The sequence below is a fragment of the Pipistrellus kuhlii genome, unplaced genomic scaffold (genome assembly GCF_014108245.1).
Source record: "Pipistrellus kuhlii isolate mPipKuh1 unplaced genomic scaffold, mPipKuh1.p scaffold_m20_p_39, whole genome shotgun sequence".
NCBI lineage: Eukaryota > Metazoa > Chordata > Mammalia > Chiroptera > Vespertilionidae > Pipistrellus > Pipistrellus kuhlii.
Window position 1 is genome coordinate 1,332,988 of NW_023425539.1, and position 117,566 is coordinate 1,450,553.

A 117,566-nucleotide genomic window follows, 5' to 3' on the forward strand; every position below is an offset into this window, starting at 1 on the left:
CCGTTTTCTCTGTGATTCTGCCCACCTTGAGGTAACTGACCTCTCCGGCCTCCTCGGATGGGGAGACGCACCCACCAGGCACCGCCTCGGGGGAGGGGTGCTTTTCAGGACTGTAGTGCCGAGCGGCCCCCTTTGCCTCCTCTTCCCCGTAGTGAGACTCCTCTGACTATGGGGCACCCAGAAAAGGTCGAGGGCGGAGTTCCCAGCGGGCCCCTCCCTCCCGAATGGAAGCTGCAGGCGTTCCAGCGGAGAGGTGCTCTGGAAGGGGCAGGGCTCCTGGAATGTGGGGTTGCCGGGCTGCGCCGTGGGCCGGGAAACCTCCGGAGGCAGAAGGGGTACCTGGCTCCCGGGAAGTGCGGCGCCCTCTCCCCCACAGTGGAGGCGGGGAGGGGGTGGGAGCCGAGGTCTAAGCAAGTGGCGGCGGGCCTGCCCGGCCTCTCCCCCCCGGGGCCGCGGGGGTGGGTGGGAGGGGTGGCCCGATGGTGAGACTTTAGGGGAAAGGTAGTGGGGCGGGGCCCCCCGGAGTGTCAGGTGAGGTTAGTGACCTACTTCTGGAGCTCTAAAAAGTTCCGGACGCGGGCGGTCGGGGAAGACCTCTGTCCACTCCCCAGAAGGCCCCCGAGTCCCGCTGCCCGGCCCAGCCCGGCAGCCCCCCCGCCCGCAGCCCGTCGCGGGGCCGGGACGCGGCCGGTTGCCTTGGCTCCGGGGGCGGGGGCGCGCGGCTGCTCCAATCACGGTGCGGCCGGGAGGTCGCGGACCAGCCCTGGAAAAGTCACCGCAGGCAGACCCCTGAGGCCGGCGGGCCGGGGAGCCCAGGAGCCCAGCCCTGCCCGCCGCGGGCCGCCGCCTCCGGAGCGGGCGTCGGATGCGTCGGGGGCGAGCGCGCGGGGCCCCGGGAACCGGTCCGGCCCTAGCCCGCCCGCCAGGCCATGGGGGCTTCGGGGCTCCTCGTGACCGGCGCCTCCTTCGCCGCCTTCCGGGGCATGCACTGGGGGCTGCGGCGGCTGCCCGTGCCGGGGGCCACGGCTCAGGACCGCTGGAAGTGGCGGAACATCGCTGTCTCCCTGGTGCACAGCCTGATCACCGGGTTCGGGGCGCTGCTCGGGTGCGGGGCTCAGAGGTTCGGGAGGGGGGTGCCTGGGTGAGGGCGCGGGACGGGGAGCTAACGGGAGAAGACCTGGCCGCACCTTCCAAAGGGATGCTGCACCTTGAGAGTCTGAGGCTGGGGTGGGTGGACGGGCGGGCGTGCCCCACAGGAGGATCGGGGCTGCACGGAGCTCACGGCGGCTCCCCACCCCCACCCCCTATCTCCTCTAGGCTGGTGCTATACCCTCAGTTGGCCACCGACCCCATTCACACCCACCCGCCCTGGACCTTGCTGCTGGTGGCTGTCTCTGTGGGTGAGTCTGCAGGGAAGCCTGGGCCAGCTTGGGGGGTGCTCTCCTGTCAGTGTTCCTGAGGGGAACGAAAGGACTGGCCGCCGACGCAGGGGCTGGAGAGTCCTCTCCGGACTGTACCCCAGCTGCCACCCTTCCCCGTAGGTTATTTCCTGGCCGATGGACTTGACATGCTGAAGAACCAGACCTGGGGCCAGGCCTGGGAGCTTCTCTGTCACCATTTGGCGGTGAGACTCAGGGAAAGGGGAGGCAGGAAGGGAGGTGTACCAACTGCAGACCCCAATCTCTCATCCGCGTTCTGTCCCTCTCGACTCCCCACCAGAGAGTCCGACACTCCTCTCTCCCTGGGCTGGATCCTGAATTGAGGGGCGGGGATTGACTGCTGGCACAGCTGGGGGTCTGCGCTCTGCCTCAGGGGGTTGCATTCCCACAGGTGTCCTGTCCATGGCAGAAACGTTAAACACGGAGCTTTCCTGAGAAGGAGGGAGCCCCGGTATTGGGAGTGGGGATAGGGCGTGAAAGACCAGGATGGGAGATTTGGGGGGAGGGGTTACTGTGCAGATGCTGCAGCCCCAGAGAAGACTGGAAAGATGGTTTCGAAGCCATTGGGCTCCTGGCATAGGGCCAGCATAAAGTGGGGTGTTTTCGGGGAAAGAATGCCAGAAAATGCCTGGGCGGGCCGGGATATTAGGACATGATGGGCGGTAGGTCCTGGGGGGTCTTCTAACCTCTGGCCCTTTGCTCCCCAGGTAGTGAGCTGCCTCGGCACTGCCGTCCTGTTCGACCACTACGTGGGCTTCTCTCTGGTGTCTCTGCTCCTAGAGCTGAACTCCGCCTGCCTGCACCTGAGAAAGCTGCTGCTGCTTTCTCACCAGGCCCCCTCCGTGGCCTTCAGTCTGGCCAGCTGGGCCACGCTGGCCACCCTGGTCCTCTTCCGCCTGGCGCCGCTGGTGTGGATGAGTCTGTGGCTGATCTGGCACTACCGCCTGGTGCCTCCTGCTCTGCTTGTCCTCGGTGGCACCGGGCTGGCCACCGTGGGAGCCTTGAGCATCAAACAGGGTGTCCTAATCTTCATCAGTGACGTCCTGCGGTCTCAGTCTCATTCATCCAGCCGTGGGCACAGGGAAGCGAGGGTCGCCAGGACATATGATGGTGAGCCTGCCCCCAAGGAGGATTCCCCTCTCGGCCTGAAAGACTAGGGTGAAGCCTCGGGTTCTCCTTCTGCCAGTCTTGGGGGACAAGGAGATGATGGTCTACAATGCACAGACACCCCTATTGGGGTAAAGACTGGACTGGATTTTCAGCATCTCAGCTCCTCTTCCTGCAAATTCATACCCCTCCCCCACTCCTAGGCCCCGAAAAGAAATGGTTGGGAATCTGAGCTATTGTGCATTGCATTTCCTCATCGGATAACCGTCCTCTCCAGAAAACTAATTCAAGAGGTACAGCCAGTGCTACCAATACAGGGTGGCAGGACCCATGCAACTGCACGTTAACTGCCAAAGGAAACAGAATCCCTTTGCTCTAGCACAGGGACAGGTGAGGGAAGGTGAAGTCTCATGGGGAGTAGAGGTGTGGTAGGGTGGGGGTAAGGCCAGAGGGAAGGGATCTCACCTATGACCAAACTCTGGCAGTGGGAGGAGAACGCAACAGGTGCCCTCTGTAGCCAGGAGTTACATAGACATACCAGCTGCTCAGAGACCAAAGACCCGGGGCATAGAGATTGCCGCTGAGATTTCTGGTTCTCAAAACCCCACTGTTGTGTTTGTACTTCACCTGAGTCCTACTGTGTCCAGCATCTGCCTTTTTGAAATTTATCTTTAGAATATCTTGACTTTCTCAAAGAAAAGACCCATTTTTAGAGGGATGAACATGGGGCTAGGTCTCCCTTCTTTTTATTTTATTTATTTTATTTTATTAATTTGGTTTTGAACCTTTAATGAGAAAAACATACATATCAAGCTCAAGAACACTGGGTGGCGTGTCACTGGGTCAGGAGTGACAATAGGTCTCTCTTTTAGGACAGAGCTCTCGTAGGGACTCAGACACCCGTGCTGGGCGCACAGTGTAGGGTCTTCCTAGGCCCAGGGCTTCCTGGAAGAATGAGGCACAGGCAGAAGCCTAGGAGAGGCTTCCTTTTGGCTACAGAGCGATGAAGTCATTTGCAATCTCTCCTTTCTCCCCTGCCACTTCAGCTGCATTTTTTCTTTTGTCTTGATTTATTGATTTTTTTTTTTTTTGGATGGAGAGAGAGACATATCAATTTGTTGTTCCACTTATCTATGCATTCAGTGGTTGCTTCTTTTTTTAATATATATTTTTATTGATTTTTTACAGAGAAAAGGGGTGATAGTTAGAAACATCGATGAAAGAGAATCATCGATCAGCTGCCTCCTGCACACCCCCTACTGGGGATGTGCCCACAACAAAGGTGCATGCCCTTGACGGGAATTGAACCTGGGACCTTCCAGTCCGCAGGCCGATGCTCTATCCACTGAGCCAAACCGGTTTTGGCCAGTGGTTGCTTCTTGTATGTACCCTGACCAGGGATCGAACCTAAAACCTTGGCATATCAGGGCAACACTCTAACCAACTGGCCAGGGTTCCAAGGCTGCATTTATTTATTTATTTTTCTATTGCATAAGACCCCTCCCTTCTTCATGCAGAATATCCAGGTGCTGGGGAGTGTTGAGCAGATTAAGGTTGCTAGTCTACTAAACAATGGACCAGAGGTAATCTGTAATCACCCACAGAAAAGACACATGAGCAAAAGCAAGAGACAGGAGATTTTTAAAAATTCCTGCCAAAACGCGGAGCTAAAGAAAGACGAAGCGGATGCAGAGAAAGACATATATAGATTGAGGGAAAGACAGCAAGAAAGAGGACTCGCTGCACAGAAGACACAGAGGCAAAGGGAAATGGAGTGCAGGACAGAGGATCCTTGGCAGAAATATCGAGAAAGACTGTTACAGAAGCTTGAGATAAACCCAGTTCGCAGACTTGGTAAAATGCTCCTAAACAAAGAGAAAAATAAAAATAAAGAAAGGCTGACAGGAAGGGACCCCCAGGGTGGAAGGCACAGAGAGTCTAGGCAGTGATTGAGTGAGAGTGAGTGACAAGGAGGAACAACCAGGCTCAGGAGAGACGGGGGTAATCGTGGCAGGCTGAGGGATGAACAGAGTGAGAGCAGAGAGAGGGGGAAAGAGATGGGGGGGATTTGTCAGGGGAGCTGAGACGCAGAAGAGTGGGAGGTGGAGGAGCCAGTCAGTGGAAAGATTTATTGACAGAAAAAGAGAGCAGGAGATATGTGGTGTGGAGACAGGCAGAAAGACAAAGGACAAGCAGCTTCAGTGCAGAACAAAGACAGACTGACAGGGACTGATAGGCAGAGGCTGGGGGGGGAAGATGGGAAAAGTCAGAATCGGAGATGTACACGGAGATAGAAGAATAGGGGAAGAGACAGAGGGGAATCACAGAGACAACATCGGGTGGGGGGCAGGATTAAATCAATATCCACGGGAAGGAGGAGACGCACATGGAGACAGAAAAATACATAATAGATATTGAGGGGGGAATGCAAGAGAGGGGTTTATGAGAGATCCCTATCAGAGAATCCTTAACACTGAGGCTCAAAGAAGAAGAAAAAAAAAAATAACAGGCTGAGAAGCAACTGTAACAGTCGGAAGCAAACACAGGCAGAAAAGGAGAGCAGAGGGTTCCCATGTAATCAGATTAAAACTGGAGAGGCACTGGTATGGAAGCCGAGGTAGAAAAACAAATTAAAATTCTGTAGTAGTGTCTTCAAAACTCCAAACGGAGCGCCTTGATTAACAAAAAAACAAACATTGCCCTTCAGTTTAAACACAGAAAACCACGAACTATGACCTACCTCAGGAGCATGTCATAAATCCATGCTCCAAGAGAGCACCCTCTTTGGTAAGCCTGATAGTATCTTTAGAGGGTAACCAAGAACCAGACTGTCAGGGAAATCCAGCTGTTTCTGTGGTTAACTAGTGAAACCCATACAGGAAGGGTGAGATTAGCTACTGATGGGGCTAGGCGTATGTGGATACCTGAACAATTTGGGATCACACACACATTTCCCTCATGGCAACCCAGTGAAACTTTAGACAGACTGGATTGTGATGATAATTGACAAAGTGACATCTCATCAACTAGAGCAGTTATAGGTCGTGTGGACCAGATACAGATGATGGGAATCAGAGCAACCTGGCCAATTAGGACCCTGGAGAAGAGAAGCTAGAAAATGCAGCGGTTGATAGATGCTGCATTGGGTGCAATGAGTTGGGTCACCACGGCAGTGCTCTGTCAGACCTCACGATGGCTCAGTCAGGTGGTCCTCAAGACGGACTCCATGCCTACCAAGCTACTTGCTGATGAATTATTTATTTTCTAGCAAAGGGGAGGGGGCTTTCCTGGATGGGGGAACATTGATATTTTATGGGACATTATCCTGATCATAAATAAATAAGTTGTTAGGCAAATAATTGCATCAGTCTTCTGTGAGGATGGTTACATTGAGTCACTTTTTTTTTTTTTTTTTTTTTGGCTCCATTGATATCCTGATATATAATGCAATGCTGGGTTGTTGAAACTTTGCTGTGGGATGATTTCTTGGCACTCACTTTATGACCTACAAAGCTCTAAAGTGTTCTAAGATCCTCTACTATCAAAAAGCAAACCTGCCTGCCCTAGCTGGTTTGGTTCAGTGGATAGAACGTTGGCCTGTGGACTGAAGGGTCCCAGGTTCCATTCTGGTCAAGGGCACATGCCCAGGTTTCAGGCTTGATCCCCGGTAGGGGGCGTGCAGGAGGCTGCCGATCAATGATTCTCATCATTGATGTTTCTATCTCCTCTCCTTTTCTTTCTGAAATATATATATATTGTATATATATATGAAACCCTAAATCCTAAGGGGGGGAGGGGAGTAAACCTGCTCGATCAACTGAGCTACACTGGCCAGGGCTCATCCCAGTTTTTAAATGAGTAAACTAAGGTAACTTATTCAGGGTTACCTAGCCAGTTAGTGACACGGCCTGAATCCAAAACACACACACACAGTGTCATATACATTTATTTATTTATTTATTTATTTATTTATTTATTTTTTAAATCAATCTTTATTGTTCATATTATTACAAAGGTTCCTCATTTCTTCCCCCCTCCACCAGGTTCCCACCCCACCTTCTGCCCCCTCCCCATCCCCCATTGTCCTCATCCATAGGTGCACAGTTTATGTTCAATCTCTTCCTCCCTCCCTTTCCCCGATAGTAAATCCCTTTTCAGATAGTAAATCAGTTACTTAGCATTTTCTCATATCAACAATACCACCACATGCCCAATGATACATTTCACACAAAAGACATTTCCAAATAGGTCAACAAGCCTCATCCAGGCCCCACACAAGGCACTCACAGATCAACACCACAGCCCTATACTAACTCAACACATCCAGAGCTAAGCCTTCATCACTTGATTCAGCAGACCCTCAAGTTCCCGCAAAAGTTTCCAGCCATGTCTGAGAGGCAGCCGTGGGGCAGGGGCAGGCGAGGAGCGAGCTGTTCCGGGCCTGGCTGCTCTGGGCCTGGCCTCTGTTGCTCTGGTTCGTTCCACAACCAGCTGCTCTGGGTCTGGTCACTGCCGCTCCCGACCTAGTTGCTCTGGACTTGCTGCTGCTGCTCCGAGTCTGGCCGCACCCAACCCGGCTGCTCTGGGCCCGGCTGCTCCGGGCCCTGCCGCTCCAGGCCTGGTAGCTCCCAGCCTGGCAGCTGCTTCTCCGGGCCTGGCTGCTCCCAGCCTGGCAACCGCTGCTTCAGGCCTGGCCACACCAGACCCGGCTGCTCCGGGCCTGGCCGCTCCCAGCCTGACAGCCGCTGCTCCGGGCCTGGCAGAACACGACCCGGCTGCTCTGGGCCCGGCTGCCCCGGGCCCGGCCACTCCGAGTCTGGCCGCTCTCAGCCTGGATGCTCCGGGCTTGGCTACTGCTGTTCTGGGCCTGGCTGCTCCCAACCCGGCTGCTCTGGGCCCGGCTGCCCCGGGCCCGGCCACTCCGAGTCTGGCCGCTCTCAGCCTGGATGCTCCGGGCTTGGCTACTGCTGTTCTGGGCCTGGCTGCTCCCAACCCGGCTGCTCTGGGCCCGGTTTCTCCGGGCCCGGCCACTCCGGGTCTGGGTGTTCCTGGACTGGCCACCCTGGGCTTGGCTGCCTCCGCCTCAGGCCTGGCTGCCACTGCCCCAGGTCTGGCTGCTCCAGTGCTGGCTGTTGTTGCTCTGGTTCTGGCTGCTGCTGCTCTGGGGCCTGGCCGTTGCTGCTCCGGGCCCGGTTGCCACTGCCTTGTGCCTAGGTACTCTAGGCCTGGCCGCCGCTGTTCCAACATTCTGTCCTTTTTTTTTTTTTTTTTTAATGCATATATGTTGCAATGTTGGCTGGTGAGTTGAGTTCTGACTTAGTCTTTGATTTTTCAAGATCTTCTTTGTATTCTTTCTTAAGTAATTTTACTATCTTTTGCTCTCACTTGATTTCTTCACATTGAGAACTTCTTTGGTTTCTTCCTCCTTGTCCTGGGAGCTCAGCAGGTTGGCCTGTGGCACCCCTTTGTTCTCCGCGGGCTCCCGCGCTGCTCCAGCCTGTTGCCGGGGTTGGCGCCGCCCAGGAAGCAGCCCCCGGCCTTGGCTCCATTGCCCGTGCTCAGCGGTCGAAGGCTCAGGGGCACCCCCCCTGGGGGCCCCGTCGCCCGGCTCCCTGCCGGCGCCCGGCTGCCTGGTGTCCGGCAGGGGCTCCTGCTCCCTGTCGCATTCCTCCAGTCTGGAGCTTTTTTTTTCTCTTCCCGCTAGGGGAGTCTAGGATCAGAGTCAACAGACTGTCCTCTGCGCACAGTGCGCGCGACTCTGGGGGCTCTGCTTTTCGCCACTCCCCTGGGATTCCGCCTCACAGCCCCGTCTCCCCCTGCTCGAGCCTGGGTCCCCAGGGTCTGGTCCAGGACTGGGGTTCAGAGCAGTCGAAACTGGGGCCCAACACAGCGGGGCTCCCGTTTCCTTCCCTCCAGGGCAATCCCACATCAGAGTCAAAATTCCTTCCCTTGCAAGCAATGTGCGCAACTCCAGGGGCTCGGCCTTTCGCCGCTCTCCCAGGACTCCACCTCACAGCCCCGTCTCCCTCTACTTGAGCCTGGGTCCCCAGGGATTGGCCCAGAACTGGGGTTCAGAGCAGTCCGGACTGAGGCTCAGCGCCGCCGGAGGCCCTGTTCCTTCCGGCTAGGGTAATCCAGCATCAGAGTCAACATTCAGTCCTCTGTGCACAATGTGCGCGCAACTCCGGGGGCCCTGCTTTTCGCTGCTTGCCTGGGATTCCGCCTCACAGCCTCGTCTCCCCCTGCCGGAGCCTGGGTCCCCAGGGTCTGGCCCATAACTGGAGCTCAGCGCTGCCGGTTCGGGGGTTCAGCCCAGGCTGGGGGTTTTATTTCCTTTCTGCTAGGGAACGCCAGGCAGCACCCAGCCCTCTTCTCCTCTCCGGCTGTGACCTCTCCGCGAGCTGCGTGCGAGCGCGCAGCGTGTCTCCGTACCTTAGGCTTTTTTTCAGCTCCTCTGATTTTCCTTCTGGTTTTCTCTTTTCTTCTTGTTGTAGAATTTTCAGTCAGTCGACTACCTGTAGCTCTGGGCGATGTCCACTCTACATTTTAGTTGTATTCCATTGAAATTGTTGTGTGCTGCTGCGGTTAGGTGTCTACCCGAGCAGCCATCTTGGATTCTCTCCCTCATATACATTTTTGATAGCTCAATTGATGCTTCTTTTCAGATTTAACCCATTGGAATGACTAATTATTCAAAGTGTGTATTCATGTTTTTATATTTTTATTGATTTCAGAGATGAAGGGAGAGGGAGAGAGAGAGAGATAAAAACATCAATGATGAGAGAGAATCATTGATCAGCTGCTTCCTGCACTCTCTCTCCTGGGGATCGAGCCCAAAACCCAGGCATGTACCCTAACTGAGAATCGAACCAAGATCTCCTGGTTCATGGGTCAACACTCAATCATTGAGCAATGCTGGCCGGGCATGTATACATTTTTTTGGGACACCAGTATATTTTTCTGTTATACCATCTGCGAGAACTTGCCCTGGACCATTCAATTACAAAAACCAAAAAACTCCTGGATTTGCTCAAGTGAATATGGGTTGAGGTTTTTTTCACCTTTTTTTTTAAACACACACACACACACACACACACACACACACACACACACATATATATATATATATATATATATATATATATATATATATATATAAGTTTTTATTGATTTCAAAGAGGAAGGGAGAGAGAGATAGAAACATGAATGATGAGAATCTTTGATTGGATGCCTCCTGCACACCCCCTACCGGGGATCAAGCCTGAAACCCAGGCATGTGCTCTTGACCAGAATCGAACCTGGAACCCTTGAGTCCACAGACCAATGCTCTATCCACTGAGCCAAACTGGCTAGGGCAGTTTTTTTCACTTTTAACAATGAGTCTTTATTAATATGCCCCTCCAAGATTATCCAGTCTTACTGTTCAATTTGCAGAAAACTGAAGCCTATAACAGTTGTGGTTTGCCCAAGCACACCCAGGGAGTTTATAGCACGGCCAGAATTCGAATCTCAGTCTTTGATTTAGTACAGACTCCTTTTTTTTTTTTTTTTTAAACAGTTTTTAAAAATATATATTTTATTGATTTTGTACAGAGAGGGAGGGAGAGAGATAGAGAGTTAGAAACCTCCATGAGAGAGAAACATCGATCAGCTGCCTCTTGCACATCCACCACTGGGGATGTGCCCGCAACCAAGGTACATGCCCTTGACCAGAATCGAACCCGGGACCATTCAGTCCGCAGGCTGACGCTCTATCCACTGAGCCAAACCGGTTTCGGCAGTTCAGGCTCCTTCTTATACACGATTTTACCTCTTTCTTTATAGAAAGGTTGAGGAGTGGAGAAACCTTAAGGTAGGAAGATAGGAGCTAGCTGACAACTGAAGATCAATCAAGTCAGACAGATTGTCTCTGAAGTGGTATTTATATGTCAGAATGCTTCAGGTTGAAAGCCAGACTTCCATTCACCGCGTATTGATTCCAGCACTTTCAGGAATGCAGCCACTGTTTAGGTCAGAGGTCCATTTCAGCTTTCCCCACAATCATGCGCGCCACTTAACTCAGCGTGTGAGTACATTCTTCCCCTGCCTTTAGCCTGGTGGGAGGCAGCCTCGCTTGCCACATCTTCTGTAGGAACGGAACACAGAAGTGACTCAGACAGAGCTAAGGACGCCAGCCGTGCGGGCTTTAGGAATAGAAGAATGGGAGTTTGATCGATACCTCCACCCAACCCTCCCCAATAACAGACTTGGGTAATAGCTGACATTCCAGGGACAGTAAATGACTTCTTTGGGTTACCCATTGCCCCTGTTAGAGAGTGGGGATTTTTGAGCATGCTTATGCCTCAGATAGAGCTGACACCAGGCCAGGCCTTGAGATACGGTATCATGGCCCCTTCCCAGCACATGTGCGTTCTTTCATAGGTCACTGTCAGCTTTCTGAAGAACAGGATGACCCTGTGAATAACATGGTCATCATGGCATGACTCTGACGTTGCTTGGGGAAAAACTGTTTTGTTTTGTTTTTTAAAATATATATTATTGATTTTTTACAGAGAGGAAGAGAGAGGGATACAGAGTTAGAAACATCGAGGAGAGAGAATCATCGACCAGCTGCCTCTTGCACAACCCCTACTGGGGATGTGCCCGCAACCAAGGTACATGCCCTTGATGGGAATCGAACCTGGAACCTTTCAGTCCGCAGGCCGACGCTCTATCCACTGAGCCAAACCGGTTTTGATGGGAAAAACTGTTTTGTCTTGCGTTGCTTGCTCTGCAAAAACAGTATGTGGTTAATGTGCTTAAAAGTGGTCCTGCACAAAGGGTGGCTGCTGCTCTCTGGAGTCCTGTGCGGAGAAAGGCAGAGTAGTTGTTGGTTGGCCGGCCAGCCAGCTGGCCAGCCAGTCGGCTAATAAAGGCTTCCTAGTTTTTAATTTTGTCTGGACTCCAGTTCACTCGCCTTCTCTCCACAACAGCGCACCCCCCCCTCCCAAATCTGGCCTGCCTGTCATGCCCCTGAGAGGACTCCACCCCCTTTAAACTGCTCTGGTTGGCATTGTTAAACCCGGGGGCTAAGAGACTGGCACAGTGGCTCTCTCTGCTCCAGATCCCAGGTCAAGGCACCAATAAGAAGGACAGTGGATGCCAAAACTGGTTGGCTCAGTGGTAGAGCATTGGTCTGCAGACTGAAAGGTCCCAGGTTCGATTCGTCAAGGTTATGTACATTGGTTGCTGGCACATCTCCGGTAGGGGGTGTGCAGGAGGTGGCTGGTCGATGTTTCTCTCTCATCGACATTTATGGCTCTCTATCTCTCTCCCTTCCTCTCTGTAAAAAATCAATAAAATATATTTAAATAAATAAATAAATAAAAAAAGACAGTGGAACCTGAAGAACTGGGTTGCCACAAATTCCTGAGGCTTCTCTGGTTTAGAAGACACTGCTGCTTGCTCCCCTCAGCAGCTCATGCAAACATTATTTCCCCAAGCTCCTGCTCTTCCTTCCCTAACCCCAGCTCTTCATGGAATCCATATATTCCCACCCTGTGGGATCTGGGGAGATGGAGATGACGGGGGTGGGGGAAAGAGGAAGAGGGGGCACATCCTAGGGCAGCTGCAGTAGCATTTCCTTGATATATGCCGAAACTGGTTTGGCTCAGTGGATAGAGCATCAGTCTGCGGACTGAAAGATCTCAGGTTGGATTCTGGTCAAGGGCATGTACCTTGGTTGCGGGCACATCCTCAGTAGGGGGTGTGCAGGAGGCAGCTGATAAATGTTTCTCTCTCATCAGTGTTTCTAACTTTCTATCCCTCTCCTTCCTCTCTGTAAAAAAATCAATAAAAATATTTTAAAAATATAATGAATTTTAAAAATTCATGTTCATATATGTACAGGAAGGCTGAAGGGAAAATTGGATTTCCATTCTCTATTGTGGGAGTGAGTAAATAATGCCTAAAAGTAAAAAGTCAAGAAATACTAATTTAAGCCGAAACCGGTTTGGCTCAGTGGATAGAGTGTCGGCCTGTGGACTGAAGGGTCCCGGGTTCGATTCCGGTCAAGGGCATGTACCTTGGTTGCGGGCATATCCCCAGTGGGGGTGTGTGCAAGAGGCAGCTGATCGGTGATTCTCTCTCATCGATGTTTCTAGCTCTCTATCTCTCTCCCTCCCTCTCTGTACAAAATCAATAAAAATATTTTTTTTAAAAAAAGAAATACTAATTTAAGCTTATTACTTGAAGATATGGCAATAAATGCCAAAATAATCAGTTAAAATTGGTAAAAGTGTGTGTGTTTTTTGGTTGGGGGGTTAAGAGATAAATGGTCAGAGGGAGCACAGGCAGCTGTTCTTTGTTTTTTGTTGTTTTTAAAATATATTTTTATTGATTTCAGAGAAGGGAGAAATGAGATAGAAACATAAAAAATGAGAAAGAATTACTGATCGTCTGCCTCCTGCACATCCCATACTAGGGATCGAGCCCACAACCCAGGCAGGTTCCCTGACTTCCTACTCCTGGTTCATAGGTCGACAATCAACCACTGAACCACACTGGGCAAAGGCCTTTGTTTTTTTTTTGTTGTTTGTTTGTTTTGTTTTGTTTTGTTTTTTGGGGGGCAGGCCTTTGTAACAAATCTGTGTGTGTGTGAATGTGTATATCTTCACCCAAGGATATTTTTTCCATTGTGGAAAAAGGGAGTGGGGGGAGAGAGAGAGAGAAAGAGAGAGAGAGAGAGGGAGAGAGAGAGAGAGAGAGAGAGAAACATTGATATGAGAGAGACATCAATTGGTTGCTTCCTGCATGCCCTTGACCAGGAATTGAACCTGAGACCTGTGTGTGGGCCAACGCTCTAACCGCTGAGCAACACCTGCCAGGACTGTAACAAATCTTTGTAGCAAATTCTGCAAGACTGTATAACTTTGTAAAAAACAAAACTAAGAATGTTACAGTTGTAGCTGATTCAATCAACCTCAGATTAAAAAAAATATTAGGGAAAAAAAGTGTGATGTTATAACTGACATATACTATGAAGCTAGGCCTATGATGGTTGTGTCTCTACTAATATGTACATATTTTTTATTATCATTATTCCCTGAACAATACAGAATAGCAACTATTTACAAAGCATTTACATTGTATTAGGTATTATAAGTAATCTAGAGATGATTTTAAATAAATGGAGGGATATGCATATGTTATATGCAAATACTACATCATTTTATATAAGAGGCCTGAGCCCTGGCTGGGTAGCTCAGTTGGTTAGAGCATCTTGTCCCAGTATACCAAACTTGTGGGTTCGATCCCCAGTCAGTGCACATAAAACAATCAACCAATGAATGCACAAATAAATGGGACAACAAATCAATGTTTCTCTCTCTCTCTAAAATAAATAACTTTTTAAAGAGTAAATGATTAAAAACAAAACAAAACAATGAGCAGACTGGTTTGACTGCAATGAACGGTCCATAATAAAGGCAGCTAATTTCCTGTTCAGAACTGTTCTTGGTTTGGTCACTTCTCTGCTCAATTGAGCTTCATCAGATTAATTTAGACTATTTGTGATTAGTAAAAAAATCTTAAGAAGTTTTTGCACAGCGGATATGGCTCAGTGGTTGAGCATTGACCTATGAACCAGGAGGTGACAGTTTGATTCAAGAGAGGAAGGGAGAGGGAAAGAGAGATAGAATCATTGATTGGCTGCCTCCTGCACTCCCCTATTGGGGATGGAGCTCACAACCCAGGCATGTGCCCTTGACTAAAATCAAACCCAGGACCCTTCAGACTGCAGGCCGACGCTGAGCCAAACCTCAAGGGCTCCCTCCTCTTTCTTTTTTTTTTTTTTTTTTTTTTTTTTTTTTTTTTAATATATTTTATTGATTTTTAACAGAGAGAAAGAGAGAGAGATAGAGAGCTAGAAACGTCGATTAGAGAGAAACATCGACCAGCTGCCTCCTGCACATCCCCCACCGGGGATGTGCCCGCAACCAACGTACATGCCCTTGACCGGAATCGAACCCGGGACCTTTCAGTCCGCAGACCGACGCTCTACCACTGAGCCAAACCGGCTTCGGCCCTCCTCTTTCTTTACCCCATCAAACCTTTCACATCTACCCATCTCTATCAAATCTTCGATATTGTTCTTCTCCCTTATTTGAACTATATGAACGTCCAGCATACCAGCCAGCACTTGCCTGGACCCTCTTTTGCATTTTCCTCTGATTATTTCACTTTTGAGTTCTAAATTCTCAACTAGATTGACAGGCTGTAGTGGTTACAATTCCTTTGCATCCTCCACAGTAAACTTGGTGTGAGTTCAAACAAATATATCTGTTAGGTCAGATGGAAAGTTGTTACCAAAGAATGTAGCAAGAATGAAAAGTGAAACAAGGATTGCAGCAGGTGGAGAGCAATTCAGGCAGAAAGGGATCCAAGAAGCATTTATAGGGGTCCACTATACACTCCATAGTGTAGTCATTGTAGAGAGAAAAGAGGAATGGAGAGTGCGTGGGGGGGGGGGGGGAGACACTCAGCAATGTTGCTCCCCATGTCCAATTATTTTTCTAGGTTTATTGACGAAACTCCTCCTTGACTTCGCAAGGGGGGATAAATGCCCTGCTCCAAAACTCTCATCACACCGCGTGTAAGAATCTGGTCTGCCTCCCCGCTACCCTGTGAGTGCAGTGAGGTTATTTTCCGCCCCCCACTCCCCTGCTATATTCCCAATAACAAATAGTGGGTACTCAATAAATGGTGGTTAAATGAATGAAAGCATACATGAACAAAGGGCTGGCTGACTGGAAGCTAGTACTGCATCTCAAGTCTACATTATGAGACTAGACACAGAATAATGTGCAGATTTTGACAAATTTATTAAAATTCTGTAAGCCTGGGGCTTTCGCTGTCCCACGCCCGACTGCTAGAGGTCCCAAAAAGCTGTCCTAGAGAAGCGAGAGGCGGGACTTGGGCTGCTCCGACCACACCCCCTTGCGTTCCAATAACCCCGCCCATAGACCCGCCCCCACCAGCCAGACATGCAGCTCTAATTGGTGCGCTCTCCAATCTGTCTGAGCTCGTCGGCGCCCATTGGGTCAATTGCCGAAGCTGCGTTGCGTACTTCCGGGCTCTGGGAGCGCGGCGCGGACGTAGGCTGGCGGCCATTGCGTTTCCCCCCAGCGGAGGTCTGTGTGGGGGCTGCGGTGGGGGCTGTCTGGCGGGCTGGAAGGGGCCGCGGAAGGCGTGGTGGGGTCGGCGGAGCGGCCGGAGGGGTTGGGCTGGGCTGCGGAGCGAGGAGGGACTGCAGGCGGGGTCCTCGACGCGTTCCTGCTGCGCCTCTGTGGGCCCGGGCCCTGCTGCTCGTTCATTTTAATTTTTTTTTCTGCGCCCTCCAGATTCTCCGGGGATGGCCGGGGTGTTTCCTTACCGAGGGCCGGGTAACCCGGTGCCCGGCCCTCTGGCCCCGCTGCCGGACTACATGTCGGAGGAGAAGCTGCAGGAGAAAGGTGAATGCGTGCGGGAGGAGCGGTGTCTGGGCCCCGGGGCCCGGGGGACGTGGGGGTGGGTGTGCGCGTGCGCGGCCGCAGCATCGTTGAGCCCTTTTTCTGTTGCTGCAATTGTCAAAACGTTAGGTGTTGGCGCCCTTACTGCCCCCTCTCTCCCGATTTTTCCACCTGATCAGGGTCTTTAAAAGCATCTTTTTATTTTTAGACACTGATCATTAACAATAGGGATACAATAGCGATGCAGACAGGACTCCCGTCCTTAGAAGGGTTTAAATTGCAATGGAGGAGATAGACAACAAAGCACTTTAAAAAAAAATCTGTAACATAAATGTCAGGCGGTGGTAAACGTGAGGAAGGACAAAATAAAGAAGAGCAGGATGACAAGAGAATTAGCAGGGTGTGCACCTGCTGGATGCTGGTCCCTTTTTTATACGTCCTGACCCGTCCTCACCCTAGGGCAGGAGATGGGGATGATTAGACTAAGAGTGTCCAGTCCTTTAAACCGAGGTGTCTTTGTAGCCCGAAAATGGCAGCAATTACAGGCCAAGCGCTATGCCGAAAAGCGGAAGTTTGGATTTGTGGATGCTCAGAAGGATGACATGCCCCCAGAGCATGTCAGGAAGATCATTCGGGATCATGGAGACATGACCAACAGGAAGTTTCGCCATGACAAGAGGGTCTACTTGGGGTAAAGAACATCTTGGAATTACTGCGTTTGGAGTTTGGCCCTTTCCTATGTCCCTCCCATAGGAGTAGTCCTGGAAAGCTGCTCTGACATTTGGGACCTTAGTCTTCTAGGACAGCCCACCTTGGTGGTTAGGAGAGAAAGGAGAAAACCATTAGGGTCCTGTGATGATTCAGGATCTTCCAGTATGCTCCCTTTATTTTTTTTTTCTTTGAAGGATTTTACAATTTATTTATTAACTTTAGAGAAAGAGAAAGGCCAATTTGTTGCTCCACTTATTTATGCAGTCATTGGTTGCTTCTTATAAGTGCCGTGAGCGGGGATTGAACCCGCAATCTTGGCTTGTCAGGATGACTCCAATCAACCGAACTACTCGGTTAGGGCCCAGTTTGTACTTTATTGCCTTGATTTTACTTCTGATCTGGAACTAGAGCTTTTTTAAAAAAAGTGTTTATTGATTGATTTGAGGGAGACACACACACACACACACACACACACACACAGAAACATCGATTTGTTGTTGCACTTACTTAAGTAGTCTTTGTTGATTCTTGTATGTGCCCTGACCCAGGATTGAACCCATAACCTTGGCTGGCATATGGGGACCATCCTCTAAACATCTGACTACCTGGCCAGGGCTGGGACTGGAGCTTTAATTTGCCCTGTTGGTGCTATGACAATATGTGCCTATCGTTGAAAGGGTTGAAGCCCAGAGCAGGACACTTTGTGCATTCTTCTGTGCTTGTAACTCTTCAGTGAACAGAATTCTCAGGTTCAGGAGTAGTTAACTCCTGAGGTATTTACACTTGTTTTTCCAAGGCCCCAAGCTGGGAGAATACAGGTACAAATACCTTGGCAAATCCCTTTCCCAGTTGGACACAAAAGTGTTAAGCAGTTCATTTTGAATACCAATTCATTAACCGCTAATACAAGATTTGTTTGTTTCAAAACTTTTTTTTTTTTAATATATTTTATTGATTTTTGTACAGAGAGGAAGGGAGAGAGATAGAGAGAAACATCGATGAGAGAGAGTCATCAATCAGCTGCCTCTTGCACACCCCCTACTGGGGATATGCCCGCAACCAAGGTACATGCCTTTGACCCGAATCGAACCCGGGGCCCTTCAGTCCCCAAGCCGACGCTCTCTCCATTGAGCCAAACCGGTCCCGGCTGTTTCAAAACTTTTTTTAAAAATATAGATTTATTTACAGAGAGGAAAGGAGAGGAATAGAGCATTAGAAACATCAATGAGAGAGAAACATTGATCAGCTGCCTCCTGCACAACCCCTGGAATATGCCTGCAACTAAGATACATGCCCTTGACCGGTATCGAACCTGGGACCACTCAGTCTGCAGGCTGATGCTCTATCCACTGAGCCAAACCGGTCACGGCTGTTTCAAAACTTTTTGTTGTTTTTTCCCCCTCCAAAATGGTTTCTTGAGAACTGTCCTAGGTGCTAGGGATAAGAGTAGGGAACAGGAAATAATGGCCTTTCTGGATCTTATAGTCTAATGGTGTGACAGATATGAGACAAATGGTTACGGTAAAGTATGGTGATTATTTTAATATTATTTATGAGTAAGTTCAGAGAGAATAGAATGTGAGATAGTCTAAGGCTGTCGTTAGAGGGACAACTGTTGATTTAGAGGGACTGAAGGCCAGTGTTGTGGGACTGAAGTTTAGGAGGAGCACAGTTGGAGAGGAGAAAGCAGAGTTCCTGGTCATGGAGGGCTGTGTGCAATAGGAAGTTTGTGGATTTTCTGTGGAATACGATACGTTCTGACTTCTAATCATCATCTTTCTTCCTAATGTTGCAGTGCCCTGAAGTACATGCCTCATGCAGTCCTCAAACTCCTGGAGAACATGCCTATGCCTTGGGAGCAGATCCGGGATGTGCCTGTGCTGTACCACATCACTGGAGCCATTTCCTTTGTCAATGAGATTCCCTGGGTCATTGAGCCCGTCTACATCTCCCAGTGGGGGTGAGAAGGGTTGGAATATGTTTGATGGTGGTGGTGGTTGGGAGGCAGTGGGTGGAAACTGTTGTGTGACATTGTTGGCTTTCAGGTCAATGTGGATTATGATGCGGCGAGAAAAAAGAGACAGGAGGCATTTCAAGAGGATGCGTTTCCCCCCTTTTGATGATGAGGAGCCGCCTTTGGACTATGCTGACAACATTCTAGATGTTGAGCCACTGGAGGCCATTCAGCTAGAACTGGACCCTGAGGAGGATGCCCCTGTATTGGACTGGTTCTATGACCACCAGCCCTTGAGGGACAGCAGGAAGTAAGTATGGTTGGAGTTTCCACTCCTGTTAGAATTTTGGAAATCCAAGAGTCCTGGGAGAGCGGTTGGTAACCAGTGGCGTGGCCAGCTGGTTTACCCACCGGACATGAGTTTCTTTCTTTTTCCCTAGGTATGTGAATGGCTCCACTTACCAGCGCTGGCAGTTCACACTGCCCATGATGTCCACTCTCTATCGCCTGGCCAATCAGCTCCTGACAGACTTGGTAGATGACAACTACTTCTATCTGTTTGATCTGAAGGCCTTCTTTACCTCCAAGGCACTCAATATGGCCATTCCTGGAGGCCCCAAGTTTGAACCTCTCGTTCGAGATATCAACCTGCAGTAAGTTGGAGCGGGAATTTTAGGCATGTTGGGTTGAATAAACTCTAACCCCGATCCTTAGGACTCCGTTATAGCTTCCAAACTGCCCAACTAGTTTGGTCATCTTTGATTTTGTATCCTAGGGATGAAGACTGGAATGAATTCAATGATATTAATAAGATCATCATCCGGCAGCCTATCCGCACGGAATACAAGATTGCTTTCCCTTACTTGTACAACAACCTCCCACACCATGTCCACCTCACCTGGTGAGAGTTGGAACACAGGTGGAGGAAAGGGGTAGGCTGGCATTTAGGTTGGGCCAGGCCAGGGCAGGGAAACCTTGGCTCACTCTTCTTTCATTTTAGGTACCACACTCCTAATGTTGTGTTCATCAAAACCGAGGATCCTGATTTGCCAGCTTTCTACTTTGATCCTCTGATCAACCCAATTTCCCATAGGCACTCAGTCAAGGTGAGAGGAGGGGACATTTGACTTCAGCTCTTCCAAGTGAAATTTTCTGACTTTGGCTGAGGTATTATTAGATAAAAATTCATCAGAGGGAGATGTGTTTTCCATCCTGTTAAGTGGTTTGTCTTGAGCTATAAACTAATTTGAGAGTTTGGCATTTGGCTCTAAGTTATTGGTATAATTTTGGTTTCTGTGATTATCCATCTGGGCTTTATCATCCTCTGGGACTCTGTAGTTCATTCTGGTCTGTTTCCACTCCCCTCTCCTCCCACCCCCCTTACGTCCTTTTATTGAGGTTTAATTCATGTACAATGCAATTCACCCATTTAAAGTCTACAGTTCACCTATTTAAGGTGTACAATATTCACCCATTTAAGTGTACAATTAAGTGGTTTTTAGTTTATTCACAGTTGTACCACTATTGACTCAGGCAATTTTCATTACCCTCAAAAGAAACCTTGTACCCATCCATCAGCAGTCACTCTTCATTCCGGTGAAATTTTCCATGCCTAGACTATTATTAATCTACTTGATGTCTCTGCTAGAGGCCTGATGCATGACATTCGTGCAGGAGTAGGCCTGCCTTCCCCTAGCTGCCAGCATTGGCTTCCCTTCAGCACCTGGGACCGGACTTCCCTCGCAGCCCTGGCTCCATCTGGAAGGATGTCCTGGTTTAATTAGCATATTATACTTTCATTTTTATAGATTTGTCTACTCTGGATATTTCATATAAATAGAATTATACAATAAGTTTAAATTTTTTTTTAAACAATATGTAGTTTTCTGTGACTAGCTCTTACGTATACAATGTTTTTTATGTTTATCTATGTTCCATCATGTTCTTGACATGAACAGACCCGCTTCGTCAAGCCCAGTTTTTGGAGCTTGAGCAGGAGTTGATAGCAGTGTTTACTTCTTCGGTATCAGGCCCTTTGAGAGGCCTTTGTTGGTGAGACAGTTGGGTTGTGACTAATGATGGTTGTTTTCCTGGTTGGCCCTGGCTTGTTCTCTGCTCTCTCGGCTTCCTTTGCCCCGGCCCTTTAAGGTTCTTTTGTCAGGTAGCCAAGTTTCCATGGCAGAGAGTTTCCCTTCCATCCCAGGTCTCCGCTCAGTTCAGCAAGAACTAAACCCTGGGGGTTATTCTTTCAGAGCCAGGAACCATTACCAGACGATGATGAGGAGTTTGAGCTCCCAGACTTTGTGGAGCCCTTCCTGAAGGACACCCCTCTCTACACGGATAACACAGCCAATGGCATCGCCCTGCTCTGGGCCCCCCGGCCCTTCAACCTACGCTCTGGCCGCACCCGCCGGGCCCTGGACATCCCCCTTGTCAAGAACTGGTAAGGCTTCTCCTGCGAGGATGATGGTCGATGGATAGGAGGAAAACTCCCAACTGGGTGGGCGTGCATCCTGTATCAGAGTGGCTGGAAAGAGAGTTGGGCCAGTCTTATGTGATGGGTGTTATCCTAGGTATCGGGAGCATTGTCCTGCTGGGCAGCCCGTGAAAGTGAGGGTCTCCTATCAGAAGCTGCTCAAGTACTATGTGCTGAATGCCCTGAAGCACCGGCCCCCAAAAGCCCAGAAGAAGAGGTAAGGTGCCTGAGGGCCCTGCTCAGACTTCTTTTGCTCCAAAGATAATCAGCCAGCTCACACTCTTCGTTATTCCCATTCCAGGTACCTGTTCCGCTCCTTCAAAGCCACCAAATTCTTCCAGTCCACGAAGCTGGACTGGGTGGAGGTGGGGCTGCAGGTGTGCCGCCAGGGCTACAACATGCTCAACCTTCTCATTCACCGGAAAAACCTCAACTACCTGCACCTGGATTACAACTTCAACCTCAAGCCCGTCAAGACGCTCACCACCAAGGTGTCTGCATTGGGCCTTCAGGGTCTCCTGAGCTTGAGGGAGGGACTGGTTTGCTCTGGCCCCCAGAGGAGGCATGCATCCCGTCGAGACCATTGCTGAGTAATGTTTTTTCTGTTCTTGGCATCTTCTCCAGGAAAGAAAGAAATCTCGTTTTGGGAATGCTTTCCATCTGTGTCGAGAAGTTCTGCGATTAACTAAGTTGGTGGTGGACAGTCATGTGCAGTATCGATTGGGCAACGTGGATGCCTTCCAGGTAAGGCTAAGTACCTCCAGCCCCTCGCCCGGGTGAGAAGCTGGGTGAAGCCTGGGCTGACTGTGGAGCTGGCTATAGCTTGAAGCCTGATGGGGCATTTGTGTTGCAGCTGGCAGATGGTTTGCAGTATATCTTTGCCCACGTGGGGCAGCTGACGGGCATGTACCGGTACAAATACAAGCTGATGCGGCAGATTCGCATGTGCAAGGACCTGAAGCATCTCATCTATTACCGCTTCAACACGGTGGGACCCTGCCCATACACCCCTCTCAGATCCATTTAAATTTTTTTATCTAGTCAGGGTGTTTTCCAGGGACCTATTGGAGAAAAGCTCTGTGTCATTACTGCCCTCACCTTGTGAATGTCAACAGTCTCCCGCCCCTTACCATACCCTCCTCAGGTCCATCTTTAGGTCTAAGTAGGAAACTTCAGTTACTGGTTTCTGCTTTAAGTTTTCTCATTTACCTTATTTTAGCTGTTGAGGACCCAGAGTTTTCTCTTTTCTTTTTCCCCCTTCACTGTCATGCATGTGTTCCTCCTGCCCTATCTCTGCCCAGTTTTCTATTGTCATTAAGTTAATTGCTAACTTCTATTCTTCTGCCTGGGATCATAGGGTCCTGTCGGGAAGGGTCCTGGCTGCGGCTTCTGGGCTGCTGGCTGGCGGGTCTGGCTGTTCTTCATGCGTGGCATCACCCCTCTGCTGGAGCGGTGGCTGGGCAACCTCCTGGCCCGGCAGTTTGAAGGTGAGTGGTTTTCTCGCCAACTTCTCCCATGATCTCTTCAGGGTAGGTCCTATGTGTTCCTGTTCTGTCACTGCCCTTGTTTGAGACAGAGACTCCCTCCTGGATTGCCTCTTAAGTCCATTCTCTAACGTAGGGGTGTCGAACTCAATCAGAGAAGGGGCCAAAATCTAAAATCCAGCCTAAATCGCGGGCCGAATGGTTTACTGAACAGTCATAAACTGTCATTGTGATGGAAACGCAGCGGAGTGCAGTGATGACAGCGCGGTGCGGGCCACATTGCAAGGCCTGGCGGGACGGATTTGGCCCGCGGGCCTTGTGTTTGACACATGTGCTCTAACGAGTCTGACCTAGTATTCTGTGTGGGGGTTTTTTTTGTTTTTTTTTGTAACCGTGGTTAGTGAGGGGGGCATGAAGATAGAGACTCTTATTAAAAACAATGACTCTTAATCACTTCACTTCTAGGCCGACACTCAAAGGGAGTGGCGAAGACTGTAACAAAGCAGCGAGTGGAGTCACATTTTGACCTTGAGCTTCGGGCAGCTGTGATGCATGACATTCTAGACATGATGCCCGAGGGGATTAAACAGAACAAGGCCCGGACAATCCTGCAGCACCTCAGTGAGGCCTGGCGCTGCTGGAAGGCTAACATTCCCTGGAAGGTGGGTATCTCTACGACTCTGAGCAGACATGAACATCTTTCCTGGGCTTGGGAGTACCGCTCCTGGACTATCTCGGGCTGTGTGGCTCCCATCACTCTCTCACTGTGCCTTTTGCACTTTCAGGTCCCTGGACTGCCAACACCCATAGAGAACATGATCCTTCGATACGTGAAGGCCAAGGCTGACTGGTGGACCAACACCGCCCACTATAACCGAGAACGGATTCGTCGTGGGGCCACCGTGGACAAGACTGTTTGCAAAAAGAACCTGGGCCGTCTCACCCGGCTCTACCTGAAGGCAGAACAGGAGCGGCAGCACAACTACCTGAAGGTTGGGCAGAGGAGGCTGGGCCGGGGGTGGGGGGTGGGCAGGGAGTGGATGGCAGAGTTGGGCCCAGGCCTTGTGCTGGAGGGATTGGCCACAATGGGAGGCTAACCATTATGTGTACCTTGCAGGATGGGCCTTACATCACCGCAGAGGAGGCGGTGGCCGTGTATACCACCACTGTGCATTGGCTGGAAAGCCGTAGGTTCTCACCCATCCCATTCCCTCCGCTCTCCTACAAACATGACACCAAGTTGCTCATCTTGGCCTTAGAACGGCTCAAGGAAGCGTACAGGTGAGGAATGGGGTAGACAGGTTCCTGTGGGAAGGTGACAGGGAGACTGGCATTGTCATAGTCCAAAGAGAAGTTTAGCCTCATCTTCTCTGGGTTTGGTTTCTTCTTAGTTTTCTCATTCATTTTCCTGTTGCTTTGCCTTGTCAGTGTGAAGTCTCGGTTAAACCAGTCTCAGAGGGAGGAGCTAGGGCTGATCGAGCAAGCCTACGACAACCCCCATGAGGCGTTGTCCCGCATCAAGCGTCACCTCCTCACACAGAGAGCCTTTAAAGAAGTGAGTGAGATTCCTCCCTCCCCAATTTTATTTTGGCTCTGCTATTCATTCACGTCACTCATGGTGGCAGAATGCCTCAGGTGATCGGTGGATTGGTGTGAGCCAGCTTTCTTGTCCCACAGGTGGGCATTGAGTTCATGGATCTCTATAGCCACCTGGTGCCAGTGTACGATGTGGAACCACTGGAGAAGATAACTGATGCTTACCTGGACCAGTACCTGTGGTATGAAGCTGACAAGCGCCGCCTCTTCCCGCCCTGGATCAAGCCTGCTGACACAGAACCGCCTCCTCTGCTTGTTTATAAGTGGTGCCAAGGTAACCTTTTCTGGGATCACCCCTGAGGAAGGGAGGCGAATTGAGTTTTACATCAAAATTCTTATTCAGGCTCTGGCCAGTGTGGCTCAGTTGGTTGAGTGTAGTCCCGTGCACTGAAAGGTCACCTGTTTGACTCCTGGTCCGGGTACATTACCCAGGTTGCGGGTTCAGTCCCTGGTACGGAGGCAGCTGATTAATGTTTCTCTCCCTCTGCCTAAAATCAATAAAAACATTAAAAAAAAAAAAAAGAGAGAAGAAAAAAGTTCTCATTCGGGCAGCATAATTCATCTACTCTCTTGCGGCATGGAACCAAGGAAATAAGTGCTGATGTTAAACTGAACAAAGGAGTCCTAGCAATCCGGATGAATGAGCAGTGTTAGTGAGAGTATGGTAGCTACTGGAGGCACTAGTCCTGAAAGGGAATTTCTAACCTGCAGACCTGTCTTGTTTCCTCCTCAGGCATCAATAACCTGCAGGATGTGTGGGAGACCAGTGAGGGTGAGTGCAATGTCATGCTGGAGTCACGCTTTGAGAAGATGTATGAGAAGATCGACTTGACCCTGCTGAATAGGCTGCTGCGGCTCATTGTGGACCACAATATAGCTGACTACATGACAGCCAAGAACAACGTCGTCATCAACTACAAGGTGTGTCTTAGTGGCAGGGTAACGATCAGTTTTGTTGTGGGGTGAGGGTCTGGCCCACTGAGTTAGGTTCTCTTAAGGGGAGGGCAGAAATGGGTGGGTTGAGAGTTGTTAAAGAGTTGTCTTTCTTTCTAGGACATGAACCACACGAATTCATATGGGATCATCCGAGGCCTGCAGTTCGCCTCATTCATTGTGCAGTACTATGGCCTGGTGATGGACTTGCTTGTGTTGGGATTACACCGGGCCAGTGAGATGGCTGGGCCCCCTCAGATGCCAAATGACTTTCTCAGTTTCCAGGACATAGCCACAGAGGCTGCCCACCCAATTCGTCTCTTCTGCAGATACATTGACCGCATCCATATTTTCTTCAGGTGAGCGCTTGCCTGGATTCTTATCCTTGTAGGGCACTGAGGCAAATGCCTAGCCTCTGGAAGTGGCTCTTGAACCTTAGTTGACTTTCTGCTGAGTTGGGGCTTCAAAATGGAGTGAAGTCCTGTGGGTAGGGGAGGGGCTTGGGGCGGGCTCCGTTTGTCCAGGTGTAGGTCTCCTGTGGTCCTACTGTATTGGGGCCTTAGCAATGCACTCTGCCTGGTATAGGTTTACAGCAGACGAGGCTCGAGACCTGATCCAGCGTTACCTGACGGAGCACCCTGACCCCAACAATGAAAATATCGTTGGCTATAATAACAAGAAGTGCTGGCCCCGCGATGCCCGCATGCGCCTCATGAAGCATGATGTCAACTTGTGAGTCTAGTGGGGCTGCGGGAGCTGAAAAAACATCAGCCTGAGGGGATCAGAGACAAATATACGGGATGCATGAGGTTGTGTCCTGGGTGGGAGGAGTGTATTCTGTTGGGATATCGTCAGTCTGGCCTTTGAAGGGCAGTTTCTTCCCAGGAGACTGATGTGACCATGTTTTCTGTGGACAGGGGTCGGGCAGTGTTCTGGGACATCAAGAACCGTCTGCCTCGGTCAGTGACTACAGTTCAGTGGGAGAACAGCTTCGTGTCCGTGTACAGTAAGGACAACCCCAACCTGCTGTTCAACATGTGTGGCTTTGAGTGCCGCATTCTGCCGAAGTGCCGCACCAGCTATGAGGAGTTCACCCACAAGGATGGGGTCTGGAACCTGCAGAATGAGGTACAGCCTGGGAAGGGGGCTAGACAGAGCATTGCCACCCCTGTACCTCTGGGGGAAATGGGGTGAAGAATACTGACACAACTTCATTATCCGTCAGCTGAGCCTCGTTGGGTGGCAGGGCATAGTGATTGGTGGTCAAAGTTGTTCCTTGCTCCTATGGCAGTACCAGAGACAACTAACCTTGACCTTGTGGTTTAGGTTACTAAGGAGAGGACAGCCCAGTGTTTCCTGCGTGTGGATGATGAGTCAATGCAGCGCTTCCACAATCGTGTGCGTCAAATTCTGATGGCCTCTGGCTCCACCACTTTCACCAAGGTATCAGACAGCCCACTTCCGTGTCTCCTCTGTCCATCTCACTCCCTTTCATCTCTTCCCACAGTATTGCCCACTGTGCTGTCTTCGTGCTTTATGGCATAGGTAGCAGATTAGAGTGTCAAATCAAGTTAGTTATTTTCTGAGAATTCCCTGCAGGAATTCTGCAGTCTCCTTCTCTGTAGTTGTGATGGCTCTAAATTAAGGCAAGAGTTGAAGTTGGATTTTTAAATCGGAACAAAAATCACTTTTTTTCATTTTTCCAAGGGCTGGTGATCCAACTCATAGAATTCATCTTTTAAACAGTAACATAGTGTGCATATTGAAAAGCAAGCATAATTAGCTACCTTAGTGTCTATTTTCCCCTTCAGTTCCTTCTCAAGGCAGGTGGACTTGTAGACTGTATACAAGTTTTTGCATGGTTTAACAAGTCACCTTGCCCTTTCCACGGTCTTTCCTCGCCATTGTAATGGTGTGCATGAATGTTCTGGCTGATGCTCTCAGGAGCATCAATAATGCCAAAGAGAGGAGGAAAACACCAGGTTCTTCTTTTTTTTTTTTTTTTTTTTTAATATATTTTATTGATTTTGTACAGAGAGGAAGGGAGAGAGATAGACAGAAATATCGATGAGAGAGAGTCATCGATCAGCTGCTTCTTGCACACCCCCTACTGGGGATATGCCCGCAACCAAGGTACATGCCCTTGACCGGAATCGAACCCGGGTCCCTTCAGTCCCCAAATCGATGCTCTATCCATTGAGCCAAACCGGTTTCGGCAACACCAGGTTCTTAGTTAAGTTGTGCTCCAAAGTCATTGTCCAATTTCTTTTTTCTTTTTTTTTTTTAATTTATTAATTTTTCATAGAGAGGGACATTTGATCAGCTGCCTCCTGCACACCCACTACTGGGGATGTGCCCACAACCAAGGTACATGCCCTTGACCGGAATCAAACCTGGGACCCTTCAGTCCATAGAACGACGCTCTATCCGTTGAGCCAAATTGGTTTCAGCCATTGTCCAGTTTCTAACTGTGTTGATGAAGCAAGGTTACACTGGTGAATTTGAGAGCCCTGATGGTCACAGTTGGGAAAATTAGGAACTTCACAGGCAGATGAAACAGGTGTGGTATGGTCAGCTGCAGATTTGATGTGCAACTCAGCGACCTAAAAATGCCAAAGTAGCCGAAACCAGTTTGGCTTGGGGACTGAAGGGTCCCGGGTTCGATTCTGGTCAAGGGCATGTACCTTGGCTGCGGGCATATCCCCAGTCGGGGTGTGCAAGAGGCAGCTGGTCGATGACTCTCTCTCATCGATATTTCTAACTCTCTCTCTCCCTTCCTCTCTGTACAAAATCAATAAAATATATTAAAAAATAAATAAATAAATAAATAAATAAATAAAATTAAAATGCCAAAGTAATCTGCATTCACCCTGTCAGTTTGGTTTTATTGTACTGACAACTTCAGCTTGGCATCATGAGCCACAAAGAAGCAACACAAAAAAATACAAAGGATGCCCTGGCTGGTGTGGCTCAGTTGTTTGGGCATTGTCCCATGCACTGAAAAGTTGCTGGTTCCGACTCCCGGTCAGGGCATATGTCTGGATTTTAGGCTTGGTCCATCAGGAGGGGGTTGGAGGAGTCAGCCAGTCTTATGTTTCGCTCTCACAATGATGTTTCTTTTTTCTTTTCTTTTTTCTCTCCCTCTCAAAATCAGAAATCTTAAAAAAAAAAAAAACCAAAAAAAAACAACCACCACCACCACCAAAAGATAGAAAATCCTGGGATTCTTTTACAGGAATATAATACCTACATAGAAATAAAGTATCTCAATGGATTTTTAAAAAAGGCTCTTCATCCTGATTTCTGTAGCAATTTTCTTTTATTCTGACCTTCATGTCCCTTTAAATATGCAGTACACATAAAGAATGCTTTACATTTTTTTAGTGATGCTTCTTTTGAGGATACATTTTATCTTAATATTCCTTAACTAAAATTTCTCATGCTATATTTTTTTGGAGAATAGTGCTAGGAAAAAGTTAATCCTTTAGGTTGGTTATTCCCACCAAGGGTCAGATAACTGGAATTATGTAGCTCACTCATTCCATTGGTGCTTGTTGATAACTACTGCATTCAAGGTATTATGGGCGTACTATATGTAAGATAGAGTCTGTGCCTTCATTGAGCTCACTAACACAGATGCATAGTCAGGAAAAAGAGCTACTGTTTTATTTGGGAATCTGTGAGAACACTCAAGTTAAGGACTCGCCTATTCTGGGAGGAGAGGAAAGGCTTCCTGGGGGGAAAAAAAAAATAACATGATGAGGTAGTGAGAGAGGGCATTCCTTCAGCCAGAAGTATGGAGAGGTAACCAGCAGGTATATATGTGGGACTAAGAAGTTGAGAATTTACTGGAGTAAAATGGAGTTGGGACTGTTCGCAGATGAAGGCTGGGTAGATAAGCACGAGCCAGATCATGGAGGGGATTCCATGACTCATTAAGAGTTCTGTAAGGGTCTTATGCTTGGGCATGACTGTCTCAGATTTCTATGTTAGGTGGTTCACTCTTGCAGCTGTGGGAAAATGGGTTGTAGGGGTGTCGAACTCAATCAGAGAAGGGGCCAAAATCTAAAATCCAGCCTAAATCGCGGGCCGAATGGTTTACTGAACAGTCATAAACTGTCATTGTGATGGAAACGCAGCAGAGTGCAGTGATGACAGCGCGGTGCGGGCCACATTGCAAGGCCTGGTGGGACGGATTTGGCCCGCGGGCCTTGTGTTTGACACATGTGGTTTAGAGGAATAGGATGCGAGATGAGTTTGGGGACGACTGCCAGAGTCCAGATAAAAACGGTGAAAGTAGAAGTGAGGATAGGGGAGCAGATTTGATAAGTAGTTAGCAGGTACCATCAGGTGAGCTTCATTTTGATGGGATGCCCAGAGGGAAAGGAAGAAGTCAAAATAACAGTGTTTGGCATGAGTGACTAGGTGGATGTTGATGTCACTAATTGGAAGACTACAGGAAGAACAGGTTTAGGGAGGAAATAATATAGTTTAGGATGTAAAAAGTTTGAGGTTCTTGAGAACATCTAGGTGGATGTATCCAGTAGATATTTATATATTTCTTTAATTACATGATAAATATATACATGTGTGTATCCGCCCCCCCTGCCCCCCGCACTGGTGCCTCTTAAATTGATGGTCTCTTAGATTTGATGAAAAATACTGTGAGTTTGAAGCTCCAGGGAGAGAAATGAGGTGAGAAAGTAAGAGCAGTCAGGGGTAACTTACAAGTTTCTAGAGGATGTCCAAGTGGAGGTATTTTACAATCTGAAGCCTGGAGAAGATGTCTGGGTTGAAGATGTAGATTTAGGAATCTGTCAGCATAAAAAAGGTGGTTTAAAGCTCAAGAGTGAGCAGGTTTATCCAGAGAAAATACAAGACGTGAGGAGAGCAGAGGGACGAGTTGGGAAGTCTTGGGAACACTGAGCAGCAGTATGGTCAGGCGGAGAGAGTGCTGGGTCATGGGAGCCAAGGCTGTCAGGAGTGATTGGCTTCTTAACACTTGCAGTTGCTTAAGAGTCTCTCACTTAGATAAGGTCTGAGAAGTATCCATTGGATTCGACGGTCTGGACGTCATTGGTGACCTTAGCAAGAGCTGTTTCAGAAATAGTAGGGATAGAAGCCAGATTGCAGTGGGTGAGGCTTTATGGGAAGTGAGGGGGTGGAGACAGCAAGGACTGTTGATTTGCCAGAGCTGGAGGGAGGAAGAAAGACATTAGATGCCACCTAGAGGGAGAAATAAGTCAAGGCAGGTATTTTTAAATGCCAGTGACTTGGGTATGTTTTCATTGAGAAGGAGCCAATGGCGGTTCAGAGTGCAATAGGAGTGTGATAAGTGATGGAGCAATGTTCTAGAGAAATTGCATAGGGATGGTGGAATAGGCAAGGGGAGGGAGAACATCCTCTGAACCTAATAGGAAAGAGGTCTGGATAGATGTGAATGTAGTAAGTGAAGTGAGAAGTTATTACAGTCTTGAATTTTTCAGCTGTGCCTGGGCTGGAGTAAAGGACACAGGGTTTCAGACTTCAAAGCACAGTGTTGGGGGTATGATGAGATGGCTGAAGAAACTACACTCACTGTATGTGGGTTTCAAGAAAATGAAGGAAACTGAGTTATTCCCAGAAGCATTCAGCTACTCAGTGATGGGATGGAGAATGTGAATAGATTTTGGTGATTTAGGGTTGGGGTTTTGCTGGAGGACTGTGGTGGAGTGGTAAGTGATTGGGGGATACAAGGGGATTAAGGGTGCTGGCCCCTTTTGGACTCCTGGATTATGGAATGGATGAAGAGACCAGAAGAGGCCAGAGGCCTTAGGAAAAAAAATATAGGGATCAAGGGAATAGATGTGTGAGAGGTAAGAGCTGAGTAATGGAGGGAGTCAGCGGTTAGAGAGGAATGTACTATAGTGGTTAGAAGTGGAGCAATTTGTTGTTATACTTATTTATGATTCTTGGAAGTATGTGCCTTGACGAGGGAAGGAACCCACAATCTTGGCATGTTGGGACAATGCTTTAATCAACTGAGCTACCCAGCCAGGGCTCTGATTTGTTAAAGTAAAATATTAGATGATCAAGTTTGCCCCTTTTTTTAAAAGAAATATTTTTACTGATTACAGAGAGGAAGGGAGAGTAAGAAAGAGATAGAAACATCAATGATGAGAAAGAATCATTGATCGGCTGCCTCCTGTACTCGCCCTATTTGGGGATCGAGCCCATAACCCAGGTATGTGCCTTTGATTGGAATTGAATCTAGGACCATTCAAGTTCATGTTTTTCTTAATATACTCAAGCATAAGTACAAGATTTTTGTTTCATTTTGTTAATCCTCATCCAAGGATATTTTTCCACTGATTTTTAGAGAGAGATGAAGAGAGGGAGGGAGAGAGAAGCAAACATTGATCTGAGAGAGATACACGTCTGTTGGTTGCCTCCCTAACACTCCCCGACTGGGGCTGGGGATTGAGCCTGCAACCAAGGTACATACCCTTGACCTGGAATTGAACCTTCAATCCTTTAGTCCAGCGTTTTTCAACCGCTGTTCCGCGGGAGATGTTGCCTGGTGTGCCGTAGGTGCAGACAAGACAAGAATTTTATAATTTTTCACTATTTTGTTTACTTAATATTTCATAATAAAGTAATTATAAAATACTTTCTTTGTGTTTATTTGATTCCTATTCAAGAGAATTACTTTATATATAGTCAATATAGGCACAGAGTTAAATTTTTTAACATTTTCTAATGGTGGTGTGCCTCGTGATTTTTTTCATGAAACAAGTGTGCCTTTGCCCAAAAAAGGTTGAAAAACACTGCTTTAGTCCATGGGTCGATGCTCTATCCACTGAGCAAAACCAGCTAGGGCACAAGTGTTTTTGATAGCTGTTTTAAAGGTCCTTGTCTGTTAATTCCATCATTTGTTGTTTCTAAGTCTGTTTCTGTTGATTGATTTTTCTTCTGGCTATGGGTAATTTATTTCTACTTTGCATGCTTAGTAAATTTTTATTTTTTTATTTTTATTTTTTTTAAATATATTTTATTGATTTTTTATTGATTTTTTACAGAGAGGAAGGGAGAGGGGGAGAGAGTTAGAAACGTCGATGAGAGAGAAACATCGGCCAGCTGCCTCCTGCACACCCCCCACCGGGGATGTGCCCGCAACCAATGTACATGCCCTTGACTGGAATTGAACCCCGGACCCTTCAGTCCGCAGACCGACGCTCTACCACTGAGCCAAACCGGTTTCGGCAGTATGCTTAGTAAATTTTTAAAAAATTATTTTTTTATTGATTTCTGAGAGGAAGGGAGAGAGAGAAGTAGAAACATGAAGATGAGAGAGAATCATTGATTGGCTGCCTCCTGCGTGCTCCCTATTGGGGATCAAGCCCACAACCTAAGCATGTAGGCTGATCAAAATTGAACCGGAATGTCCTGGTTCATAGTTCGATGCTCAACCACAGAGCCATGAAATTCACACTTTTTAAAACAATTTATTGATTTTTTTACAGAGAGGAAAGGAGAGGGATAGAGAGTTAGGAACGTCGATGAGAGAGAAACATCGTTTAGCTGCCTCCTGCACACCCACTGGGGATATGCCCGCAACCAAGGTACATGCTCTTGACTGGAATCGAACCTGGACCCTTCTGTCCTCAGGCCAACCCTCTATCCACTGACCCCAACTGGTTAGGTCAGTGGTCGGCAAACTCATTAGTCAACAGAGCCAAATATCAACAGTACAACAATTGAAATTTCTTTTGAGAGCCAAATTTTTAAACTTCTAATGCCACTTCAAAATAGACTCGCCCAGGCTGTGATATTTTGTGGAAGAGCCACACCCAAGGGGCCAAAGAGCTGCATGTGACTTGAGAGCCGCAATTTGCTGACCACAGGGTTAGGGCATGAAATTCACATTTCATTGTAGATTTTTAAAGTCTACAATTGAGTGCTTTTTCAGTATATTCATAATATCGTGTCGGTAGTATCACTGTAATTCCATAATATTTTCATCACTTCCAAAAGAAATTTTCACTGACTTCTAATGTTTCTACTCCCAGTCCCTGGCAACCACTAATCTACTTTCTGTCTATATGGATTTGTCTATTTTGGATTTTCATATAAATGGGATCATACAGTCTATGTGACCTTTTTTGTCTGGCCTCTTTCATATTTTAGCATGTATTAATACTTCAGTTCTTTTCATAGCTGAATAGTCTGTCATATGGATATATTATATTTTGTATATCCATTTGTCAAATGATGGGCATTTGGGTTTCCCCCCCCACTTTTGAGTATTAGGAATAATGCTACTATGAAATTTGTGTATACATTTGTTGTCATTTCTTTTGAGCATATACCTATGAGTAGAATTGCTGGGTTATAAGGTAACTCTGTTTTAACCTTTTGAGGAAAGGCCAGGCTGTTTTTCAAAGTAACTATATAATTTCACCTTCCCACGTTCTGTTTTTCCCACATTCTACTAACACGTGTCACGGTCTTTGTAGCTACTCTGATGGGTGTTAAGTTGTATCTTCCAGTGATTTTGATTTATATATACTTCCCTGATGACCTTAAGTTGAAATCTTTCTTGAGAACTAGGGACAATATAACTAACTGAATTAGTCTGTCATGTCTTCCCCTAAACCAATGGCTCATCTGTAATTTCTTTCCCACCATCTTCAGATTGTGAACAAGTGGAACACAGCTCTTATTGGCCTTATGACCTACTTCCGGGAGGCTGTGGTGAACACACAGGAACTCCTGGACTTGCTGGTGAAGTGTGAGAACAAGATCCAGACACGTATCAAGATTGGCCTCAACTCCAAGATGCCAAGTCGGTTCCCCCCTGTTGTGTTCTACACCCCTAAGGAGTTGGGTGGACTCGGCATGCTCTCCATGGGCCACGTGCTGATCCCCCAGTCTGACCTCAGGTAGGACTGGGCTGAAAATTTGCTAGACCTTAAGGGAAGGAGATGTTTCTTTATCTTTTAGGCTTCATTTTTTCCCCTCTAATCTTGGTTGTCCCTCAAAACAGGTGGTCCAAGCAGACAGATGTAGGTATCACACACTTTCGTTCAGGAATGAGCCATGAAGAAGACCAGCTGATTCCCAACTTGTACCGCTATATACAGCCATGGGAGAGTGAGTTTATTGATTCTCAGCGGGTCTGGGCTGAATATGCACTCAAGAGACAAGAGGCCATTGCTCAGAACAGGTGAGTATTTTGGAGGACATAGCAGTCCTGTGGGGTGTGGAGGCATGACCTTTGAACTCTGCATGACATTTTTATGGAGACAAGGAAGTAGGTTCTAAATCTGCCCCTGTTTATCCTTGGTCAGTAGGTATGCTTCACTCTTCATATGAGCATGCTTCACTTTGATCTTTTTCCTTTGGCAGACGACTGACCTTAGAAGATCTAGAAGATTCATGGGATCGTGGCATTCCTCGAATCAACACCCTCTTCCAGAAGGACCGGCACACATTGGCTTATGATAAGGGCTGGCGTGTTCGAACTGACTTTAAGCAGTACCAGGTACCTGGAGGGGATAATGGAACAATTTCCCTGAATTAGGAAACTCCGTGGCCATCCTGGGACGTAGGCACTTAGAATTGTGACCATACTTTTCTTGCCTTCTAGGTTTTGAAGCAGAACCCTTTCTGGTGGACACACCAGCGGCATGATGGGAAGCTCTGGAACCTGAACAACTACCGTACAGACATGATCCAGGCCCTGGGTGGTGTGGAAGGCATTCTGGAACACACACTCTTCAAGGGCACTTACTTTCCTACCTGGGAGGGGCTTTTCTGGTGAGCATTCTCTTCTCCCCGACACTGATTTATTACAACTCTTTGAGCTCATCTCTTGTGTGCCTGGGATCTGCTATGATGTGTTCCAGCAGCCATCCCCAGGAGGTCAGCAGCACTCTGGAAGATGGCATGACATCACTTTGCCTGGTCTCTTCTGTTTCCCAGGGAGAAGGCCAGTGGTTTTGAGGAGTCTATGAAGTGGAAGAAGCTAACTAATGCTCAGCGATCAGGGTTGAACCAGATTCCCAACCGTAGATTCACCCTCTGGTGGTCTCCAACCATCAACCGAGCCAATGTGAGTGTGATTGGTAGACATGGGAGATCAGAAGATAAAAACAAGTGTTTGTACTTTCTTAATTGTGTCTTGAGGACCTGAGTCTCTTGATCTCTAATGTAACACTCTTTTTCCTGTCAGGTATACGTGGGCTTTCAGGTGCAGCTGGATCTGACAGGTATCTTCATGCACGGCAAGATCCCCACACTGAAGATCTCTCTCATCCAGATCTTCCGCGCTCACTTGTGGCAGAAGATCCATGAGAGCATCGTTATGGATTTGTGTCAGGTGGGCTAGGATTGAGGGGAGAGGATGCCATCAAAAGTTAGGTCACCCCTTTGGGTATTGGAATTCTACCCTGGAAACTCTGATGAGGAGTTGTGGTACCAGGTGCCACTTTATCTTAAATTCTACAAGCCTTTATTCTCTAAAAAAAAATATATATATATTTTATTGTGTGTGTTTGTTTTTTTTTACAGAGAGGAAGGGAGAGGGATAGAGAGCTAGAAACATTGATCAGCTGCCTCCCACACATCTCCTACTGGGGATGTGCCCACAACCAAGACACATGTCTCTGACTGGAATTGAACCTGGGACCCCCAACCCACAGGCCAGCACTCCATCCACTGAGCCAAATCAGTTAGGGCTACAAGCTTTTATTCTTTTATATATATATATATATATATATATATATATATATATATATATATATATATATATATATATAATTGATTTTGTACAGAGAGGAAGGTAGAGAGATAGAGACTTAGAAACATCGATGAGAGAGAGTCATCGATCAGCTGCCTCCTGCACACCCTCCACTGGGGATATGCCTGCAACCAAGGTACATGCCCCTGACCGGAATCGAACTCGGGACCCTTCAGTCCCCAAGCCGACGCTCCATCCATTGAGCCAAACCGGTCTCGGCAAGCTTTTATTCTTAGTGGGCTTCCATAGCTACTCATAACCTTTCCACCTTTGCCTCCAGGTGTTTGATCAGGAACTGGATGCACTGGAAATTGAGACAGTACAAAAGGAGACAATCCACCCCCGAAAGTCGTATAAAATGAACTCTTCCTGTGCAGATATCCTGCTCTTTGCCTCTTATAAGTGGAATGTTTCCCGGCCCTCATTGCTGGCAGACTCCAAGTAAGTGCCTTATGACCCAGTCCTAGGCATCCAGGAATCTTAGTTTTCCTATGTAGTAGTATTACTTTAGGAATTATCCCCGCTTGCCTTTTCTATCTAACTTGGAACCGGTGCTATCCCTGGATCTTATGGACACCCTCATCCAAGTCTGCTCATTCTCTAAGGAGTCTGGTTGACCTGGAACTGGCAAGAGGGGTTGGTTTTAAGCTTTAGATACAGTGATTGAGAGTTCTAGTGGTTGTGTCAGAGGCTTCCTGGAAGCCTGGACTCCCAACCTCTCTCCACCCTCAGGGATGTGATGGACAGCACCACCACTCAAAAGTATTGGATTGACATCCAGTTGCGCTGGGGGGATTATGATTCCCATGACATTGAGCGCTATGCCCGGGCCAAGTTCTTGGACTACACCACCGACAACATGAGTATCTACCCTTCACCCACGGGAGTGCTCATTGCCATTGACCTGGCCTATAACCTGCACAGGTAAGAAGTGTTTTCCATCAGCCCCACACTTTGACATACACGAGTTTTTTTAGTTTGCCCAGCTACAATGAGGTTTGGCTCTTTCTTCCTCTGGGTTGCTGACTCTTTCTTCCCTGTCTCTGTGTATATGAGCAGACATTTGATAGCCTGGCCAACAGTCTCTTCCTCTGTAGAGTTGCAGTTTGCCTTGTTCCTGAAGCTACCAGTCTGGTCTAACTTTCTTGCCTCTTCCACCTTCATAGTGCCTATGGAAACTGGTTCCCAGGCAGCAAGCCTCTCATACAGCAGGCCATGGCCAAGATCATGAAGGCAAACCCTGCCCTGTATGTGTTACGTGAACGGATTCGCAAGGGGCTGCAGCTCTACTCCTCTGAGCCCACTGAGCCCTACCTGTCCTCTCAGAACTACGGGGAACTCTTCTCCAACCAGATCATTTGGTTTGTGGATGACACTAATGTCTACAGAGTGACTATTCACAAGGTGAGAGGGGCTATACGAGCAGTGTAGGGGTGTGGGGCTCTGGATGTCCGACGTAGGGTGATGGGGCAAGTGTGTGCATATTGGCATGGGCATGAAGGCAGGATGGTTGTGTCCAGCTGTACTAACTGCTGTAATCATTCTTTAGACCTTTGAAGGGAACTTGACAACCAAGCCCATCAATGGAGCCATCTTCATCTTTAACCCACGCACAGGGCAGCTATTTCTCAAGATAATCCACACGTCTGTGTGGGCTGGACAGAAGCGTTTGGGTCAGGTGAGCGAGTTAAAGGACAGAGGCTGTAGAAACTTCTCTCTTAATCTTTGGCGTGTGGGTGTGGGTGTGAGAGAAAAAGTCTTTCTCTGAACGATTGGGGGCATCTTATTTGAAATTTTCCCCGAAATTACTTAATTTGGGAAGTATTGTCCTGTGGGAGGTCCAAGAGTGTATGAGATCCTTCGTTACCTACCAGCTGGTCTCTGCTTTCTGAATCTCCTACCTCTAACCTCTCTTGAACAAAGCTACCAAAAATTCTCTTTCTAAAGGGAACAAGCATTCTTTTATTTTTTGTAGAAAAGCAAGCAATGATTTATTGACCACAGCAGAAACACACTTAGGACAGTGAAACAAGGACGGGCATAGAAGCAGCAACAGGCTGGGCTGCTTGGGCTCTCGTTGGAGTCAGAGGAAAGGGGCCTTGGAGACAGGTTCAGAGATTAGCCTTGGGTGAACTGCTGCTGTCCATTGCTCCTCTGGTTGCAAGTCTCCTGGGGTCCCTTGGTATTTAGGAAATAGGTGCCTGGAGGGAAACAAGAGGGGGAAGGGAATAGCACGGGCATGCTCCCTGGAGGGAGAGTCAGGAACAAGCATTCTTTTTTTTTTTTTTCTTTTTTTAATATATTTTATTGATTTTTTACAGAGAGGAAGGGAGAGAGATAGCCAGAAATGTCGATGAGAGAGAAACATCGACCAGCTGCCTCTTGCACACCCCCCACTGGGGATGTGCCCGCAACCAACATACATGCCCCTGACCGGAATCGAACCTGGGACCTTTCAGTCCCCAGACCGACGCTCTACCGCTGAGCCAAACCGGCTTCGGCAGGAACAAGCATTCTTAAAATGACACTTCCTGCCCGGCTGGAGTGGCTCAGGAGTTGAGCATTGACTTATGAACCAGGAAGTCACGGTTTGATTCCCAGTCAGGGCATATGCCTGGGTTGTGGGCTCAGTTCCCAGTGTGGAGCAAACAGGAGGCAGTCGATAAATGATTCTCTCTCTTCATTGATGTTTCTCTCTCTCCCTTCCTCTCTGAAATCAATAAAAATATATATTTTTTAAAAAACATAGTTTGATTATTTAAAGACTGAGTCTTCTGGTTTACCTGGAAGAGTGGAGACTCAATTTTTACTTCTTTCCCTTGCTTTTTAGTTGGCTAAGTGGAAGACGGCTGAGGAAGTGGCTGCCCTGATCCGATCCCTCCCTGTGGAGGAGCAGCCTAAGCAGATCATTGTCACCAGGAAGGGCATGCTGGATCCATTGGAGGTGAGAGGTGGATGAGGTTAGAGGAAAGGAAAGCCGAGACCTGCAGGCTCTGTTTCTGATCTTGGATTTGATCTTGTCTCAGGTGCACTTGCTGGACTTCCCCAATATTGTGATCAAAGGGTCAGAGCTCCAACTGCCCTTCCAGGCTTGTCTTAAGGTGGAAAAGTTTGGGGACCTCATCCTGAAAGCCACTGAGCCCCAGATGGTTCTCTTTAACCTCTATGATGACTGGCTCAAGACTATCTCATCTTACACGGTATGAAGCTAACTCATGAAGAGGACACTGTAAGAGGAGTGGGTTTGGGGCCACGAGAAAATCTTGTGCCTTGTTTTAACCACAGGCCCCTTATGCGGGCCATTCTCACATCTTCAGCGTGTGGACAGAGACTCTGCTCTGCATATCAAGTTGATTCATGGTTAGGGGGTAGCGGGTAGCACCTTAGAATTTGAAATCAATTCCTGGGTTACAAGACAGAGTAGGATCCAGGAAGGGAAAGAACATTAAGTGTCTGGCCTCATGTCTTTCCAGGCTTTCTCCCGCCTCATCTTGATTCTGCGTGCCCTGCATGTGAACAATGACCGGGCAAAGGTGATCCTGAAGCCAGACAAGACTACCATTACAGAACCACACCACATCTGGCCCACCCTGACTGACGAGGAATGGATTAAAGTGGAGGTGCAGCTCAAGGATCTCATCTTGGCCGACTACGGCAAGAAAAACAAGTGAGCAATTGGGTCGGAGAGGCAGATGGAAGAGACAAAAAGGGTGAAATAAGTGATATAGCATACGGTTTCTGTGTGTGTGTGTGTGTGTGTGTGTGTGTGTGTGTGTGTGTGTTGATATTTTTATTGATTTCAGAGATGAAGGGAGAGGGAGAGATAAAATTTCAATGATGAAAGGGAATCATTGATTGGCTGTCCCTTTACTGGGGATTGAGTCCACAACCTGGGCATATGTGCCTTTGACTGCAATCCAACCCAGGTCCCTTCAGTCTGCAGGCCGATGCTCTATCCACTGAGCAAAACTGGGCAGTTTCTGGGGTTTTTGAAACATTTAGCCTTAGTTGTTTCTCAAGAAATTGTCCTGGGAGCCGGGACCGGTTTAGCTCAATGGATAGAGCATCGGCTTGGGGACTGAAGGGACCCGGGTTCGATTCCGGTCAGGGGCATGTACCTTGGTTGCGGGCATATCCCCAGTAGGGGGTTTGCAAGAGGCAACTGATCGATGACTCTCTCTCATCGATGTTTCTAACTCTCTATCTCTCTCCTTTCCTCTCTGTACAAAATCAATAAAATATATTTAAAAAATAAAAATTAAAAAAAATAAACTGGTGAAATAGTTTAAAAAAAAAAAAAAAAAAAAAAAAAAAAAAGAAATTGTCCTGGGAATTGGGTATAGAAGAAAGGAAGACATTGTCTTCAGATAGTGAAGGAAGAATCTGTGTTTGGGGGCTTCATTCTGACTCTTGGGCATTGTTTCTCAGTGGAGGCACTATTGACATTTTGAGCAGGGCATTTCTTTACTGTCCATCATTACAGGAAGTTTTAACATCCCAGGCCCAGAGGTACCACTGCTAACAGCACACACATACCTTCCTTCCTTCTCCTTCCCTGTTATTGTGGGAACCAAAGATGTCTGTAGATTTTCAAGCATCCCCTAGGTTGACTGACAGTACCAGCTCTAAGAACATGTTTCAGGGTTTCGGTTTTTGAGAATTGTCCTGCGCTAGGGCACTTCTTATCAAGGAAAAATGGGAGGTGTGGATGCTGAGCAGGTTTGAGCCTGGCTGAAAAGTGCACCTGCACAGGGCCATGCTGGGGTGCGGCAAACTTTAAAGTGCCACTCGCAGGGTGTCTGAGATAATATGGGTTCCCATATACCACCAAGTTACATTCTCGCCATTGAGGCATAAGTGACCGAGGGGAAGGGATCCTTTTGTGACCCACACTGTCCCCACAGCGTGAATGTGGCATCACTGACACAATCGGAAATTCGAGACATCATCCTGGGCATGGAGATCTCAGCACCGTCGCAGCAGCGTCAGCAGATAGCCGAGATCGAGAAGCAGACCAAGGAACAGTCACAGTTGACTGCAACACAGACTCGTACTGTGAACAAGCACGGGGATGAGATCATCACCTCCACCACCAGCAACTATGAGACCCAGACTTTCTCATCCAAAACGGAATGGAGGGTCAGGTACTGTAAGGGGCCGAAAGGGTAGTGATGGAAGGGCCTGCTGGGCTACTTACAGTGCTTGGGTTGAGAAATGCTGACATTCCTACCTATTTTTAGGGCCATCTCTGCTGCCAATCTGCACCTAAGGACCAATCACATCTATGTTTCATCTGATGACATCAAGGAGACTGGTTACACCTATATCCTTCCCAAGAATGTGCTTAAGAAGTTCATCTGCATATCTGACCTTCGGGCTCAAGTGAGTAAGTGTGCTCAGCTGGGCCACGGTGTTAGCCAAACATTTTATGTATCTACAACTCACCTAAGGTTTCCTGGAACTTGAGGCTTCGAGATTCATGGAAAAGTAAATATACAAGGACAAGAGACCTGGTGCATGAGATTGTGCATGGGTGGAGTCCAGCCTGGCCTGCCCCACCCAGATCGGGCTGATCTGGCCTGGGGGATTGAGGGCGGTTGGCGGGCCAGCCCTGCCCCCTGGTCGAACTCTAGTCCAACTCCTGGTTTAGTGGACAATTGGCATATTACTCTTTTATTATATAGGATAGCCAAAACAGTAAGGAGGGTTTTGACTCCCACCAGATAGCAAAACATTATAAAGTTATGGCAATTAAGAGAATAGCATCTATACAGAAACATTCATGTGCATATAATAAATATGGGATATCAAGTCTGTAGATTAGGATGCCTTATGATATTGAAGCAGTCAGAAAAAGGAATCTAGATCCCTACCTCACACCACTTAAAAAAATAAAATCCAGGTGGAATAAATATCGGAATGTAAAATACTAAATAAACTGCATAATATTAGAAAAAAACATTTATCACCTTAGTTTTGGGATAGCCCTCTAAATAAGACACAAAGCACAAAACCACAATCAAAATGAATAATGTGTGTGTCTGTCAAAGGGTACCACAACAGATACCCTAAAAACATAAATTATTTTCAGAACCATAGATATAATGGATTAGTATCTAGAATAGGGCATTCTCAGAAGTTGATTTTTTAAAGATAACTAAAAGAATACAGATGTAGTTCAGAAAAGGAACTACAGATGGCAAATAAAATATGAAAAAATGCTCATCTTTACTAGTAACCAGGGAAATTCATGTGTTCTGAAACACCATTTATGACCTGTTTGATGAGTTTGAAAAGTTTGTTAATATCCTGTGTGGGTGATTTATAAGAGCACAGGTCCTCTTAACTTTGTAGAAGTTAAAATACCACCTATTGTTGGTTTTAAAGAAGTTTTCATTTGTTTATGGATACTATACTTAAGTCAACTGGGAGCAGTGCAGATTCCTGGCCGCCACTGAGATTCTGATGGGGTCATTTGAGATAAGGTCCATATTTAATGTGACCAAGCATCCAGGTGATTCTTTTTTTTTAACAACAAACAAACAAACAAACACGTTTTTATTTATTTCAAAGAGGAAGGGAGAGGGAGAGAAAGAGATAGAAGCATCAATGATAGAATAATCAATCAATTGGCTGCTTCCTGCATGCCCCCACTGGGATTGAGCCCACAACTTGGGCATGTGCCTTGACCAGGAATCAAACGTGACTTGGTTCATAGGTTGACACTCAACCACTGAGCCACACCAGCCGGGTCTCAGGTGATTCCAGTGTGAGAGGTTCTGACCACATTTTGAGAAACTCTTGTTCTTAAGGAAGGGAAGGGAACAGGGCTAACAGCCCAGGTCTAGGCTGGTACTAAGAATCATTTTGACTCTGGATCTCCTTGTCTCCAGATTGCAGGATACCTGTATGGGGTTAGCCCACCAGATAACCCCCAAGTGAAGGAAATACGCTGCATCGTGATGGTACCACAGTGGGGTACCCACCAGACTGTGCACCTGCCTAGCCAGCTGCCCCAGCATGAATATCTCAAGGTTAATGGGGGTTTTCTGCTGCCAGGGGAGGGGAGGGAAGGCAGACGTGGGATTCCTGTCTGCGGATAGGGCTTTAAATAGTCTTTTACTGCTCTTTGCCTATAGGAGATGGAACCCTTAGGATGGATCCACACTCAGCCCAATGAGTCCCCCCAGCTATCGCCCCAGGATGTCACCACCCACGCCAAGATCATGGCTGACAACCCATCTTGGGATGGCGAGAAAACCATCATCATCACCTGCAGGTGGGCTTGAGCCCCCATGGAAAGGATGAATGGGCCAGCATTGCAGGCCGGGTCCCAGAATGGTGGCCTAAGCTCTGACTTTATCCTCATCCCTCTTTCAGCTTCACACCAGGCTCCTGCACACTGACAGCCTACAAGCTGACCCCCAGTGGCTATGAATGGGGCCGCCAGAACACAGACAAGGGCAACAACCCCAAGGGCTACCTCCCTTCGCACTACGAGAGGGTCCAGATGCTGCTGTCGGACCGCTTCCTCGGCTTCTTTATGGTCCCTGCCCAGTCCTCATGGAATTACAACTTTATGGGTAAGCGGAGAAACACAGGGAAGGGGGTGGTCAACATCCTTGGAGCCTGACTCTGGTTTGGAGATGGCCAGGGGCCCAGCTGGGTGAGAGGTGGACCTTGTCAATTTAGACGTTTTTATCTACTCCAAGGTGTACGGCATGATCCCAACATGAAGTATGAGCTGCAGCTGGCAAACCCCAAAGAGTTCTACCACGAGGTGCACAGGCCGTCCCACTTCCTCAACTTCGCCCTCCTGCAGGAGGGGGAGGTCTACTCTGCGGACCGAGAGGACCTCTACGCCTAGCTTTGTCCACCTCCTGCTTCAGACTCCCTCCCCTCGCAGACTAGCTGGTGACATTCATCAGCTTGCCCTTTTCCCCCTCTATTTTGTGCGTGTTGTTGTGTTGTTGACTCCTGTGATCCTGACCGGAGTATAATAAATTTTGTATAAATCGGAGTTTGAGTTTTTTCCCCTCCGAGCTCCAATTCTGAGTGTAGAATTGGCGGGTAGCTGGACTCTGCCTTGAAGGGAAAGGAGGACCCCTCAGGGGTTGTGGGGCTAACTCTCCCATAAACGCTGGGAACAGATATGGGGGTTGGGCTTTCACATACCTACCACCTTGACCACATTTGCCAATCTTGCTCCAAAATACTTGCAAATCATCCCTTAGAGCAGTTGCCATTTCCTGGGCCTGGGAGCTTGTGACTTGTCCTCTATAGTTAGGATGCCTGCCTGGCCCTTTAAGCTTTCTGTCACTCCTGGTCAGGGCACAGGCACATGCCTGGACAGCTGGCTCTGGCAAAGGCCAGTGACTCCTCACCTCACCTCTTGCCCTGTGGGTTGGCGGCCCAGTGGGGCCCATGACTCCAGCACAGGGGTGGAGCCTGGCTTGGGCACCGGGGAGGGCTTGACAAAGTGACCACTTACAGCCCTGACCCTCAGCTCTTGGACGCCTGGCTGGAGGCTGGCTTTCCTGCTTCCTGTGACCTTGGGGACTTGAACCGGACAGGGCCCAGGGGGCCAGGACAAGGTCTCCTTCCCCCAGGCTGTTTTCTTTAGTCGCTCCTCCCCGACGCTTCTACCCCACCCTCTCCTGCCCTGAACTGCTTCCTGGGCGGGAACTGTTTGGCTTTTTCCTGCCCCAGTTAGGGGTGGGGGCGGTGACTGCCGCAGCCCTTGGCCTTCGGGGGACATGGAGCCCAGGAGGGCGGCGCCTGGGGAGCATGGCTGGAGGCCTCGAGTGGCCGCGGGGGCTGAGACGGCCGCAGAGCTCGTGTACCATCTGGCGGGGGCCCTGGGCACCGAGCTGCAGGAGCTGGCGCGCCGCTTCGGGCCCGAGGCGGCGGCGGGACTCGTGCCGCTGGTGGTGCGCGCGCTGGAGCTCCTGGAAAAGGCTGCCGTGGGGCCCGCCCCCGACTCGGTGAGTCCCTGCCCCGCCCTCTGCCGCCCGCGGGGTCGCCGGGGGCCTAAGCCTGAGAGCCTGGACTCGCAGCTGCAGGTGTCGGCGCAGCAGGCCGAGCTGGAGCTGCGGCGGCTGCGGGAGGAGAACGAGCACCTCCGCCGAGAGCTGCGCCGCGGGCCGCAGGGTGAGTGCGGGCCAGGGCGGGGGCGGGCCGCCCGAGACCCCCTCCCGGGCCGCCGCTGAGCACGACCCTTCCCCAGAGGAGCGCGCTCTGCTGCGGCAGCTCAAGGAAGTGACCGACCGGCAGCGGGACGAACTCCGGGCGCACAGCCGGGACCTGCAGCAGCGCAGCCAGGAGACCGAGGCGGTGAGGGCGGGAGAGGCTGCGGGGCGGGGCGGGGCGGGGCGGGGCGGGCGGAACTCCCTCGGCGCCCGCCCACCGGCCCTACCGCATGCTCCGCCCCCAGTTGCAGGAGCAGCTGCAGCGCCTCCTGCTGGTGAATGCAGAGTTGCGGCACAAGCTGGCCGCGGTGCAAGCCCAGCTGCGGGCCGCACGGGACCGCGAGAGCGAGCGGGAAGGGATGGTGGAGCTGGCTCAGGATCAGGCACGGAACCCGGCCGGGAGTCCTGGGTGCGCACAGAGGCAGGAGCCTGAGCTGGCGACCGCAGGACCAGGAGGCCCGGGGACCTCGGAGGACCCCGTGAGTGCCCGCTGAGGTCAGGGACCCTCCCCAATCCTCACAAGGGTGGGCGCCGGGAAGTGTGCTGTGCTGCGCAGCAGGTGCAATGGGAAGTTGGCAGGTGGCACACAAGTATGTCCCCCCAGCGGCCTCTGTCCCACCCTCATCTAGAGCACTGGTCTGTCATCTGTTGTGGGGGCCCCTTGTCTCCCCAGTCTCCCTGCCAGGCATGCCCTCTAGAGTTACCGTGATGACCCAGGGGCAGAGGGCCACCCCTCTGACCAAGCCTCCCTGACGCAGGCACAGTGTCCCTCCAGCGCAGAGGAGAGCGGCTTCAGTCGAGAGGAGCTTAAGCAGATCCTTCAGGAGCGGAACGAGCTCAAAACCAACGTGTTCCTGCTGAAGGAGGAGCTGGCCTACTTCCAGCGGTGAGGGCGCCGGGCAGGAGCTGGGCAGGAGCTGGGCAGCTGAGGGGCTACAGCCACACCTGCTCCTGGGCCTCGGGTCACCTGCCTCATTCTTTGGCTCACTGGTGTAAAAACAGTGACATACGCCAGGCACTGAGCTGGGCCCAGGGAGGACAGGAGTCACACAGCCCCTGCCTTCCTGGAACTCCAGCCAAACGAGGGGAGGGGAGGGGAGGGGAAGGCGGTGCAAAGGGTCACAGCAGCCACAGCGGCCCGTCAGAGAAGGATTCCTAGGCGGTGTGACACCTCAGCTAACGTTTGAGGGGTATTAGGCAAAGTGTCTTAAAAAAGGGTACTTTGGTGTGAGGCTGACTTTTGGTATCCCCGTCACTTTTCCCCTGCCCTTTCTCCTCCTCTGCAGGGAGCTGCTCGCAGACCACAGGGTCCCGGGGCTTCTCCTGGAAGCCATGAAGGTGGCTGTCAGGAAGCAGCGGAAGAAGATCAAGGCGAAGATGCTAGGGACCCCGGAGGAAGCGGAGAGCAGGTGAGTCCCTGCCTTTGTTCTCACTGAGCCAGACCGCCCTCCCTCGTTCCGTAGAGCATGGTCAGCCTGGCCATGCTCTACCCCAGCCCAGCCACCTCCGAAGTCTGTTGACCTATTGTGGTCACCGTAGTTAGCCTGCTGACCCAGCCTGATCATCTTTTGATCCTTTTTTCTCAGACTGAACCTATTATCTCAGCCTTGTCACCCCCTTGAACCTAACACTAGTCTAGTCACTCTTTTTTTTTTTTTTTTATAATATATTTTTAGTGATTTCAGAGAGGAATGGAGAGGGAGAGAGAGAAACATCAGTGATGAGACAGAATCACCGATCGGCTGCCTCCTGCACGCCCCTCACTGGGGAATGAGCCCACAACCCAGGCATGTTCCCTGACCATGAACTCCTGGCTCATAGGTTGACACTCAACTACTGAGCCACATCCGGCCAGGCTAGTCTAGTCACTCTTGAACCTGCTAAACTGGCCTGGTCACCCCTTGAGCCTGCTTCCAGCTTGCCCTACTGAGCCTGCCATTCTGCCTTGGTCACTCCTCCGGCCTGCCAATCTGACCTAGTCTTGTCTTGGTCACCCCTGAGCCTGCCTAGCCACCTCCTAAGTCTGCTGACCCATCTGGTCACCCTGTTGAGCTTGCTGACCCAGGCTGCCTGGCAGAGTCTGCTACTCTGGCCTGAGCCTACTAACTGGACTGCCCCGCTGAACATGCTGTTCTGCTTTGGTCAACCCTTGGGCCTGCCGATCTGGCCTGGTCACCCCCTGAGCCTGCATTCCTGAGCGATCTGGCCTGGTCACCCCCTGAGCCTGCATTCCTGAGCGATCTGGCCTGGTCACCCCCTGAGCCTGCATTCCTGAGCCTGCCACCGTTCTCTCTGTATCGTTCTCTCTGGATCGCACTGCTCCCACCTGCCATGCTTGCTGCGCCTCCTGCTGAAGAATCCTGCTAATGCTGTTTCTCCACATTCCTTCTTCAGTTCCCTGTCCTGGCTGTATGTCAGAGGAGTGAGACCGTAGCTGTAGAGACCTTCACAGGAAGCCAAAAGGCCTGGGTTCAAAGAGCTCCTGTGCTAGTGGCCGCATGGAGATGCAGACTCACGGCGGGCCTGCAGAGGGCGTGGAAGCCCTGTGCGCCTTCCCCATACCTCACCCTTTAAAACTTAGGGTGCTGCCAAAACCGGTTTGGCTCAGTGGATAGAGCATCGGTCTGCAGACTGAAAGGTCCCAGGTTCAATTCTGGTCAAGGGCATGTACCTTGGTTGTAGGCACATTCCTAGTAGGGGGTGTGCAAGAGGTAGCTGACCGATGATTCTCTCTCATCAATATTTCTAATTCTCTATCCCTCTCTGTAAACAAATCAATAAAATATATTTTTAAAAAATAAAATAAAACTTAGGGTGCACTTAGAGCTCAGGACAGCAGGGTGGAAGGATGCTTCTTCCATCTGGCTGTTACTGAGCTATAACCTTTTATAATAAATAGGTAATCTGGTAAGTAAAATAAATAATAAAGACTATAGCTGCAGCCTTGTCAGAGGTCTGCTGTCCATCAGCCTATAAAATAAAAGTCTCAAGATGTCCTTCATCTCCCCAGTGTCCCCTCCAGCTTGGGGGACCCTGTAGTCACTTTGTTTTCCCCCTGCTTGTCCCTTGGGCCACGCAGAAAGCTAACCATAGCTGCGTTCCCATTGGCCCTCCTGGCCTTGATCAATGACCCTCTCCTCTTTCCTCTCCACTCTGCCTCAGTGACGACGAGGATGGCTCCTGGCTCCTGCTCTCCAGCGATAAGGAAGACCACCCCCCACCCCCTGAGTCCAGAATACAGAGTTTGTATGTTGGGGGGAGAGGAAGAGGCCCCCCTGGGTTCTTTTCAGCATCCCCTTTCCTACTCCCCTGATGCCCACCCTGCTGTCCTGAGCCCTGAGCACGCCCCTCCCTTCCTGCTTCTCTCCGACACCCTGGGTTCTCCCCCCAGCTTTGGCCTGTGTTATCGGGGCGGAGCAGAGGCCCATGAAGCTCAGACCAGCAGCGCAGCTCCCAGCGAGCCAGGGGGCGAAGAGGAGGCCCCACAGCAACCCCATGTGGAGCCCGTGGGCAGCCCCTGACCGGCCCTGTTTTGCTCTCATTGAACACCTTTGTCCGGGGTCTCAGGTGCCCCCGCGCCTGACTGTGGAGTCTGACTGCGGGTGGATGTGACCTCAGATGGGAACAGGACTCCCTCCGGCCCAGCCCTCCCGGGCTCTTTCCCAGTCTTGGCCTGAGCCAGGGCAGGACTGGGAGTTCAGCCTACCTTCCTTCCCGGTATCTCTGAGCTAAGCCTCTCGGGTCAGATACAAGTGCTTCCTCTCTGAGCCTCAGTTTCCCCATCAGCAATGGAGAGCTGACTACCTACCTCCCAGAGACTGGCACAGATGGCCTCAGCTAATGTAATAAAGGAACTGCCATGATATCCACACACTGTTCCGCATCTGTCTGTCCGCCCGTCCGTGGTCGGCCCCCCTTCCCGCCCTGCTGGGCCAGGGGTGCGGGCAGGCTGAGGTGGTCTCACAGGGTTTCCTTGGTTGTCGCTGGGTGGGGAGGCTCCTCCCACTGGGAAGTATGACCTAATGGAAAACGATGGCTCCACACTAACCCCACCCCCGCACCTGTTCCCAATACCCCGGGACTTCCTGCCCCCTCCAGACCGAAGCCAGCCCCTTCAGGCCCACTCAGCACTAGTGATTGTGCCTGCCCAGCCCCAGGGAGGTGCCTCAGGGCAGCCCGCCCACCGCCGCCCCCTGGGCCTGGCTTCCTCAGGAAAGGCCTTGGGAGGAAACGGAGGGGGTTGGGAGCTGTGGGGGCCAGGCCAGCTCCAACCCTCTCACTGCACTGGCCGCCATGGGCCTGAGGCTGCTGCTCCCACTGCTGCTGCTCTGGACTCCGAGGACCCGGGGGTCTGCGCTGGACCCTAACGGGCAGCATGTGTGCAAGGACAGCAGGTGGCTCTTGTGGGAGTCTGAGGGGGGAGCGGGGGGAGGAGGAGCTGAGCTGGTGCTGAGGCACGGGGCGGGAAAAGAGGGAAGAGATCATGGGGCTGAAGGGAGGGAGGCTTGGGGACAGCCTGGAGGGTGGCGATAGTCAGGACAGATGGTGGGAAGGCCAGAGAAGGAGAGGGAAGGGGTTGGGGAGAGTGGGCTGTGACTCTTGGCCAGGCCTGCCTGATGGGGCTGAGGCAGCCTCCCACACCTCAGCCAGAGGCAGTGCCCCACCTTTGAACCCAGGACACCTCCTAGCCGCCCTCCGGCTGACCCCTCTCCGCCCCACAGCCCCTCAGCTGAGCTCCGGTGCTGCCCAGGCTGGAGGCAGAAGGACCAAGAATGCACCATTGGTGAGTGGCCAAGACCAATCCCCACCCCAGAAGGGAGGACACAGCTCAGCGACCTTCCTCCCTTTCTGGGGGGCTGATTTCCCGTCCTGAGCCCTGGAGCCAGGGTCCATCCTGTGACACACACGCCCAGCCCGGAGGGAACAGCTCTGGATAAGGTGACCAGACGTCTCGCCAAAAGCGGTCCCGATTTTTAACAATTTGTCCTGCGTCCCGCAGCGTTTTAAAAAAGTCCCTATTTTTGGAAATAATCTTTCCAAAAGCGGGACGTCTGGTCACCTTACTCTTGAGGGGCAGGGAACTGGGAGTCAGTGAGGGGGCCGAGTGTCCCCTGGTCAAGCCGCTGACCGAGGCGGGTGTGTTTCAGCCGTCTGCGAGGGGCCCGATGCCTGCCGGGAGAACGAAGTATGTGTGAAGCCAGGCCTCTGTCGGTGCAAACCTGGATTCTTCGGGGCCCAGTGCAACTCCCGTGAGTTCCAAGTCACGCCGGGGGTGTGTGTGCGGGGTTGACATTGCTGGGCAGAACTAGGTGGGCGACGCAGGGAGGACCGACATCTTAGAACAGCGGGCCAGAGCCTCTCCAGTCTTCACGGAGGAAACCGAGGCCCAGGGACAGGAAGTGACACTCCTGGGAGCTGCCCTGAGTCATCTGGGGTTTGCCCATATCCACAGAGCCCTCCTCACTGTTTCAATCTGGGCCCTTCACCCTTCAACTCAGAAAGGATACGGGTGGTTCCTGTAAATTGCAAAGTGGGTGCATTCCCAGTCTCCCCCGCGTCTCCCTGTGCATGCATGGGGGGCGGAAGGAGGGTCCTGGCCAGGCTGGCTGTCCTCTCTGGCAGAAGAGAAGGGCGTGGGACCGGACAGCAGGGGCAGCCACCAGGAATCAGGAATCATGGTGGAGAGGAGCTTCTGCCCCTGTTGGCAGCACCCAGGCCTGCGAGGCCCAGCTGTCAGCCCAGAGGAGGAGCCCAGTGAGAGGGAGGAGGGGCATGGATGAAGCCTCAACACCTCCCACCCCTGCCACACACACACACACACACACACACACACACTTCTTTTTTATTTTTTAAAATATATTTTTATTGATTTTTTACAGAGAGGAAGGGAGAGGAATAGAGAGTTAGAAACATCCATGAAAGAGAAACATCCACCAGCTGCCTCTTGCACACCCCCTACGGGGGATGTGCCCGCAACCAAGGTACCTGCCCCTGACCGGAATCGAACCTGGGACCTTTCAGTCCAAAGGCCGACGCCCTATCCTCTGAGCCAAACCTGTTTCGGCCACGCACACTTCTGTGTGCTCCGGGCATAGCCCCTTTCCCTCTCAGGATTTTTATTTTTTTATTTTTAAATATATTTTATTGACTTTTTTATAGATGTGGCAAGAGTTTTTGTGTGTTTTTTAAAAATATATTTTATTGATTTTTTACAGAGAGGAAGGGAGAGGAATAGAGAATTAGAAACATCCATGAGAGAGAAACATCGACCAGCTGCCTCTTGCACACCCCCTACCGGGGATGTGCCCGCAACCAAGGTACATGCCCCTGACCAGAATTGAACCCGGGACCTTTCAGTCCACAGACCACGCTCTACCACGGAGCCAAACCGGTTTCGGCCCTCTCAGGATTTTTAGTGTGTTCTGCAATGTGACCTGGGAGGCTGGGAACTGCTAAGGAGTTTTGTGTTCAGAGTCTGGGGCAGGAAGTGAGCTTTGCCCCAGGAGGATATGATGCCACATGTTCCAAGGGTCTGTTCCCGGCTCTTGGAGGACGGGCCCAGCGCCCTTTGTTCCGGGAGGGGGTCCAAAGCCTGCGTTTGTCCTAGGCCTCAGCCCGCTGACCTTCCGTCTGTCTCTCCCCCCACCCCCGCCCCTCCTTTTCGCCCCCAGGCTGCCCGGGCCAGTACTGGGGCCCCGACTGCCGGGAGAGCTGCGCCTGCCACCCGCACGGGCAGTGCGCGCCGGACACCGGCGTGTGCCGCTGCCAGGACGACCGCTGGGGCGGCCGCTGCGAGTTCGAGTGCGCGTGCGGCCCCCACGGGCGCTGCGACCCGGGGACCGGCGCGTGCCACTGCGAGGCGGGCTGGTGGTCCGCCCGGTGCCAGCACCGGTGCCAGTGCAACCCCGTGGCCGCCCGCTGCGACCAGGCCACGGGCAACTGCGTGTGCCAGGCGGGCTGGTGGGGCCGCCGCTGCAGCTTCCGCTGCCACTGCCACGGCTCGCCCTGCGCCCAGGAGTCCGGCCGCTGCGCCTGCCGGCCCGGCTGGTGGGGCCCCGAGTGCCGGCTGCCCTGCCCCGCCGGCCGCTGGGGGGCGCAGTGCGGCCGCAGGTGAGCGGGGCGGGCGGGCGCCTGCGCCGTGGGAGGGAGAGGGGTGGGAAGGTGAAAGAGGTGGAGGGAGCGTGAAGGGCCGAGAGGCGCGGCGCTTCCATAAAAATCTAGGCTGGGCCTGGGGGCGCGGCCAGCCACTGAGCTTCGACCTATGGACCAGGAGGCCGCGGTTCACACATCGGGGTTGCCTCCATCCCCAGGGAGGGGCTTGAAGGAGGCAGCCGGTGGATGATTCTCTGAGAGATAGGAACATTCATCAAGGATGAGAGAGAATCATCCATCGGCTGCCTCCTGCACGCCCCCTACTGGGGATCGAGCCGCAACCTGAGCATGTGCCCTTGACAGAATCAAACCCGGACCCTTCAGTCCACAGGCTGACAATCTATCCGCTGAGCCAAACCAGCTAGGGCAAGATGTGTGTGTTTTTTTTAATCTACAAGGATGGGATGAAAGGGGGGATAAAAGATCCTCAGTGCCCCAGAGTCCAGCCTCCCACACCCCTTTCATCCGGTTACTGTTAACAACAATACTAGTGTAACAAGCCACACTTAGAAACAGATAAAGGATGAATCACATGACAAAATGATCGCATGGTCTCTTTGACTCAATAACTTTTAAACTTTGACCAACTCCACCCACAATAACACGTTTTACATCCCACATAACACACACACCCATATATATGTGTATATATATATATATATATATATATGAAGTAAAAGCTTAACCAGCTTAACCAGACAACATATTTATCTTTATTATATATATAACATATATAAAATAATATATAATATGTATATACTGTAATTTTTTATTTTTATTCTCTCTTTTTTTTCTTTCTGCTGGTTGGGATTTGCTATATTGATTTTATGAACTCCCCTCTCCCCTCACTAATGAGTCTAACCAAAGTATATGATCCCAGATAAGTATCTGAGGGAGAAACTTCATGTAACTATTACAGATCAACAAGAAATTAAGATAATATAAACCTGCCATAGCTGATTTGCTCAATGGATAGAGCATCGGCCCTCGGACTGAAGAACTGAAGGGTCATGGGTTCGATTCTGGTCAAGGGCACCATATCTCGGTTGCAGCCTCAGTTGCAGTGTGTTGAGAGGTAACCAATTTAAAAAAAATATTTTTATTGATTTCAGAGAGGAAGGAAGAGGGAGATACAGATAGAAACATCAATGATGAGAGAGAATCATTGATCAGCTGCCTCCTGCACACCCCACACTGGGGATCGAGCCCACAACCTGATCAGAAATCAAACCCTGACCTCCTGGTTCATAGGTTAATGCTCAGCCACTGAGCTGCACTGCAGGCCAGGCTAAAACGCTTTTATTTTTATTCATTTTCACGTTATGGGATAGGAGATACACTGCTGAGGTCCATCCCTGAGGTGTGGGTGGAAGGGTGGGGAGACGCTGGGCAGAAGGGAGGCAGAGGTTGGGGTAATAACTTGGCTGCTCTGACTGGTGACCCGCGGACCCAGGGAGGGATGAGTGTTGGAGTCGGGGGTGAGATGGAGGGGGCTGGGATCCTACCAGAGTTTACAGAGATCATTTATCCAACGTCTTCGGAGAACAACCTGGGGAAGCGGAGGCGCACACCTGCCTGAGTGCGTTAGCTGGGTCCTGGGTGCTCTCCCTCCGGGGCCCTGGAGGCCTGGGCGGGCACTCCTTCCCTTTGCCCCAGGAGCTTCCCATGAACGTCTCTTCCCACAGCTGTGGCCACTGCGCGCGGAACGAGCCGTGCGCTGCAGACACGGGCAGCTGCGAGTCCTGCGAGCCCGGCTGGAACGGGACCCAGTGCCTCCAGCCCTGCCTGCCTGGTACCTTCGGGGAGCGCTGCGGACAGCAGTGCCCCCGCTGCCAGCACGGGGGGGCCTGCCAGCCAGACACTGGGCACTGTCAGAGCTGTGAGCCCGGCTGGCTGGGGCCCAGGTAAGGGGCCAGCCTGCTCGGGGTGGGGGAGACCTTCCTTCCGAATCCTCACCCCAGCTGCTCCCTCGGGGACAGGCGTCCCCTCCCCAAACGCACATTCACACAGCCCGCCCCCCGGGGCCTGCCCCCTGGGGAAGCCTGACGGGACAGAGATGGGTGCCGATGAGGCCTGGGCAGGGCTCTCTTCCAGTCCCTGCCCCTCAGGCTTCCTGCCCTCTTCTCCCTCCAGGGACCTCTGCTCGGTCACCTGTTGGGTCTGGCCCAGCTTCAGGGCCCTGTTTGTACCTGAGCTCCTGCCCAGGACCCACAGTTGGGTCCCTGAGTCTAGAACACATGTGTCAAACACAAGGCCCGCGGGCCAAATCCGTCCCGCCAGGCCTTGCAATGTGGCCCGCACCGCGCTGTCATCACTGCACTCCGCTGCGTTTCCATCACAATGACAGTTTATGACTGTTCAGTAAACCATTCGGCCCGCGATTTAGGCTGGATTTTAGATTTTGGCCCCTTCTCTGATTGAGTTCGACACCCCTAGTCTAGAAGCATGGGGCACGATGGGGAGAGCTCCCTGTGGGGGCCGGGCCTGCCCCGCCCCCCATTCCAAGTCTCGCCTCACCTCAGGTGTGAAGACCCCTGCCCACGTGGCACCTTTGGGGAGGGCTGTGGCTCCACCTGCCCCGCCTGTGTTCAGGGGGCTTGTGACGCTGTGACCGGGGAATGTGTCTGCAGCGCTGGCTACTGGGGACCCAGGTGAGGACAGAGAGGCGGGGGCCAGGGTCCGGCCTCCGTGCAAGCTGTTTCCTTAACTTCCCTTTTGGGCGTCTCCACCTTCCCTGTCCCACCCAGCACCCTCAGAGCGGAGGAGCCGTTCTGCCTGCTGTGGGGTCTGCATCTTCCAAATGGGAAAGGCCTGGCTGCCTACCCAGAGGGGGAAGCTGTCCAGGGGAAGGCCTCCAAACCCCACTGCTGTTTCCCAAAGGCCGTGGTCGGCAAACTGCGGCTCGAGAGCCACATGCGGCTCTTTGGCCCCTTGAGTGTGGCTCTTCCACAAAATACCACGGCCTGGGCGAGTCTATGTTGAAGACGTGGCGTTAGAAGAAGTTTAAGTTTAAAAAATGTGGCTTTCAGAAGAAATTTCCATTGTTGTCCTGTTGATATTCGGCTCTGTGGACGAATGAGTTTGCCGACCACTGGCCTGCGGTCTTCAGGTAGGAAAGCCTAATCCACGTCAATGTCTCCAGCGTCAGATCTGCCGCCTCTGGGACAGAATCCAGAACATGGAAAAGACCTCATTTCAGAGAGGAGAGATCCCAGGCCCAGAGAGTTAGGGGCAGGGCTGGACCTGGCGGGCTGCCAGCCCCCGAGGGTGTCTGATGCCATTGGCATCTTGCTTAGTTCGTATGAGTGCTGGGTGGGTAAGGGCTGAGGCTCCTGAGAAGTGGACTCTGCCCGAGGGAGGGCTGGGGCCAGAGGACAGCTTGGAGGTAGTTTCCATGGGAGATGGGCTTAGGGGCTGAGGGGTTCTCTCCAGGGCTGTCAGCGGCACTGAGCATGTGGCTCTGAGGCAGGAGAAGCCTGCCCAGGCATCATCCAGGGAAGCCTGCTGGCAGGGCTGGGGACCAGTGCCCAGAAACCTCCCTTCCTCTCCCCCTCGCCCACCTGCACCTTCCCACCCACCTTCAGCCTGCCGCTCCTTGCCATCCACAGCTGCAACGTCTCGTGCCCATCTGGCTTCCACGGAAACAACTGCTCTGCGCCCTGTGAATGCCCAGAGGGCCCCTGCCACCCTGTCTCCGGGGCCTGCCAGCTGGGTAAGGAGGAAAGCAGGGTGCAGGGTACACCCAGGAAAGACTGGCCCTTCCCATGGGCTCCGGAAGCGCGTCACTGGCCAGGGAGCCTGAGCCCACATCAGAGACATTCCTTCTGCCTGAAATCTGTGCGGACGCTCTGGGGTCCCCTTAAGAGGTGACAGCGTCCCTGTTCCCTGAGAAACCAGGCTAGCACCCAGGAAACGGGCGGGCAGGGCATCAGGCATGAAAACAAGGGCCAAGGCTCGTGGGGCGGACCGCGGACCATCCGAAGGGGACAGGCCAGCAGGCGGCCCCCAGGCTGAGCAGACTCTGCGTCTCTCAGAAGAGACACCCGCAGGAGGAAGGCTGGGGAGGAGGCACCCCAGCTAGAGTGTGACATGTGTGGGAGGTGAGAAGGCCCTGAATATTTGACTACTGCTCACCCTTCTCCCTTCCCCCCGCCCCCAGGGTCTCACAGCCAGGATGCCACCCTCATCGCTGGCATCCTTGTGCCTCTGCTGCTGCTCCTCCTGGGCATTGCCTGCTGCTGTGCCTGGTGCTGTTGGGCCGCCCGGTTGGACCCCAAGGACAGGTGAACCCTGGCTTTCCTTTCAGGGGTGGGGAAGGGCTGATCTGGTCACACACGTAGGTCAGGATGGATGGGGTCGTTGGTAGTGGCCCGGAGACATGAGGTCAGCCGCTTGCTCCCATCAGAAGCCTTCAGGGGGAGTCCCGTGTGCAGGGGCAGCAGGCTGGGGAAGCTCACACCCACAGCGGGAGGCTGAGGGTATGTTAACGGGGGGCCAGAGGAGGAGGGGGACCGGGAACGCAGCAGGCAGCTTTGGGCTGGGAGACCAGGCCTCACCTCCTCTCTTCTCCCTCCCCGCCCAAGGAGGGTGACATGGAAGTCTGGGCAGTGGTTTAGTGAAGAATGGGGCTTTCCCAGAAAGGAAGAGGAAGGTTTTGTGTGGCGGCCACTGCAGACCGCCGCTCCTCACCAGCTTTGTTCCTTTAAAAACCTCTTCCCGTTTCTCTGCTCCTGGGAGACTCATCGCATCTTGGGGGTCTGGAGCAGGGGATGTGGGGGCAGGAGGAGGAGCCCAGCACAGAGGACACCAATAAGGTGTCTCGGTTTGTCACTGGCCCACACAAAGCCTGGGCCTGTTCTCGGGACTCTGACCAGTGCTCTCTTACAGTTCTCACGCTAATCCTGAGCATGTCATCCTGCGTGTGCTGGCGACACTAACTGAGCAGGCCCAGTGGCCTGTCCCCTGAGGCACAGAGCCCGGGGTTGGGAAGAAGCCCCTCCCAGGAGGACCAGGGCATGTGCCAGGGCTGTCTGAGGAATGGTAGGAATGGAGCGGTCGCTTCCAGCATGGGGATGGGGCCAGCGGCAGGCTTCCTGGAGGCGGTGTCACTTCCAGAAAGCCGGGTGAGCTGGGACTCAGCTAGGAGGGTGACAGCACATGGCTGCCTTTTGGGGAACCCCACCTGGGGGTTCTGAAAAAAGCTCTGATAGATTGTAGCTGTCCCCAGTCGACAGGTAAGGTAACAGAGGCCCAGAGCCTTGTAACGTTTGAGCGGAGTTGCTGCCCCAGGTCTGTTGGACTCTGGAGCCACGCTGCCCGCTGGGGCAGGCCCACATCTTGGGCTCAGTCGTTTGGACTTGAGTCTGTGGCCGTAGGGAGCCACTGAAGTGGACACAGCCCCTCTGTCGCCCTTCCTCACGCCCTCTAACCCCAGGGCCTGGATGGGCCCGGCCCTCCTCCCCTGCTCCCACCCCGCCCCAGGCGGGTCTCACACACTGACCGCCTCCTGTGCCCTCAGCCCGGCGAGGGAGGGAGCCGCTGTGTCCAGGAGGAAGCTCCAGGGCTTGTGGGAGGCGCTGACCAGCCTGGACTTCGCGCTGCCCTGCAGGTCCCTCAGCAGCCACAAGCTGCCCTGGGTGACAGGTAGGTGGGCGCTGAGGGGCGGGGCTGGGACGGGACACAGCTTCCCACCGGGCTGTGTGCCTGACCTGGCACCCCCTGCAGTCTCCCACCACGACCCGGAGGTCCCCTTCAACCACAGCTTCATCGAGCAGCCCTCCGCCGGCTGGGCCTCGGACGACTCCTTCTCTTCCGACTACGACTGCGGAGAGGACGACGAGGACCCTGCCTACTGCGTGCCGCCCAAAGAAGGTAGCGCGCCCCCTCCCCCACCCCCCCGCCAGTCACCCACTGGGGCCACTTTAAATACTGCTTGGGTGTCTGAGCATCCTTCTGATCCCTTGGTCCTACCGATACAACCACCCCCTATGTCCTATAAAGTGTTCCGTCTTCTGCTGGGGTTCCTAATGGAGACAAGCTAGATTCCCGTCCTTACCCAGCTTTTCGTCTGGTGGGCAGTGACCAGACCCTTCTAGGACGGAGTGTTATGTGCTTGCCCGGGGGGACACGCCAGAGGGGCTGTCACCCAGCCATGTCTGAGGAGACTGGGGTCAGGGGAGATGTCTCAGTGTCCGTGACATTGGCGTTGAGTCTAGCAGAACCACGAGTTAGCCGTGAGAAAGTTAGGGGGAGGTGGGAATGGTGTTTCGGGAAGAGGGGGCCGTGTACACGGGTCCAGAGAGGAGAGGGGCACGGCTGTGTGGCACTGAAGAGTTTTAGCTTGGATGGACGGAGTGTGACATTAAGTCAAAGAAGGGTGGGAGGCGGGAAGAGAAGGGAGAAGTGGTGGTGTCTGTTGACCCTGCTGTTCCTGCCTCTGCATCCTCACCCTCCACTTTGCCCCGTGATCGTGGCCTCCCGGAAGATGCTGACCTGGGAGTGCGTGGGTTGGGGTGGCCAGCCCAGCTTTGGCCTAACTCTTTTGTCTCCTCCGCCAGCGATGGTCCCTGAGGCCCAAGCAGAGTCACCGGAGGCCAGCGTGGTTGATGGTCCCTTCCCAGCCCCCGAGGATGCCTCCACGCCATTCGCCATCCCACGCACTTCCAGCCTCGCTCGGGCCAAGCGGCCCTCCGTCTCCTTTGCCGAAGGCACCAAGTTCGCCCCGCAGAATCGCCAAAGCTCCGGGGAGCTCTCCAACCCGCTCCGGAAGCCCAAGCGGCTCTCCCGGGGCGGCCAGCCCGGTCCTGAGAGCCAGGAGGCTGAGGAGTCCGCAGGCCCCGACAAAGCGGAAAGGGACGAGGTCCCTCCCGGGGCACCCAGCCCCAAGGACTCAGCCGCCGGCCCCCGCCGGCTCCCACTCAGTGGCCAGACGGTGGCGGAGCGCGTGGAAGCCATCGAAAGCGGCGTCCAGGGGAGCGGGGGCTCCGTCACCACCATCTACACCTTGGCAGGGTCACCCCGGGAACCCGGGGGCCCGGTCCGGGCCGTCCTCCGCCGTTTTGGTAGCTTCCAGAAAGGCCAGGCGGGGCCCAAGGTGAAGAGTGCCATCCCCAAGCCTCCACGTCGGGCCCTGAGTCGGAACAAGGGCAGATCCGGGCTGGCCCCTGGCCCTGCCAGTCCGAGCTCTGGCCCAGCCCCGAACGAGGAGCCCGCGGGGGCCTCGCCGCCCGCAGGAACGGGGCCAGAGGAAGCGGCCAGTGGGCAGAGGGATGGCGTCAAGAGCTCAGAGAGGCTCCAGGAGCTGGCCCCCGGGGGCCCCCCGGTACAGGATGCCCAGAAGCTGGCTGACGAGGAAGAGCAGGAGGAGCCGCAGTATGAGAATGTGGCACCCATCTCTGGGCCACCGGAGCCCTGAGGACCATGAATTTGGGGAGTGGGAAGGCTACGGATGGGGGGTAGGCATGGAACTGCCTCCGCATCAGGTTGTATTTTGTGCTGGAAAAAGGCCCCAGGGCCGGAAAGACCTACCAGAACCTCTGCCCTCCGGTGGGGAAACATCTGAGGTAGAGGCCAGTTGGCTGTGGGCCCTGGCGCCGTTCCAAGGAAGGTCTGGAAGGCCTGGGCGGAGACCCCACGGGATGGGGTCAGGAAGAGAATGAGACGGCTGCAGGGACTTATTTCTGTTGTCCTGGACTTGGCTTACCCCAACAGGCTATTCTTTCCTTCGTTTGCAAAATATTTTTCTGAACTGGAAAACAACCTACATGTTTGATGATAAAAGGTTGGTTAAATAAATATTTTTTATGGTGGGTTCCTAAACAGCCACGAACAATTATGTTGTGTAAGAGAGTGAGAGAGAGAGAGATCGATGGGCTGCCTCTCACATGGCACCCTGACCATGTGCTCGTACCCGCAACCTGGGTATGGGCCCTGACCAGGAATTGAACCCTCCACCTTTGGTGTAAGGGATGATGCTCCAACTGAGCCACACTGGCCAGGGCTTATTTTCTTTTTAAACTTTTGTATAATTTGCATATTTTGTATAGTGAATATTCTTTTTACTTTTCTCACTCGATTGAACTTTTTTTTTTTTTTAAGTAATATTCTTTGTTAAAAGTAAATAGAACTAACATTTTGGATATGTATGAAGTAAAAATGAGATTTCCCGTCTCCCCAGAGGAGTCTGGGGGAGCAGGGAGGGGCCAGATTTACTTTTCATAGGTTGTCTTTCGGTCTCGTTCTGAATTCTTGCCCCATGCAGGTGTATGACCTCGTCAGGAAATAAAGAGCAGCGGTTACCCCCAACCCTGTGCTCAGAGAAGCTCATGGAAGTTTAGATGCTTCCTTTCCGATGTTTTTCTGTGCACTTGAAGACAAAGGAGCATACTGTTCTGCAGTTTAATCTTTTACTTAACGTATCCTGGGTATCTTTTGGTGCCAGTAAATATAAAGCTACCTCTCTTTATTAAAAAATGGCTACACGGGATCCCATCATGTGGAAATGACACGGATTATGTGAACCATTCCCTACATTTAGGGATTTGGTGGTTTTTTTAATTGTTTGAGACTATTAATGATGCAGTGTTCAACTTTTTCCATTTAAAAAAAAATATATTTGTGCAAGTGTTTCTGTAGAAGAGATCCCTGTGAGTGCTGGAAAAAGGCCCAAGGCCGGAAAAAAAGCAAAATCGCTGTGTTATAGAATCAGAACATTAAACGTTTATGTATTTACACCAAATTGCCCTCCAAAAATGTTGTATGGCTTTATACTCTCACAAATAATGGTGGTATCTATTTTCTTACACCCAATATGATAAGTTCAAGATGGTATTTCATTATTTTAGGGCAACAAAAAGAAAGTAATAGCAGGTCAAAGCTTTATTTTTCTTTCTTTCATAGAATCACTTTTATTGAGAACTATAGTTTTAGGAAAGGTTAAAGCTTTGATCAGATAAAGTATTTTTAGTTTTGCTTTTTAATCATGAAAATTGTATAATTAAAATCTGATTTTCTATGATTATTCTAAGATTGAACTCCTTTTCAAATCTTCATTTGTATTTTTCCTATAGATTATCTGGTTATTTTCTTTCCCCAATTTCATTTGAGGTATTCATCTTTTTCTCAGGGATTTATATATCTCAAAGATATTAAAGATATACGACAAAATTAGTGAGCAAAGACAATGGACAGTATTGGGGGAGCAGTCAAGGAAGGCTTTCTGTAGGAGCTGTCCAAAAAGGGACTCTGAGGTCCAGCATGTGATTGGAGTATCTCGGACCAGGTAGGTCAACCAGCCTCCCTGGGGAGAGAGAGACTGGTGGGAGGAAGGAGCCTGTGTAGGTCAGGTTGGAGAACTTGAACTTTATCCTGCAAGACAAATGGTAGAGTTTCTGACTGATTTTAGCAGAGATCAGATTTACCAAGGTCAGATTTTTTTAAAAAAAATATATATATCTATTTTACTGATTCAGAGAGGAAGGGAGAGGGAGAGAGAAACATCTTATATAAATAATAAAAGCCTAATGTGGGAATTGTCCCCTCAGGCAGTCATTCAACTGGGAGTTTGACTGCCCACTATGACATGCACTGACCACTAGGGGTGGTGCAGAACATGGTGGGCATTGGTGACATGGCGCTGGCCATAGTGGAGGCACTGCCAGGCCCGATGGGCCCTGATGAGTGACGGGATGGTGGAGAAGGGGAGCAGGCGGTGCCACGCCAAGGTGGGTGTGAGTGGCCCTGATCACCCCACCGATCACCCCACAGATGGCCACCAGTGGTGGCGGTGGGGGGCAGGGCCAGGCACTGAGGGAGAAAGGGCAAATGGCAATATTAAAATATTTCTTCTAATTATTTTCCTTTCAATGTGCACAAATCCGTGTACCGGGCCACTAGTCAGTGATGAGAATCATTAATTTGCTGCCTTCCTGCACACCCCACACTGAGGATCGAGCCTGTAACCTGAACCATGACCTCCTAGTTCATAGGTCGATGCTCAACCACTGAGCCGTGTCGGTGGGGCCCAAGGTCAGATTTACATTTCATATAGCTCACTGGGATGGGGTGGGGTGGAGAGATGGGTTTCAGGGGCTGTGATTGGACGCTGGGTGAAGCAGTTGGGAGTCCTAGGAACTCAGATAAGCAAATTAGGAAATATGACTGCATTGGCAGGCAGGGGTGGGGTGGAGAGGGAAAATAACAGCAGGTGTTGAAACGGTGGATCATAGTCTCTAAGTTCGGTGGCTAGCGGGGCCATGAGCTGAGAAAAAAATTGGAGGAACTGTTTTGGAGAAAGTAAATTATTTTAGAGAGGTTTGAAACAGTTTAGAAACGCGTATGGAACAGCTGCCTGGGGACGGCCCTCAAGTAGGTGGCTCTAGGAGGGAAGGACTGACGTTTGTCAAGGGGTAGTCGCAATCTCATAAGTGGATGAAAAGTGCTGCAGCCTGGATAACAGGACAGGCAAGGAGCAAGGATCCCCCAAGCCTACAGCGGCAGGATGGTCTGAAGGAGGGTGCCAGCGGCGGCTTCCCAGCGGCAGGGGGCGCTCTCGGACCGGGCGACGTGGAACAGAAGGCTCCAGGGGCTCCCGCAGCCCTGGGATGAGCCAGCTCCCACAGCCTGCCTGCCTGCCTGGGAGACCGAGCCGAATCATCGGGAAGCCCAGGGGTCCTCTAAGGTCAGGCTAGTGTCTCTGGTCGGAGAGACCAAGATGGGCAGCAGGAATTCCGGCGCCTGGGCTTCATCGCCCTGCCATGGCAGCTCTGGGCAGGTCCAGCTCGCCTAGCAGACCGGGAGCTGGAGCCCTCCCGGCTCCGCACCTTCTCCCGGAGGCTGATTTGTCCCCGCAGCTCGGCGCTGCCCTGAAGAGGGGCCCTGAGGAAGGCACACGGGAAAGGGGTGGAGGTGGAGCAGACAGTGGGCATTGGACAGTCACCTTGGGCGCGGTTCCTGAGGGGCCAAAGGGAGTGGGTCGGAGTCTGGATGGGGCAACAGGGGAGACACCGTGCCAGGGGACAGACAAGCCCCAAACGCCCACCTGGGGGTCCCCGAGGGACCGGGCAGATGGCACCCAGGAGCGGGGTCGGTGAATCAGGAGAAGAGGAAGAGGCACACTGGATCATGGGGCCCGAAGATCCGGAATGGGTAAACATAGGCTGAATGGGGGGGACACTGGGGACAGGAGGAACCAGAATGGGTTGCGCTGGGAGGCGGCCGTGCGGGCGGCGGCCATGGAGCGACCCACCGGGAGCCGAAGCATCGAAGCCTGGTGCCCAGGGCAGAGTTCGGGAAGTTGGGGGGCCCTAAAGCGGGCCGGAGAGCGGAGTGCAGAAGCGGAGCTGGGTGTGAAGCGAGGGGGCCGGCAGTGATGCTGGGGAGATCTGGGGACCTAGGTAGGCCGAGCCCGAGACTCCACCCAGGGCAAGGTTTCGGGGCGGGGCTTCGGAGGGGCGCCAGGGCAATGTCTCAGGGGTGCCCAGCCCAGCTGGGGCTCCCGTTTAAGGTGCAGAGCAGAGGCTCGGCCCACGGCTCCCCAGAGCGCCCCCGGTCCTCCTGTTTGTCTCCGAGTCCGGCCGGAACCGGCTTCTGCTTGCGGCCGGGCGGGCGGCGCCTACTGATTGGCCGCCGCCTGTTTCCAGCCCGCTCAGCCAATCAGCGCGCGGCAGTGTTTTCGTCCCGGGGTCCTAATAAAAGGGCTGCAATAAAAGGGGACAGAAAAGGCGCCGGCGGGCCCGACACACGATCGCAGGAGCCGGGTGAGCTGGACCCTGGGAATCGGGCCTCGCGGGGAGGGTGCTGGGGGCAGAAGGCTTGCTGGTAGGGCGGGGTGGTTAGGGAGAAGATGTGTGAAAATATGAGAGGGAAGAGATTGGATGGCTGAGGAGCTGACAGAAGACATGACGAATTTAGGAGGGGCAAGGAAACGGAGGGACGGAGATCCGCTCCCGTCGGAACGGGCCGGCTGCAGGGGACACACACAGCTCAGGGTGGGGGGTCGCGCAGGTGGCCCGCGCCGCCGGTTTGAACCGGCTTCGCTTCTCCCATGCGGGGCTCGCGTGGCCGCAGCGCCTAGCGACCTAGACCCCGGCCAATGGCGCGGCGGTTCCTGTGCCGCCGGCCAATCAGCGAGCCGGGGGGCGGGCCCGCAGGAGCTAGATGCGCTGATCTTGTGGTTGCCAGAACCGGCTCTGGGGAAGGGTCTTCGCTGCGGGCGGGCGCGCGCGCAGGCAGGCGGCTGTCAAGGTCCGAGGGAGTGGCCGCCCTCAGGTGCGCCCCGGCCCAGGTGTCTGGATCGCAGGCTGCCGCCCCCGCAGACACCCGAGCGATGCCAGTCATGCCGGGAGCCAGGACTCACTGCATGTCCCCGGGTTTGCGTTAGTCCCTTCCTGCTGGCATACCTCAGTTTACCTAGGAGGGAGCTGGGGGAGAAGTCTCCCTGCCCGGCCGGAGCGGCTCTCCCACCTCCGAGGGCCCGCGGTGGGGAGCCCAGGTCCGGGCCAGACGGGGCTCCCCTTGGCTGCGCGCACCTGCGGCCGGGGCCGCGGAGGGGTGGCCAGCCCCGCGCTGCCGCAGCGGCCGAGCTCGGCCTCCCCGACCGGCCGGGACCGGGCGCTGACGCCGAGGTGTGTGCGCAGGTGGCTGCGGAGCCGGAGCCGGAGCCGGGCCCCCTCGCCGCCGCGTCATGGCGCCCACCCTGGCCACTGCCCACCGGCGCCGCTGGTGGATGGCCTGCACGGCGGTGGTGGAAAACCTCCTCTTCTCGGCAGTCCTCCTGGGCTGGGGCTCGCTACTCATCATGCTCAAGTCCGAGGGCTTCTACTCCTACCTGTGTACCGAGCCAGGTGAGACGGCGCCCCGGGCTCGGGCGGTCAGGCGGTCGGGCGGTCGGGCGGTCGGGGAGGCTCCTGGAGTGGGAGCTGTTGGAGCGGGCGCGATGGCGGGGCAGACCTGGCCAGCAGCACCACCTTGCTGCGCAGCGCCTCCCAGGCAGCAAAAGGCCCATTTATTGGATCTTCAGCCAGCTCCCCTGGGTGCATAGCATTGTCCCCGTTTTATGGATGAAAACACTGAGGCTCCGACAGATGGTCTGACCTGCCGGAGGCCACACACACAGCGAGGGGCCGGAATGGAATCAGAACCTGAGTCCAGGGTGTTCTTCCCACACCTGGGGACGTTGCAGGCACCTCTCCTCCCGGGGCCTGGCACGTCACTGGCCTTGCATGAAGCATGTTTCTTGCTGGCTGTAGAAAAGGGAACTCCGGACTCAGTGGCCAGGGTGTAACAAGAGAGAGAGGAAGTGGCTTGGCCTTCATCCGGTGGAAGATTGATCTAGAATTTAGGGTGTTTTTTGTTTGTTTTTTAGTCAGATTGTTATGAGTCTTTTAAGGGCTTGTCAGACACCATTTCTTGTCTGTTTTTGCTGCTTTATGGTTTTCCAGCGGACATGTCCTTTCACAAGCTGTGAGAACATTGCATCACAGCGGTCTTCTGCGCCCAAGGGGGTGGGGGTGGGGGGCGGCGGCCCAGGGTGTTTATAAAAATGCCTCTAGGTCTGTCCTTTCCCTTTGCCACATCCTTGGTGTTGCCCGATGCAGGCTGAGGTTGCAGGTCTACAAGAAATCAAACCCCCATTCCTACCTTCATACTCCCCAGCCCTGTTGGAAGGTCCTCACTGCTGATGTCAGTAGGTCCAGCCCGACAGTGGACTCCGGTGACTCCAATGTCTACCCTCCTACCACTTCCTGGACAACCTCGATCGGAGGCATTCTCCTCTGCCCTCTTGCTGTCTCCAGCAGTTCAACCTAATTGAAGTAATGCCTCTCCCCGAGTCCCTTTAGACCCAGGTAGCCCAAGCTGGACCCCCTGAGCACACCACCGGCATGCTTTGTCTTCCTAGAGCTCTTACTTTGAGGGAAGGAAAAGTTTTGAACCAGTTCCGGTAACTCCATGTAGAGTCCTCCCCGCCTTTCTTCCCTGCTCTTCCCAGGATTTTCCTGGGTGTTCCAGTTTCTAGGGAGCGGAGCTGGAGCGGTGTAGGGCAGGAGAAAGGGAGTGTGTGTGCCCGCGGGGGGAGGAGATAGGAACAGGCTAGTGGCAGGGCAGAGCGTGGATCATTTAGAACCTTCAGCCTTTAGCCACTCGGAAATGTTTCCTGATGGCCTAAGGGTTCCTGGCAGAACTTTCCCCATGTCAGCAAGAAACCTTGGAGATGGGAAAGTCACTCAGACCTTGCTCCTTACACAAGCTTTCTCTTCTGTCCAAGAAGTGTGAGATTAATGACTCTGGAAGGAACAGGTTGGAGTGTTTGGCTCCTCCTCTCCCTCCCTCTCTCCTCCCTTTTAGATCGTGACCCTTCCTGCTTGCCTCCCTGGGCGCGCTCAGGCTGCACAGAAAGTTTAAGAAATAGGAGAAAACGTCATCATCCACAGATGAAGCTTTTATCATCTTGTTCACACTGGAGGACTGATATATTAAAATTATTTTTTTATTATTTATTTATTTAATTTTTACCCACTTGGTATTAGAAGGTCAGCTTCTAGGGTTCTTCTGAGGTTGTCCGCTGATTTAATTTATTTTATGGTGTTGGCAGCACTGGGGCTGGTCACTTCACTCCTGCCTCAGCCTTGGCTACTTCCTTCAAGTGGGAGGAGTCCTAGAGCTGGTGCCAGCCGAGTGCTGAGTTAGTATTTAAGGCTTGACTGCCCCCCCCCCCCCACCTCGAACCCCAAGTGAAGGTGAAGGTGAAGGGTCAGGATGTGGGTTGAACATCAACTTCTTATCCCATGCCTGTGCTCCCGCTTCTGAATCTGGTTTCTCTGACTCGGGCAAACGCACTGACTCAGCATCCTCAGCGGGCAGGCCTGCTGATTGCACACAGCTTATCTCTCTGGCCTCTCTGTTCCCGGCTTCGGGAGTCCGAGCAGCCGGTGCCTTCCAGGCAGGAATCCCGGTGCCACGCCTGCCTGGGAGTGCCTGCAGGCTTTAGAGACAAGGTTTCTGCTGAGGCCTAACATTTTCAAACTTGGAGGATGGCTGCATTGCAGAGGAGCCCTTAAGCCACTTTATTGAATTGGACTTGCGAAAGGGGGGACCAGCCTGCAGCTGATTGAGATGCAAATCTGCCAGCTTTTTGTTGCTGTGAGGACTGATGCTTTGGTTTGTCCTCCAAAGGAACTTTGCCTGAACCTGTTGAAAGGTTCTCAGAGCTCTTGCTTGGGACCCGAGCCAGAATCTGGCCGCAGACACAGCGCTGGTTCCAGCGTGGTGAGGTGGGAGAAGGGAAGAAAGAGCCCCTTTCTCTGTTGCTGTTTCTGCCCTGCCTGCTGGACAGGCGGGATTAATGACAGGGCCCCGGGCTAGGCACTTAGGCTCTGCCTCCCCAGTCCAGGCCTCCTGGTGTGGGCAGGAGGCCGACTGGGTTCCCAGCCCAGCACTCATGGGGCTTTCCCAGTGCCGTGTCCTTTTGGCCTCTGGGCGGCCACTGAAACCACCCACGTCTGACCTCTCTCCGTTTTCTCTGTCTCTCGGTGGCCCGCTTTGGCAGGGGCAGCTTAGGGGCCGGTGCTTCCTGTAGATGTTTCATCTCTTCTTTCATCTGACCTGTAAAATAAGGAAACATTCTTTTTTTTTTTTTTTTTTTTTTAATATATTTTATTGATTTTGTACAGAGAGGAAGGGAGAGAGATAGAGAGTTAGAAACATCGATGAGAGAGAGTCATCGATCAGCTGCCTCTTGCACACCCCCTACTGGGGATATGCCTGCAACCAAGGTACATGGCCTTGACCGGAATCGAACCCGGGACCTTTCAGTCCCCAAGCCGACGCTCTATCCATTGAGCCAAACCGGTCCCGGCAGGAAACATTCTTTTAAAAACGTTTTTATTGGAAAAGGAAAAAAAATAACAAAAAATGTTTTTATGTGGAAGGAAGAGGGATAGAGAGATAGAAACATTGATGAGAGAGGAACATCATCGATTGGCTTCTTTCTGCAGAAACCCCTATTGGGAATTGAACCCTCAACCCGGGCATGTGCCCTGACAAGGAATCGAATTGGCAACCTCTTGGTTCCTGGGTCGATGCTCAGCTACTGAGCCACCCGATCCAGGCCAGTAACATTGTTAAGGTGCTGCTCTGGAATGCAGAGCAGTCCTGGCCCTCAGGGTATCTGCAACCTGCCAGCATCAAACAAGTCACCACGCACAGACTATATAGTTCCAAGGTGGGGGGGGGGGGTCTGTTCTCCAGCCGACAGCAAGGTGCTCGGACAAAGAGTGACAGTGGAGGTCCGAGTCAGCTTGGGTAGAAGAACCTCTTTGATGTTTAGGCAGAAGTGTGGAGGCTGCTGAAACTGGTTTGGTCTGTGGACTGGGGGGTCCTGGGTTCGATTCCGGTCAAGGACATGTACCTTGGTTGCAGGCACATCCCCAGTGGGGAGTGTGCAGGAGGCAGCTGGTCAATGTTTCTTTCTCACTGATGTTTCTAGCTCTCTATCCCTCTCTCTTCCTCTCTGTAGAAAATCAATTATATATATATATATATATATATTGTGTGTATATATATATATACATACATACATATATATATATATATATATATATATATATATATACACACACACACACACACACATATATGGAAGTGAGGAGGCTGAGAAGGGTTGAGCCAGGAGAGAAGGGAGTCTGCATGCTGGAGAAGAGGAGAGGAAGGACTGAGACTGGGGGTCAGGGAAGCTGCTGGGAGGCTGGTCTTACTCTCAAGGCAAGAAGTAGTGAGGGAAGCAGAGGAGGAGGATCCGTCTTACCTCTTAGAGTGTGAGGACTTGCCACCTGCTGGGTGGGGCAGGGTGGGGTGGGGTGGGGCTGTGAAGGTGAGAGACTTGGCCTCTGCCTGAGGTCACAGTGCAGCCCAGCCATGGACACCAAGGCAGAGCCAGGTCTGTGCTCTTGGTCTCTGCAGTCACTCCACCTGTGGTGTGCGGGGAGAGCCATACCCTTCGCTGAAACAGCAGGAAGCTCGCCCTCGGGGTTCTGAGAGGGCAGAGGGGCTGCCATCACCAGGCCTGGTCCCCATCAGGCTGGGCTGAGGCTGCAGATGTGGACAGGAGACATCTTCTGTGGCTTCCAGAGCCCCCCCTGATTTGAATACATACAAAATTGAATGTATTGGGGTGACATTGGTTAATAAAATTACATAGGTTTCAGATGTACAGTTCTATAACACATCATCTGTATATTGCATTGTGTTCACCACCCAAGTCCAATCTCCTTTCATCACCATTTACCCCCTTCACCCTCTTCTACCTCCCCCACCCCCTTTCCCTCTGGTAATCACCATGCTGTTGTCTGTGTCTGTGAGGGTTTTTTTTTCCTTCTTAATCCCTTCATCTTTTTCACCAGCCTCCAACCCCTTTCTCTCTGACAGTGTCAGTCCATTCTCTGAATCTGTTTTGTTTGTTTGTTTTGTTCATTAGATTCCACAAATAAGTGAAATCATATGGCACTTGTCTTTCTCTGACTGGCTTATTTCTCTCAGCATAATACTCTCCATGGTCCATCCATGCTGTTGCAAAGGGTAAAATTTTCTTCCTTCCTTCTTTCTTTCCCCCCCTCTTTATTGATTAAGTTATTACATGTGTTCTTATCTCCCTAGTGCTACCCCCACCAACCCCCCGATTTCTTTCTCTTTTTTTATGGCTGAATAACTTCATTGTATAAATGTACCGCCGCCTTTTTTATCCACTTGAGCTGCTTGCAAATATTGGCTATTGTTAATACTACTGCAGCCCTGGTCAGTTTGCTCAGTGGATAGAGAGTCAGCCTGCCGACTGAAGGGTCTCGGGTTTGATTCTGGTTAAAGGCACATGCCTGGGTTGTGGATACAATCCCCAGTGTAGGGTATGCAGGAGGCAGCCAATCAGTGATTCTCTTTCATTATTGATGTTTCCATCTCTCTTTCTCCCTCTCTGAAATCAATAAAAATATATTTTAAAAAATAAAACTGCAATGAACTTAAGAGTGTTTATATTCTTTCAAATTATTGTTTTGAGTGTTTTCAGATATATTCTCAGAAGTGGAATCACTGAGTCGTAAGGCAATTCCATTTTGTTGTTGTTATTAATCCTCATCCAAAGATATTTTTCCATTGATTTTTAGAGAGAGAGGAAGGGAGGAGGAGATACACAGAGAGAGAAATATCCATTGGTTGCCTCCTGCATGCCCCATGACCAGGACCAGGGATTAAGCCTGCAACTGACACACATGTCTTTGATCAGACTCAAACCCATGACCCTTCAGTCTGCAGGCGGACACTCTATCCATTGAGCCAAACCAGCTAGGGCAGGCAGTTCCATTTTTTATTTTTTTAGGTAACCCCATACTGCTTTCCACAGTGGCTGCACCAGTCTGTATTCCCACCAACAGTGCATGAGGGTTCCCTTTTCTCCACATCCTTGTCAACAGCTCTGAAAGGTGTGAGGTGATATCTTAATGTGGCTTTAATTCACATCTCTGGTAATTAATGATGTTGAGCATCTTTTTATATGTCTCTTGGCCGTCTGTATGTCCTCTTTGGAGAAGTGTCTATTCAGGTCCTTTGCCCATTTATTAATTGGGTTGTTTGTGTGTTTTGGTGTTGAGTTGTATAAGTTCTTTTTTTTTTTTTTTATTGATTTTAGAAAGAGAAAGGGAGAGGGGGAGAGAGAGTAGCATAAATGTGAGAGAGAAACATCACTTGGCTGCCTCCCACACACTCCCAGACCAGGGATTGAGCCTGCAATCTGGACACGCACCCTGACTGCCAATCAAACCTGTGCCTTTTGGTGCATGGGATGATACTCAACCCACTGAGCCACCCCAGCAGGGTAAGTTTTATAAGTCTTTATAAATTTTGGATATTAACCCCTTATCAGATGTATCAGTGGTGAATATGTTCTCCTATTCAGTGGGTTGTCTTTTAATTTCATTGATGGTTTTCTTTGCAGTGCAAAAACTTTTTAGTTTGATATAGTCCCATTTGTTTATTTCCCTTGCCCTAGGAAAAATATCGCTACTAGAAATGTCTGAGATTTTGCTGCCTATGTTTTCTTCTAGGGTTTTTATGGTTTCAAGTCTTACATTTAAGTCTTTAATCCATTTTCTGAAAAGATGTTTTTATTGATTGAGAGAGAGAGAGAGAGAAAAGCATCGATCAGCTGCCTCCTGTATGCTCGCTACTGTGGATTGAATCTGAAACCAGGGTACGTGTCCTGACCAGGAATCGAACCAGTGACCTCTTGGTGCATGGGGCAAAGCTCAGTCCACTGAATCATACCAACGGGCAGGTCTTGGATACATTTTGAGTATATTCTTGTGTATGGTGTAAGAAGGTGGTCCATTTTGATTTTTGCACATATCTGTTCAATTTTCCCAGCACCATTTATTGAATAGACTATCTTTACCCCATTGTATGTTCTTGCCTCCTTTGTCAAATATCAATTGACCATAAAGGCCTGGGCTTTCTATTCTATCCACTTGCCTGTTTTTATGCCAGCGCCATGCTGTTTTAATTACTATGGCCTTGTAATGTGATTTGATATCAGGTATCAGGTATCATAATTCTTCCAACTTTGTTCTTTCTCAAGATTGCTATGGCTATTTGGGGTCTTTTGTGATTCCATGTGAATATTTGTTCTAGTTCTGTGAAATACACCATTGGTATCTTGATATGAATTGCATTGAATCTATAGGTTGCTTTGGGTAGCATGGACATTTTAATGATGTTAATTCTTCTTATCCATGTACACAGTATATGCTTCCACATATTTGTATCTTCTTCAGTTCTTCAGTGTCTCATAATTTTCTTTCTTCTATTCACTTTGGACGGACCCTGGCGCCCCCCCCCCCCCCCCCCCCCGTTCCTTTAAGTGTAAAAGTAGATTGTTTATTTGAGATTTTTCTTGTTTCTTGAGGGAGGCCAGTTATGCTATGAATTTCCCTCTTAGGACGGCTTTTGCTGTGTCATAAATTTTAAATTGTTGTGTTCTCATTTTTATTTGTTTCAAGGTAATTTTTTCTTCCTTGATCTCATAGTTAACTCATTCATTGTCTAGTAACATGTTATTTAGCTCCCATGTCTTGTGTTATTTTCAGTTTTTTTTCTTATGATTGATTTCTAGTTTCATACCATTATGGTCAGAGAAGATGCTTAATATGATTTCAATCTTCTTAAATTTATTGAGACTTTTTTTCTGCCCTAACCTGTTGTCAATCCTAGAAAATGTTCCATGTGCACTTGAAACGAATGTATATTCTGCTGCTTTGGGATGAAATGCTTTGAAGATACCAATTAAATCCGTCTGATCTAGTATATCATTTAAGGCCCCTGTTTCCTTGTTGATTTTCTATCTGGAAAGATCTATCCATTGATGTCAATGGGTGTTAAAATCCCCTACTATGCCCCAGCTGGGTGGCTCAGTTGGTTGGGACATTGTTTGTATTGTTTGTACACTAAAAAGGTTGTGGGTTTGATTCCTGGTCAAGGCACATAACTAGATTCAGGTCCAATCCCCTGTAGGACACATTTAGGAGGCAATTGATATCTCTCTCTCTCTCTCTCTCTCTCTCTCTCTCTCTCTCTCTCTCTCTCTCTCTCTCTCTCTCTCTCTCTTTCTTTCTCTCTTTCTCTCATCAACAAATATATCCTTGGTTGAAGATTTTAAAAATCCCCTACTATGACTGTATTACTGTCTCCCTTTATGTCCATCAAGATTTGCTTTATATATTTAGGTGCTCCTATGTTGGGTGCATAAATGTTTATAAGGGAAAATAAATAAATAAATAAATAAATAAATAAATGTTTATAAGGGTTATATCCTCTTAGTGGATTATTCCCTTTGTCGTTGTTTAGGGTCCTTAGCCTTTGGTGTGTTTTTCTTTTGTTTGTTTGTTTGTTTGTTTTTTGTGTGTGTTTTTTTAAAATATATTTTATTGATTTTCCACAGAGAGGAAGGGAGAGGGATAGAGAGCTAGAAACGTCAATGAGAGAGAAACATCGACCAGCTGCCTCCTGCACACCCCCTGCTGGGGATGTGACCGCAACCAATGTACATGCCCTTGACGGGAATCGAACCCAGGACCTTTGAGTCCGCAGATCAATGCTCTATCCACTGAGCCAATCCGGTTTTGGCCTTAGCCTTTGTTTTAAAGTCTATTTTGTCAGATATAAGTATTGCTGTCCCAGCTTTTTCTTTTCACATCCATTTGCATGAAATACCTTTTTCCATTTTTTTTACTTTTAGTCTGTGTGTGCCTTGCAGACAGCATATATATGGGTTTTGTTTTCTTATCCATTCAGCTACCCTATACCTATTATTATTATTATCATTATTATTATTACTTTAATCCTCACCTGAGAATATTTTCCCATTGATTTTTATTTATTTATTATTTTTTAATATATTTTATTGATTTTCCACAGAGAGGAAGGGAGAGGGATAGAGAGCTAGAAACGTCGATGAGAGAGAGACATCAACCAGCCGCCTCCTGCACACCCCCCACCGGGGATGTGCCCACAACCAATGTACATGCCCTTGACCGGAATCGAACCTGGGACCCCTCAGTCCGCAGATTGACGCTCTATCCACTGAGCCAAACCGGTTTCGGCTCCCTTTGATTTTTAGAGGAAGTGGAAGAGAGAGGGAAAGTCAGAGAGAAATATCAATGTGAGGAAAAAAACACATTGATTGGTTGCCTCCTGTATGCACCCTGACCAGGAGCCTGCAACCAAAGTATGTGCTCTTGTCTAGAATCAAACCCAGGACTTGGTCCACAGACCGATGCTCTGTCCACTGATCCAAACCAGCTAGGCTAGTCTATGTCTTTTGATTGGAGCACTTAAGCATTTATATTAAAGGTGATTATTGATAGGTATGTATTTATTGCCTTTTAACTGTGTTCCTCTGTTGTTGTTTTTCTTCTTAAAGAAGACCCTCTGACATTTCTTACAGTATTTCTTGGTACATTTTCCTAAGCAGTCCTATACCTGTTAGCAAACTTCTTTAGCTTTTTTTTGTCTGGGATCTTTATTTCTCCTTTAATTTTAAATGATGGCCTTGCTGAGAAAATAGTCTTGATTGTAGGTCCTTGCTTTTTATCACACCAATCCCTTCTGAGGTATGAAATGGTCTCCTATACCCAAAGACCAGTGATTGATAGCTTTTCACATTTATTGCTATGTATTTTGGACTTTTTAAAAAAGTAGCAATGGAGCCCTGGTTGGTTTGGCTCAGTGGACAGAGCATGGGCCTGTGGACTGGGAGGTCCCAGGTTCGATTCTGGTCAAGGGCACATGTCTGGATTGTGGGCTCAATCTCCAGTGGGGGGGAGTATGCAGGAGGCAGCCAATCAATGATTCTCTCTCTTATCATTGTTGTTTCTATCTCTCCCTCTTCCTTCCTCTATTAAATCAATAAAAACATTTTTTTTAAAAAATAGCAAAGGATAAGAAAGTCTAAAGGCTGGTGACCACAGCCTTATGATGTGTCACAGAGAGGAGCTGTGCTCTGAACCCTCCCCACCAACCCTGCCCTCCTCCTTCCTATTTCATGACCTAATTTTTCTCCCCCATATCCGCTGCTCACCCCTCCTGGTTTCTTGGTGTCCTGTTTAGGTCCTGTCCAGCGTGGGTTGGCTTTCAGGGACCTTGTGGCAGGGCCTTGGGGACAGTCCCATTCTCATCAGGTGATTCAGGTCCACCTGGTATAGCCCCAACACAGTGACAGCCTTGTGCTCTCAGCATTTCCTCAGAACTGCCTCTAACCCAGGTCTTGTAGCATCAGCACAACCTGGAGATTAAAAGCAGGAGCTTTGGACTCTGAGAGCCTGGATTTAAGTCCAGTTTCCCCGGGTATTGGCGGTGAGACCTTGGGCAAGCCACCGAACCTGTTCTGAAATCCCTGGGATGTGGGGTGGGGTGGGAGGGTGCTCAGTGACACAGGGACGAATAGCATTGAACACAGCAGCCAGCACACACGGGCGCTCTGTGACCACAGCGAAGGGTTGGCCCTGGCCTACCCAGCAGGGCCCTCTGACTGTCTGTGTCCTGCCCCTTGTTTGCTCTGTGTCTGAGGCTGACCTCTTACCTACATCCCCCTGCTGCACTGGAGATGCTGCTTCCTGTTGCCGGATAGACTAAGGCTTTGAGAAAGACAGGAGGTCCTGGGGCAGGGACCACCAGCAGGGTGGCCCAGGGAGGGGGTACTTTGTTAGCAGCAAGTCAGAGGAGGGCTGCTCAGGAATGTAGAGGGGTTGTTGCAGCCCAGCCCGGGGCCCTTTGCTCCCTTATGCATCATCTGGCCAGCTATTCTGGAGGCTCCCACTCCCTTCATTTCCCTGGGTTGGGGGGAGCCCCCTCTCTGACCCAGAGATGTCAGAGAAGCCCGAGTGGGGTCACAGCACCCTCCTTTCTCCCCGGCTTACTCCCTAAAGATTGTGTATGTGAGTCTTCGGTAAGTGAAGCCCAGCAGCACAGCCGTTGTTCTCTCTCCCCTGCCCCTGGGTGTCCTCCCGAGCAGTCCTACGCCTGTTCTCAGCACACTCTGGCCACACCCGTCCTGTGTTCTTGGTTCACCTTCCCCAGCTGGGCTGGACCAGCCCGCTCTGGCCTCCCACTGCAGTCATCTGTTTACTAAACAGGTGCAGGGGAGGCGCAGAGCAGGCTGGGCTGGTGAGGGCCGAGCTGTAGGCTGGGACAAGAGGGGCACCCCGGGGCCCTGACACTTTCTGGGTGCTTATCTGATTTGTGTTTCTCCTGGCCCACAATGGTCCGGGTGGGAGAGGAGCCAAGGAAGAGGAGCAGCCTGGGTGTGAGTGTGTGTTTGGGCACCTGCTGCGTCTGTGTTGATTCGTGTGGGAAGTTGTAGTGCCAACAAAGCTTCTGGACTACAGGCTGGTTTAGTCCCTCTAGGGTGCGGGGCACGCTCATGTTGCTCCATAGGCAGACCAGGGGCCACTCACTCACCTCCACCCGCTCCTGGCTCATCTCTTCTGGACATCACTGCCCGGAGGCGGGAGGGCTGAGGGCCAGGCGGCCTTTGGCAGGGACTGGTTTAAGGAGAGAAGGGCTGGCAGCCCAAAGTAAGGTCCCTGCTTCTGAAGGTAGTGGCTCTAGAGTGAAAGATGGAGGGACAGAGACCCTTCCTTCTTCTCTGACCTGTCTCCTCATTAGCCCTCTGGCTGGTTACAGGGGTGACCAGATCTCCAAACAATTCAGGTGCTTGCACCCATCTCCAGTTATAGCAAATAGGGAGACTGCGTTGGGTATTGTGCCTTGGGATTTTCTCTTCTCTCTGATGGTGAGAGCGGTCCTGCATGTAAGGTCCCCTGCGGCTCCTCCCTGGGGAGCCCTGTGGATAGGACACCCCGGTGCCTCCCTCAGAGCGAGTGCTGTCTCGTTTTTGCTGGTGTCCGTCCAGGCCGGGCTCCCTGCAGCACTGAGTGCAGCAGTGGGCTCTCGGCCCCCCGTGGCCACAGCCAGTCTCACAGGCCAGCAATCCCGGGCCCTCCCCACCCATCCACTTGTCACACCTGTCCTGTTTGCTCACAGCTGCACGCCAACCTGGAAGTGGCTGTCGTCCCATTTCACCTCCAGTTTCTGTGGCTGCTGGCAGAGCTGACACCTGAAGCCAGTGCCAACCTGTGGAGCACTCTGCCTTCCCAGAAGCCGCCCCGCAGTGGGCGAGCGGCTCCGGCCGCCGGCTGTCAGTGTGTGTGATGGTGCTGAGAGGGTCCAGTGGGCTCAGGTGACCCTGGCTGGCTGTTTTGGTTGCCAATGTGGTGGGGCCTCTTCTGGACAGCAGTGGGCTGAGTGGGGTGGTTGTTTTCTTTGAAATATTTTAAAAATTGATTTCAGAGAGGAAGGGAGAGAGAAACATGAATGATGATGAAGAATCATAGATTAGCTGCCTCTTGCACGGCTCCCACTGGGGATCGAGCCCACAGCCCGAGCATGTGCCCTGACTGGGAATCGAACCATGACCTCCTGGTTCATAGGTCAACACTCAACCACTGAGCCACACCTGCTCGACTGGCTGGTTAGGTTTTGTTTCTGTAGCTTCAGGAGGTTAACATTGTAGCTTTAATCCCTTTAAATCCCCTCTATCTTCAGTTTGTATCTACTTATCCTGTTTGCTTTTTTTTTCTTGATCCCTTTGGCCCTGTGATCAGAGTCCATTGTTTGCGTTAATTCAGGAAACAATTGCTCTGTAAAGGACCTGCGTAAGGTGCTGGGGACTCAGGTGACCAGAAGGCAGTCCCTGCCCTCCGGGTCCCCCAGCCCGTGGGAGACTAGACACACATTCACGCCACCACACACACAGTCATGAAAGGCCGCCGTGAGTTACGGTGCCAGGCTCTGCTGCTAGTTGGGCGCGCGCGCATGCCCACACACACACACACACACACCCACACCCCGCCGTCCTTTGCCTCCAATAATAGTAATTACAGTAACTTTCGGCTATTACTTACTGAGCACTTTCTATGCTTGTGTGAGCTCTAGAATGTTACCTGGATTTTCCTGTCTTCACTAAAACCCTAGGAGGTAGATGCTGATTGTTATTATAGATGACGCTCATTCTAAGTTAAAAAAAAAACTAGGTAAGAGTAAGCCGAAGTCATTTCTTCAAGGTCATGCCAGTAGGAAGTAGAGAAACCAACGTGGGAACCCAGCACCTCACCCTCGATCCGCGTGCCCCCAGGTTAGAGGTTGGCACGTGGCATGATTCACCCCAAGTGCATCCTTTTCCGTGACCTTGGGGCAGCCCTGAGAGGCCTGGGCAGGCCTCTGCAGACCTCAGCTTTACAGCCCTGGCGCCGGAGGCCACAATCTGGAGGCCCGCGGTTCTCCGGAGAGAGGCGTTTCCCTGTCTCTCCCAGGGTTACCTCGAATCTAATCAGAGGCCGTTCCTCTTGCTGCAGGATTAGTCAGCATCTCCTAACGAGCAGCCCCGGCCAGTCCGTTCCGGGCCTGCCCCCACCCTCCCGCCTTCAGCTGCCGCAGCACTTTTCCTTCCTATTCCTGCTGTCTTGCTGCCGGTGGACTTGGGAGCCGGCCATGAAGGGCCAGGATTGCAGTGCAGGTGTGGCCTCGGACAGCACATGCGGTGACTCTGGGGAGGAAAATTAGAAAGTCAAAAGTCTCAACAAGCGAAAGCAAATAAATTGGGACTATTTTTAAAAATCCTTTCCCAAGGTGTTCTGCACTGCAGTGTGTGTGGTGGCTGATAGCATGAGCATGTGAGGGGAGGCGGTAGCATAGGGGCTGCATGTCTGAGAAGTCCACTGGACTTAGCAGGAAAGGGGCCCACTGCTCCAGACTGACCGGGACACGCCGCCGCGCTGCGGTGGGACCGGCAGCGTGCCCTTCCCACGTGGCCCAGGGTTGGCCCCTCTGTAGCTGCTGAGAAGGCTCTAGCCCACCTGGGGCCCCGCTGCCAAGGCTGGGGCCTGAGGTCACTCCAGAACGGGAATCCCAACCTGGGGCTCATGGGTGCTTCAAGGGACACACGGAGCCCCTGAAATTGTGGGGAAGACTTTGTGCATTTTCTGAGTCATGGGAGCATAGCTTTCTTCACTGGATCCACCGAAGGATCTGTGTCCCCTCCAAAGTTAAGAACCTCTGCGTTATCATCCAGGGGGGCTTGGGCCAGATCAGGGGTCCTCAAACTTTTTAAAGTGGGGGCCAGATCACGGTCCCTCAGAGAGCTGGAGGGCCGGACTATATGAACTACTAATTCCTACTGTAACACCTCGGCTGAGCTCACTGCCCAAAAAACCTGGCGGGCCGGATCAGACTCCTCTGCGGGCCGCAGTTTGAAGACGCCTGGGCCAGATGGACATCCAGGCCTGCTGTGCGGTAGCCCAAGCCTCAGGAGGCCCAGAGGCCACCCTGCCCTTCCCCATGGAGGGACTTTGTGCACCTGCCCCTCCGATCTTCGGGAATCCCTGCCGTGAGCCTGTGACCAGGTTCCTCTCTCTCCACACACACAGAGAACGTCACCAACGGCACGGCGGCTGAGTCAGGGCAGGAGGAAGAGGTGAGCTGGATGAACGGTTGGCTCAGCTGCAAGGCCCAAGATGAGATGCTAAACTTAGCCTTCACCGTGGGCTCCTTCCTGCTCAGTGCCATCACTCTGCCCCTGGGCATCGTCATGGACAAGTACGGCCCCAGGAAGCTCAGGCTGCTAGGCAGGTACGTGTGTGGGGCCCTGGACTGTTCCCCAGGGCAAGATCCTGGTACCTGCTGTCAGCGACACTGGAGCTCCCTAAATGCCCACCCAGGTTTCTACCCCTTCTGCCACCAAATCAGTGGCTACTCTGATCCTTGTCAGGTGCCAGCATTGCATACAAAAGGCCCAGGCCCCTGGCCTGCCTGGGAAGGTCTGGAGTTCTTGTCATTAAGAACACTGGCTTCCACACTCTATGACCTTCTCCCTCTATCAGAAAAAAAGATTTTGCAAAATTACTTCTAATATAAGCACATGGAGTTATCAGTGATATATACATATGCCATTCTTAGCTTTTTATGTGCTTTGTGGCACATATACAAACATATAAATTAAGATGGCTGAGATTAAAAGTTGTAAAATAGAAGTCCTAGTATTTTCCCTACCATGGGCGCCTGTGTGGATCATCAGGGTACCCTCTGGGGGGTGTCCCTGGTCTGTAAAGTTCCAGGGTGCTGGACTCAGGGTCAGTCATCCCCCTCAGGCCACGGTCCCCCCTAGCCAGTACCCTTCCAATGGCCATCTCGAAGGGCGTGGCTTGCAGTGAGTGAGCCCTGTGATCACAGAGGGCGGAACAGTTTCATTCCCTTTCTGAGGGGCATTCAGGACCTGCCACTCACCTCGCCTGTGCCCAGCATGTTCTGTCCATCCCCTGGCACAACCCACTCTCACTTCAGAGCCTGCGCCCCCTCCGGTCGGGACGGGAAGGGGCAGTGCAGTGTGGTGTTTGCCAGATGTGGCTTCCAGGCTTGAATTCCTGCTTGCGCACTTACTAGTTGGAGACTTTAGAGAAATCACTTCTTTTTTTCCCCCTCTCATCAGTAAAATGGGGCCAGTTATGCTCCTTAGAATTGTTAAGTTAAATAAAATATGGTATATAAAATTTCCTGAAATATCTAATACATAGTAAATACTCCCAAATAATAACAGTATTAACAGTAATAATAAGAAGAAATAATGTATTATTTCTGCTTGTTTTCAGTGCCTGCTTTGCTGTCTCCTGCTTGCTGATTGCATATGGAGCAAGTAACCCAAATTGTGAGGACACTTTTCCTCCACCTTTTGTCAGGGGCTGGGGAGGGAGAGTGCCGAATGCTCTAGGACGCTGTGCCAGGCCTGGTGCTCGCTGCTCAAGTTAAAGGGGATGCTTGTTAGGCCTTTACCCGGCTGCTTATCTCAAATGGGTGCTGGGTAAAAGAACAGCCGCCCCAGACTGTGGTCTGAGGGAAGGTCCCAGGGTGTGCGACACTCCCATCTCCTCACTGAGCCAGGCCAGTCTGCGATGGCCTCATTGATCCAACCTGAGAGGCAGGTTCCAAGAACTAGGCCAGCTGCAGCGGTGTGTGCACAGTTGTCAGCTGTGACCCCGTGAGCTCAGAAGCCACCGGCTCCCCAACCCTGTTCAGGTAAAGCTGTTGCTTCCAGGACGATTAGAACAAACACCAAAATAAGACTTGAATTTCACCATCTATTGATTTGGGGGCACCTGTAGTTTTGGTTTTGGTTAAGCTGCTTCTCACTTGCTGCTCAGGTTAATGGAGAACAGAGGATGGGGAGGCACCTTTAAAAAAAATATATATATATATTAATATATATATATATATATATATATATATATATATATATATTTATTTTTATTTTTTTTTTACAAAGAGGGAGAGAGAGGGATAGAGACTTAGAAACATCGATGAGAGAATCTGGATCAGCTGCCTCCTGCACACCTGGGGATGTGCCCACAACCAAGGTACATGCCCTTGATCGGAATCGAACCCAGGACCTTTCAGTCTGCAGGCCAACACTCTATCAGCCAAACTGGTTAGGGCAAGGGCACCTTTTTTAAAATTTTATTTTCATTGATTTCAGAGAGGAAGGAAAAGAGAGAGAGAGAGAGAGAGAGAGAGAGAGAGAGAGAGAGAGAGAGAGAAGTCATTGATTGGCTGCCTCCTGCATGCCCCACACTCGGGATTGAGCCCACAACCCGGGCTTGTGCCCTTGACCGGACTTGAACTCTGGACCCTTCAGTCTGCAGGCCGATGCTCTATCCACTGAGCCAAACCAGCGAGGGCGGGAGGCACCTTTTGTAAGAGCCCAAGCCCTGGCCTCCCTGAAGCTCAGCCGTGGTGCCCTGATCCTGTGCCTTTGTGTTCCGACAGCTCTCTCTGTGCTCATCTTCATCTCCCTGTCTCTGAACGGCTTTGGCGGGATGTGCATGACGTTCACCTCATTAACAGTAAGTAGCCATTTCTTTAGGACCTCAGTTCCGTCCCCGCAGTGTGAATTTGAGGCAGCTTTTGTCGGCTTCAGTTTCTTTGTCTTCCATTCACCTGCCTGTGCCTGGACCTCCCAGCACGAGAGGGCTGCTGGAGAGCGGAGCCAGCCAGCGAGGCCTCCCCAGTGGGAGGCGCGGGCCTGCAGCACAGCAGAGCCTGGCTCTCGGCGCGGGCCCATCCCCTGCCTGCTGGCCTTGGCTGAGGCGCTGAGGAAGCCGGCTTGCTAGCCATGTGTCCAGGGAAGACGGGAGCAGGGAGGGAAAAAGCTACCGCCCACTTTCTTTCTCTTATTTTCCATGACAGTCCTGGCTGACAGGGCAACCTAAAAACAAACCGCCCTCGCTCGGAATCTCCCCACCCCTGCCCATTGCCTTTGCCCAGAACTGCGTGAGAACTCGGGGGAGCACGCAGGCCACCAACTCTCCTTGGTGTGTGGAATGCCGGGACACAGAAAGCCCCTCTAGGGAAGGAGACGTTTTCTCAGGGTGCTGAGCACCCCTTATCGGTAGCCCCAGGATGGCACAGAAGGTGAGAGAGACTGCAGAAAGGCCCAGGCTGAGAGAAAGCCAAACACGTCTTTCCTGGGAGGGAGAGGGAAGCTCTGCAGGCTCGCCCAGTCCGGCCAGGGTGCCTTTCAGAGCTGGCCTTTGGGAGGGAAGTGAGAAGAGCAGGCTCTTCAGAGAGGTTTCTGTCCAACAGGAAAGCCTGGCCTGCCTCGGTTTCCCCGTGAAAAAGTTTTTATCATATAAAAGTTTTTAATACTTACCACCGCTATTTGCGGAATACTCTGGTTTCTCATTTCTCTTTCCACAAAGGAGTCAGGAGTTGGGGGACGCTTGGTTAGCTGTGCGGGAGCCCGGGGACTGCTGGTCCTCCTGCGGGGAAGCTTGGATAGGTGCTGGCACCTCCGTGACCCCTTGTCTGCGGGCCGAGAGCCAGAGGCACAGGCCTAGAATGCCCTCTGGTCACCCTTCCTACACTTGGCCTTGTTAACTTTACCCTGGTGGGAAGGACCAGCGGTCTGGGTCTGGGTCTTGGGATGGAACATTCGGCGGCATCTTTAGGTGAGAAAGGCCGTGGCGCAGGGCCATGTGCGCGGTGTGCTCGGGGAGGGCAGAGCACGCAGGTCTGGGCACTCTGGTTGCCCTGCTCCGGTGGTACGAGAGAGAGTGGTTCGTACCCTTCTGTGCATTTTTTATTTTGATTTTTTTTAACCAGGTAGATTAAAGAAAAGAAAAATGTCCCCTCCCCCCACTCAAATACCCAGAGGTCAATAAATGTCGAAACTGTAGGAAATCTGTTAGAACTGCCAGATTCCACTCAGTTGTGTAAACTGTGTAACCGGAGTCCTGGTTCTGTTTGTTCTTTGACAGCATGAACATTATCTTTCATCAGAAGGAAAATTAAAAGCCTGGCAGCACCCGTCGTTTTAGTCACTCTATGCCTGGGTCATGGCAGTGTTGAATTTTGGGATAAGAGAAAGAGATGGTCCTTGAACTTGAGGAGTTTATGCTCTGAAATGCAGAAAGATGCTTTACTGCGATAAAGCATAAGACAAATGGATAAACACCACCATACCATAAATCCTCTTGAAAAAAGCCTTTAAAATGAACTTGTAGTTGTCTGAGAAACCTTAGGAGGCTAGTAAGCCCATAAGGATTTGTTTTCTTTTTAAATTATAAAACAAACATGTTCTTCTTTTAAAAAGTTAATATTTTCTAAGTATAAACTATAGGCTATAAAATTTTATAAGCCCACCTTTATCATTTAGAATGTATCTCTTCAGTATTTAAAAAGAATCGCAGATACCAATGTTATTCTTTTTTTTAAAAACTATACTTTTTCTTTCTTTAAAAAATGTATTTTTATTGGTTTCAGAGAAGACATGAGAGAGAGAGAGATAGAAACATCAATGATGAGAAAGAATCAGTGATCAGCTGCCTCCTGCACACCCCCACACCGGACACTGAGCCTGTAACTCAGGCATGTGCCATGACCGGGAATCGAAGTGTGACCTCCTGAGTCATAGGTCGATGCTCAACCACTGAGCCACACTGGCCAGACACCACTTGCCTCTTTCACTTAACAACGTATTTTTAAAAATATATATTTTATTGATTTTTTTTTTTACAGAGTGGAAGGGAGAGAGAGAGAGAGCTAGAAACGTCGATGAGAGAGAAACATTGACCAGCTGCCTCTTGCACACCCCTTTACCAGGGATGTGCCCGCAACCAATGTACATGCCCCTGACCGGAATCAAACCTGTGACCTTTTAGTCCGCAGACAGATAGATGCTCTAGCTCTGAGCCAAACCGGTTTCAGCTAACAATGTATTTTTTACATCTTTTCCTGCCACTGCTTGAAAATCTATCTTATTATCTTAAGCTCTCGAGATCTACCTCATTATTAAAGAGTTCCGTGTATTTCTATAATACAGATATACCATCATTTATTTAACCATCTTCCTACTAATGGACACTTGGGTTTGTTTCCAATTTCTCTGATTTATGATGCTGCTGAAGTGAACGTTCCTGTACATGTATTTCTGTAAAATAAGTTCCTGGAAATGGGCTTGCTGGGCTGCAGGATCAGTGTGTTTGAAATGTGAATGGATACTGTCATGTGGTCTTTCCAAAAGCTTAGACTGTCTGTACATGATGCCATCCTACCCATGCGTACGAGAGTGCCTTTTTCTCCACACCCCTTCCAGTGCCCTACCATTAATTTTTCAAACACTAGCCAATCTGATTTGGTAAAAAAAAAAAAAAAAAAAAAAAATGATATTCCATGATTTAAATTTTTTTCTTTAATTGTTAGTAAGACAGAGCATCTTTTCACCTCTTAGTTGTGCCAGTTTGTATTCTGTGAATTGCTTCTTTGTGGCATGTGTCCATTTTTCTACAGGATTACCTTTCCTAGGCAAAGCCATTAGCTCTTTCTGCGTGAGCAAGGGCTCTTCCCCGAGGGTTTTCAGGCTTCTGTGTGGGCTGGCGAATAAGCTGAGAAGGGCTGTGCTCTCCCTTGAGATGATGTGCAGACAGAGTGTGTGCTCCGCAGGTGCATTTTTCTGGGGGAGGGCCCATTGCTTCCAGCAACCTGTGGGTCTCTGTGGAGGCCAGACGCACACAGCAGGGGCGTTCCTATCAATGCCTCGCTTCCCCTGGGAGGTAAAAGGCCACACAGGCCAGATAGTGACCAGGCAGGAAAACTGACCGCTGTACCGATGTTTCGATGATTTCTGAATCCGCTGCTATACCGCTGTACCTAATTTTTGGTACTTTGCCTAGACCTATTTTCTACAATGTCTCCATGTTCCATCTTATTCTAACCACTTGTTTGGATGTAACTAACATTTTTCTATATCATGCTGGTTTTTTTCTTTCATGCTCAGGAGCCCGGGTAAAGGGGACCAGTTAAGTTCAGGGCTTCGGGTCTGGTAGGGTTAACATGTTTGGACAGCAGGGATCTATTTAAGGGGGGCTGGTGGCTGGTCCTCTAAGGTCCCCATTCTTGGGTCTGGAGCACAGGCCAACAATCTGCTGCCCCAGGCCAAATGGAGGCCACTCCAGGGAAGTGGGTGTTGTGAAGTTTTATGGGTACACAGCCGCGCCCACGTACTTCCTTTGTGCAGTGGCTGCAGAATGAAGTAGTTGCACAGAGACTGTATGGCTTGTAAAACCTAAAGTGTTTTCTGTCTGGCCTTTTGCAGAAGTGTGACAGCCTTTGGTTGAGAGGCCCCAAGGAGCTGCTTAATCACTGTCTTCTGTGGGAAGGAAGGCCTGACACACCTCTCACCCCACATCCCTCTGGACCCCCCCCCCACACACACACCTTCTTTTAGTTACACAGGCCAACTCCCTAAGCACTTTTACTGAAGTTGTTAATTCTCACCTGAGGATATTTTTTCCCATTGGAATTTAGAAAGAGTGGAAAGGAGGAGGAGAGACAGAAAGAGAGCGAAACATCAGTGTGAGAGAGACCCATCGATGGCCCGAAGAGGGCTGGAGATCGAACTTGTCTTTTTGTGTTTCTTAAGCACTTTTTAAGTCCTCTCCTTCCCCTCCACGGCTGCTCCTGGCCTGAGGTTTCTCCGTGGGCATCCTCCTGCCTCCGGAGGCCTCAGATGCGGGCTCCGACAGCTGCTCCTCCTCCAGAGCAGACCCAGAGAGAGGACTGAGCAGCCGGTCAGCGAGGGCTGGCCTGGAGCTCTTGGGCAATGCGCTAGGGCTGGCCGCAGCTTCTGCTGAGCGGAGCTGGATCTCATACTGACACAACCCAGGCCTTTAAAAAGCAGAACTGTGGGAGCAGCTCCCGGTGACCCCGAGCTAGCAGCACAATGGCACTTTCTGTTGGCATCTCCCACCCGTATTCTAATTTGGGGGACAAAGGAGTCTTCAGGGTCGCCGTTGGGAGCATCTGAATCAAGTCTCCTACAACTGCGGCGGGGCCGCGGATAATTGCTCCATGATAACCTGGGAGTTGGGGGGAATGTGTTGTCACCGAAACCTTATTTTGGGGACTTGGAGTCCCAGTGGGTTCAGTGTTGCATGGGTTGTGGTATAAAGATGTACAGGCCCTGTAAGCTGTCACCTCAATTGGTGGAGAGGAGCCCCAACTTGGCAAAATTGCCTTTCCCCGCAGGCCAGGATGGGTTGGCAGCTAGACCTACTTCACAGCGCCCAAGAGATCCGCTGATGGGCGATCCTTTCCTCGGAGGGGGTTGGGGGGAGACTCAGAAGGTCCGGGGAACCCACACCAGGGTGCTACCCGGCGGCCAGCAGAGGGTGATGTCCTCAGGGGAGGGTGCCAGGCCGTTCCAGGGGTGCAGAGCACTCCCCAGGTGCCGAGCCTCAGCCCCCCGCCCCAACCTGGGCAGCACGCTCTGGCCTGTTTGCTCAGGGCCGTGTGTTTGTACATCCCCTTTAGCTCGCTTCACTGGCCGGAGCACAAACACCCGCCAGCGGCCGGGCCGGCGTCTCTGGGTCGCCACCCCACAATCCTGGGCCTGGGTTGCTTAGAGATGGGAGCAGATGCAGCCAACACTGTGGACACGTCTCTTACACTTCATTACTCCGGCCCCTGTCCGGGCGGGCGGGACGGGGCGTTCTGAGCCGAAACCCTCAGAAAAGTGGTTACGAAACGTTGCCCGGCTCCTCAGTGAACAATTTCCCTGTGGGCTTTTCCTGTTTGATTCCATGAAGCTTACCTTGAACCGGAGGAAGAAATGATCCCGGGGTGGTGGGGATCTGGGTCTGAAGGAAACGGAACAAATACCCCTCCGTCCACCCCTGAGAGGAGAGGAGGGGAGGATTCGAACCCAGCCCTGAAGCAGGTGTCCCTCGGGGCTGGAGGGGAGCGTTCCTGCTCGGCTGACCTGTCTGCACAAGATGCAGTCAGCTCGGTCAGCTCTCCCCCCGCCCGGGGGCCAGGTGGCAGGACTGGGCTGGAGCGGGAGCCCTTTCTCCCCTCCGTGTCTGCTCTGTGCCTGGTGAACCCAGTGCGGTCAGCTGATCACCGTGGGCCTGGGGGACATTCTCCCGTCGAGGGTTCCGCATTGTGAACCTGCTCAGCATGTGACACGTCCAGGGGTGGACAGAATGTGTCGTGGGCACCGGCAGGGCCGGACCTGGCTGGGAAGGCAGAGGAGGGGGCCGGGGAGGGGACCCGGTCCTCCCGCCCCTTCAGCAGTGAAGCGGAAAGGTGACCGGAAGGACCTGCTCCTGACACTGAGTGCTTGGAGCTGCCAGGTGGTTTGGGGTGAGGCAACAGCCCGGCTTTGCTGAGTCTGCTTGTCTAGGCTGGCACCTGGATCCTGCCCTGTACAGGTTGTACGGAGCCGTGGGTGTGTACGCCAGCCACCTGAGGACAAGGCTCACCTCTGGAAGGGGCCTGAGGGCCAGCATGCCAGCCTCCGCCCAGGCTGCACGTGGCATCTCCCCGAGGGCCAGGGTGTGCCCCCAGCTGGTGGGCTCCGGAAACCACAAATTTGGAAAGTCAGTGTCAGGCGGCTGTCTTAGGGGCCTCTGGGTAGAGAGACATCTTAGAGGATCTTCTAGGGAAGGCATCCCATCCTCACTGCCCTGCAGCCGGGCCTCTCATCTAGTAGCCTTGCTCTGTGGCCAGAAACCCAGGGGAGGGCCGCCTGCAGCTGCTGTTTTCCCCTCTGGAAGGTTACACAGCCCAGGCCTGTTTCCTGGGCAGCTGAGGGGCTGAGAGGATGAGTCACCAGCAGCATCCCCTGAGAAGGAGCACGGCCGGCCGGCACGGAGGGCCCGGCAGAGCCCACCGCAGCCCTGCCCTCTCAGGCAGCAGGGGCGATGGCGGAAGCACCCTGGGCTGGGGGCTGGGGCCTGCGCTCCCGCACCTGTGAGTGCAGTGACCCTGAGCCAGGAAACACTCTCTGCTGAGTATTTGCCCTGACATCTGTCATTGCAGCTCGGCTCCAGCTTCCTTCTTGGCAGCAGAGCTGGCCCTTCCCTCCACCTGGCCTTGGAGGCCCTCACTAGAGCGCTCTGCTCAGTACTCAGCTGCCACTCCATCACCAGGCTTCTGAGCAGCCATTACGTGTAGCTGAGGGAGAGGAGGAGGAGACACAGGTGGGAAGATGAAACAGGAGAGTCCTTTTGACTGTGTGGCCCAGGACCATGGGAGGTCAGCCAGGGAAGGCCAGGGCGCGGGGAGGAGCAGATGGGTCTCACAGGAGGATCAGAGCAAGAGCAGACAGAATGCTTAACAAGCATGAGGGGTGAGGATCATTGGTTTGGGGCCCAGCTGAAGTGTGTACAGAGCAGCCCAACAGTTGTGCACGTAAACTTGACCTGCTTTGGACCCCAAATTTGACCCTTGCCAGCTTACGGGTGTTCCATGACTTTTCTAATCCTAAAGTGTTTTAACCATTAAGTGAGGGTAAAAAGTGACACCTGCCCCATTAAGGTTGTTTGCAGGTTTGTTTTTTTAATTTAAAAAAATATATATTTTTATTGCCGAAACCGGTTTGGCTCAGTGGATAGAGCGTTGGTCTGTGGACTGAAGGGTCCCAGGTTCGATTCCTATCAAGGGCATGTTGGTTGCAGGCACAACCCCGGTGGGGGGTTTGCAGGAGGCAGCTAGTTGATGTTTCTCTCGCATGGATGTTTCTAGCTTTCTATCTCTCTCCTTCTTCTCTGTTAAAAAAAAAAAAATCAATAAAATATATTTAAATATATTTTTTTGTTGATTTCAGAGAGGAAGGGAGAAAGAGAGAGAGAGAGAGAGAAACATCAATGATGAGAGAGAATCATCGATCGGCTGCCTCCTGCACATCCCTTACTGGGGGGTCAAGCCTCAACTTGGGCATGTGCCCAAATTGAGACCTCCTAGTTCATGAGTCAATGCTCAACCACTGAGCCACGCCAGCTAGGCCTGTTTGGAGGGCTTTTAGATAAGATTTAGAGTAGATATTCCAAATAGGCGCTATCATTATGATGCTATAACATATTATTATATTAATATAATCATGCTATATATTATGATATACCACCACTTAATGATAAGGAAAATCCTTTGATCAAGCTGCCTCTGGGCACAACAAATGGGGATATTTCTGGCAGGCGTGACAGCTTTGGGAAGAAGGGAAGGAAGTGGCTTAAAAGATCACACAATAAGTATTAACATTTAAAAATAATTAGTGTCCACAGGGAAACCCTCTCTTCTGCTGTGCTTGTTATTCTTCTGTGTCCACTGCTGCCAGGATGTTTATGCTTTGAGTTTCATTGGTCAAGGTCATTCTTGATGTACTTTTCAGAGAGATTTCACCTGACATAAATGCTAAAAGCTGAAAAACACTTTGACTTCCTATTTCAACACTTCTGTTGGTTTAAAAAAAGCCATGAACTAAGAAGTTAAATGGCAAACTAGGAAAACATACCTGCAGTGTATGAATAAATTGTGACTGCCTTATATATAAAGAGCCTAATCAAAATCAATATAAAAATATTAACATCCTTATAAGAAAAAAAGGACAAATGGAGAATATAAATGACTTTTAAAACTATAGAAAAATGTCCAAAATCATTAGTAATTCAACAAATGTATGTTTGCCCTAGCTAGTTTGGCTCAGTGGATAGTGTCGGTCTGTGAGCTGAAGTGTCCCGGGTTCGATTCCGGTCAAGGGCACATGCCTAGGTTGCAGGCTTGGTCCCCACTGTGGGGCATGCAGGAAGCAGCTGGTCAATGATTCTCTGTCATTATTGGTGTTCCTGTCTCTCTCTCTCTCCCTCTTCCTTCTCTCTGAAATAAAAAATATATATTTTAAAAAATAAAATAAATAAATATGTTTAAAAAAAATTTAATCATGGAAAGTTTATATATGATATTAGAGAGAATAGTATAATTCTCTCTAATATCATATACCCATTTTGCAACTTCAACCATTAACTCACGGCCATTCTTGTTTCATTTCTACCTCCACCCACCCATCCAGATTACTTTGAAACAAATATCAGTCACCAATTCATTTCATTCATATACGCAAGTAAATGGATTTTATCACAGCAGGATATTAGTGAAGTAGCAAATATTAAAAATAAAAATAATGGTAATGAACAATGTTGGAATGGCGACAGAGAAACAGATACTCTCCTCTGCTGCTGGTGGGAAGATCGATTGGTATAAGTTTTCTAGAAGGCAATTTGGCACAGAGTATGACAACTGATTCTCTTTTGGGACTTTATCTAAGAAATAATAACTATACACACATATATTTATCTCCAAGGATGTTCATTTAAGGATGTTCATTTGTTGTTTATGATAAAAATTAAGCCGAAACCAGTTTGGCTCAATGGATAGAGCGTCGGCCTGTGGACTGAAGGGTCCCAGGTTCGATTCCGGTCAAGGGCATGTACCGTGGTTGCAGGCACATCCCCAGTAGGAGGTGTGCAAGAGGCAGCTATTCGATGATTCTCTCTCATCGATGTTTCTAACTCTCTATCCCTTTCTCCTCCTCTCTGTAAAAAATCAATAAATTATATTTTTTTAAAAAATTAAAAAGGCCCTGAGGGCCCGGCTGGCCTGGCTCCATGGTTGAGCCATCAACCTATGAACCAGGAGGTGTTGGTTTGATTCCTGGTCAGGGCACATGCTCAGGTTGCAGGCTTCATCCCAGTGTTGGGTGTGCAGAAGGCAGCCGATCAATGATTACTCTCTTAACATTGATGTTTCTGTCTCATTCTCCCTCTCCCTCTCCCTTCCTCTCTGAAATCAATAAAAATATTTTTAAATAAATAAATAAAAGGCCCTTAGGCCCAACATCAGAGAAATGCAGAAAGTTATCTCAAACTATGTTGAAGATGAATATGAACTTAGAAAACATTTATAATACAGCAAAAATGAAAAAGTTTATAAAACAATATTTAGCACATGATCCCAATTTTGGTGTAAAGTTATAGGAATTTATAGGAAAAAAGTTAAAGGGAAATATACCGAAATGGTAACATGATTATATCAGGGTGATTTTTTTTTTATCCTTTATGTATAACAAAGTATATCCAAATGTTTTACAGTGGGCATGCATTGCCCTTCTAACCAGGAAAAAAAATCATAGCTTAAAATACAAGATGTTGATGCTGGGAACACTGAGTGGTATGGTTTGCCCTGAGACTCTATGCTCCCCTGGTAATGACCTTGCTGACCAACATCACATGTTGGGGAGAATTTTCTTGGTGTTGCTAAGAGTGTCCTAGGCTGGGAGAAGCAGGGCACCTGGAAGGCTACTGTCCTTGTCCAGACATGAGGGTGGGGGTCTCCCCCAGGGGCAGATGGGAAGGCAGCTCTTTGCCCAGCTTTCTGTTCTTCCCTGTCCTGGATCTAGTTGGGAGAAGACTCCAGAAGATCAGATCCGAGTTGCATATTAGCCCCAAGCCCCTGTTGTTCTGTTGGCCTCTAGCCTGGGTTAGGGTTAGGACAAGCTGGAGCTTAAGGACAAAGAGAAAGGGTTGTCTGCCTGCTTCTCTGGAGTATCCATGGCCCCGTTGAAAGTTTGAGCCTTTGTGCATAAAAGGGACTGCATAAAATGTCTCCCGGGCCTGACTCGGCACCAAGTAGCCTTTGTTCGCATCCTCCATTTACTCTTCAGGTGGATTCTGAGCCCTCTTTAATCCTTTTCTTCCTCCACCCGCCCTGGCTGGAGTGGCATTCCAGGTGGGAGCAGTTCCCCCCTTCCGAACAATCAGAACCAGTCTTTGGACTCTCCCTGGGGCTGGTATGGCCCCAGAGATGCCTCCCCTACACACTGCCTTGCTGGAGTAGCCAGCATGGAGAAGCCAAAATATGTGAGCCCAGGAACTGAGGCATGGCCTCTGAATCACAGCATACCTGGGAGCACGTGTGCACAGCGTAAGATGGGTGCCCCGGTGCTCACCTGGGTGTGCCTGGGCACACATGAGCACATCGCATGCTCTGCCTCCTGTTGGGGGATTTCCACCGCCCCCGGTGCTCTCTGCCCCTCCCTGACAAGCCCGGTGGTCAGAGGACCCACTGCGGGGCGGGAAGAAGAGCTCTTTGTGGGCTGGGAGTTCTTTGGGGAGCCTGCACAGCCTACTGGGCCTCATACCATCTGCCCTAGACTGATTCATGTTCCTTTCTTTTCTTTTAAGACTTTTTATTGACTTTTAGAGAAGAAGGGAAAGGGAGAGAGAGGGAGAGAAACATTGATGTGAAAGAGAAACATCGACCAGTTGCCTCCTGCACACTCCCTACAGGGGAATCAAGTCCGCAACCTGGGCACGCACCCGGACTGGGAATTGAACCAGCAACCTTTCCGACGCCCAACCAACCGAGCACCACACCCACCAGGGCTGGTGTTTCTTTTTAATTCTGGGATCCAAAACATTTGAATTCCTTATTCATGTTCGTTTGTTTTTAACAGTGATTGAGACATAATTCATATGCCACGTAATTCACCTAAAGTGTACAATTCACTGGTCTTCATTACATTCACAGTTGTGTAGTTGTCAGCATAATTAATTATAGCGCCCCACATGGAAACCCTGTGTCCATTAGCGTTTCCTCCCTGTTTCCTCCCAGCTTCCTCTACTCCAGCCCTCGGCAACCACTGAGCTATTCTCTGTCTGTGGATGTGCCTCGCCTGGACTTTTCATGTGAACGCAGTCATACAACAGGTGGTCTTTTGTGACTGGCTTCTTTCACCTCACGTGTTTTCGTAGGGTTCATCCATGTTGTTCTATGAGTCAGTACTTCATTTCTTTTTGTGGCTGGCTAATACGCTCTTGTGTGGATATACCACATTTTGTTTACCCATTCATTCATTGATGGACATTGATATCGTTTCCACTTTGGGGATATTATGAATAAGGCTGCTAAAGGCATTCCTGTACAAGTTTCTGTGTGGGTATTGTTTAATTTCTCTTGGATGTCTACCTAGGAGTGAAATGACTGGGTCATACGGTAACTCTGTTTAACTGTTGGAGGTACTGCCAGACTATTATCCAAAGTGGCCGCACCAGTCTACATTTCCACCAGCAGGGTGAGGGCCGGTTCCTCTATATCTCCATTATTATCAGCTAATTTCTTTTTATTGTAGCTACCTAGAGGACATGAATTAATATCTTGTTGTGGTTTGGATTCTTATTCCCCCTATGATTGATGACATTGAGTATATCTCCATTTGTTTTTTTGTGGGGTTTTTTTTTTTTTTTTGAGAAATGTCTATTCCTATCTTTTGCCCATTTTAAAAATAGGTTATTTTTTTATTATTATTGAGTTGTAGGAGTTCTTTATATTTTCTAGATACAAGTCCCTTATCAGAGACGTGAGTCGTAAAAATTTTCTCTTCTGTGCATTGTTTTTTCAAATCTTGATGTACCTTTAAAGCACAAAAGTTCTTAGTTTTTAGTTTTTGTTTTTTTTTTCCCAACATCAGAATTTATTTAAAACTTATTTTCAGCCCAACTGGCGTGGCTCAGTGGTTGAGCGTGGACCTATGAACCAGGAGGTCAAGGTTCGGTTCCTGGTCAGGGCACATGCCTGGGTTGTGGGCTCCATCCCCAGTGGGGGTGTGCATGAGGCAGCCAATCAATGGTTCTCTCACCATTTATGTTTCTATCTCTCCTTCTTCCTTCCTCTCTGAAATCAATTAAAAAAACACACACGCCTAAACAAAACACAAACTTATTTTCAAAAATGCTATTGTCCTTATAATGGTCTGTCTCAGAAACCAGATCTGTATTAACATTTTTCAACAGAAATTCAGGTTAGGAACAGGATCATAATAGATATGAAGCACAAAGGTTTTACTGTAGATGATGTCCCTTGTTTTTTCCCTGATTCACTGAGACACAGTCACATACAGCATTGTATTGTATAAAACATGATGATTTGGTATGGGCTCTATTCATTTTAATTGTGGGTAACATGGGCAGAAAGGATGTGAGGCCAAGTTCAAACTGCTTGTGTTCAGCACCAGTGGGTCAGCTTGCAAGCCATCGTGTTTAGTAAAACCCCCAGATGATGGCAAACAAGTGAGGAAGGGGGACATATACACAGTATGAAATAGGCTGGCTTAGCGTCCAGAGAGGAGTCCTCTGCGAGGCACAGTGGGCGGAACCTCCTCGAGGTTCTGGAGAGAAGCGGTGACTGGCTGTTTTATTTGGGGCGGGGGGTGCTTTGCCTCAGGTCTGAATCCGTGGCTGCAGTGCCCTATGTTACATGCCTGGGTTTGTGTGGAATCGCTGAGGGTTCCAGCTTTGAAGTTATGTCGAATGAGCCCAGAATAAAGTTACGTGCGATGCAAGAGTGGCCTCCCTTCGAGGAGAGCCCCAGCGTGTTTAGCCACCGGCCTTCTCAGGTGATGATTTCTGGGGCCGTCTTTGCACTTAGAAATTCCGAAGCAGAAATTGTCCCAGGCTGGTGCCCTTGTCGGCGCGGAGGGAACTGCAGAATTTTGATTGACACCTTCCAGAGATATACTCTCTCAGAACTGAAAGCAGCTTTTGCTGACATCTGGTCCTTCTGGGACTTGATATTTTTATTTATAAGAATGACACTCTTGTCCCCAAATAGATTCTTATTTTTAACTGACTTGCCCCCTCTGAGGGATGCCTGTCTCCCAGCTTGGCTCGCTCGCATCTCAGTGTCTTCCTGTAAAGACGAGAAGGCCCCTGGGCTGTGGAAGCATTGAGGAGGGACAGTTGCCAACCAGGAAGTCCCAACGGCTCTGTCCTCACATCTGGGATCCGAATCTGGCATTGCGCTCCTCCTCTGCCCTCATCAACCTCAGGCTGGGAAGGAAAAACCTCCCGTTCGTAGTCATTACCTGGACTAAGGCTGTGAATCCAGGGTGGAGAGCAGATAAGGAAAAGTGCCTGCTGAGCCTTGATCCTCTCCCCCCCTCCTTCATCCCTCCTTCACCCCTCTCGCCGCTGAACTTGCCCTTGCCTCTTGTCTCACAGCTGCCCAACATGTTCGGCGACCTTCGCTCCACGTTTATTGCCTTGATGATTGGATCCTATGCCTCCTCAGCAGTCACCTTCCCGGGAATCAAGGTGAGGGTGTGGCCAGCTGGTTCCCAGCGCATTTATTCTGTGTTAGAGTCTGAACAGAGGCTTCTCTCCACGCTCCCCCAGCCCTCTCTGAGGAGAGCAATGCTTGCGGGTGCGGAGGCCGGCCCCTCCCCGCCACCCGCACCTGGGAGGATGCACCTGGGAGCCAGGAAAGAGCCGCACTTGGCCTGGGGGACGGAAAATGAAAGCATGTCCCCACAGGCCGTCCCCACAGGCTGCCTGGCATTTCTGGGTGGGGGGTGGGGGGGGGTGGGGGGGGCAGAAAGGGGCTGGGTGAGTCTGTCCCCGATCCCCAGTCCAGCTCCCGTCTCCCCACCCCCAGGCCTGTTGTTGTTGGGCTGCTCCTCGCAGTTAGCCAGAGCGCTGCTCTGGGCCAAGTTGGTTCAGCTGTTTCCCTCCCCGGCAGGATTCTGAGCCTGGAGTCACACAGGGTCAGGGGGAAGCCAGCACCTCCCGGGCCGTCAGCCCCGGTTCCTCCTCCAGATCCTGTCGCTCCCACCGGGGCTCCGGAGGGGGCTTTTCCCTGCTCTGGCGCCGGCACCCGGCACCCGGCAGTCCCGTTCCCTGCGGTGCGGGGGCCATGGAGGAGGAGAAGGCGCAGCTGTGGGCTGGTCTCCCGGGAATCCAAGTGCGTGGAGGGCCTGGGGCCAGCCGCCCTGTGGCTTTTAGGGAGTCTCACTCCGGAGTACAGAGAAGCCTGCCTGTGCCTCGTCCTCCCGCCTCGGTGCTGAGCTGCTGCCTGTCCCGCCCTGGGGAGCCAGGACTCCGGGGACTCGGGCTCTGGGAATAATTCGCAGTCATGACAGCTACAGCTGAGATGCTGTGCTCGGCAGGCTCCCCCCTGCCACTCTAGGGGGGTCACTCCCGCCTCCCCCACCGCAATACCACAAGGACAGGTGACGGTCGTACACCCTCCTCTCCGAGGAGGAAGGCGAGACAGCCACCTGTCCGTCCCCCGGGTATTTCTCACACTGTCACGTGCCCTTGGAGATGCTGGAGACACAACTGCGGACAAGGCTAACGGGCTCCTGTCCTCGGGCTGCCCTGACACTGGGCGAGTACATTAACTGAGACATTGGTTTTCTCAGCCAGGGCTGCTCACTGGGAGCCAGTGTCCGTGATGGGGGGGACGGAGGTGTCAGGGAAGGCTTCTCCTAGGAAGGGACATCTGTCCAAGGTTCAGGACATGCCAGGGTGAGCTGGGGTACTCGGGATGCAGAATCTGATGACCAGTCGCCCAGGTGGACTGGGCTGGGCCTCCTCACGCAGCTCAGCACAGGTGATCCTGCCTGCTACCCACTTGGCCTCTGGTGCTAACTCTGCCCCGGGCCCCGCCCCCGCCCGCCGTGCCTTTCAGGTCATCTACGACTTTGGTGTCTCCTTCATCATCATCCTCGTGGTCTGGGCCGGCTGCTCCGGCCTGGTTTTCCTCAACTGCTTCTTTAACTGGCCTCTGGAGCCCTTCCCGGGGCCAGAGGACATGGACTACACGTAAGTGGCATGCCGTCCGTCCCCAGCCCCGCCCCAGTCAGGGCCCCGGGCGGCACTGACGGGCACTTCCTGTGGCGTCCAGGGTGAAGATCAAGTTCAGCTGGCTGGGCTTCGACCACAAGATCACAGGGAAGCAGTTCTACAAGCAGGTGACGACCGTGGGGCGCCGCCTGAGCGTGGGCAGCTCCATGCGGAGCCACAAGGAGCAGGCGGCCCTGCAGGAGGGCCACAAGCTCTGCCTGTCCACCGTGGACCTGGAGGTCAAGTGCAAGCCCGATGCTGCAGGTACCGCCGGGGCCTCGCCTTCCTGACCCGTTAGCAGGGACACCTGCACTCACCCACACCCGCCTCACACCCACACCCACACCTGCCTCACACCCACACCTACACCCACACCCACACCCCACACCCACACCCACACCCACACCCACACCCGCCTCACACCCACACCCACACCCACACCCACACCCGCCTCACACCCACACCCACACCCACACCCACACTCACACCCACACCCACACCCACACCCCCAGCACAGGGAGGGGGGCCAATCCGGATCTGGAAGCCCTGGCCGCAGGGGGCCAGCACCGTCTGAGGACTTTGTGGGTCTCATCTCACTTAATCGCCACTTCATCCCAAAAGGGCGGCCAGCACCATCCACCCCGGGGTTCAGATGACAAATACCAGTCACTAATCCATTTCATTCACATACTCAGAGAGGATGCGGGACTTGTTTTACACAGCTGGGTGACCCCACTCTGGGACCCCCCCGCCCCCTTTAACCTCACCGGGCCCCTCCTCCCAGCCAGCAGGGAATGGTTTGGTCAGCGAACCGGCCTCCCCTCCCCACACGGGCCCCTGAACGCCAGGTGGGCTGTGGGCCGTGGAGGTCGGGGCCCGGCTGTCCCTGAACCCCGTGCCCTCTCCCCGCAGCGGCGCCCTCCTTCATGCACAGCATCTTCAGCCCCATCCTGCTGCTCAGCCTGGTCACCATGTGCGTCACGCAGCTGCGGCTCATCTTCTACATGGGCGCCATGAACAGCATCCTCAAGTTCCTGGTCAGCGGGGACCAGGACAAAGGTGGGCGGCCCTGGGCCTCGGAGCACCGCCCCGTAAGAGGGTCCCCTCCCCCACTGGTGGTCACTCCTGCCGCCTGAGGTCGAGCCCGCCGCCCGCCGGCGGGGCTGGGAAATGGCAGCGTCCGAGTGACCCCGCTGGTCAGGGCCGTTTCATCGCAGTCCCATTAGGGATTCCCGGTTCAGGAGGAAGGGAGGACTAGAATAACTGTGTGCATCTGGGGAGGGAGGTGTATGTTTTCATTGCCTGAGGAGCAGGTTGGCGTGTCTGTGAATGAAAACATTACTGGGAACTGAGCACTCTACCTGAGAACCCGCTGACAGGCAGCCAAGCCAGCCCAAGGCCAGAATCCCCTGGGAGACCGCAGCGTTGGGGCGGGGTGGGGGTGGGGGCAGTGGGACTCAGGCCGGCTCGGCTGGAGACTGGGGCACGGCGGCCGGCACTGGGATCAGCGCCCCCCGGCTGGCAGCGGAGCCGAGTGGAGCTTCCTCACATGTGCGATCCAGTCCAGACTTGCTCCGGCTGGTAAACAAAACTGATAACCCGCACACCACTTTCCCAAAACAGCACCGAGGGCTGGAGCAGATTAGAGGTTTTGGTTCTACAAGGAAAGTCAGTACTTCCTCAGGGCCTCGCTGAGTCAGCGTTAGTCACCCCGAGCGGGACAAACACCTTCGGTAAATGCTTCTTTATTGACAGCGTTTGGTTAGTGTAATTGTTTTCGGGCGGAGGTGTGTGTGTGTGTGTGTGTGTGTGTGTGTGTGTGTGTAAGGAATCAAATACAAATGCAGTTTGTGGAAGGGACCCAGCCGGCGCGATGGGGAAGATGACGCGGGCGCCAGATAACACTGGTTCCACTGTGCACAGGGCCCGTGGAGGAGCGCTGTCACGTGCCCTTGCACATTTCATGATGAATGCTGACATAGGGAAGGCCCTGCTTTTTACAGGAAAAAAATGACTTACTTGGCTTTGTTGAGTCTAGTGACGTCCCCCTTATTTCTACCGCAGGAGCGGTTTCATTGTGTAACTCTCGTTAAAATCTGTGGACTGAGCTTCGGGGAAAGCTGATCTGTCATGTCTCAACACCCTCTATTTAACAGTCTCAGGCCCAGGGAGGTGGAGACCCCAGGGGGTCCAGCGAGGGGTCCTCCCTGGCCCTGAGAAGGCAAAGCTGCCTGCTGCTGAGCCATGGCTTTTTACTCAAGTTCTCTGAGGAATCCTTTGCTGCTCTTTTTTCACTGTTTCCCACACTCAGAAAGTCCGTTTCACGAAGGAGAGGAAGTGGGGCCAGGAAATACCATCTGCAGCTGACAGGGCATCAGTTTTCCCCATCCTGCTCCCGGGAGCTGTTATGCATGACCCCCACAACCCGGACTGTGCCTCGGGGTCAGGGGGCCGCTGGGTGGACAGGAGACCAGCCCTGGTGTCCGGGGAGACCCGTGGTGCCAGATGCTTTGCTGGGGGTTGGGATGCCGTGTCTGACCTCTCGTGCCCTCGGAGCACAGCTGTGACAGAGCAGTGTTCCCAGAGGGCCACGCGACAGTGCGTTCTGCCCAGCCTTTTGCACCCACACTACTTCCCATCATGGTCCCTGGGAAACCACAGGCCTGATTCACCAGCCCCGCCCGTGACTGGGCCCGACTGCACATGACTGAGACCCCGGCAGACAAGAGGTCAGCAGGCGCCCGCGCTGGGCCCCCTCCCACCTCCTCTCCTGAAAGCCTGGCTCCAGCCCAGCCACCCATGGGTGCTCTGAGAGGCAGGTCGAGGGGGGAAATGACTTGTATGCCGGGCCCAGAGCTAGCCAGCCTCCTTGCCCGTCTCCCTGTAACAATCCCTGAGATTTCCGCTGCTAACTGCTCCTTTCTGCCTTTTCACTTTGCTCTCTTGATGCAGTGATGGCTGCCGGTAAGCAGTGGGGACTGTCGGGGAGCATTGCAACATCCCCCCCAGCCAGTCTCTGCTCAGTGGAGAAAGGCCTTCCTTTGAATGCAAACATTCCTCTCGGGCAGAGCTGTGGGTGGGGTGGGTGGGCTGAGGTAGCCAACTTTCAGTTTCCATTTGCCCCCCCACCCCAAAAAAAAACCAAAATCCCATTTTGATTTTGAGCTCTTTGAGGATGAAAGCCCTTACGTGGGATCCCTGTGAGTGACACGCTCCTGGTGTGTTTCTAAGGCAGCGGAGTAATGGCCAGTCTTATACAAGCCTCCGGACAGGCTTTGTCATTTTGTGGCTCCCAAGTCAGAGACGTCCCGCAGCGCCTGGCGGAGCCATTGTGACACTGGATTTCCCTTGCTGCTTCTTGGGAATAAGCAGGGGATTTGGAGAACAGAATAGGGTAAGGTGACTAGACATCCCGCTTTTGGTGGGACAGTCCCGATTTTTAACAATTTGCCTGTTTAGCCGCGGGACTCGGGACAAATTGTTAAAAATCTTCTTTCCAAAATGAGGAACTTTTGTAATAATATGAATAATAAAGGTTTATTAAAAAAAAGTAGAATTCAAAGGGTATGAACACTTTTAAGGTTTTTGATACATACTGCCAGATTATTTCTTGAACATTCATACTAAATAATACTCTTACCGATAATATAAGAGTTCTGTATCACTGTGTTCTTATCACATTTGAGCATTAAAAAGTAAAAAAGTTTTCTAATAATTATAGGTTAAAAAAAGTAGCATGTGTTCGATTTTGATGAGTTTGAACATTATTATATTTTTTTCTTTATGCACAGTCTGGTTTGTTCTTTGGCCATTTTCCTATTGGCATCCTTGGTTTGTCTAAATTGATTTGTAAAATAAAGCTTTTTATACATCAAAAAAAAAAATCTTCTTTCCAAAACTCGGGACTGTTTTTAAAACTCTGCGGGACAAATTGTTAAAAATCGGGACGTCTGGTCACCTTAGAATAGGGTGCCTACCCCCGTGCCAGCTCTGACCTCGGAGGTTAAGGTCTTGGCCCCCCTCCAGATCCGCAGTGACATGAGGGGGGTCTGGGGATGACCTGTGGGGTCTCGGGCTTTGCCCGGTGCCCGCGCCCGGCCTCGGTCAGGAACCCCCCGTGACACAGCCTTCTTCCTCCCCAGTGAGCCTCTATACCTCCATTTTCGGTGTGCTCCAGCTCCTCTGCCTGCTGACGGCCCCCATCATCGGCTACATCATGGACTGGAGGATGAAGGAGTGTGAAGATGCCACAGATGAGCCCGAGGAGAAAGACGCCAACCAGTGCGTAGGCAGCACCCAGGCCTGGCTCTTGGCCCCAGAGAAAGAAGCGTGTCTCCTCTCCCCCTCCCCCCCCCAGATGTTAGGCAGGGACAGGTGTGTGTGGTGGGCAGGTTGTAGCAAGCAGGAGAGGCGCGAGAGGTGCCCGAGGCTACTCTCCCCGGGGCTTTAAGACACTCGCTTGCTCAGCTCAGCACACAGTCAGGGCTGTGGCTTCTTCATGGTAGGCTGCGGATTGGGGAGCACTGAGTTAGATAAAAGAAGAGGAGACACAAGAGGAAGGTCAGTGTGCAGTCAAACCATTCTGCTTTTAGAACCACACTCAGATGCTCAGCATGAGAAGCACAGCGGGTGAAGGGCCCTAACTCAGTGCTGCCTTGCCTAGAGGCTCAGGCCATTGCGAGAACAGTAAGTCACCGTAACTGTAATAGGTGTTAATAGATTTGTTCATGATCACGAGCCTTCAATAAGGCACCGGAGCCTTACCTTAGGTAAGGGTTGGGCCCTAAGATCAGAGGATGAGTTAAGTGCTGTCTTCTGTGACTCCACCTTCGTATAATAAGCTGTTGTTTATTGTCTCAGGCCCTGTCCCAAGCACTTCATGCACCATCTCAGTTAAGCCTCACAGCACCTCGAGGAGGTGTGTGCTGGTGTGACACCCGTTTTACAGATGGGGGACTGGAAGCTAGGAGTTTGAATAACGTGTCCGAGGAAGCGGTGGGCCTGAGAATCCCTACGCATCCCCCAGCACCTGGCATTCCTCCTTGGAGCCACACAGCTGTCCACAGGGCTTCTGTGGGTGGTGAGACAGAATCGGTGCTGGTGGATCCACAAGGAAGTAATTACAGAGAAGGCTTTGTTATCTAGGTCAGGTCCTACCGCCAAGAGGTGGTTTGTGCCCATTCCAGTTCCATCTGCTGCCCATTTGTTTCTGTGTCACTACCTCCTGCTCGCCCAAGGGGAAAGCCACTCCCTTCCCATTGGACTTGTTACCTGCCTTACCGTCAGCTCCCGCAGGATTTGGGGGACGTTGAAGCCAATGACGAAGCGAGGCTTTGCCTCGTCCTAACGTGGGCACACTCTGCTCCTTCCCTCCTCATCATTTGAGCTCAGTCTTCACTGAAGCCGAGCAGGGTGTTGATGTCATACCTTTCATCTCTGACCTGTCCCCTGAGAGTCATGCTCAGCGCTCAGTCAAAGGGGTGCAGTGGGAGTGTCCCTAGTGCAGGAGGTCTAGCTCCAATGGTCCCTAAAGTGTGTGGGTGGCCTGAGTCTTGAGCTGTCTACAAGCTGGGACTCCTGGGGCCACCCTCCTCCAGTGTGTACTCTGTGTCTGCAGAGGCGAGACGAAGAAGAAGCGAGACCGGCAGATCCAGAAGGTCACCAACGCCATGCGGGCCTTTGCCTTCACCAACGTGCTGCTTGTGGGCTTTGGGGTGACGTGTCTCATTCCTAACCTGCCTCTACAGGTGGGTATGGGGAAAGGGAGAGGTCCGGTGGGGTAAGGGTACAATGAGACTAAAAAGTGCAAGACTAAAAGGGGACAAAGAAAATGGTGGCTTTTCATTCATTTAATTCAACCAACTCACCAGTCCCCTGCTGTTTATACCAAGAGCCTCTTACCTGCCAGGCTTTGTGCATACCATTTTCCAGAACTGTGCTGGGTAGTTGTGTAGCTACTTAGTTTGCATCGCTCAACCACTGAAATCTGAGGTCTGGCTAATCTGGTGTTGGTGGGAACATCTGTCCCTCAGACACAAGAATGCTTACAAGGCCTCTCCACTGCAGAGAGTGGAAAAAGATTGGCATCTGGGTTCAAAAGCTTAATTTCGTTCCACAGATTTCTGATGCTTTCGAAACCTAACATTTGGCAGAGATTACCATCCCCCTGACTCCACCCGTAGGTCCATGAACATGTACCGGCCCCAACCCCCAAGATTAGGGACTTTGAAGGGACTTGAGTGATGGCCTCGCTCCCAGGTGGGTGTGGCCCGAGGTCAGATGTTATCGTGAGCCTGGTCCAAGATGAAAGCAAGAGTCCCTTCCTTTTCACAAGTGGCCATGTGTTGAGGAACCCTGAATACCAGGTGTGCACCGCCCAGGGGCACTGTCACGTGACTGCTGACCCCGGGGCTTGCCGATCAGAGTAAACCACTGGAAACTTGCACCAGTTCCAGGTGGGATGCTGTTCCCTCCCCAGTGCCCCCCTGGCCCGCTGGTGGCTGCCCTCTCTGCAGCACTGGCAGACCCTGGCCACCTGTCCAGTTGAGGGGCAGTGCCTAGTGGGGACAGTCTATTTTTATTTTTATTTTTTTGAGTTCTCATTGGAAGAAAAGTTATGAAAAAGCAACTGGGCAGTTGAAGTGGAAAGGGGGAGCCCGCCCAGGTATGGGCCTGTCCATTGGGGCACAGCCCCGGCTTTGAGCAGGGAGTAGCCTCTGCCCCCTCCACTGCCCACGGTCCCAGGGACAGGTCCTGGCTGCTGAGGAGGAGGGCAGGCCTTTGTCTGAAGAGCAAACAGGGTCCTGGTGGCCACGTGGACAAATCCTGTGCCTCTGCACCGCTAGCCAGTGCTTCTCAGAACTCGCAAAGCCTGCCAGCAGTGCCTCTCACCGGCAGAGCTTTCCTCGGCGCGGCACGGGGGGTGGGGGGGCCCGCAGGGAGACCTCGCCACAGTCCTTGGTCAGCAATAGCAGGATCCAGTCGTGACTCGTGACCTCCTGTTTAGTGCTACGGATACACATTTCACAACAGACCCTTGATGGGGCTGTGGCAGGGTACAGGGACTTTTACCAATTTGCCAATTTCCATGGTGTAACTGCTCTCATCGAGGCTGATTTTTCAACCAGTATGACATCACCCCTTGTGGGGTTAGTAAGAGAATCACAGTATCCCACCATCCTGTGGTATTTCCTTCCACCATACAAAAACCTTGAGAACATAGATCATAGTAACACAGCAAAATAATTAGAAAGTGGTAAGTTTTGGGTATTCATTACCTGTGTCTTTAATATAATTTGTTTAATTGTAAGTTTGTAAAATGTCAGTTTCCATAATGACTGTGTTTAACAACTGCCTTGAAGAATTCTAAAGATTCGGGAATTGGCCCTGCAGAGCCAACGCTAGGCTGCCAGCGCCCCCGTTGCTCAGGACCAGGAACTGGTAGGGGCACAGGGTGAGGGTCCGCACCGTCTCCTGCTCACTCTGTTCTCCCTCCCTCAGATCCTCTCCTTCATCCTGCACACAATTGTGCGGGGATTCATCCACTCTGCCATTGGGGGCCTGTACGCCGCCGTGTAAGTCCTGGGATCTGCGGTGGCCTGGTGACAGGGTGAGGGAGGGGCTTATGGGCGTTTGTGGTGGGACCACGGGCCTGAGGGGGGGCAGCCTGCCTTTTCAGGGTTCATTTTCTTGCATCGGGGACAGGTACCAGGGCTTTGTTGGGTGTGTCAGGGGAAGGCCAGACTTGGCGGGAGGTGGGTCAGTGGGCAAACAGTTGGATGCCCGCTAGCCTTGGCATTTAGCACGAAGTCAGTCCTCAGCCAGGCAGTACCTCTGTGCAGCTCATGGTGCCCCGGGGGCCGCTGCTCCACCGAGTTGGCTGCCTCTGGTTGCTCATGGGAAGGCCGGGGTGGGTTCCGGCTGCCCCAGGCTCCGTATTGACGTTCAAATGACCCTCAGCAGGAGCAGGGACGTGGATCGCTGAGCCCAGAACATATCAGACATTCTCACCCAGAATCTCACCGGGCTGGCCTCCTACCCACAGCCTTCTCGGGGCGTGGCTACAACGAAACCTGCCTCTTGTCCCGAGAGGCCCCCACGCACAAGGAACCACAGCTTTCTTCCTCCTCGGGCCGGGGCTGGTTTCAAAAACCGGAACCTGAACGCCACCCACTGTCTCTCTCTGACCAGAGATGAAATTGTTCCCCACTCGGAGCCCCTTCCACCGCTGGGCCCCAAGGCCTGATGTTTGCTAAGAGCTTGCTAGAACTCTCTCCCCCTCCCAATACATTGCATGGGGGTCACACCAGGTCCCCCACCCACCAAGCCTGGAGGAAGCTGCGGCTGCCTGGCAGGGTCTGAGGCAGTCGCCAAGAGCTCTGATGCCACATTTCCGTGATTACACAACACCCCTCTAGATGAGGGCACTGCAGAGCCCGGCCCGGCCTCCGTCCTGCTCCCTCGGCCTGTTTCCCAAGCTCCCGCTGGCACCACACTCGCCACTCAGCTCAGCCAGGCACCCACAGGCCCGGGCACACCTGGGCAGGGTGGGTCCTCCCCAGGGTGCAGGGGTCTTCAAACTTCTCTCATTATGAGAATCACCTGGTGGAGGTGTTAAAACACAGATTCCTGATAGCACTTCTTATAGTTGGGATCCGGGAATCTGTGTTTTAACAACTCCACCAGGTGATTCTCATAATGAGAGAAGTTTGAAGACCCCTGGTCTAGGGCCTTAGGTTGGTGCAAAAGGGAATTTCACTTTGCACAGCTGCTGAGCGGAACGTAATCTGAAGGCAGTTAGTTGCCCGTCATTCTCTGAGGCTCATCCTGCCTCTTCTCTGGCACCAGCGCCCCCGGGGCCAGGCCGAGACCAGGGCGTTTGGAGAGCCTGGGAGTGCCTTCCGGTGACGGGTTGTCTGTCGCCCTGCAGGTACCCCTCCACCCAGTTTGGCAGCCTCACGGGACTGCAGTCCCTGGTCAGCGCGCTCTTCGCTCTCCTGCAGCAGCCGCTGTTCCTGGCCATGATGGGCCCCCTCCAGGGAGACCCTCTGTGGGTAAGAAGGGCAGGGGCAGCGGGTGACAGGCTCCTGGCTCGCTCTGCTGGGCTGAGCTGAGAGGCATTGCTCCGGGGCTGCCAGAGCCCCAGAGACAAGAAGTTTGGGGACTTTGGCTCAGATGGAATCAGAGCGCCCTTGTGCCTGGCGGTTGGCCAGGAGGGGAAAAGGGCCCTTTCTGGACCCGATGTGAGATAAGGAGAATCTAGCTGCTGTCCCTGCGCCAGCCCCGGGAGGTTCAGATGAGTAGGTTTGAGGTCAGGGCTACGGGTGCCGGGAGGCAGAGGGCAGGCCCGGAGGGAGGGAATGCTGGTGCTGGAATGTGGCCCTCCAGCCTCTGGGACATTCCAGCTTGTTTTTCCGCTCCTGTCCTGGGACTTTCTCCCCTGCCCCAAACTCGAGTGTGAAGGAGGGTCTCGGATCGGACAGCCCCCACCTGGCCCCCTGCCCCGTGTGATGGTAGCTTCCATCCCTGCCGCCCCAGGTGAACGTGGGGCTGCTGGTCATGAGCCTGCTGGGGTTCTGCCTCCCCCTCTACCTCATCTGCTACCGGCGCCAGCTGGAGAGGCAGCTGCAGCAGAAGAGGGAAGACGACAAGCTTTTCCTCAAGCTCAACGGCTCGTCCAACCAGGAGGCTTTCGTGTAGCGCCCACCACCTCAGAACTGTGGCCTCCTGCCCCTGTCCGAGACTCACAGTGTCCTCCCCCCACCCCAGAGGACGCCATGCCCCCCGGAACCTTCCTCCACGCTGGAGTCCGTGCGCCCTCCCGGGCCCCGGCCCTGCCTCAGGGCTCTGCTGTGGAAGGACAGGGAGGGCCTGGGCCCGCGGGGGTTTCCCTGCCATTGGAAGAGGGTGCCCCGGGCTCTGCTCTGCCACCTGGGAGGGGCCCTGGTACCTGCAGGAGGAGCCAGGAGGACCCCTGGCAGTCAGGCCCTCGCCCTCCTGCATCTGGATTCTGCCTCTCGCCAAAGCAGAGGGATCTGCTGTTCACTGCCTACCACCTGCCTCTCCGCTGCATGCCCTCCCGCCACGCCTGCCCGAGGACAAAGGCCTGCACTGTCCGCACCCCCTCGCCCGGCCCCTCGTCTCCTCCCCTGGTCAGTCTGAGGCTGCCTGAGGAAGGAAGGACCCGCTTCCTGTTGTGGTGCTAACGCCTTTGTGGTCCCAGCCCCCGTGGCCAGGCCGGGCCTGTCCTCCCGTGTGCGGCCTGTGGAGAGGACCCCTGGCTGAGAGCCTGGGAGGGGCGCGGTGGGGGGGGGGGGGGGACTCGAGGCTCGGAGCCGGGGACAAAGGACCTCGGCATCTACGTGGAGAGCGAGTTTGTGCTGCCACCCGCCATCCAGCCTGTGGCCTGAAGGGAATTAAAGGGGCACCAGCACTCAGCTCTTCTGTGGGGGTGGAGTGAGGCTGTGGCCGATAGACCGGAGGGCAGGCCTGGTGGGGCGGTAGGCAGTGAGGGGCCCAGGGGTTTGTGTGTGTGAGTGTGTACATGTGAGCTGTGTGAGAGAGGGGTGGTAGGGTGTGGGCTCTGGGTATCTGGTTATTCTCCCAGAGCCGCCCAGGAGCCAGGCAGGCCTGCAGCAGGCTCAGCGCCCAGGAGCCAGCCTGGCTCATCTGGGAGCTTGTGGGCGGCTGTGGAGCCACGGCGCCCCCTGCTGGCAGACTCCTCCGGGGCCCTGAGCTGTTTATGGGGAGTCCTCCCTCTCCTCTGCCAGCCGGCCTGATTTACCCATCCTCCCACCCACCGGGACGTGCCCCAGAGCTGTGTCTGGGACTTCCTGGGCGCAGCGAGGGGGGGTGGTGGATTTTTAGGTTTCTAGTTTTTGTTTGTTGTTTTAAGTTTTATCAAGACTCCTTTTTATAAAGCAATAAATCAGTTTTCCTCCTGTTAGGGCTGCCCCTGCTAGCACGTCAGTTAAGGGCTACACGTGCCTGTTTTGAGCTGGAGGAGAAAAGAAAAGGCAAGATGAGCTTTGCCGCCACTGACCAGCCCCAGCTGCACTCAGCTGCCCCCAGTCTCCCCGGGTGACTGCCAGCTTGGGAGGAGAAGGGCTGGGAAAAGACCCCCTCCACCTCCAACTGGGCCCGTGCAGACATCCTCGAAGGGGGCGACCCCCTCCTGCTGCTTCTCCCATCCAAACAGGCTAATCCCAGCCCCTGTGGTCCCTGCTCCGATCTCCTGTCACCCGTCAGCTACCCCGAGGGTTCCTCCTGAGTTCTATCCCAGGGGAGCCTCAGACTCAGAGACAGAGGCAGAGTGTGGTGGGAGGAATGGACAGAGAGCAGGAAGGGGCAGGTCCAGGCCCAAATTCAAGGTCTGTGTCAACAGTTAAGCATCTTGAACACGCCTTCCTAGACTTCAGTCCACTCAAATATTAAAAAGAAAATGTCTGACTTCGGGGTAGTGAACACACAGATGATGTATTACAGAATTGTACACCTGAAACCTACATGATTTCATGAACCAATGTCACCCCAATAAATTCAATTACAAAACATTTGTTTAAAACATATTTTATGCCCTGGCCAGGTAGCTCAGATGGGGCATCATTCTAATATACCAAGGTTTCGGGTTCAATCTCTGATCAGGGCACCTACAAGAATCAACCCATGAATGCACGATGGCTGGAACAACAAATGGGTGTCCTGTCACACCCACTCCCATGCCCCCTTCTCTCTCTCAAATCAGTAAATTTTTTAAACATATTTTTAAAAAGAACAAGATCAACATTTCCCAAAATTTAGAACACCATTTAATGTTTAATGGTTATGCTAAAATTTTTAAAAAGTCTTTGTAGTCACCTTTCAGGAATGCTGAGTTAAAGCAGGCATGTTTCTTCACAGCAAGCACTTGCAGCACTCTGGCGTGCGCGTGGCCCTCCGACGGGGAGGGTGTAAGCTGTGTGGGAGGCATGGCTTTCACAGTCCGAGAGCCGTCCTCCCTGTGTGGCCCAGTGAGCTCCCTGGTGTTTGCTGAACGTGTGTAAACTACAGGCCTCGCCTTTGATGTAGAGCACATGTGTCAAACACAAGGCCCGCGGGCCAAATCCGTCCCGCCAGGCCTTGCAATGTGGCCTGCACCGCGCTGTCATCACTGCACTCTGCTGCGTTTCCATCACAATGACAGTTTATGACTGTTCAGTAAACCATTCGGCCCGAGATTTAGGCTGGATTTTAGATTTTGGCCCCTTCTCTGATTGAGTTCGACACCCCTAATGTAGAGGGACTCTGGAGCCTAGATTTTGCTAAGCCCCACCTGGTGATCCTGGTGCCTACCCACAGTTTCAGATCCGTAGACAGAGGAGTACAGTTTGGGGAAATGTTGATTCGAAAGGGCCCTTGCAGCTGGGAAGACATGCTGAGGTTACAGACAAGACCTGTGCTGTCCCCGGAGCCCCCCAAGGAGGGGCTGCTGCCTCTCCCCCACCCGCAGGGTGTGGGCACTTTGCGGAAAGAAGGAGGCATTGGCAAATCAGCCTAAGGCCAACAGTGCATAGGGATTGGGAGTATGAAATGGGAGCAGGGTACCAGTTGGGTCGGCTACCACCTGCACCCGCACCCGCCAATCATTCTACTTGACTGTACAGAAGTGATGGGTGATCATCATTGAATCATGCAGAAGATAAATGGATCTTATCATTTCTGTCTTACAGTTTTAAAACATTGAGGCCTGGGGAGGTGGAGTTACTTGTTCAGGATTAGAGCCGGGACTTGTTTGTGGGTGTTAGCGGCATTGGAGCGACCAAAGAAAGCCCGTGAGACCAGGGCACTCCGTCTGGAGCGTCGCCCCAGGGGCCACCAGGCTCTGGGCGCTGAGAGGCAACAGTCTGAGCGAGGGAAGCAAACCCAGGCACCACTTATTAGAGTCCAGCGACCCTCTGAGAGCGGGATGGCTTCTGCTCAGCAGAGTCATCTTGGCCCTGCAGACAGATGGGTTCTTGAGGGAGCAATTCTCTGATCACCCCAACCCTGAAGTGAAGGTGTCGTCTCCTTGAGAGGAGTGCCCTGGAACGGGAAAGGACCAGGGGCTGATCACAGGCAGGGAGCACCACGTGGCCACGGCCCTCCGTCCTCCCTTTGTCCTCACGCTCCTGGTGGGGAGGAGCAGGCAGTGATGCCAGGCAGTGAGGAAGGGGCAGGCTTCAGTCTCAGAAGTGTTGTCAGGAACCCCTCTCCTCTCTAGTCCCCTTAGACTCGGGTCCAGGTGTTCCCCCTGACCTCCTGGCCTCTGCCTGCAGCTCCTGCTGCCTGGACCTGTGTCGGGGACGGTCCCAGCCCTGAAGGCCATAGGTTGCAGGTGCCTTTCTGTTTTGCTCCATCTCCTTTCCTTCTTGTATCCAGTGTCACCCTGCTCCAAACAACCTCTGCTGAGATCTCTCCTCATCCTGGCCCTGGGCTTTGCAGTGTGTGGAGGGCCTCACACTGCCCTGGGCCCCACGGGACCTGGAAAATGGGGGGGGACATCCAGTCATCGGGGTACATGTGCAGGGCTGCTTCAGACAGCAACAGAAACACACTCAGCCCAGTGAAGTTTTCAGCATACTTGTATATCAGCTTGGGAGCAGGGTTTGAGCAGATGTGTAACTGGAGTGGGTGATGGGAGATGGGGTCAGGCTGTGATGAGAGGAGGGGTCATGCGGGCACCCTGTGGTGAGGGGCTCTGCCAGAGAGCTCTGAGAAGTCTCAACAGGGTTGAGCTTTGGGGCTGTTTCGCAATAGCGCCCTCTGGCGGGTAAGATGAGGAGTTCTCGTGGGCTCTTGGGCCAGTGAGGGGCCCTATCTGTTCCAATTACCAGGGGCCCGATTCAAGGGTGACAGCCCATATCCCCCCAAAATAGACTGTGGAGCCCAGGACCCTCAAAGTCAGGGGGTGGTTTTTCATAACCTCCCTGAGGTTGGGGGGCAGGGTGGGCAGATAGGACCTGTGAGCCCGTTTGCCCCTGTGTCCAAACTCATCCCAGCCCTGGAGTGAGGATGGAGCTGCCCGAATGTCATGATGGAGAAGCGGCGTCCCCATGGGGTGCCCCGCCAGCATGGAGCTGCCATCTGTGTTCCTTGGTCTCCAGGCAGCATGTCCTCGGCTCTGGGGCCTTTGGCAGCTCCCGCCTCCTCCCTTCCCAGAGTGACTCCATCTCCCGGAGCCGGTGCCAGTGCCGAGGGGAAGAGCGGAGGCTAGAAGCCCCACCACATCACTTCTGGGACCTTAGGCAAGTCTTGAGCTCCAGTTTCCTCCGTGAAGCGGAGAGAAGACCCTCACGACGAGGCTCGGGGCACATGGACACACGGGTAAAGCGCTGGCACAGGAGTGTGCCTGGCACTCCACAGGCACTTAACGAGGGGCAGCAGTGGACGAGTGCAGACAGCACAGGAGAGGAGGGCACCCCCTCTCCCCTACCCCTACCCGTTTGGCAGGACACCTCCTTTGGGCAGCTCTGGCCAGGACAGACTTGCAGTCAAGACAGGAAGTGGGGTCTGTTTCTGCTGCCCCTGCCCCGCTCAGAAGCCCTCTTGAAGCAAAAAGCCTTAAGAAGTTGTCCCCTTGTTCACGTTTGTGTCTTTCACATTTTGGTAAGAGACTTGGCCAAAAAGCTTCTCAAGATCATCTCTCAGTGGTAAACGTGCAGGCGCTCGGACGGATTTATGTTGGGGGCGCTCAGATCACGGCATGTAGATAGCATCTCCATGCCACCTCCTTGTAAAACTGCTTGGCTGTGCCTGCATGTGTAGGCATGTGTGTGCATTCATGCATGTGTGTGCGTGCATGTGTGCGTGCATGTGTTGAGATGTGAGATGTATGAGATCACATGTGTTTAGAGGAGTTGCAGGGGCTTGTCTGTGTGCCTCTACCGGATGGAGAAGAGGGAGAGGGTCTTGCCCCCCTTTCTGTTGCTGGAAAGACCCAGCCAGGCCCCGCGGGCTCCTCTGTTCCTGTGTTAACGGGGTCAGTACAGAGTTACTGATGACCTGGTAGCTGTTTCTAGCCCCTTTGCTGTTTCTAGCTCCCGGCTTACCGCCTGGCACACAGTAAGCACTCAATAAATGTATGATGAGAACAACGAGAACTGCTTCCTCTCGGCTCCTGGGTCTCTTCCTCTCAAAGCTACACATTCCCTTGCCCCCGTCTCTTGCTCAGATTCCCTGTAACTTACCCGGAACGTGCCCTGTGGCCCCCACCCCTCCGTGGTGCTGCAGCCACCAAGGCCCAGCTGCGCTGGTTTGGCCTCTGTGGGGAGGAGTCATAGGGGCTTCCTGGGAGGGAAGGCAGGGCTGCTGGCGAACTCTGGCTCCAGGGGAGGGAGCGCATCCTGGCCCTTTTCTTTTGTCCAAGGCAGTGGTCACTGCTCCTCCGTCAGAATTCCCTGCACGCTGGCCACCTCCTGCCAGGACCCTGGTCCGTGTTAGCAGGAGGGAGAAAGCAACTGGGGGACCCCCCCACCCCACCCACCCAGAGAAGCCCCAGGGAGAGCCCCACCACCAGGGAGGGTAGGGGTGGCCTGATTGTCAGAGGCCTGGCCTGGCCCCTGACCCTGCTGGGGTAGAAGGGGCTTAGGCCCAGAGGAGGGACCAGCGGGGGAAGGGTGAGCAGTGGCCCCCTGCACGGTAGCCAGGCAGAGAGATGCTAGATGGATGTCCTACTTGTCAGGACTGTAAATTCAAAAGCTGGGGCTCTGCCACTTCCTTTGTTGTCTCCTTTCATTCTCCTGTGTTTGATTGAGACAGCACAAAGACACATTTCTCCGATGTAAGTAGAGCCAGCGTGAGCGCTGTGCTGCCGCAGGGGCAGCTGGACCTTGACCTCTGTGCCAGGGACATGAAGGTTGGTGGGGACCGTGGGGAAGGGAGGTTGCAGCCCCCTCCTCAGGGGACAGCCTAGACACAGCTCCAACCCACATGGCTCGTGGGAATGAGCCCAGTGCTGCCAGATCTCCTGTTTGTGTGTGTGTGTGTGTGTGTTTTTAAAGAAGCTGGAAATTCTGGATTTTATATAAAACTAGAAGCCCGGTGCATGAATTTGTGCATGGCTGGGGTCCCTTGGCCTGCCTGGTGATCAAGGCCTATCCAGGGGCCAGCTGGCTGGGGGGAGGGGCCGTGGGAGGTTGGCTGTGGGAGCTCCAACCTCCCATCTGCCTCCTGCGTTAAGCATCGGCCCCCTGGTGGTCAGTGTGTGTCATAGTGCCCAGTGTTCAGTCGTTTTTTGGTTGATCGGTTGTAACGGTTGCTTAGGCTTTCATATATTTTATATAAAATATCCCCATTTTCAAAGAGGACAGGAGAGGGAGAGAGATATATAAACATCAATGAATCAGCTGCTTCCTGCACACCTCAGGCCTCCCCCCTTCACCCCACTGGGGATCAAGCCCACAACCTGGGCATGGACCCTGACCAGAAAACAGCCATGACCTCCTGGTTCACAGGTTGACACTCAACCATTGAGCCACACTGGCTGAGCAAAAATATTTTTTAAAATATCACAGCGGGACCAGACCGGTTTGGCTCAGTGGATAGAGCATCGGCCTGAGGACTCAAGGGTCCCAGGTTCGATTCCGGTCAAGGGCATTACCTTGGTTGCGGGCACATCCCCAGTGGGGGGTGTGCAGGAAGCAGCTGATCGATGTCTCTCTCTCTCATTGATATTTCTAACTCTCTATCCCTCTCCCTCTGTTAGAAAAAAAAAAATCAATAAAATATATTAAAAAAATATATCACGACTGTTCAAATAGTTTTTATCCCTATGCTGGCCAAACACTGTCAGAGGCAGAGAGAGAAGCAGAGGTAAAGTGGCTCCTCACCCGCTCTGGGCACTCAAAGCACCGCTGTCTAAATCCTTGACTCCAGCCCGTGTTCTGTTTGTCTTGCATTAGATACGGTCCTACATGGCTGCTCCCCCAGCCCGGTGCAGAGTGAACCTTACTGAGTCTGGCTCCAGAGTGGCCACAGTCCCTGTTTAGGGACACGGATTAGTCAGGCAAAGCTCAAGGCAGAGCCAGCTCACCCTCACGGGCTTGAGTCCCTGCCTATGGCCTGGCCTGGCCACCACACTCCTCTGCCCAGTGGGACGAGCCGGGCAGCCAGCGTCACGTGCTTGCTTGTGTGGTGTCCGTCCCACTAGGACAAACGCTCCCTGAGAGCTGGCATGTGCTCTGCCAGAGCCTGCAATGGTGCCTGGCATGGAACAGTTGCTCAATAAATATTTGGAGGGTGAAATTTAAAAAAAGAAGGGACAGAAATAAAGTGAGAAGAGGCTGAGACAGAAGCTGGGAGAAGAAAACACTCTCCGCAGCCAGGAAGGGACAGAGCAGAAGATGGAAACAATGAAACACGGTCTCCCCGAGACACCAGAGATGGTTATAGGCGTGTCTGTGACCACGCGGTAAGGAGGGCCAGACAGCCAGGAGGAACCATCCGGGGGCGGGAACTGTGAGATGTACAGACACCAAGACAAAGGCGAGAGAGAGAGAGAGAGAGAGAGAGAGAGAGAGAGAGAGAGAGAGAGAGAGAGAGAGAGACCAACACAGAACAGAGAGCAGACAGATAGGGGGAAAGGAGACAGCTGCAAAGAGAAGATGAAAGAAACAGGCCGAAGATGCATTATTGCCCAGGGTAGAGTGACAAAGACTGATGACGGGTGGGAAAAGACAGGAAGGGGTTAGAGACAGAGAAATGCAAAGGGACAGAGAGGAGAGATAACAAGAGAGATGAAAGACAGAGATACAGAAAGACAGATACAGAGAGACAGAGAGGCGAGATAAACTGATAGGAGAAAGACAGAGAGAGCTGGTGAGGAGAGGTAGAGAGGGAGCTAGAGAGATGGAGAGAAGATAGAGAAGTACAAACAGATGGAGAGAGGGGCGGAGACAAAGAAAGGGAGACAGGAGAGACAAAAGATCACTGTGACACTGGAGACGAGCTTCTTTCTCTCCTTTTAAGCCCGGAGCATGTCGAAGTAGCTTAGGGCAGCAATGTGCATCCCTCCTTCTTCATAACGCCCCTTCCCCCAACAATAATAACACGGAAAAGTGCCGTAAACTGCACCAAATCACCTTCCCTACATTGCGTCAAAGCAGGCATTTTACAAGTGAAGAAGCTTAGGCACAGAGAGGTTCAGTAACCTGCCCAAGGTCACACAGGTGGCAAGTGGTAGGCCGCGGACTCCGGGGCATCAGGAACCAGGGGCTCTGTTCCCACAGTGGGGTGCTGGCTCACGGTGGGGAACAGGCTAGAGTGCTCTGGGCCCTGTGAATAAGGGCTGACTCCTATGCACACCTGGAGCAAAGCTTGCTGCAGTTAGGAGATGTAAGAAACAGAACAACTGGAAACAAAATGTGAGCCCCGGCCGGGTGGGTTGGTTGGAGCATTGTCCCATATGCTGAAGAGGTTGTAGGTTTGATTCCTGGTCAGGGCACATACCTACGTTTCGGATTGCAGGTTCAATCTGCAGTCTGGACTGGTACGGGAGGCAACCGATCAATGTTTCTCTCACTTAGATGTCTCTTTCTCTCCCTTCCTCTTTCTCTCTCCAATCAATAAACATATCCTCAGGTGAGGATTATAAATGAATGATGAATGAATGAATTTTTAAAATGTGGGGAAAAAAGCCGAAGCCAGTTTGGCTCAGTGGTAGAGCGTCAGTCTGCAGACTGAAAGGTCCCGGGTTCGATTCCGGTCAAGGGCATGTACAGTACATTGGTTGCGGGCACGTCCCCGGTAGGGGGTGTGCAAGAGGCAACTGGTCGATGTTTCTCTCTCATTGACGTTTCTAGCTCTCTATCTCTCTCCCTTCCTCTCTGTAAAAAATCAATAAAATATATATTTTTTTAAATGTGGAAAAAAACTGACCTTATTAAGACAATAAACTTATCTTTAAAAAAAAAAAAACACTACAAAATAATATATTTTTTTAAGTAACTAGGGAAATCTGAACCCAATGAGATAATAATTTCCCTACTCATCCAGGTCTCCATCTACACATCACTTCCTCTAAGAGTCTTCCTTGGCCACCGGATGCTGCCTGCCACGGCCCCTGGTCACCTGTTCAGCCTCTTTATAACATTTATAACTTGACGCTAATTCTGTATTTATTCATATTCTGCTTCCCCCACTGAACAAGAGAAGGGTGTCATTTTTATCGGTCACCCCTGTATCTTGAGGGCCTAGGAAACTGCTTAGGGCAAGGCCAGGTGCTCAGTCAATATTTATTGAGTGAATGAGTAACTGTGGTTTTCCCAACTAGACTGCAAGGTCCCAGATGATGGGGATTAGTTACTTCCTGGAGAGAGCCAGTACATAGCAATCGTTATTATTATCCATTGATATTCTCGGGGGAGGGAGGACTTACACTGGGAGCATCAGGGGACCAGGCTCTAGGCCAACCACGTAATCTTGGACTTTGAGTCATAATATCTCTTCCCTTGGCCTTCTTCACAGGACCTGGGCTTAGATCTCTCTAGGATTCAGTGAGTGAGTGGCCCATGTGTGCAATATCCAGGGCTGTCCCAGGGCACCAGTCACGGCTTAGCAGCTATACAGCCATCTGCTCCACCCTCACTTCCCAAGTTCATGTCTTGGGCAATCCCTAACCAGCACCTGGGTGCTCCTTAAATTCAACATGGAGTCATTGTTTTCTCCCGAGCAAACCTGCCTTCCTGTATGCTCCTAACGCTGTACGCTCCCAGGCCAGGAACCTCCTTCCTTTTACCCTCTCAGCTGCTGAGTCAAAAATCTTGCTAATTTTACTTCCTGAGTTACTGCTGTATCCGTATCCCCTTTTCCCCCTCCTTCCCACCACTGTCTTTCTTAGCCCATCTTTGCCTGGATTTCTGAAGAGGCCTCCTAACTGGCCTCCCTGCCTCTGCTCGGCCCCTCCATCCCCTCTCCACCCAGCTGTCAGAGAGAGCCTTGGGACACCAGTCCTGCTTAAAACCTTATGTGCCCACCTGTGCCCTTTGGATGGACTCCAAACACCTTATCATCCCCTGCCAGGAATTACATCACCTGGCCCCAACCCAAACCTGCCACAGCTCCTCAGCCCCCCAACTTCATGCCCAGTCACTTCTTTCAGTCCCCCCAATGTACCTTTTATTCACTCTGTAAACACCCCCCCTCCCAGCCCTCTAAGGTCTCAGCTTAGAAGCTCTTCTTCCAGGATGCCTTGCTGACTACATCTCCTGGTGTAATCCCAACAAACCCATGTTTCACTTCTCACAGCCTTTTTCATTCTAACTGCCTGGCTCCTCCTCCACCCATCAACCTACCCCCACCCCACCCCACACAGAATGTTCCTAAGGGCTATGTGAACTTTACCTTGTTCATTTTCTCAACAAAAGCACAGGTTTTGGTACACTGCAGGCACCTAGCAAATACTAACTGGATGAATGACATTACACTAAAACTTCTTTTTATTTATTTATTTATTTATTTATTATTTTAAAAAAAATTTTATTTTATTGATTTTTCACAGAGAGGAAGAGAGAGGGATAGAGAGTTAGAAACATCGATGAGAGAGAATCATGGATCAGCTGCCTCTTGCACAGCCCCCACTGGGGACGTGCCCGCAACCAAGGTACATGCCCTTGCCCAGAATTGAACCAGGGACCTTTCAGTCCGCAGGCCG

General features: G+C 51.7%; 5 protein-coding genes, 1 long non-coding RNA gene and 1 other non-coding gene across 24 annotated transcripts; 5 read left to right on the plus strand and 2 right to left on the minus strand.

Moving 5' to 3' along the window:
* The first annotated feature begins 515 nt into the window (after positions 1 to 515).
* Positions 516 to 3,627, plus strand: TLCD2 (TLC domain containing 2). The gene is made up of 4 exons (XM_036408656.2): positions 516 to 1,105; positions 1,318 to 1,400; positions 1,542 to 1,624; positions 2,147 to 3,627. Exons 1-4 carry the CDS (start codon positions 930 to 932, stop codon positions 2,594 to 2,596), a joined length of 792 nt encoding a protein of 263 aa, XP_036264549.1. The 5' UTR covers positions 516 to 929; the 3' UTR covers positions 2,597 to 3,627.
* Positions 3,628 to 15,590: 11,963 nt separating this feature from the next.
* PRPF8 (pre-mRNA processing factor 8) lies at positions 15,591 to 62,273 on the plus strand. 2 transcript variants are annotated; one of them, XR_004982766.2, is made up of 45 exons: positions 15,591 to 15,715; positions 15,926 to 16,036; positions 16,556 to 16,724; positions 18,540 to 18,704; positions 18,790 to 19,008; positions 19,139 to 19,351; positions 19,474 to 19,599; positions 19,699 to 19,804; positions 20,951 to 21,141; positions 21,272 to 21,391; positions 21,476 to 21,665; positions 21,799 to 21,918; positions 22,028 to 22,162; positions 22,532 to 22,661; positions 23,124 to 23,320; positions 23,444 to 23,650; positions 23,776 to 23,939; positions 24,087 to 24,213; positions 24,336 to 24,528; positions 24,988 to 25,175; positions 25,308 to 25,546; positions 25,773 to 25,919; positions 26,105 to 26,315; positions 26,514 to 26,630; positions 33,861 to 34,108; positions 34,213 to 34,392; positions 34,575 to 34,710; positions 34,816 to 34,985; positions 35,151 to 35,280; positions 35,401 to 35,547; positions 36,248 to 36,408; positions 36,700 to 36,891; positions 37,134 to 37,371; positions 37,517 to 37,645; positions 38,798 to 38,911; positions 38,994 to 39,167; positions 39,441 to 39,634; positions 40,872 to 41,111; positions 41,208 to 41,349; positions 42,861 to 43,001; positions 43,107 to 43,246; positions 43,348 to 43,550; positions 43,680 to 43,946; positions 45,117 to 45,121; positions 62,260 to 62,273. XR_004982766.2 is itself a non-coding variant. In XM_036408627.2 (43 exons), exons 2-43 carry the CDS (start codon positions 15,937 to 15,939, stop codon positions 43,832 to 43,834), a joined length of 7,008 nt encoding a protein of 2,335 aa, XP_036264520.1. In that variant the 5' UTR covers positions 15,591 to 15,715; positions 15,926 to 15,936; the 3' UTR covers positions 43,835 to 43,987. The 2 variants fall into 2 exon arrangements, 1 of the variants encoding a protein (XP_036264520.1); XM_036408627.2 differs by lacking the exons at positions 45,117 to 45,121; positions 62,260 to 62,273 and having other exon boundaries at positions 43,680 to 43,987.
* On the plus strand, positions 44,458 to 49,026 carry LOC118702586 (Rab interacting lysosomal protein). 5 transcript variants are annotated; one of them, XM_045571027.1, is made up of 8 exons: positions 44,469 to 44,951; positions 45,024 to 45,117; positions 45,194 to 45,300; positions 45,401 to 45,634; positions 45,914 to 46,041; positions 46,442 to 46,564; positions 48,318 to 48,401; positions 48,547 to 49,026. In XM_045571027.1, the coding sequence occupies exons 1-8, from the start codon at positions 44,724 to 44,726 to the stop codon at positions 48,674 to 48,676; spliced, it is 1,128 nt and encodes a 375-aa protein (XP_045426983.1). In that variant the 5' UTR covers positions 44,469 to 44,723; the 3' UTR covers positions 48,677 to 49,026. The 5 variants fall into 5 exon arrangements, with proteins under 5 accessions (XP_045426982.1, XP_045426984.1, XP_045426980.1 ...); XM_045571026.1 differs by having other exon boundaries at positions 44,458 to 45,117; positions 48,318 to 48,402; positions 48,520 to 49,026; XM_045571024.1 differs by having other exon boundaries at positions 44,464 to 45,117.
* Positions 49,168 to 60,960, plus strand: SCARF1 (scavenger receptor class F member 1). 4 transcript variants are annotated; one of them, XM_036408634.2, is made up of 11 exons: positions 49,168 to 49,549; positions 49,877 to 49,938; positions 50,303 to 50,404; positions 51,827 to 52,265; positions 53,993 to 54,211; positions 54,830 to 54,958; positions 55,916 to 56,019; positions 56,467 to 56,590; positions 57,742 to 57,950; positions 58,032 to 58,178; positions 58,865 to 60,960. In XM_036408634.2, the coding sequence occupies exons 1-11, from the start codon at positions 49,449 to 49,451 to the stop codon at positions 59,719 to 59,721; spliced, it is 2,493 nt and encodes an 830-aa protein (XP_036264527.1). In that variant the 5' UTR covers positions 49,168 to 49,448; the 3' UTR covers positions 59,722 to 60,960. The 4 variants fall into 4 exon arrangements, with proteins under 4 accessions (XP_036264527.1, XP_036264530.1, XP_036264528.1 ...); XM_036408637.2 differs by having other exon boundaries at positions 57,826 to 57,950; XM_036408635.2 differs by having other exon boundaries at positions 57,826 to 58,178.
* On the minus strand, positions 61,273 to 63,674 carry LOC118702587. The gene is made up of 2 exons (XR_004982767.2): positions 63,244 to 63,674; positions 61,273 to 61,673 (listed from the first exon to the last, which is right to left on the minus strand). It is a non-coding gene; the product is annotated as an uncharacterized LOC118702587 (long non-coding RNA).
* A 259-nt stretch (positions 63,675 to 63,933) lies between these two features.
* On the plus strand, positions 63,934 to 107,334 carry SLC43A2 (solute carrier family 43 member 2). 10 transcript variants are annotated; one of them, XM_036408641.2, is made up of 15 exons: positions 63,934 to 64,063; positions 64,943 to 65,149; positions 79,328 to 79,529; positions 80,546 to 80,601; positions 81,717 to 81,793; positions 95,279 to 95,371; positions 96,747 to 96,880; positions 96,963 to 97,165; positions 97,814 to 97,960; positions 99,854 to 99,865; positions 101,044 to 101,182; positions 102,519 to 102,648; positions 104,402 to 104,475; positions 105,831 to 105,954; positions 106,439 to 107,334. In XM_036408641.2, the coding sequence occupies exons 2-15, from the start codon at positions 64,990 to 64,992 to the stop codon at positions 106,598 to 106,600; spliced, it is 1,713 nt and encodes a 570-aa protein (XP_036264534.1). In that variant the 5' UTR covers positions 63,934 to 64,063; positions 64,943 to 64,989; the 3' UTR covers positions 106,601 to 107,334. The 10 variants fall into 10 exon arrangements, with proteins under 10 accessions (XP_036264534.1, XP_036264532.1, XP_036264537.1 ...); XM_036408639.2 differs by having other exon boundaries at positions 79,304 to 79,529; positions 106,439 to 106,734; XM_036408644.2 differs by having other exon boundaries at positions 79,304 to 79,529; positions 105,831 to 105,897; positions 106,451 to 106,734.
* Positions 94,035 to 94,105, minus strand: LOC118702622. The gene has a single exon (XR_004982784.1). It is a non-coding gene; the product is annotated as a small nucleolar RNA SNORD50 (small nucleolar RNA).
* Positions 107,335 to 117,566: the final 10,232 nt, after the last annotated feature.

Excerpts from the sequence above, each read along its gene's own strand:
- SCARF1 (XM_036408634.2), top strand. The coding sequence starts at position 49,449 with ATGGGCCTGAGGCTGCTGCTCCCACTGCTGCTGCTCTGGACTCCGAGG. Across the intron at positions 52,266-53,992 it reads GGGGCGCAGTGCGGCCGCAG|CTGTGGCCACTGCGCGCGGA; the intron begins GTGAGCGGGGCG and ends CTCTTCCCACAG. Across the intron at positions 56,020-56,466 it reads CTCCGGGGCCTGCCAGCTGG|GGTCTCACAGCCAGGATGCC; the intron begins GTAAGGAGGAAA and ends CCCCGCCCCCAG.
- TLCD2 (XM_036408656.2), top strand. The coding sequence starts at position 930 with ATGGGGGCTTCGGGGCTCCTCGTGACCGGCGCCTCCTTCGCCGCCTTC. Across the intron at positions 1,401-1,541 it reads GCTGGTGGCTGTCTCTGTGG|GTTATTTCCTGGCCGATGGA; the intron begins GTGAGTCTGCAG and ends CCTTCCCCGTAG. Across the intron at positions 1,625-2,146 it reads TTCTCTGTCACCATTTGGCG|GTAGTGAGCTGCCTCGGCAC; the intron begins GTGAGACTCAGG and ends TTTGCTCCCCAG.
- LOC118702586 (XM_045571024.1), top strand. The coding sequence starts at position 44,724 with ATGGAGCCCAGGAGGGCGGCGCCTGGGGAGCATGGCTGGAGGCCTCGA. Across the intron at positions 45,301-45,400 it reads GCAGCCAGGAGACCGAGGCG|TTGCAGGAGCAGCTGCAGCG; the intron begins GTGAGGGCGGGA and ends CTCCGCCCCCAG. Across the intron at positions 48,402-48,546 it reads GAGTCCAGAATACAGAGTTT|CTTTGGCCTGTGTTATCGGG; the intron begins GTATGTTGGGGG and ends TTCTCCCCCCAG.
- SLC43A2 (XM_045571018.1), top strand. The coding sequence starts at position 64,990 with ATGGCGCCCACCCTGGCCACTGCCCACCGGCGCCGCTGGTGGATGGCC. Across the intron at positions 95,372-96,746 it reads TCACCTTCCCGGGAATCAAG|GTCATCTACGACTTTGGTGT; the intron begins GTGAGGGTGTGG and ends CGTGCCTTTCAG. Across the intron at positions 105,955-106,438 it reads TCCAGGGAGACCCTCTGTGG|GTGAACGTGGGGCTGCTGGT; the intron begins GTAAGAAGGGCA and ends CTGCCGCCCCAG.
- PRPF8 (XM_036408627.2), top strand. The coding sequence starts at position 15,937 with ATGGCCGGGGTGTTTCCTTACCGAGGGCCGGGTAACCCGGTGCCCGGC. Across the intron at positions 35,548-36,247 it reads TCGTTATGGATTTGTGTCAG|GTGTTTGATCAGGAACTGGA; the intron begins GTGGGCTAGGAT and ends CTTTGCCTCCAG. Across the intron at positions 36,892-37,133 it reads CTGGCCTATAACCTGCACAG|TGCCTATGGAAACTGGTTCC; the intron begins GTAAGAAGTGTT and ends CCACCTTCATAG.